A 142,037-nucleotide genomic window follows, 5' to 3' on the forward strand; every position below is an offset into this window, starting at 1 on the left:
CTTGCATTCTTTGGGTTAAGTTCATTTTGTCACTCCTGCTGTTTGTATTTGTGTATTTATTTGTTCATCTTTCTATAATACTAATATAGATTATTCTCTAGAGATTATATATCTTTTTACCCACAGAGGGATTATTGTGCTTTTTACTGAAGTTTAGATTGGTTGTCGAAATTGATCGATTTTATTTTACTTGTGTAGTCTTGTTTATGTTTTTGGATTTTGTAGATCTTACTGTTTTCTTTAATTTTTTAGGCTTTTCTTTATTGCCTCTTTGGTTTCTTTTTATCTTTTTTTAAATGTACTAATAAATACTTATTCCATTTAAATTATATTCTTGATGATCTAAAAATTTAAAAAAGAAATTGTCCACCCTATATTTTTAGTACAAGTCTGTTTTGAAGCACTATCTTTAATTTGAATAGAATTGAGTCCTTGCTAAGAAAAATTAATGAGGTAAAGTATTTCATCTTCTCTTCACCGCCCGTACCTGTGAAAGGCAAACAGCCTGACTTTTTATAGCTGTCAGTGATCAATGCTGAAGATATAATCTGTACTTACAAAGTGGCTGGTTTGGTCTTTGAAATGTAAACAGTGATAATTTATGAATGGGTTAGTCATTTTCCCATAAACATCTGCCCATGTACCCTGTGTCATAACACATTAATGCTACTGCGTCCCTGTCTGTTGTAACATTTGTTGACTAGTAAGTATTTATAGGTGTCTCTTGTAACAAAGTTTGTCTTTGGGCATTATCAGTTAAAAATAAAATTTTAAATGTCATAAAACAACTGTGTAGTGCCCAACAGGACCTTGGGAAATATTATTTTCTTCATGTTTCTGTCCTGTGTTGTATTGCTCTTGTCTTATCTGGCAGAATTGTCATACCTGTCAAATGGGGAGCCTCATTATGATGAAAAATGAAACAAAGGGTGCCTTTTTTCCATTACCCTACACCCTGAAATAGCCAAAATATACACACATGGCACCAGAAGAACAGGGAGTTTGCCTTTTCTAGCTTGTTTTAAAAGTGCAGTGCAGACAAGCTAAATCCAGCTGGGAATTCTGTGGGTCCCAAGCATTAGGCGGTGCAGAATTGAAACCTCTGTCTAGAGCAGACTCTCAGAAGATTTATGTGCAGTGTTCAGCTAGCATATTTTGTTTGTGTTGCCTTAAATCTTCTCCTTTGAAGGTTACAATAGCTGCCCAGTGACTAAGTGGTTATTTTTTAAAATCAGTGATACATTTGTTGTTTAGAAAGCATCTAATACTTCTTGTCTTAGTAAAAATTTTAATAACAGATAAAATTTTGTCTATTAGCATATCTCAAGTGTATAATCCTAGTTTGCTATTTACCCATCTGATTTGTGTAACATTATATTAAAATATACTTTTTAAGCCAGATTTTATATTTCAAGAGTTATCTTTAGTAATAACTCTTAGTACACTCAATTGTAAATAGTTCCTATAAATTTTTTTCAGACTGTAAAAATATATTTACTCATCCCTGTAAGCTTAAATTTTGCAGTGAATTACTATTTTCTGATACTTTATGTCTATATACATATATTTTTCCTTGAAAATTATTTCCCAAAAATTTATTTAAGTGCAAATCATAACAATAAATCAATAATAAATATCAAGCATAGCTCAAAATATTTTAGTAGAATTTAGCATTAGCTGTGGTCAACTTAAGAAAATTCTTGACAGTCAAAAAATATAGAAACTACTTTAAAAGCATAACATTTTGAAAAACTAGACATGTCACATAAGCAATTTATTTCATATTGTGAAATTAACATGTTCCATATTTCAAAGGTTTGGTAAAGTGCTGTGGGTTGTCATTCACTAGTGGATGGAAACTTTCAAAATCTCTGATCCTTGGGCTGGTTATTTACTGACAGTGTCCTACATGGGCTGTGTCTAATCCATTTCAAGGATTGATGTGGCAGCATAGAAACCAAGGATGTTAAAAGGTACAGTCAGATCTTGCACCCTGAGTGTTAAGTTTACAGTAATTTGGATGCGTGAGGGTCATATCATTATCTTATCAACTGAGTAGAAATGGCAGAGCCAACCACTAGACTGTGATGCTATAATTGCTGGTTTTAGAGGCACAACTAGGTTTTATACTTGGGAATGAGACAGATGTTCAGCAGGACTGGTTTCACAGGATACACATCACTAAGACCTCACTGATAAAATAGGATGCAATAAAGAAGCCAGCCAAAACCAAGACGGCAACAAAAGTGACTTCTGGTCATCCTCACAGCTCATTATACGCCAATTATAATACATTAGCATCTTAAAGGAAGGGTGCCACAACAGTTTACAAATGCTCTGGCAACATCTGGAAGTTAACCTATATGGTCTTTAAGTGGGAAGAACCCTAAGTTCTGGGAATTCCCTGCTCCTTTCTCAGAAAACTCATGAATAATTCACCCCTTATTTATCATATGATCAAGAAAGAATCATAAAAATAGCCAACCAGCAGCCCTTAGGGCTGCACCGACTATGGAGTAGCCACTCTTCTATTCCTTTACTTTTCAATAAACTTGGCTTCACTTCACTCTATTGGCTTGCTCCTGAATTTTTTCCTGCAGAAAGCCAAAAACCCATGTAGCCTCCTTGGCTGAGCCCTAATTTTGGCAGTTTCCCTGTGACAAGTATTTGATTTAATAAATTTTAAATCAAACTGATTTAATAAATTTTCTATATTATTTAAATGTGGGTGAATTTAGCATATTTATAATTGGGCAAGTTTTCAAATGATACAGGATGGTGATAAATACACACATTTTTACAATTCAGTAAAAGAGTTTTCTGGTTTGTTTTACCACACTCAGAATTTGAAAGGTAACCATCTGGGTCGTGAAGATGCTTGCTGATCAACTGCTGGAGTGGAAGAGACTAGGGTAGAGGAGACTGTAAGTCCCTTGCTGAAGACTGCAGTTTGGCTTACTGGTTTTAGTTATTTATAGGACTTAACCTGTATCTCAAGGACTGTGGACACCATCCAGCATCACAGAAAACTTGATACTTGGAGGTTTATCAGGTTGTGAAAGATTTTGTGTCTGCCTATGGTATCCTGAAAGTACAGATACCTATAGTCTTGAACCCCAGCTTCTGGATTATGTCCATTTTGAATTCTTTAGACAGTTTTTTCTTTTTTCTTTTTGAGATAGGGTCTTGCTCTGTTGTCCAGGCTGGAGAGCAGTGGTGCAATAACAGCTCACTGCAGCCTTGACCCCCTGAGTTCAAGTGATCCTCCTACTTCAGTCTCTTGAGTAGCTGAGACTATAGGTGCCTGCCAGGATGACAGGCTATTTTATTTTTTGTTTCTATGGGGTCTCACTATCTTGCCCAGGCTGGTCTCAAACTCCAGGACTCAAGCAGTCTTCCCACCATGACCTCCCAAAGTGTAGGAATCATAGACATGAGCCACTTCCCCTGGCTTTAGACAGATTTGGTTCCTTCAGAATCAGTGATCTGTAACTGCAAGGCCTATGGATCTCCACTGATTTAGACAGGGTTTGCTGTTACTGAGTTGAGTAGACAGAAAAACAAACTCCCTTTGTTGAGCCATTTGATTTTTTCCTCATATTTTTCTCTTTTGTGAAAGTCCTTAACTGAAGATCCCTGCTTTGCCTCGGGGACTATGTGTGCAGTAATTTTTGTTGAAAAATTTGAATTTGGGAGTAACTGTTCTTGTGGGGCTGTAGAAGAGCTGATTGTTATTCTAATAGATTCCTGAGCCTTGGTATTGCTTCAAATTAGATTGTTGCAAATTTAGAAGTTGCAGGTAAAGTTTTTCTTTCAGGTTTTGCTGGTACTGACATAAGCCCAGACATTTCTGCCCATGAGCGATAATCTTCATCTTCTTCATCCCCTCCTCCATGAATTTTTAAGACAACCTAAATTACCTCTGATAACTGTATCTTCTGAGAGTTTTCTCCCTTAATGCTTATTTTTTTCAGACTGATTCTGGAGAGGGGATTATCTTATTTAAGCTGTTCAGTATTTCTGATTCACATACAAGTCTGATTCACCTGAACGTATCCTCCCTTCTCTGTGGGGGATACGTTCCAAGACCCCCAGTGGATGCCTGAGATCACGGATAGCACTGAACCCTATATATACTATGTTTTTTCCTATACATACATACTTACAATACAAATTAAGGACAAAAAAAATGACAATAATAATAACATAGAACAATTTTATAACAATATACTAAATTTATGTGACTGTAGTCTCTTGCTTTCAAAATATCTTCCTGTACTGTACTCACCTATTTTCTGATCATGGTTGACTGTGGATAATGGAAACTTCAGAAAGAGAAACTTGGGATAAGGAGAAGGACTACTGTACCACTTTATACACCTGATTTGTGTATCTATTTATTGGCAGTCTGTACTATTCTGTGGCAATTGAAATGGAAACCTTTTTAGGTAACTGCCACCATCTGCCTTTGGACTTGCAGATTCCCAATAAATCCTAATAGAAAGAGGTGCAGAACCATAGGTTAAAGTCGCTGTAGGTGTTCCCAAGTCGCGAGATCCTCCTGCATACAGGGAGGTCTCAGCCAATGAGGTCTTCTGGTTCCAGCTCTGTATCAATCCCACCCCTAGAGGACGCTGCTTCCCTCAGCAGAGTCCTTGTTGATTTGCAGTTCAGGATCATGACTACTTTTTTTTTTTTTTTTTTAAGACGGAGTCTCTGTCACCCAGGCTGGAGTGCAGTGGCGCATTCTCAGCTCACTGCGAGTTCCTCCTCTCCTGGGTTCAAGTGATTCTCCTGCCGCAGCCTCCTAGAAACCTGTAGACATGCTGGACACCTTTTGTTCGGGGTCTGGAGCTAGAAATGGCAAGGGGTATCCCACATCTTCCTGTCTTCTATCTTCTCCCATCACTTCACTAAAACTAACAGGTAAAATCAGAGCGAAATGACATGACAACTTGCTTCATATTCTAGGAATCAGCCCAGTTCAGTTCACGCTGTGGCTTCATGATGGGTTAAACTTCATGACGGGTTAAACTTCACTCAACTGTACCGTCAACAACTGTATCCTAAGTCTGAAGTCTGACAACATCTTTGATAATAATGTACCTTCAGGCAAGAGCAGTTTCAGTGTGAAATTTTCATAACAACATTAGGAAGTTTTTCAGCTCCCAATTCTTGCAATTTCCCCTTTCTAGCACGGTGGATCTTGAAGCTGGGTTTGATATCAGGCTGTGCTCCTGAGTCTCTGCATCCTGGGGTTACTGGCCCCAGCTCCCAGACCCTGAGCCAGCATGAGCTGCATGTTCTGGCTAAATGATTTTTAACGTTAAATATTTCTTAGATGTACTTTGATAGGTTAAAAAAAAAATCACTTCCTCCATGACCAATGGTTCTTTGTTTTGGAGAGGTGCGACCAATTTCCAAACTGCCATTTAAATCTCATCAGCTTTAAAAATCAGCATTTGAAATAAATGTGTTGCCTAAATGCATGTAGTAGATAGAGAACTTGAGGAGTTCTTATGAGTAATAATGCTTATACCCATTTCTCAAATGATGTATTATTTTTATAGCCTTCTTATAAATCACTGTCACTTGAAATAATATATCTGACTGGTAACAGGAGTAGCTAGGTATGCAATGACTATTTTAGCCATATTAAAAGAAGCAATTTGTGTGTCTGAGTTTTTACAATTTACAAAATGTCACTCGTGGTATCATAAAAATAGTGAAGTCATATCAAGTACATGATTTAAATTGTGTTTGAGAAATTTTGGAACCAAACTGGGAAATATTTTTGAAATGTGATGTGATGGCTTAATTTTTAAGATAGTCTTTGTATAGTCTTTACTTTTTTCAGTCTAGATAAAAAGAACAAAATGCTATAAATAAATGATTTTTCTTTCATATCTTTGCAAATGATTTAGTATTCCATACTAATATTTACTGAGTGCTGGCTGTGTGCCAAGCATTTTACCCACATCAATTCATTTAATCCTTAGCATAACTCTATGAGGTATGTACTCTCTCTTTTTTTTTTTTTTTTTATTCCAGACAGAGTCTTGCTCTGTTGCCCAGGCTGGAGTGCAATGGCACAATCTCAGCTCACTGTAACCTTCACCTTCTAGGTTCAAACTATTCCCTTGTCTCAGCCTCCCAAGTAGCTGGGATTACAAGTGCATGCCACCATGCCCAGCTAATTTTTGTATTTTTAGTAGAGACGGAATTTCACCATATTGGTCAGGCTGGTCTCAAACTCCTGACCTCAGGTAATCCATCCGCCTCAGCCTCCCAAAGTGCTAGGATCACAGGCATGAGCAACTGCACCCCGTGGAGGTATGTACTCTTATTGCCCCATTTACTAGAGAGTTTTAAGTATCTTGCTTAACGAAGTCACACAGTGAGATAGCAGTTAGACTTTCTATGACTCAGGCTTCCTGACTTCAATGCCTGTGCACTTGTTTTCATTATGTTTGTAGTGTCCCATTCCTCTTAACCTTCAAATATACTTATCTATGAATGTTATATTGCAAATATCCACTCAGTAACCTCTTAAGTATAAAGTCAACAAAGAAAGGATGCTCTTTCACCTGATTTTTATTTAAGAGATAGTATAGCTTTGTGTTAAGAACACAAAATCCAGAAGCAGACTGCCTGAGTTTACATCTCAGCAATATTATCTTGAACAAGCTACTCAGCCTAGAAGTGTCATGATTTGTTTTATAAAACAAGAATAATAACTATCATAGCACCTATCATATACACGTTTTGACAATCAAATGAGTTAGTACATAGTACCTGGAACAGTGCCTGATACACAGTAAACCTCATAAGCCTTTTCTTTTTGCTATTATTTAATCTGCTCACATCAAAATGTGCAAAACGGTTAAAAAATATTCAGTGATGATTCACTCCGACTAGCATGGAGTTGGTACTCCATCAGTGTTTGATGATTTGAGTCTAAAGCAAAAATAAAGATGACAAAAGTGCTGAAATATTTTAATCAAAATTTTATCTAAATGTAAAGTTTTTATTGTAGTATACACATTCCAGGATTTGTTTGGCTAATGGGATTCAGAAGTATCTGGGAGCTTCAGTTTATATCAGGCTACTAATTAATTAACCTCCAAAGAAATTCCATGGGTAATTGGTATAATGTGAAAATCCTAGTGCTTTGTAATCCCCTTTATCTCAGGTAAATCAGTTTTCTTGAACATATTGCAATAGTGTTTACTGAGTTAGGTACTCTGTAGGCATGTGATTGTCCAATTCTACCAACACCAAAAAGAATATATTCTATAATCACCATTCTAGAGAGGAGGAAACATGTCCAGAGTCAGTCAACCAAAAGGAAGTAGAGTCAGTATGAAGGCACAAGTTGTCTTCTTGCAAAGCACAAACCTTTCAATTGCCAATGCTAACCGTAGGTAACAATCATTAAAACAATAGCCCTAATTGAAGGAGTGGGAAGAAAAAGGCAGAAAAGTGATGTTTAATGCTTCTTCCACCACTTAGAGGCAAATCATTCAACTTCTTTAGGACAGAGAACCAACAGAAAAAGAACACTAAACTACTTTTTCTGAGGCATACTAAGCTAGTTTTCTTGCAGTCTCTTTCTGGTCTATGTATTTATTTTCACTGATTTTTGTTTTTTGTGTATATGTATTTGTTGAGCATCTGTTATGTGCAAGGCACAGTGTAGAAGCTCCACAAGACGAAAAAAAAAAAAAGAAATAGGATGTAATTATTTGCTTCCTTTGAGAGTACTGGTGATAATAAACCATAAAGCTCAGGGAGTTTACCCTCTAGTTGGGGAAGGGCCTGGTAAGTCACAGTCACCTCTGTACCAGAGGAGAAGTAAGGTCTGTGCGAGTTCTGAGGAGGCAGGAAGCATAATGAGTGGGGAGCATTAGGAAACAACTTCAAGGTGTAGATGCCGTTTAAACTGAGGTTTAAGAACTGGAGCAAGGACATTCTGCCTGGAAGAGAGTCGAGTTGGAGGTGGTGAGATAAAATCATAGTGTCTTCATGAAAAAATGGTCTTCTAATTTGGATGAACTGAAGAATACTGGAAGATAAGGCTAATTTAGATTGAGAAGGCAGGTTAAGATTAGGTTATTTATGAAGAAAGAGAAAACCTTTAAGCTTTTAGCATGGGTGGGAAGGCTTAGAGCTCTGCTTTAGGAAGATTAAATCAACTTAGTGTGTTGACTCCTTTAGAGTCTAGGAGCCTGAGAGAATCCTGGTACCACTGATGGAAAATTGGAAATCTGGAGGAGCTGGTTTGTTTCTCTCACCACCGAATTCAGATTTATATGTATTTAATTTGAAGAACTGTAGAAATGTTGGACTGGACTTTAGGAGAAGCGACAGAAGAGAGGAAAGAGAGGAAACAGAGCCGACACAGACCTCAGGGAGGGACACATGGAGTTAGTCGGCAGGAAAGAGAAGCCAGTGGGGAAAGAGAGAAGAAGCAATTAGTGGAAACAGTGGAAAAGCAGTTCCATATTTGGGGGTAAAGGACAAAAGAACTGCAGAAAATGAATGAAGACCCATTAAATTCTAAGCTTCTTGAGAGTGAGGTTGTTGTAAGACAATATGTTTATTTAAATATTTCCCACAACAGGCATGGTAGGTACCGTGTTTCTCACATTCTTAGCACTTGGTGAATGTTGGACTGAGATCTATACTGTGCAGTGCTAGCCAAAGTTTGAGGAGAGTGAGGACTGAAAAGACCATTTGTCTTTATGATCAGGAGATCTTTGGCCATTGATCCTGTATTGTGATTTTCCAGCCTTTCTGTTTTAAGAAATATAAAGAACAAAGATATTATTTGTATCAAAGATTAAGGCCTATACAACATTGCCTCTAGGCCATCTGGTCTGTTGGACAATGAATATAAAAATGTCTGGTTTTGTAATAGTGCATACTGTCCCTCAGCACTCTGCTGGTTTGTATGAACGTCAGTATGTTTGAGAATGTGTGCAGGAAGGTGGAGATAACCAAGCTGTCCATCTCTAGAAAAGACCAGTGTGGTAGCTACACAATGAAATAGTAAGCCACATCAAAGGCCCTGTACTAGATGGAATATGGTAACACAGTTGTATCTTGTAAACATCATGTCCAGTGAAAAGCAGTAAGAAACAGAAATGAGTAAAAAATATAAGAAATAAGTGAGAATATGACAGAAATAAAAGCTATAACATAATAACATCTGTGTAAGTAATAACAAACTCAAAACAACAGTGTCCAATATAACACAAGGACACATACATAGTCAAAGACATATTCATTAGAGTAAATGTCTCCTGGGTGTAGTGAGGGAATAAACATGTGAATCAGGATGATAGAGAATATCAGACAAAACAAGAGAAAGACTTTGAAAAGATGAATGATGAGGTATGCGATTAATTCATGATTTGAGTAGACATCAAAGAAAAGAGGGAATATGTGATGGAGGCACTTTTTTTCAAATCTCCAAACAAAGGCTCATACAACAATGGCAGGTATCCTATATAGATTTTACATTTATTATGCTCATTGGCAAACAAAAACAGAAACAACATTATCTATAGTAAAATTCATGCATATGATAGGTCTGTTAATTTGTACTTCATCTATATGGCTCAAAGTGACATCAGATGTGTTGGGGGCATCAAGAAGGGTGGGGTTGTTCATCATAGTATGAACAAAAGACTACACATGGTGCCACCCACAGGCTCTTCCAACACGAAGAAGCTTCCCAACTGGTAGACCTCAACCTCATATTTAAGACTACCATCTAAGGCATTGCTAAGTGTAATAGTCACAAATGTGACTATTTTCTAGGGCATCACCTATTGCATAATTAGCAAGCAGGAATTCAGTACTGACATTTGCATTCTAGCTTAATAGTTACATTTATTACTCCTTTTTATTAAAAATGTGTGTTTTAGCAAATTCATCTTCTACCTATTCAAATAATGAGATTATCTCTCATCAAAGTCAAGTCCAGCTTAAGCATATCTGCAAAGATATCCCCAATACGTAGTGATTAGTAGAAAATATGAATAGAGGATAAAAGATAGTTTACTTTTATTAAACATGCAGTAACCATGATTTCACATGTAGTGAAATCAATTGATTTCTGCTTCTTCCTCACTCTTTTTAAACTGAAAATTAGAACTAGCAAGTCATGCACCCCCCATTGGAAGCCTCACTGAAGGTCTGAGAAGTTAATGCTCAAGGTGGTGTGTTTTTGCCTTGACTGCTCTCAACACAGTATTCCATCTGCTATTCCTTTGTTCCATCTGCTCTTTCTTAAACCTGTCTTGAAAAGAACAATGGTTATCTTCATCCTCTGTCTCAGAGATGATCTCCATCTTCTGAATGATCAGTTTAATGAGCTCATGCTGTTTTTCCAGAAGACAAGTAAGATCCTTCAGCCTAAAAGGACATACATATCTCATGAATGTATATTTAGTTCTTCTTTTAGCCCTTAACATAGGAAGACAGATTTTAACCTCATGGTAGTCATATCCTTTCAGGAATCACATATTTTTTAAGTTTAAACAATGCTTCCCAAAGTTATACTGTTAGTTCATGGCTACTTTATTTTTGTTCACAGTTTACAGATAAGAAACTATTATAGAGAAAGGTTAAGCAGTTTGCCCAGGGTCACAGTTATTAAGTACCTAGTTGAATAGGGGTTGAACTCACGTACTAACTGTAAAACCCTCATGCTTGAGTACTGCCCACCACATAGTTACTCCAGGGATCTTCAAAAGCTTTCAGAGCTTTGCTTTATGAATTCAGATGAAGAATACAGTTTATGATACTACTTCCAAGAGAAAGGAAATCAGCATCTTAATTTTTATTCACTTACTATTGAAAGGCAAACTGATTGTTGAATAATAGCAAATATGTTGTTGGTTCTAAAAAATGTCTCATGACTCAATATACTAGCTATGGCTGTCAATAAAGCCTGACTTAATATATAAAACAGATAAACACCCATATAAAATATGACCTTACACTGTACATTATTATTCATGATTTTTAAATTTCTCAAGTGCAGATAGAAAGAAAAATACATACCGATATTTCTGCTTTAATATTTCCATTTCTAAAGATGTGTCAGCATTTGGTATTTCTTGTCTTATTTCTCCAGTGCAAAATAAACAAAAGAATATATGCTGTGGGTTAAAAAAAAACCAGTATTACTCAAATTGAATTCAGTTCAGGAACTTTTTCTTAAGCATGTGCCAAAACTCAACCACCGCTGGTACAAATATGCATAAGGCATAGCTATGCCCTCAAGGAACCCACAATTTGCCAGAAGAAACAGACATGTGAAGAAAGAGCTATGAAATGAAGTCGTACATATCAGAAAGAAATAAAACATGTACAAATAAAACAGAAGAGGAGTAAATTAGGGTAGGAAATTATTTAGAAGGGGCCTTAGCTGAATTCTTTTATAAAATTTTCATGAGAAATGCCCATCATGGAAGGTGGTATTCCATACGAGATTCATTGTTAATTATCTAAAACTGCACTGAGCATTATCCAGTACAACTCAACCAACCAATGAAGTTTTACCTGGAGAAATTTCTGGAATGTTATTTTAATACATTTTGATTTAATTTAATATCTTTTTTTTTTTTTTTTTTTGAGACAGAGTTTCGCTCTTGTTACCCAGGCTGGAGTGCAATGGCGCGATCTCGGCTCACCGCAACCTCCGCCTCCTGGGTTCAGGCGATTCTCCTGCCTCAGCCTCCCGAGTAGCTGGGATTACAGGCACGCGCCACCATGCCCAACTAATTTTTTTGTATTTTTAGTAGAGACGGGGTTTCACCATATTGACCAGGATGGTCTCGATCTCTCGACCTCGTGATCCACCCGTCTCGGTCTCCCAAAGTGCTGGGATTACAGGCTTGAGCCACTGTGCCCGGCCGATTTAATTTAATATCTTTTAAACCATAGGTTGACTGGAGAGGGTCAAGGGCAGATGTGAAATGATCAAGAATGAGGTAATTCTAAGAGTCCAGGCAAGAGAAAATGGTGACTTGCACAGGCCACCCAAGAAGTCAAATGGACCAGATTGAGAGGAGGAAGAGGGGGAGGGGACAAATCTAGGATGTCTCCTGGGTGGCTGGCTTGCACAGGCTAATGAACAGTGCTGACATTGTTGCAGGAGGAACTTTAAAAAAGGACCGGGACTTTTATACTTTTTTTCCTGTAGAGGATATGTGAGGAGAGGGTTAAACATGAAAGCAGTGAAGTTTGGTTTTGAACCTGCTGAATGTGAGGCACCTTTAAGACATGCAAGTGGAGATGTCAAGTAGGCAGCTGGATGTAGGGGCCAGGAACTCAAGGGTGAGCTCTAGGATAGAGAACTTAGTTGCCAAGCATTCTGTGTTTTGGTAGTAATTGTAACCACGGACATGAGTGAAATCAGATGGAGATACTGTGGGGTTAGAATAAATCCTAGACTGATACTCAGGGCAACTTTATCATTTTATGACGACAAAGGGGAAATTGACCTGAACAGAATTTAGGAAGAACAGTCTTAGAGATGAAGGGAGCCAAGGCATGCTAAGGATTAGCACCCAGTTATTCTTGCTCTTCATATGGTCCCTCTTCCATTATAATGCAATGATCTTGCTTAGTCTTTAATTACTTAATTAGCTCATTTTCTATAGTGGACACTCTATGTGTGTGTGCGTGTGTGTGAGACATGGTTAGGCTTTGTGTTCCCACTAAAATTTCATTTTGCATTATAATCCCCATAATCCCGTGTCCAGGGAGAGACCAGGTGGAGGTAATTGGATCACGGGGGTGGCTTCCCCCACGCTGTTCTCATGATAATGAGTGGGTTCTCACAAGATCTAGTGGTTTCATAATTGTTTGGTAGTTCCCTGTGCTTTCGTTCTCCTTCCTGCTGCCTGTGAAGAAGCTGCCTTTCTTCCCCTTCACCTCTGCCATGATTGCAAGTTTCCTGAAGTCACCCTAGCCATGCGGAACTGCATATAAATTAAACCTCTCTCCTTTATAAGCTACCCAGTCTTGGGCAGTTCTTTGTAGTAGTGTGAAAACAGATTAATACAGTGTGTATATGTGTTTGTATAAATGTGTATTCTTTATTGTGTATTACAAACACTTGACTGTATATACACACACATATATTTACATATAAATGTAAGTGACATGTGACTAGGAAAAGCAAATAAAGTATACCTATACCGTATAAAAGACACTGAAAGGGTATGGCTTGTCCCACGCCCACCTTCTCTCACAGGGACAGCTCTTATTTAGCACAGATGCTGTGTGTATTTAGCACAGATGCTATGGATGCCTGAAAGCAGAGAGCAAATGTCATCCTCCTCTCACCTAGCTCTTTCACGCCTTTTCCTTTTTAAAGCACAATTTCTCTTCTCATAGGCAGAGAGGACTCAAAGTCTACAAAAGGGCCCCCCAGGGTTAACACAATGAATGAATGTCAAACAGTGTCACTTTACTGATGTTGTTGTTATGTGTACTTACGAATAATATCCCACCAGATCTGGGTTTGTTGGGATATACGATAGTGGATTTCTGATCCACTTTGCGTAGAAACCATAATGGCAGCTTCTTCTCTAAGCTGGTGTGAAGCTCCACCTAAAGCGCATTTTGGATTTATTGATAGAATCGTTAATTAGTATCCGGAATTTTTATATGGCACAGAGGCAATCGTTATTACAGCAAAATGAAAACTGACTTCTGTGTCCTGACTTCTGTGTCACAGCTGGGCTGGCCAGGTTTCCTTATCCCATAGCTCGCAGTCACCTGCCCCCTTGTCTCACCTCACCCATGTACTAGGCAGCAATTTGTCTTGGAGCCAGAGAAGAAGGAGAGGGGGAAGTTGCTTTAAAAATGAATTCAGTTTTAGTCACCTGCTGTTTATTGTTCAATGCTGGAGCTTTAAAGAAGAAAAGGTTAGTTCGTACACTTGGGGTGTTGCAATACTACAAAATGTGCACACCTGGACCGTGTGAATGTGTGTGTATGTGCACACGTGTGTGTGGGTGTGTGTACTCACACACACACACACACACACACATATATATATATATACATACACGCCTAGGGCAGGAGAGACAAAGGAGTGCTTAAATGGAGGAAGACAAAGGTAAGCAGTAAAAGAATCAGAACTACCATGCCTAAGAGTATTTCATGAATTTTTCATGTCGCTATCAGGTGCAAAATGGTTTATTTAAGATGAATTTTAAGTACAACTACTATTTTTGGGGATAGTAAATGAGATATTTCATCTCATTTAATTCTCTTTTTGTTTATGTTTGCCAAATTTATCTCTGCTTTTTTATACTCCTTTGTGTCTGATGTATAGGTATGTTTACTGTAACTACTATATAGTGAGAGTTGCTTTCTAAGACCAAATACTTTCCAATATCTGAGGATTGATGTGATTTATAGCCATAAATAGTGAAATGGTAAGATCTTTCCTGACACCACTGCTTAAAATTGTGCCTCCCCAAAGCCCCCCACATGACTTTCCCCCATGTGGCTTCCTTGCTATTTTTATAGCACTTAACACCATTTAATATACTGTATATTAGTTACAGTTTCAAGAAAAGCTGTGTTTTTGTGTATGTTTTATTAATACTAGTTAAATATTTTCACTGATTTTCTATGATCCTTTTTTGCCCTTGGCTCTTTAAGGTGATATTACTTTCCCCTTCCCATACATATAGTTTTAGAGGTCAAATCTTATTTCCTCAAACTTGATTGAAAAAGATTTATTAAAGCTCGATGTTTGCGAACAGATAAAATACATAGTGTGTCTTAACCTGTTCATTATTTACATAGGTCCCTCAAATATGGTCCTGGGAGAGGTTGGCAAGCAAAGCCCCACGTCCAGCGTGGGTCTGGTGGGACCCACTGAATCTGGCTCCACTGGGCTCAGGGAGCATCTTTACCTCCTCTAACTGGTGGGGTTTCCAAGTTGAAGGTTAAGATGCACTCTGTGGATTTCCCTTTTGATCTGCAGTGGGGATATAATGTTTATGGACTGTCTACAGCTGCCAAAACTGTGGTGAAAAGTGGAGACACCAAATTTAAAAACACCCAATTCCTTTTATTTTATTAAAAGGAATTAAAAACTAAAAATAAAAATTACAAAGGAAATTCCTAGAACATTTGTTTTCTTTCCACTTAAGTGCATAGAATTTGGGAAATAGATAGGACCTTATCTGGTCCAAATGAACAGATCACGCCATTTTTTGGATTATATAAGCTTATAATTAATGTAGATTCTATTTTGTGTGCTAGCGTATTGTATATCATCAGATTTGATAAGTGTATGACTTATGTATTTAAGCTATTCATAAATATTTAGAACATACACATGCACACAAATAAAAAAATAAAAACACCCAAACAGCTTCAAGCCCCTCAAAATACTCATGACACCTGCCCCTGAGAAACTGAGTCCCCGTAAAGAACACATCTCCCACCATATGTTGTCCCAAAGCCTGTCTTTACTTCCCTTTGAGATGATTCTATGAGAGAACTAAATGGCGCTGTAGGAAATGTGTGCTACCTGTCCCCTTCGGCTCGCAGTTCTACTGCAGGCTCAGATATAGGTTTCAGAATGGATGCAGAGAGTTGCTTAAGAAACAACTCAGGGGAAGTAGGAGAACAGCTTCCTGGTTTTCCAGTTGATGCGGTTTTTGATCCAAAACAAGGCACAGATAACATGGGGGTACTAGGATTTGTGCTGTTTACTTTCAGGGAGCAGAGTAAACAATATAGGATTGTGCTTTTCAGCTCAACCCCACCGACACTGTAGTTGAGCAAGCTTCCCCCAACACATTTATTTGGTGCTATTGCTTGTATTATTCTTTCTGTTTATTCCCCAAGTTATTTTAAAGAGCTATTAGGGCGGTTCTGAGGTATTGCTGACATACCTGCCACGAAATACATCCCCTCTCCATATGACCTACCTGGAGTTCTGACCACCATCTTTTTGACAGTAATAGCCTGTCATTAGCTCTTCCTACCTTCGATCTTTTCTCTCTAAACCAAGATAATAGCAGATCACTATAAACACCATGTTCATTGTGGAAGGGCTAATGCTAACTCTCCACTAATTTACAAAATAGCTGGAAGCGCTTCATCATTTACTGCCCTTTGCTAAGATTTTTCTCTGCTGGTTTTGAATAACCCCCCCCCATCATGTGGAGGAATATAATCACCCATTAACATGAATGATCCTTCCAGGAAAGGAGGCCTTGGGCCAGTGCCTTGGCCATTTTCCCCAGTTCTGATGTGGCCCTTTGTTCCTGCTGGCCCCTCCTTTCAGGACAATATTTATGTCCCGTTAAATCCCAACCTCTAAAACTATATGTATGGGAAGGGGAAAGTAACATCACCTTAAAGAGCCAGCGGTAATAAAGGAACCCCGGAAATTATCTTACAAAATCAGTGAAAATATTTAACTGGTATTATTAATAAGACAAAAAAACATAGCTTTTCCTGAAATTGGAACTAATACACAGTATATTAAATGGTGTTAAGTGCTATAAAAACAGCAAGAAAGCCACATAGGGGAAAACTCATGTAGGGGGCTGTGGGAAGGGCCACAATTTTAAGCAGTGGTGTCAGGAAAACTCTTACCATTTCACTATTTATGGCTATAAATCACATCAATGCTCAGTTATTGAAAAATATTTGGTCTTAGGAAGCAAATCTCACTATATAGTAGTTAGAGTAAACATATCTATACATCAGATACAAAGGGGTATATAAAAAGCAGAGAAGAAAGAATTGTGACACATAAAAGTGACGAGGAGACAAGAGTGAATAGAAAGTTACACAGTAAAATGATTTTTCTGTCTCTCAAACTGGCCAAAGTTTCTGAATGCATATAGTCAACTGGTCACCAGATATCCTTGAAGCCTCAAATATGTCCATTTGAATTTGAAATTTAAAGACAATCCAGTCAAGAGCATGAAAATAACTTTGTGTTGTATGGCAGAAAAGTACTTCAAAAGATTCAATAGCCAAGTACCTAGCCAGGAACCTTTGACACCAAATTTTGCATCTAAATGCCTATAAAAAGGATAGATGTCACAAGACAACAACATTGCATGGATGCAGTTAAAACTTCAACATAAAGCATGCTGTGGGGACCCTGTGATTCCCTGCACAAAATATAAGGAGCTCATTCGAATAGAAGTGCTAGGATGCTAGTGATGCTCCTGATCCAGCTGCTAGCTACCTGGCTGGCTACGTGTTAACATAACAAAAGATGCTCAGGCAATTTCTCAATGTCTCTGCTATGATTGTTCCAGGATATTTTTTTCATCATCTTTGATTAGAGCAGGTATACCAGATAACATACAAACAGACACAGAATGTGACTCCTTAGGATGGAGGAAGCATCCATGCTCAATAACTGTGCTTTCAGAAAAGGAAGTAATGATAATGGTGGTAATTTCAGTAAGTTTAAATAAATGTAATTCAGACAATACCTAACTTAGGATGGTTAGACTTATGATTTTTGACTTCATGATAGTGTCAATTGATTCACAATCATTAGAATCTGTACTTCAAATTTTAAACTTTGATCTCTTCTGGGCTAGCTAGGTATGTGGTACTCTCCTGGGATTCCCAGCAGTGGCAGTGAGCCACAGAACCCAGATCAGGAAGGTAAACAGCCCATACTTTACAGTGTAAGTGTTTTAAATTTATAACTGGCTTATTCCTACAAAATGCCCATTTTTGACTTACAATATTTTTAACTTACAGTGGGTTTACCAGAGCATAACACTCTCATAAGTTGGGAAGCACTGTACTCACCTGCATAGCTATCCTCTTCAGTGATGCATGTTTCTGAACCTCAGCAATGTCACCAACTGCCAAACCAATCTGAAGTATGACACAAAATTTAATCACTACAGTTTAACATCCCACCTAAAAATGCTTGTGAGTTCTGTCTTAGTCCACTCAGACTGCTACAACAAAGTATTTTAGGCTGGAGAGTTTATAAATAGCATAAATTTACTGCTTATATTTCTGCAGGCTGGAAAGTCCAATACCAAGACTCTGGCAGAACTGGTTTCTGGTGAGAGCCCATTGCTCAAAGGGGGCACCTTCTGTATGTTCCCACATGGCACAAGGGCAAAGGAGCTAACAAGTTCCATCACACCCCTTTGACAAGGGAACCAATTCCATTCATGAGGGCTCTCCCCACAGGGCTTAATCAACTCCCAAAGGCCCCTCCTTCTACTGCCGTCTTCTTGGTGATTAGGTTTCTATATACAAATTTTGGATGGGACATAAAAATTCAAACCACAGCAAGGTCTCTGTGGCTAAAATGGCAGAGTGGACACATGATCTAGTAGCAGGAGCTGCAGAAGACTTTGGTAACACACCTTATAGAAAGCTACAAGGCCTATATACCTCTGCAACAGGGATGGCCGCATTCCAAGGTTCAGTACTCTTAAGTGTTATGAAAACTTAAGACACACAAATTAATCTGAAATTCATTTCATTTAAGATAAAAATCTGTTTTTTTTTTGAGAGGACAGGGATGATGTGATATCAGATGCATCTGGGTGTATCCACACAGCATGGTAGGAAACTCCAGGAGTTCAGTAACTAAGGTAGACAAGTGTGATTTGACAACATGGAAAGAATACTAACCTGAGAGAATAATCCTCTTTATATCTTATGTATGTTCAGAAGGAAAAGATATACCCTAGGGGTGGTGGAAACTCTGGTGAGCAAACAGAAATTTATGACTAGATAGAATTAAGTGAGGGGAAGCTGTTAACTCAGTTCTACTCCATCTAATGAAATTAGCTCATTTCACTTACACATTTATTTTTCAGGCACTTAATTCCTGCCTTTGCTGAGCCAGCATCTTGCATGCTGCACCAGAAAGGAAAAGCCAGTGACTGCTCTTGAGGAGCTTAAAGTCCAGTAAACTCAGTGAGAAAAAGATCTGTCAAGTTTACCACTGTATGCCCAGGGTTTAGTAAATATAGAGCAGGGGATATAATAGGTATGCAAAACAGTCACAGAATGAATGAAGAGTGGGAGACTATATTCTAAGGCTTGCAAACTAGCACTTAGAACTGGATATAGTCAGGAAATAGGTTTTGCTGGGCAGGATTATTTTGTTTTGGTTTTTAACTTGCAAGTTTTCAGATTGGTGTTCTCTCCAATTTACAATGAGCCCCATCAAAACCAAACATCTCTGCCAGGCACAGCATCTCACATCTGTAATCCCAGCACTTTGAGAATCTAGGTGGGAGAATCACTTGAGCCCAGGAGCTCAAGACTAGCCTGAGCAAGATGGCAAAACCCCATATCTACAAAAGTACAAAAATGAGCTGGGCATGGTGGTGAGACCTGTAGTAGCAGCTACTAGGTAGGCTGAGGTGGGAGGATCAGCTGAGACTGAGAAGTGGAAGCAAAGGTGAGCCATGATCACTCCACTGTACTCAAGCCTGGGTCACAGACTGAGAACCTGTCTCAAAAAAAAAAAAAAACCATCTCATACCTGCTGCTGCACATATTTTAGATACTTGTCTGGGCTCTGAAGACATTTGAGCTTAGAAGCCATAGAAGAGATCAATTATTAACTTTTAATGGTCACTAACATTTATTAAACACTTATCATGTGCCGAGTACTGTTTTAAACGCCTTTTATTACCTCATTGAATCTTTTCAATAATCTAGGAAGGTTTTATTATCTGTTGTATTCTCAAAACTATGGTAACACAAGGAAAGAGCACCTAATAGAGTAAGGTGATTGGAAGGGGGTGGTGGTTAAGGAAGTCTGGCCCGAAGAAATAATATTTAAACTGTTTTGAAAGCATAGTATTAACCCATGGTGGGAGGTTTTCGAGGGAAAAGAAAGAGCCCATACAGAGTCTAGGCAGCATGAAGGAAAGTGTGGAATGTACACTCAGGGAGTGTACATTTCTCAGTAAATCCAGGGAATGGTGGGGAGTTGGGTAAGATACAGGTAAATCCAGGTCACAGGGACCTTGGCTTGCTATGCTGATGGGTTTGGACTGGATTAAAGCTTTTGAGAGGCATGGAAAAACATTTAAAAGTGCGATTGATACATTTAGTTTTTCATTATCAGAGCATCACTATGATGACCATTTGTAGGAAGAAATAGACAAAGCAGTGAGATAAGGTAGAGATGCTCTTGAGGCTGCTGCAGCCATTTGGATGAGGAACCGTGACAGTCCAAGCCAACTGGAAGCAGATGTGGAAGCCAAAGAGTTATTGAAAGAACTGAGGAAAAAAGCGGGAGAGTGAAATAGAGACTATCTGCCAATGATCTGAGTAAGATGGCTGGGAGATTCTACTGAGAGGCCGTGGAGGTTCTGAAGGAAAGATAACATTACTCTTGGCTCTGCTGGTTTTGATTTTCCTCCAGGACAACCAGGTAGAGATGCACACTGGGTGCCGGATGTGTGGATCTTCAGCATGGGGCCAGCCTGTACTACTGCTAAGCCAAATTCTCTTCTGGACAATTTTCTCCCAAAACATAAGCAGTTATAAGAGAAGAATGTGGGCTCTATGTCATTCCCCATTATTCCTAGTCCCATCCTTTGTTTTTCTAGGTCACCAAATTTCTAGGTCATCAAAATAAAACTCTGGAGTTGTATCAAATAAGTGGATCAAAATACTTACGAGTCTGCATAATTTTTTCCAGAAACACTGCCTAGCACAGTCTCTGGTACATAGTCGGACTCAGGGAAAGTGTGTGGAATATGTGCATGTGCATAAATGGATAAAGAAAAAACAGGCACAAAAATGCCAATAAGGGCTCTCCATGGGCCTGCAGTGGGATGCACCTCTGTCTGCATCAACCAACATGCTCATGGTTTGAGAAGATTCTCTAGAGAATTCCACGTGGAAGGGCACTCTCATGTCTGCTGATAGTGTCTAGGCTTTGACTGGGTTCAAGGTGGCATCTGAGTGTCACAGAATCCCTCTACATGAGAGATTTCCCCACTTGAATCTCTTGTCAATGGTAAATTCGAACATAGAGATAATATGTCCTGTAAAAGTCTCTGCTTAACCTCTCTGACTTCCTCTTCAAATCCAAAGCAGCACACACCTTCATCTTTATTGCCTTTTCCTGCTTCTAATTCTTCATAGCATTTGTCACCCCGGTAACATTATGCTACATATTTATTTGTTTATTACCTAACTTCCTGACTAGTTGGTAATCACACTGGCACTGAATATTGGTCTGCTTTCTTTATAAGTGTTTCACAGAACTTGTAATAGTAATCTACTAAATGTTCCTGGCATTTAATAGATTCTCAGTATTTGCCAAGTGCAGGCATCTTTGCACACCCTGAGCCTCTTGATGTGCCTGGTGCTCCCCAGGCACCAAATGAGTGTTGAATGAATAGATAGTAGACACTTTCTCATCTCCCCAGTGGAGGGAGATTAAAGAAGTTAAAAATAATTATCATTATAAAATGTTTCAAATGATTGACAAAAGACAATACAATAAAAAACTACTTACAAGTAAATTCATGAGGACAATTGGGACAAATAGTGTGAAGAAAATAAGTTGTGCAAAGGACAGAACGGGATATGCCAATTCATTTCTCAGATATGGTTCTAGGAAGGACTCTCGATAATTGATATCTCCTAGCATCATGCTGAAGGTCTGGATTATTGAAAGCAATGGAGAGCTGTAGGCATCCTGAAAACAGATGGTGAGGTACAAATGAAATGCAAAGTGTATACCATGAAAAGTGTTTCCTGGAGGTAGAATGATAAAAATTATATTCAGAATACTTTGTAAAAGTCATAGGTATATAGCTACTGAAATGCAGTGATAAAATATTAATAAACAGTGGCAAATTTATCAAAAATATGTTATCTGCATAAATAATAAATCATCTGCAATGCACATGAACTTTTTTACAATGGACAAAATTACTTAACAAAACTATACTTTTTCTTTCCAATAAAAGTCATTTGAAAGAAGTAGCAAACTATTCAAATACTGTTTTATGTAATTATGAATTTTCTAGGCTGTTTATATTTAAGTATAAATATATATTTCCATAACTCACAGTGACAAAATCAACTACTGATGTACCTGTAAATTCAGGAGGACATAAAAGCTGAGTCCAAAAGCCAAAAGAAGGAAGACAAATACAACTGTAGACCTCAACAAAGTTTTCAAAATTACCTCCAGCATAACAATGAAAATTCCACAATTCTCAAATCTATAAAAATTAAAAATAACACATTTATTTACTTTTACAGTCAGAATTTATTCATTCACTGACAATATTTATTAGGAATTAAATCAGGTATTAGATTTCACAGATGAGATCATTGAGGTGAGTTACTTTGAAAAAGAAAACATAAGAATTAATTGAATAGTCATTTCTTAATTTTCAAGCTGTTAGTCAAATTATTTTTGCTTTTATTTTCATTATTAATGTTATCTATTATTATTATTATTTTTTGAGACAGGGTCTTTCTTTGTCACCCAAGCTGGAGTGCAGTGGTGCTGCCATTGCTCACTACAGCCTTGACTTTCCAGGCTCAGGTGATCTCCTGCCTCTGCTTCTTGAGTAGCTGGGATCACAGGCATGCATCACCCCCAGGCTGGTCTCAAACTCCTGGACTCAAGCATCAGCCTGCCTCGGCTTCCCAAGGTCTAGGATTATAGGCATGAGTCACCATGCCAGGCCCTAGTGTTATCATAAATCATTGTACCACTTGATGACTGGACATTACTTTAATGAAGTAGGAGGGAAAAATAATAGCTTCTTAATATAAAAAAAAGTTACCAAATGCTTAATAAAGAAATTAGAGAGAAATTGCATGCTGGATTATACAGAGATTGAGTTCATAAACTGTAATACACCTAATGCAGGGCACATACCACATGATTTGGACATCTGGCATTGTCTGCATATATTTTTGATTGTCAAAACTGGAATGGGGTGGATGCTACTGGTATCTAGTGGGTAGAAGCCAGGAGCTAGGAATGCTGGCAAGTATTTTACAATATATAAGACAGTCCCTCTCCACAAAAAGAAGAAGGAAGAAGGAAGAAGGAGGAGAAGGAGAAGGAGAAGGAGAAGGAGGAGAAGGAGAAGGAGAAGAAGAAAGGGGGGGAAGGGAGAGGGGGAGGGGTAGGGGGAGGGGGAGGAGAAAGAATTATCTGGCCATAAAGTTCAATAGTGCCAAGTTTATGAAACCCTGGTCTACATTCTGAACTCTGAAACTATGTTCCAGCCTTTCCTTAATAGGGTATAAAAAGGTTCTTCACATTTTGAAACAACTGGAAAAGGTGTAAGCCAGTTTTAACTTTATACCACTTATAATAGTTTTTCTTTTGATATTAAAAATGCTTAAAGGATGTGGAAATTATTCAAGCTTATTTTACCTTTGAAGATACAATAAAAAGTTCATCCAATAGAGGTAAATAGCAACTGCTCCACATTGCCACTGCACATGAGCTGGTATTTCAATGAATAAGGGCAGCACAAAAATGATGCCCGTCGTGTAAATAATCCATTCAATAATATTGTTTATATCCATAAAGTAATTCCTTTTCTGTGATAGAAAAGAATAAAAAATTACCACACATAGTGACCTAGCATCTATGGATGGCTATACATATGTACCCAGTACTAAACTTTTTCTAGCTTTACAGCCATCTGGAGAGAAGTTTAGGACCAAGGAGCAACATTATGCCATCCTGGATTGACTTCAGAGCCCCTGGGGTATGGATTGGGGTCAGAGATGTCCCAGAGTCCTCTGTTAACCTGGTGTTGCGGGAGTTATGCATAAGGAAATCCTACAAGTTGCTGGGTTTTCCCTGTGGAGTCCACTTCATATTAAAAAAACTTCTTGGGGATTGCAAGTTGGTTTAGTAATTCCTGCGGCCTTTCTACCTGTATAAGAACATGAATGTGCAGCTATCTTTATGAACTAAAGCTTGTCTAAAAAGGTTTGAGACATGCACTAAGACTTAATTAGGGAATAAAAACAAATAATAATGGTATTTTCAAATTTTTTACATATTGGGTATTAAATTTCCAATAGACTATTTGTATATCAATAAGAAAATGTAGAGACCAAATCTGAAAGAGAATTCATATAACTTTATAGCTCAATTTAAACTACAATCTGCAATTTTCATTTCTGGAAAATGAAAATAATGGCAAGAAAGATTAAGGAATATGCCTTAAATTGTTTAAGGTAAAATGCAACATTACAGTGTAACTATCAGAATTATGACAAATTTCTTAAAGTATCTATATGAAAGTACTTGCAATGTATAATATTTTAAAAATGCAAAGCATTTTGTCACATTTATAAATGCAAATATATATGTGTTTACATGATGCAACAAAGAAAATTTTCACAGAAAGTGAGGTGTTGTATAAAAGACATATGATTTATAAAAATAACATTCATGAACTTATACAAAAAGAATTATAAAAGACTTTCAACCTCCATACTGAGAAATGAAGGATCCACGCCATTTATGAACCAAAGGAAGGGCAAGCTGCAGATAATTTATATACTTGGTTATGATCTGAACTTGGCTTACTCATTTAAATGGTATAATATAAGGTAAAAATTTTGCTATAAAAAGTTCCAAAATTGTATGAAAACTTGGAGGTTTATTTAGTCAAGAAAAGCATTTGTGTTAGTAAAGGAATTCAAAGAATGACCCATTTGAAATGGAGTCTTGGGTCAGATAACTTTTTTATAAACATTTACATTTAAAATTATCAAGTTCAAATTGTTTTACGTTAGCAAAATCTTTAAAACTATGTAAGAGAAAAGACAGAAAGGTCACTCATAATGACCATTTGTAGCCACACAGATAATTATGGACCAGTAAAAGTGGAACATCTCTCATAGATATATGAGAGTCTATGAGACTCTGACTCATAAAACAGACAGTGACTTTACCTAAAATCATGTGATTTCTGCATTTTGAAACATTTATGCTTGGTATTTCTAATCTATATGTTAGTCAAGCTATATAATTTTATTATGACAATATTATCTCAAATAATAGCTTGTCAATTAATTTATGTTCTGCATATTAAAATGTTTGCAACTTTAGAGATACAAAATGTATTTCATACCTGTTGGAAAATTTGGACCACTTCTTTGCAATACCCAAATATACTTGATAAAAAAACTAAAATCATACAAGTTTTTATTAGATATGAATCCTAAAACAAAAAAGGATAAGACATATAGTTATGAGGAATATAAAACACTTTAATATTTCTATAATTTTCACTATTAATTTTCTTTTTTTTAAATATATATTTTATTGTGTTTTAGGTTTTGGGGTACATGTGAAGAACATGCAAGATTGTTGCATAGGTACATACATGGCAATGTGGTTTCCTACCCATCACCTATATCTGGCATTTCTCCCCATGTTATCCCTCCCCAACTCCCCAACCCTCGCTGTCCCTCCTCGAGTTCCCCCCTACAGTCCCTAGTGTGTGATGCTCCCCTCCCTGTGTTCTTTTTTTTTAGCTTAATTTCTATATACTGTCCACTTTGACTTAAACAGAAAATTTAACTGACACCAGTACTCATATCATTTACTAGAGGCATACACACCCTTATTTTAGAATGTCCTTGTTAAGTGAAGTTGAAAATTTGCTAATTGAATTTAAAAAGAATATGAATCTGTAGACCTATATAAAATTGTTTATTGTGGCAAAATACATGTAACTTAAAGCTTACATTTTACATGTACATTTTAAAAGTCTTATATTTAACATGTACATTTAAATTTTAAAATATATAATTCAGTGGCATTAAGGATAGTCACAGTATTATACCACCATCACCATTATCTAGTTCCATAACTTTTTCATCATCTTGGATGGAAACCATATATCCACAAAGCATCTCACCTCATTTCCCATGTCTCACAGTCCCTGGCAACCACAAAGCTGCCTTCTTGGACATGTATTTTAAAGTTTTACACCTCAGTATTTAAGCTAGCATCTAACACATGTCAATTCCTTTTAAATTAGTTTACAAATTCATTAGTTGGCCTGTTTGTTTACATTTCCTCTCCTTCCACAAAGGATTTTAGGAGAAATTAGTATCATATATGAACTCTTACAGACTATTTATAATAAAGTCCTGATATGTCTGATTTATTATAAGTTTAGTAGTCTTAAGAAGAAATATATGTTTATAATCCTTTATTTTAAAAAGTTAAAATGTGAAATTACCGTGGTATCTAGTATTTCTGAATGATCACTAGTTTCATTGATGATTCCAGTTGAGTTGAAAGCCATTCCTGGTTTTATATTGACAACGAGAAAGGTCATAGGTATGAGACCAAGACAATAAGATCCTAAATTGATCATATGGGCTCTAAATCCATAAGCCATCCTACAAAAATATAAGCAAACAAGAATTGAGTCATTTTAAACAAAAATATTTATGTAAGATACCTGGGGGGAAAGTGGTTATAATCTCTTTCAGAAATCTCGTTGGTAAATTCACTGAATTCTAAGGAATGAAGGAAATCTTCTAATTCACCTTTTTCATTTTCAGAGAACTAATCTCAAGTTCTAAGCAAATTATGACTTAACAAACTAATAAAAGAACTGATATGTTAACCCATATAATCTGACAGCAATATGAGTGCTCTTTTTAGAACACACCTCATTCTTCATTGTCAACTAAATTTCAGGGTCCAGGATATTTCTACATGTTCTATATAATGATTCCTTTCCATGCCCCAACTATTTCATTTAATGTTACAGATAAATTGTAGGCTCTAAAGAGCTTCTTCATGTCTTATATGATAATTCCCTCCCACCCTCAAAATATTTCATTTAATGATAAACCATGCCAGATTTTTTAATACCAATATTTGCCTTACTTATTTTTTCAAAGTAAAAAACATTAAAATAACAAAAGCTAAAATGTTAAAATATAATCGTTTTGAAGACTTTTTAATAGATCTAATAGGCACAGCATTAAACAAGAAATACTATTCAATACCCACCATTTCATGAGTAAATATTCTTTACACACAGGATGATTGAGAAGCTCTATGCGGTTATTTTGTACCATTGCCTGAGAAATAAAAAGAATATTAATAAATAATCATAAGTAACTACTGAGTATAAAATAATCTTTTTATTGTCTGGTTTTAGAACTTTGTTTTGATATTGCAATAGTAACCCTTATTTTAGAACATTTGAAAAAATAAAAATTAGATCAATATTTTTAAAAAACAAATTAGAGAGAACCATTTTGTTCAGGTACAATTGTTTGATTCAGTCTGTCTCTTTAGACCTCTGACTTCTTGATCTAGCATAAGCTTTTTAATCTATTACAGGGTTACAACAGTAAAGGATATTAAAGATAAATTAGCAGAATTTACACCCTCATTCTGTCCTTGAAGAAATTCAGCCTTATCTTTCTAGAAGGATTTTATGCAGTAGAATACACATATATAGCTGTTAAATTGAATTAATCTAGATCATAAGTTTTCATTAGAGTTATTTGTGACTACTTGTATTTACTTAAAAATTAGTTTTTAATTATTCAAGAAATATATAAATAGAGGGACTGATGCCAGCAAGGTAGCAAAATATAAAGTCCCAGGTCCCCCTTCCTCCATAGAGACATGGAATTAAAAACAATACACAGACCATTTCCTTTGTGAGCAAGCAATCTAGAGCCTAGTTAAGGGGTTCCTGCACCCAAGGTGAGCATGTAGCCAAAAAGAACCATATCAAAGACAATAGGAAAGTTCATGGCCTTTACTTGCCATAGCTCTTCCCTCTGGCAAATCACACTGGGAGAAAACTCCCAAATCCTGCCTTCTCCCTGGAAAGAGAAAGAAAAGAGTGGAACATATCCACTGACTTCTGACTTCTAAGGGGCTGTCCAATGGAATGATTTTTATCTTGCCTGAATATAAGCTCTGACACTAATGGGTGCCAGGAAGGGATCACTGTTAACAAAGTAGATCAGTGAGACTTAGTCTAGCACCAGAGAAGATACTGTGTCACCGACAGATACTAGGCAGTGTCCCAGTATCACGACTTGCTACAGCACCAGAGATATAGGAGAAAAGAGACAAAAAAGCAACCACATACTGAAAACAATTAACAAAATGGCAATCGCAAGTTGTTTCCTGTCAGTAATTCTTTTAAAGATAAAGTGGTAAACTCTCCTATTAAAATACAAAGATAGACTGACTGGATGACACACAGGATTCAACTATATGCTGTCTACAAGAGACTCACTTTAGATATAAGAAGACAGGCTGAAAGTAAATGGATGGAAGAAGATGCTCTATGCAAATGAAAACCTGAAGTGAAAAGAAACAGCCATACTTACATCACACAAAATAGACTTTAGGACAAAAACAGTGACAAGAAACAAAGAAAGACAATATGTAATGATAACAAGGTCAACTCACCAGGAAGATACAACAATTATAAATATATACACACATCACATTAGAGCCCCCCAAAATATGGAGCAAACTTAGATAGAACTGAAGGGAGAAATAAGCAGCAACACAATTATAGTAGGAGACTTTACTACCTGACTTTCAGTTATGGATGGAACAATCTAATGGAAGATCAACATGGAAACAGAAGACTTGACACCAGCACAGATCACTTTACCTAACAGACATATACAGAATAGTTCATCCTCTGACACAACAGAAGAATAAACATTCTTCTCATGCTCACATAGAACATTCTCTAAGATAGACCACCATGTATTAGGCCACAAAGCAAGTATTTAAATATTTCAAAAGATTGAAATCATATAAAATATCTTCCTCACTACAGTGTAATAAAACTAGAAATCAAAAGCAGAAGGAAAATAGGAAAATCAAAAAACGTGGAAGCTTAACAACTCACTCTTAAACAGCAAATAGGTCAAAGAAAAAAATAAAAGAGAAATTTAGAGAATATCTGGAAACAAATGAATACTAATATACCAAAATATATGGGGTTCAACTAAAGCAATACTAAGAGGCAAGTTTATATTGGTAAACACCTAAGTTATAAAAGAAGAAAGATCTCAAATCTATAATTCCTTAAAACTCAAGGAAATAAAGAACAAACTAAACCTAAGATTATCAAAATGAAGAAATTAATAAAGATTAGAGCAGAGCCAGGCATGGTGGCTCAAGCCTGTAATCCCAGCACTTTGGGAGGCCGAGGCGGGTGGATCACGAGATTGAGAGATCGAGACCATCCTGGTCAACGTGGTGAAACCCCATCTCTACTAAAAATACAAAAAGTTAGCTGGGCATGGTGGTGCGTGCCTGTAATCCCAGCTACTCAGGAGGCTGAGGCAGGAGAATTGCCTGAACCCAGGAGGCAGAGGTTGCGGTGAGCCGAGATCGCGCCATTGCACTCCAGCCCGGGTAAGAAGAGCAAAACTCCGTCTCAAAAAAAAAAAAAAAAAAAAGATAAGAGCAGAGATAAATGAAGTACAGAACAGAAAAACGACATAAAAATCAATGAAACCAAGAGTTGGTTTTTTGAAAAGATAAACACAATTAAAATTTTATTAGACTAATTAACGGAAAAAGAGAGAATGATTTACTGGCTATGATACAAACAGGACAGGCAACTAAAGCAAAAATGGACAAATAGGACTATACACAGTTAAAAATTTCTACAAGGCAGAGGAAGCAATGACCAACGTGAAAAGGCAACCTATGGAATGGTAGTCAATATTTACAAATTATATATCTTACAAGAAGTTAATATCCAGAATACATAGGAACTCCTACAATTCAACAAGGCAATAAATAACCCAATTTGCAAATGGGTCAAGGCTACAAATAGGCATTTCTCCAAAGAAAACATATGAATAGTCAGTAAGCACTGTTGCTTATGACTACTGAATGAGAAGATTCTCAACATCATTCATTATTAGGGAATGCAGTTTAACACCACAATGAGATACCACTTCACATCCATCAGGATGGCCACTATCAAAAGAACAAAAAACAAGTATTGGTGAGCATTCTGAGAAACTGGAATTCTTGTGCCCTACTGGTGGGAATGTAAAATGAGACAGCCATGATAGAAAACAGTATTGAGGTTCCTCAAAAAATTAAAAATAGAATCGTCACATGATCCAGCAAGCCTATCTCTAACTGTGTATCTGAAGAGTTTAAAGCAGGATCTTGAAGAGATATTTGTATACCCATGTTTGCTATAGCATTATCACAATCATCAGAAAGGGAAGGCAACCCAAATGTCCTCAACAGACAAACAGATAAGGAAAATGTGGTATACACAGACAATGAAATATTATTCAGCCTTAAAGAAAGAAGTCTTATCACATGCTGTAACATGAATGAACTTTAAAGAGATTACAGTAATTGAAATAAGCCAGTCACAAAAGTACAAATACTGTAAGATTACACTTATATTAAGTACCTAAGGTGCAGAAAACTTATAGAAACAAAAAGTAGAAGGGTGGTTGCCAAGGGCTGGGAGAAAGATGAGGGAAGTTAGTGTTTAATAAGTACAGAGTTTCACTTTGTAACATGAAAGAATTCTAGACATCTCCTGAGTAACAATATGAAAATACTTACCACTACTGAACTATACATTTGAAAACAATTAAGACAGTAATTTTAACTTTATGCTTTTAGCACAAGTTGAAAAAAAAAAGAAATACCCAAATAAATTCTTCTTTAAATTACTGAAAAATTGGCATAGGCTGTAGTTGTCACCACATCCAAGCCTCAGTTCTGGGCAGAACTCCATTTCCTCAGTAGTATCACCATTGCTAATTTGTGCATCCTTCCAAATCCTTTATATTTCTATACATAAACATCCATTTTCAAAAACTCACATGTAGTTATGGAGAAAAAGGATAATTATTTTGTGTTTATGTTTTTACTCAAATTATGTCTTCAATTTACTTATTCAACCTAGAAACATATCAATGTTATATAAAGATTCATCAAGAACACTGTTTTTAAATACTGCTTAATATTCCATTATTTGGATATAGTAGTTTATTGAGACCTCCCCTTATTGATAAATACTACTATTGTTTCACATTTTATAATTAAAAATGATGCAGCCAAGATGGTCTTCTTAGCCCTTGGGGAAGTATATTTTTTAATTTGATGAATTATATATTACATTTCTATAAAATTCTTAGACATCATCCTTTAATTTTCTATCTTTCTCTCTGTTTTTAAAAATGTCCATCTTTCTAGATAGCTTTTAGATAGAAGTTGGAATTTCTAGTTTTAGCTTCCTTGTATTAACTTCGAACTTCCCAAAATTATTCTATCAAACAACTTCTAGTTTTTGCATTAAACACCCACCTACATTTTGAAAAACCTTATACTATAGTTTTTACTGTTTATCAGCACTGCATTAGATTTCCTCAATCTTAGTGTTCATAAAAATCTTTTTCAAAAGACTTTTTTCTTTTTCTTTTTCTTTTTTTTTTTTTTTTTTTTGAGACTGAGTCTCACTCTGTCACCAGGCTGGAGTGCAGTGGTATGATCTCAGCTCACTGCAACCTCCAACTCCCTGGTTCAAGTGATTCTCCTGCCTCAGCCTCCCGAGGAGCTGGGATTACAAGCATGAGCCACCACACCCAGCTAATTTTTGTATTTTTAGTAGAGATGGAGTTTCACTATGTTGGCCAGGATGGTCTTGATCTCTCCTGACCTTGTGATCTGCCTGTCTTGGCCTCCCAAAGTGCTGGGATTACAGGCATGAGCCACCGCACCCAGCCTTCAGAAGCTTATTTAAAATTTTTTATTATTAGGTCTACCTTCAAGAATTCTTGGTTAGTAGGGCTAAGATGGGCCTTAAGAAACTTCATTTCAACGAGAACCACAATAATTCTGATTCAAGCAGCCAGAGATTGCAGTTTAGAAACTACCACTGTGACAACAACAATGGAATATTTCCAGGTTAACCTTTCCTTTTTCAAATTTATTTTTACCCCAACCATTTGAAAAGTAATTGAGATAGATTTGTACACAATATGCTGGGGGAACTAAAGAATTCCTTGTTGCAAATATTCCTTATCAGCTGGATGCCCAGTGGAGCCCAAAAAGCCACATATCTAGCTATTCTGGGGGTGGGGGGCGGAAACCTGGCAGGATCTAACTATTGTTTTTGAAACCTTATCTAAATTTCCATGCATAATTGACTTTTTTCCATTGAAAATTAATGGTTTCTTCAAGTTAAAATAAAAAATATGGAAAAATATTTGTGAGAGCAATTCAAAATGTTACTATTAATTGTGTTTTAAAACACCATACTAGAGACACATACAGAAACTTGTTTTCCATGTGTCTTCATTAAAACAATCCTCTTATGTTTCTGAAATCTTGCAACTCTGCTTTTAAACTAATAATACAGCAAACCGACCCCTTGAGGCATGCAAGTACATTGTAAGTTTAAATATCTCCCAAATAAAGTAGAAATAAGACTTTACACTTTCTACAGTAGCTCTACTCTTGCATGCACCATTAATGAACTAGCTTTTCACTCACTCCAGTTTGTCTTAATCTCAGCATCTGATTTCTTATGTTCTCTATTTGGTCCATCTAGACTTTCGAATTTTCTGTGCACAATAATTTCTCCCAGCTGCCTTCTTGAAGAGCCCACTCAACTCATTTCTAACTAAAGCAAGGTTTCCTAAGCTATTAAGATGTCACAGAATCACGTGCTGGTTTGGTACCTAGTGCATTGCATTTATCTAAGTAAACCTACTTTATTTAAATTATACTTTGCCCATTGTTATGTATTGTCTATTTCTTTTTATATGCTACATATATCTTATTTCCTCCTATTCTTATTCTGATAATGGAGACAAAAATAGATACGTTTTCTTTCTAATAGAAGTATTATCTACTTTTTAAATTATAATTTAAAAACGTACATATACAACAAATTTTCTAAGTATAACTATAGAGTAGTTACTGTTAGATCACTGGGTTATCAACTATAATAGGAAAATATAACATACTCAAGGAGAGCTAAAGTGCTGACAGCAAAGGTGAGTCAGTTGCCATCACCAGTGTTTAGAGCATAAAATCCCCATGAGTTTGCATCCCTTACACTCCAAGTACTCAGTAAGCCTTGTAGGTTTAACTTTGGGTGATGGCTGCTGCCATGGTCTGTACCAAAGGATTCACTGTAGGGAAATGAATTCATTGAAAGTGAATGAAAATTCTTCATTGAACTAGAGCAGTGTTGTCCAATAGAACTTCCTGCAATGATGAAAATGTCTTCTACACGTGCAGTGCAATATGAGAGCTGCAAGCCAAATAGGCTACTGAGTACTTAAAATGTGGCTAGTGTGACTGACTTAAAAATAAACTGTTAACTTTATTTAATTTTAACTACTTTTTAATTTAGGAAGCCACATATGACTACTGCCTCCCATATTAGATACCACAAATCTAGACCAAAATTTGCAAATCCAGTCCTTATATATGTTTTGCTTTGCATGGACACAATTTTAATTTGTTGCCAGTATTTACACAAGTGTGGGCTGCTATTGCCACATAGAAATGATTTGTCGAACTAGTAGTCACTGTCCTTTTAACCAGAAGCCTAAGTTACTCATCTGTTACTATTTTCTCTGTTGTTATTTCAGTTTGAGACCTTTGATTTAGACTGAAAGGGATCAAAAGCATGATTTTCATTGCTTCATTGGCTAGAAGTGTAAAAGCATCTTTTAATTAATAGCTTCTTTTTAAAAAGTTTCTTGAGAAATTCAAGTTAATGTTGTGTCTTCAAAGCCTACTTCAAATTGGGTCATTCCTCTGGAATCTAAGAACCTCTGAATGGTCAGCGTTTACCTTGGATCCCAGCAGCTGGCCGAAATTAGAAGCTGTGGCTGTGAAATATCACCCCTTGCATTTTCCTGTGGTTTACACTGGAGAAAACTCTGAAATATGAAGGTAGATAGGGGTGGCAAGCTTTACCTGTGTTGTCCAGGGTTTATTTTATTCTGTATTGGAGCAGGCCTTAAGTGACCATTAGAAATGTAGTGTAGAACTTTATAGCAATTGAAAAGAAAAGATTGCTTTCTTTATTAAAAAATAGAAGATTGAGTCACATGGCAGACCTAGACATAGAACTGTAAAACTGGAATTCTCTCCATCCATCAAGTATTGAAATGTTTTAGACTACTGTATCAAAACATTTTAGAACCGAGCTAGAAACTACCTAGATAATGAAAACATTGAACTTACATTGAGGGCTATAAGAGGTTCATAAGTAATATCCTGTGTAGGTGTTGTTTTTCTGGTGAATTCTAACGGGCATTGAAGATATTTAAAATTATACTCGATCTGTAGAATATATTTTTTAAAAGTACAGTTAGTCAAGTATAGAACCCCAAAAATCATTCCTGAAAAATCAAATACACAAGTTTACAATTCTGCTGAAAATTAAGTGATTTGAACAAAGTTGAGTTATTTCAAGTGGAGAAAAGAAATTGTTATTGAATATTGATTCTAAAAATAAATATCCTGAAAGGCTGTTATTCAGTTGCTTTATATCTCATAGGCATGGAAAGAGAGTAATTCTCAAAAGATCATTTAGATCTCTTAGATCTTCATTATTAAGGAAGAACTAACCAAGGAAATATAAAGACTAGAAATAACACTAAGTGATGCCATTAGAAACTATTAAAATAATAGGGGAAAACTGAGGAGAAAATTGAAATATTCTCTCACAGGTAGATAATATAATAACATGATAAATGAGACCAATACTTCACAGTAGATTACAGATCAATAGTAACAATATTTTTAATATTTTTCAAAGAATTATAACAAAACAAGTTTCAAATTATGATGATGAAATGAACTTACATAGTAGTCTCTGCAGGACTTGTCCTCTGTGGAAGGCAACATGCAGAAATCTAAAAGTACCTTTGAAACAGAAAAACTAGCTAAGATACTGGGCAGTACACTAGATATTAGGAAGGATTTTATCCTATTTCTAAAATAACACACAAGACACATTTCCTTTCCTTGGCTTCTTGCATCTCAAGAATAAATTATAATATATGTCATTCAGAAACAAACTTTTATTTGTTTATTTTTATTGCATTTTAGGTTTTGGGGTACATGTGAAGAACATGCAAGATAGTTGCATAGGTACACACGTGGCAGTGTGATTTGCTGCCTTCCTCCCGTTCACCTATATCTGGCATTTCTCTCCATGCTATCTCTCCCCAACTCCCCACCCCCGACTGTACCTCCCCTACTTCCCCACAGCAGACTCCAGTGTGTAGGGCTCCCCTCCCTGTGTCCATGTGTTCTCATTGTTCAACACCTGCCTATGAGTAAGAACATGTGGTGTTTGATTTTCTGTTCTTGTGTCAGTTTGTTGAGAATGATGGTTTCCAGGTTCATCCATGTCCTTAAAGTTTAAAATAAAAAATGTTACAAATACCTCTGCGTGCCTCAGGAATACCAAGTGATTCAGACAAATACATGTGCTTGAGAATAAAATTGCATGTACTCAAATCTGAGTAAGAGATATTCTACTAATTGTGCCTAAGATTTGATGTCTTTCTGGGCTTTTAGAGGATATATAGATTATAGGTTGAGCAACCCTAATCTGAAAATATGAAATTGAAATACTCTAAAATCCAAAATGTTTTGAGCACACACATATTGCCACAAGTGGAAAATTCTACACATAAGTACTTAATACAAACTTAATTTTATGTGCAAATATTACAAATTTTATATAAAAATTATTATAAATATTATATAAAATTACCTTCAGACTATGCTTTTAAGGAGTATATGAAACACAAATGAATTTTGTATCTACCCTTGGATTCCATCCATATGATATCTCTCTCTCTCTCTCTCTATATATATATATATATACATATACATATACATATATATATATATATATGTACACATATGTGTGTGTGTGTGTGTGCAAATATTCTGAAATAATCCAAAACACTTCTGATCCAAAATAGTTGGGGTAAAGCATAGTCAAACTAATTCCTTTGTTCAGTACCTTAGAGTGACAACTTATTGTTCCTAATCAAGATGTTTCATCCTAACAATGGAGTCTTTTATGGTTTAAGTTCTATCTTCTGAATTTCCCCAGCCTGGAGTAATGTGCTTGTTTCCATTCCTCATTTGCTAAGCAACATGGAGAGAGTATGTGTTTAGAGAGGGGTGCACAGGATAGTGGGGGTAGATATTGTAGTGAGAAATACATGAAGACCCTCTAGATACTTAACTCAGGGAAAGAACACTTATGGGGTCATTAGAGCCACCCCTATGGTGTGTGGGAACAAATGTTTTTAGGGAGCTGTGTAAACAATTCAAGACACCCCAAATCCAGTGGTCCAAATTTATGATCCTGAGAAAGAAATACCACTTAAGCCAGGCTGCTCTCTTGGAACCAAGACTGGACACAATACCCCTTATAGCCCCATCAAAGCATCTAGGACCTCCTGGGGTATCTGGTGAACTCCACCTGCATAACTTGAGGGTAGAGGGTCAAACTATATCCAGGGGAATAAACAGGGCCCTGGCTGGTCTCAGGTTTCAAAGGGACTAAGAAAAATTACAAGGAAGGTTCTGTTGGTGACTGGATGGCAGTACTGGGGGCCACGAAAAGCATCATGAAAAATAAAGACAAGACTAGCCAGTAGTACTGTGCAAGGTAGAAACAGGCAGGTCTGGTTTTTATGGTTTGAAAACTTTATGGTTATCAACATAAGCAAAATAAAGGATGGGCTGCCTTGGGTGAGGGCGGCTGAGATTTCAAGAGGAACTTTTCAGAAATGTTGTATAAGTAATTCAAATGCACTATGTCAGGCTAAATTAAAACATTTAAGTTTATTTATTTTGTTGAAAAGTAGCCACAATATGAAAATAATAATGTCATTATAGACAATTATCTAGAAAATATAGTCATATAAGGAAGAAATTAAGTGAATCCTAATTTGATAACAGATAATTCTTATTAACATTTTGGTATAATTTCAACTGTTTATGTTTCCAACATTGTTTTACAATTATAAATAATGTTGTAGGAAACACTCTATAAAAATCTGTATCTCTGATTATTCATTAAGACAAATTTTAACAACTGTAATGACTGAATAAGAAAGTCTGAGATTGTTCTCAACCCTGAGCATTTACGTGTCTTTTGATGCATGTAGGCACCTAAAAAGTTACCTGTGTGCCATTTGTGTACTATCTAGCTCCAACTTTCATTAGGCATCATAAAGAAAAAATGCCCAAAATATTTAGTGCACAGTAAGTCTTTGTTCAATAAACAAAAATAATAAATGCTAGTAGTACTAATAACCACATAAGCAGTATAAAATCAGTAGGAGGTATATTATGTATGAACCATTATCCTTAGAACTTTATATATTTTACCCCCATTTTTGCAATCGCTTTGTAAGATCAGTATCAGCATCATTTCAGAAATAAAGAAAACGGAAAATAACGCTCAAAGAAGTGAAATGACTTGCCTAAAACAACACAGCAAAAGGCAGCACAAGGATTAAATCCCAGGACCTCCAAAAGGTACCAAATCTGGTCTTCTATTCCCTGTGTCACTATATCTTACTGCCTCCTGGTATATCTTACTTTCCTCCTTAAGGAAAGCAGGAAAGTATCCTGATTTCAAATATTAGCAATTTATGCAAATTTGAAACAACAATAGCATGCATGACAAGCAAAATATATATGAAGATTTTATTCAGCTAGCAAACACCAGTTCCTAGACTCTCTCATAGGTGTAGATTGTCTATATAAAAATTTAGCATATTATTCTGTATTACATATGATAACTAGTAGGATTCTTTAATCCAAGAACGCCTTCCTTAAATAGTTATCATCTAACTTCCCTTATGGTCTATGGAAAATGAGAAGCTTTATTTAAAGATGGAAATTATTATTATTATTATAATTATCAGGTTGTGATTACAACAATAAATCCTCATATCATATATGCCAAGCATAAACACAGGAAGAGTTTTGCTTTAGAGAGTTTACCTTCATGCATTCAGGGAGGTATTCTATCATTTCCGTGATTGGACATTTATTGCCTGGAGAATTATGACAAAAAACCTTAAGACATTCATCCCATCTGTAAAAAATAAATAAATAAGCACAGGTCATCCTTCTGTTCTGTACAACAGCTAAAACTCAAGATTATTTCTTTAGGAGAAACCAAAATTTAAGCTTATTCATGAACTGTAATGCTTACTCTTGGTTTCAATGGAACCAACATGTAAATCAAGATCAACCCAGTAAAATGGATTCTTGTCCATTATTGGATATTAGGAATGTGGGCAAATTTCAGAATGGCTGTTATAATCATTGGTCTGTCTCTTTATCTAAATGCCATTCAAAGAAGCTGGGACTATATCTTCTTTTTCTCCTGAAGTCATGAAATGGTAAGTACTTATAGAGCTGACCACATTGGGTAGAGATTCCATGTTCACATACCTACACCATCAGTGTAATACTGGGCCCAAATTTAACAACTAATACATGTGTACATGCTGTATTGAGTTAAACTACAAATTAACACCTGTAAAGTGCATTGAAAAGCACAGCCTCCGCCAGAACACTCCAATTTTGCCCATTTTCTTCATCACCATCCAATTGAACAGGGTAAGAAGGGGCTTACCATACCAAAGAGGAACTAAATCTGTGGCAGGTGGTGGCAAAGAAGAGCCCATTCATCTTCTAGATCCTATCTAATTTTCTGTTACACTCTATCAGTAAAGTCCATCTAATATATCTACATTATCAAAAGAAAAGTTTGGGTTGAACACTTTCATTAAAATGTACTTTAAAGGGATGATTAGTAGGAGATGTTTTTAGACTGCTCATGCTCAAAAACACAGACTAGATCTGCCTTGAATATGAGATTGTTCACTCTGTGTCCACAACTAGGTGACACTGGGTCCTTGTGCATATCTATCTGTAATTATTAAAGAAAGTGATATTTTAAAGTTATTATGAGAAGCAAGACAAAGTATCGTCTAACTTCATCATTAAAATTCCTTGGAGTATGGTTTAGAAACCATAAAGATTATGTGTTAAGAGACATCCCATTACAGGGCACTGATAACTACCTGGATTTACGTTGGGGAATATTTTGACCAGCATCCAGTTTTAGGGTTTCTACTGGCACGTGCCATGAAAGTTCAGGTAGGGCAGTGCAAAGTTTGCTTGACAATGACATGGTTCCAGACACTACACATGCCTGAACCCCTGGAGTCTGACAAGAGTACTGTGAAGCTTGGTTTTATGTACTCATATTTTATTTTTTTAAGAAATATAAACTGGGCTGGGCATGGTGGCTCATGCCTGCAATCCCAGCATTTTGGGAGGCCAAGGCAAGTGGATAACCTGAGGTCAGGAGTTTGAGACCAGCCTGACCAATATGGTGAAACCTCATCTAGAAAAAGAAAAGAAATATAAACTGAAGATCAGAGAGGTACCTGCTGTCATCCAAAAAATTTACTTATAAATTTAGGTCGACATTTAAAAATAAATAAAGGACTCTAATTGGATTGTTTGTAATACAAAGGATAAATGCTTGAGGGGATAGATACCATTCTCTATGATGTGATTATTATGCATTTCATGCCTGCATCAGAACATCTGATGTACCTGATCAATATACACATCTACTATTTGCCCACACTAATCAAAAATAAAAAGGACCAGGCACAGTGACTCATGTCTGTAATGCCAGCACTTTGGGAGGCTGAGGTGGGAAAATAACTTGAGCTCAGGAGATCAAGACCAGCCTAACTAACATGGGGAAACCCCATCTCAACTAAAAATACAAAAGTTAGCTGGGCATGGTGGCTCAGCTACTTGGGAGGCTGAGACACGAGAATTGCTGAAGCCTGGGAGGTGGAGGTTGCAGTGAGCAGAGATCACGCCACTGCACTCCGGCCTGCACGCGACAGAGCTAGACCTTGTCTCAAAAAAAAAAAAAAAAAAAAGTTAAAAATTAAAAACTTTTTGAAAAGTGATGTGAACAACTGATATTTTAAATTTTGATTAATGACTGAAACTCATTTCTTTTCTTTCCTTTTCTCTCAGACTTCAAATCATCCCCGACACCAGAGAACACTTAATGACAGTGGGCAAGAAGACATCAGGAAGTACCTTTTGCTCCTGATGGTCGTAAGAACTACCTCCTTCCTCTTATTGTGAAGTGCAACGTGCAAAAAGGAGGCCTGCTGCTTGTTCAGGACTATGTCAGCATTGTGGCTCAGAAGAAGGGCAACGGCTTTGGCGTGGCCTTCCCTTGCAGCAAAATGAAGTGCAGTGTTCTTTTGAAGAAAAACAGACACAGAAGATGTGGTGACAATGCCTAATCTTCCTTGTTTCACTGCTAAACAGCTTAAAAGATCTTAGCAACACTAACTATTTAATACCAAAATATGTAGCATTTAAAACTGGTGTTCAGAATCAAGCTTCAAAATAATGAATTTATAGTGAGTGTGCATGTGTGGGGTGTGTGTGTGTGTGTGTGACAGAGAGAGAGACAGAGAGAGAGAGAGAGAGAGAGAGAGAGAGAGAGAGAGAGAGAGAGAGAGAGAGAGAGAGAGAGAGAGAAAGGAATGAGCAAAGTCTCCAAGAAATATGGGACTATGTGAAAAGACCTAATTTACGTTTGATAGGTGTACCCGAATACAACGAAGAGAATGAATCCAAGCTGAAAAATACTCTTAAGGATATTATTCAGGAAAACTTTCCCAACTTAGCTAAGCAGGACAATATTCAACCCCAGGTAATACAGAGAACACCACAAAGATATTCCTCAAGAAGAGCAACCCCAAGGCACATAATCATTAGATTCACCAGGGTTGAAATGAAGGAGAAAATACTAACAGCAGCCAGAGAGAAAGGTCAGGTTACCCACAAAGGGAAGCCTATCAGACTTATTTACAGCAGATCTCTCTGCAGAAACCCTACAAGCCAGAAGAGAGTGGGGGCCAATATTCAACATCCTCAAAGAACAGAACTTTCAGCCCAGAATTTCATATCAAGCCAAACTAAGCTTCACGACTGAAGGAAAAATAAAATCTTTATGAACAAGCAAGTACTCAGAGATTTTATTACCACCAGGCCTGCTTTACAAGAGCTTCTGAAAGAAGCATTACACATAGAAAGGAACAACCAGTATTAGCCTTTCTAAAAACATACCAAGAAATAAAAAGCATCAACATAAAGAAGAATTTACATCAATGAATGGGCAAAACAGCCAGTTAACATCAAATGGCAGTAATCCTAAATTTAAATCGACTAAATCCCCCAATCAAAAGATACAGCCAAAACCCAATGGTATGCTACATCCAGACCCATTTCACATGCAAGGATACACAAAGACTCAAAACAAAGGGATGAAGAAACATTTACCAACCAAATGGAGAGCAAAAGTAAATAAATAAATAAAGAGCAGGAGTTGCAATTCTCACATCTGATAAAATAGATCTTAAAGCAACAAAGATATAGTGGTAAAAGGATCAATGCAACAATAAGAGCTAATGATCCTAACACCCAGATACATAAGATCTATAAAGAGACTTAGACTCCCTACACTCCCACACAATAATAGTGGGAGACTTCAACATCAATATTAGATAGATCAACAAGACAGAAAATTAATAAGGATATCCAGGACTTGAACTCAGATCTGGAACAAGTAAACTTAATAAACATTTATAGAACTCTCTACTTTAAATACACAAAATATACATTCTTGTCAGTACCACATCACATCTACTCATAGGTTTAAATGAAATATTGATTGGCCATTATTAAGCACAATTATTGGCAGAAAAGAGGTTTTCAACACCCATTTTCAGAATAAAGCAACATTCCCATTCTCTCTCCCTCTTTTTCTTTCTCTTTTTTCCTCTCCTTCACTCCTTTTTTTCTTTCCTTCTCTAAAAAACAAAGACAGAGAGAGAGAGAGAGAGAGAGAGAGAGAATGAATTCTGAGGCATTTGTTTTGTGTTGTTTTCGACAAGGACAAAGGGTAAGCTTTTCAGGGTAAAGATGTTGGGTTGAACACAGAAGAAAATACTCCTGAGATTGATCATTTGGAGAGCAGTGGCTTATAGATTTGGGGTTTCCTAAGCTTATAAAAGTTTTTAAAAATCACAGACTGTTATAAGTTTGCCAGTTTTTAGTTTCCCCACATAAAGACTTTTTTTTTTATGAAAAGGCAACAAGAATCTTCTATCTCCATCATTTTTATTTCAATACTTTCTCCCAAAGAAGGAAGGACATAGTTGCACAATAAAGGGCAGCATTTCAAATCAATACACTTCAAAACAACACTTATTTTAATGAAAACTCACTCATGCCTTCATTTATCTGGGCCTAACAGAGTAAAACTTCACCATCAACTCACAGTGGCCTGTGGACCAGCCTCTGTGAGACTAGGGGTTTTCTCAACATTCATCCAGCCCTTGGTATTCTCCCATTTCTGTTGCCTTTTGACTCATACTTCAAGAGTCCACTTGCTAAACACCCAACAAAAAAGTACAAGGAAGGTAAAAGGTGTCTAGGAGGATTTTCTGGCAATGTTGGAAGTTTCTGCTATGCTGAAATTTTGGGTAAGTGTGAGGACCACAGTACATACCCCATCTTCATCCAGGCGATCTGTGCACTTCAAATTAGTATCAAGAATGACCTTCATGGTCTGAGTGTACCCACCCACAGATGCATGATGCAATGCCGTCCAGCCATTGTGGTCACTGGTAAAGAGTTAAGAAAAGATGTGTGCATACACTTAACAGATGACAAGTGGGATGGGATTCCACTTGGTTCATTCTAGGTAAATCTGATGACAAAAAAATGCATTGAGATCTGGCAACTAAACATTTATAAAACATTTGTGATAAATGAGCTAATTTCAAGCTCAGTGATCTTAAATAACCTATTTCTAATGTGATTCACACTATTTTTTATTTAGTGGTTTAAAATATGAAAGTATATAAACATATTACCAAACGCTTTGGGGTAGAAGTACACTTAGTGTGTCTGTGTCATACATAATTTTTTCAAAGCTATAATGAACATATATCCATCAATTTAAATCTTGTTTTACTATTTCATTGAACATTGTATCAAAAAAAACCTTTATGAAGTAGTGTTAGTCTTTGTGGTCAATAGTTACTGGTAATAATACTAATAATATAGTACATGGCTATAAGATACTTAGCTTAGTTTCACTTACTATTCTAAGATTTCAAATCTGAAAAACTTTCCTCTTGTGCTCTGAAAGATGCTTACCCAATTGCTTCTGAAAAGGTTTATCCTTTTTCACAGAAATTCAAGATGTAAAGACAATGAAGACTTGTCATATTAGTTATCCTTTTTTTCGAATTAGACAGAAAAAAATTCCCTACGCTATTTAATTTCAGTGCTAGTGAGCAGATGTTTTAGGGTGCAAGAGCTATGTTGCTATTTCAGTTATGGTGGAATTAAGCAACAGCTGTCTGGTCTGGGTCTAGTGGGTCTCCTTTGCAGGTCGGTTGCTTGGTGTTTCCTCGTAAACCAGAAGAAATTCAGAAAACATTCATTTTTGCAGCTATAGCACCAATTTTGCTGGCATTAACAATCTGGTAAAGATATGTGTTTTGGAACATTCACCTACTAAGTTCTTTGATACTGCTGTGATAAAATACCAAATGAAAAACCACTATAAAATGTTTTCACTATTTTCTTTTTTACCACAATATCATTAATTATGCCATATATTTTATTATGCTTCCATATTTTAATTTGGTTTTGTTTCTTGTGCTTGAGGTCACTTAAGTATGATGAAATTCAGAAATGTTTTACTATCTCCTGTTGTCACTTAAAGGGAGAATTTTATGTCTACCATTCATCAGATTGAATGAAAAGTAGAGTATTTGAACTTATATGCTTTGTGCGTGAGTGTACATGTACACACACACATACACAACCACAGCTTTGTATCTACATAGGAAGATGGCAGCATGATGAGGTAAAATACGGGGAACTGCATTTCAAAGGTTCTGAGAAACAGTCTACACAAAGCCACTTACTCTGTGATCTTGAACAAGCTTCTTCAACTCTATAAACGTCAAAGTCTTTGTCAGTTGAAAAAAATACTGACTTCCCTTTCAGTATTTTCAGAACTTATATGTGTTTTGATGATAAAATAAAATGGATAAAAGTACTTAGTTAGATGCAAAGTTAGAAAATATAATTTAAAATATGATGAAAAAATAGCCTGAAAATAGCAAATTAAAGAGACTTATAAATTCTCCAATCATATATCCTCACCTGAGAAACAATGCACCTTTTTTCAGAAGAAGCTGAACTACTTTTTCATGTCCATTCTTTGCTGCCAGATGGAGAGGAGTCATTCCATGAAGGTCCCCTTCATTCAGAAGCCTTGTATCAGTTATGTCTTGTAGGAGCCTCTGACAGGTATTGATACGCCCATAACTTGGAAAAAATTAGGTTTCATATTTTCAAAGCAAATATTAAACAGAAAGAAGACATGTTCATACATTGCTAGACTGACTCCTACCTGGCTGCAAAATGCAGAGGTGATTTTTTATCTTTGCTTTTGGAATTAATTGACACATTAAAGCCAAGAAGGTTATTTACAGAACCAGGGCCCCCCTGTCTACATGCATAATGTAGAGGGGTACACCCATCGTTGTCTTCATCCATTACCAGCTCTTTGATGTGTTGCATCTACAGAAAAAAATAATGTTATACAAATAACTCTGCTACTATGTTAATTTGATGGTTTTCAAACTATTCTGTAGGAAAATATTTTTCAACAAGGAACAATATGTTCCTTGGAGCCAAAAACATAAAAAATCTAAAGGATTCTAGAGTAAAATAAATTTGAATGAAGTTGAATGCTCTGTCTCAATGTAATCTACATTACCATATTAAAGGATCTGAGAGATCCTGCAAGTAGGAAAATGTACTTAACATTTTTAACTCAATATTTTTTCAAACATATTTGATCATGGCTTCCCTCTGTCCTTCCTCTCATTTCCTCCCACCCCCAAATAACACCCAACAGCTTCATGTTAATATGTTCTGTTAGACAAAACGAATGGAATGTTAACATTAGGTTTACTTTATCTTTTATATGTATAGTAAATAAAAAATGAATGATAAACTAGTATCCTAAGCCTATCAATTAACATTCTGCTTTTTAAATATTCAAATACATATATAATTTTTATTGTTTATTAAAGACTGTGACAATATTGAAATTTATTTATGATAAAATATGGTATATTTCATATGCATGTGATAGTCATTCAGTAAGTATTAGCTGGTGAATATAAATACAAAAACAATGCTTTCAACCTCTCCTCAGCAAATTAAGTATGCTGAGTAATTTTTCTTAATTGATAGTGGAGTATTGATAATTCATTCTCATACTTGGCATTTCCACTGATATGCGAATCATAATGGTCAAAGAATGAAGAAAATCGAACTAATTAAGGGTGTATCTTTATCATAGATGATTGTATATGAAACAATCTCAATACAATTATCATCATCATCACCACCACCATCACTGTGTTGTAACTAAATATTCAAATATGTCATCTTTATTTTAAAACATTTTTAAAATTCCAGAATCAGTTTACATAATAACAAAAATTATAATAAACAAAAGTAGTTTATTTCCTGTTGAACCCAATTCAGTTAATGGAAATCCATAGATATACATTACCTGCATAAATTCAGGTCGCAGATTTTTTAATCCATAAGGGTGTTGTACAGTTAAATGCAGAAAATTACGTCCAAAATTATCTTTTATATTTACTTGGGCACCTAAAAAAATCACTATGTAAATATAAATTCTATTCATTTATTTAAAGCATTATTTATGTGGATTTTCAACTTACCAAAAAAATTTTGACTTAAAACATTGTTGGCCTTTAGTTTACAGGAAATCGTGTTTAGATGAGAAAACTAAACATATTTAAAAATGGGTTTACCTTACACTGTGTCTGTGTGTCAGTGATATAGAAAATATGTGATACATTACATTAGTACATGAGGCCTTACTTTTTAAAGCATAAAATATAAATATAGAAACATTAGCGATAAAGAAAGAAGAGAATAACAGAGAAGAACACCTCACTTCTTTCTTATCAGAGGCCCAGGTTAGAATCTAAAATGGGGATAGTTATAGTTCCTACATCACATAGGACTGATACATTGAAAGAAGGTTGATTAAAAAGGTTTGGCAAATGCCTGGGGCATAACAATTGCTTTATAAATGTTACCTATTGTTCTGAAATTATCTTTTCAAAAATTTCTCCCTTACTGAACTAAAAATTATTCTAGACATGAAAAGTGTTCTGCTTATCTTTGTATTCACAGCACCTGGCCAGGGCCTGACACACAATAGATGGTGGCAGACAATGAATGTTCATTTGGTATACTATGAGTGTTCATCTAACCAAATTGAGTAGTACTTCCAAAGACCTCTTAGTACCTTTAGAGAGTAGCAAATTTACAACATTCCAAGATGCAGAAGCAGTTGCTAATATAAGTGGAGAGCGTCCTTCAGAATCGATGCTATTAATATCTGCCCCCTAAAAATCAAACAAGTCATTCAACAAAGAGTTTAGAAACAGATAATTCAGCATATTGAAATATCTAACTAATGGTAATTCATTGATAGAGTGTCTATATTATGGCTAGCACCAATGCATATGGCTAATTATAGAATGATTTGAAATTTTTCCATAATTCACATGTTGTATCAACAGAAATCAAGGACTTTTATAATTTCAACAAGAAACTATTACCATATATTAGACTTTTTAAAGACACCTGGTAATAGCTCTAGTTACTACTTGAATCATAAAAATAATATCCTTTTACTTGGATCAATTGTTTAGTTTCCACTGTAAGAAATAATTTTTAAATGTCTACAATTCTAAAAGGCTTCCAAATTAATTGCACATATGATTTAAGAAACAGTCACTGCTGGGTGCAGTGGCTCACGCCTGTAATCCTAGAACTTTGGGAGGCCGAGGCCGGTGGATCACGAGGTCAAGAGATCGAGACCATCCTGGTCAACATGGTGAAACCCCGTCTCTACTAAAAATACAAAAAATTAGCTGGGCATGGTGGCACGTGCCTGTGATCCCAGCTACTCAGGAGGCTGAGGCAGGAGAATTGCCTGAACCCAGGAGGCGGAGGTTGCGGTGAGCCGAGATCGCGCCATTGCACTCCAGCCTGGGTAACAAGGGCGAAACTCCGTCTCAAAAAAAAAAAAAAAGAAAAGAAAGAAACGGTCACAAAAAAACATTTGCTTGTTTTATAAAATCCTATTTTATCTGAAATAGATGAACTGAAATAATTGAATTGAAATCACTCAAATCCTAAAGTAAAATTTTAAACAAACATTAATAAAATTTATATTTAAAAATCACATTAAATATATATTTTTTAAATGAATAAGTCAATGTTAACCATTATGTATTATAATATTTGATATGACAAGAAATCAAAGGCTTTTTAAAATTTCATGGAAATAATTCTATATTTTAGATAGGGTAATAAAAGTAGCTTAAAATCTAAATGTGAATATTTCTTTGTTCTTTTGGGGGATCATTGAATATAGACGACAATGGGAACAGCATCCCCGGCAAGCTCCATAGTGGTCGGTGAGGCTCTGCCACAGTTCTGTCTGGTGAAGAGATGGCAGCCTTTGCAGGAAACCATGCATGACTATGGTTTATGGTTTATGGCATATAATGCATAGTTTATGGAATATAATGAGTCTCCCAGGATTCATCTGTGTAATTATCATAATTTCAACAGTTATCATTGACAATACACACATGTTCAATACTAAAAATGGAAATCCATCATTGCTGATATGGTGTAGCTTAAATAAATTCACCAAACGTTCATCCGTGTAAAGGGCTTATTAAAATTCAGCTCAAAGCTGACTGATGCCACTTCCCAGAGTGAAAAAGATCTCATGCTTCATACTTTCACTTATAATAAATCTTTGACAACTCCTCAGTTTTTAAAGTTGGCACTGAGGTAGCTGGGATAGGAGCTTCCCCAGTGCTGTCTGTCCTACCTCCATCTTAAAGCCACCAGTGCTGAAGAAGGGTCACCGCCCAAGCCCACACTCCCTTAAGATCCTGTTACAGACCACGGGAAACAGCTTTCCTTCCAATGTACCCGCAAATTTCCTGCTCTAAAACCACAGATATGGATATCCAAAAGTATGTTTTGATACTTTTAACTTCACAGTAATGTTTGGCCGTTAGGTATTCATATAGAATATACGCTACTTCCAAGCATGTCAGTCATCTTTTTGTACAGTGTTTTTGCTAATATGCAAGAAATAAAAATTTGATTCATTTTTGAAAATCCATATTATATAATTATATGATTTCTTCAACTATAAATAGTAATAAAAATAAACTAGTAAATGGAATAGTTACCACTGAAATTAAATAGTCTGCTAGTTCATGGTGATCAAATAATGAAGCTCTGTAAAAAACCACAAAATTATAAATATTATAATTAAAGTACTATTGATGTCAACATAAATGTATTTCATAAAGCTACTATATTTGAAAAGTGAATTTAACCAATCATAGAATAACAGGATAGAATGTTAGAGAATTAGTAAGCTTTTAAAATTTGTAATTTGATTCTGATTAGGGTAGCATTTTCAAAGTAATAATAGGGAAACACCAAATACATCACAATATTTTCTTCCTCATCCTTTAGTAAACCTATTTTCTCCTATAAAATCACCATGAAGATGTTATGAAGTGAGTAGTAACATTTGTCCCACGACAGAAAAGACAAGGGAATCGCTGGTATTGCTATGATCATGGGGAATAGCAACAGCTACATGTAAGGTGTGCCTTAAATTCATCTGCAGGGTTCAAAACCTCCTCTTTGAGGGACTCCTCTTTGGCAAAAGTTAAAAGGCAGTGTTGGCTTTTCTGAGTTTTTGTGAAGTCAAAAATAATTCTGGAAAGAACTGAAACATTTTGGTATCATCTCACGGACAGTCATAAGAATAACATTGATTACAAAGCAGGTAAAATTTTCCATCTGTATTAAAGCACCACCATAACAAATGTCAGTACTATGTGTTTCCCTTCACTAATCTCATTTCTTTTCTTCAAGATTGTCTCAGCTATTCTTGGACTTTTATACATAAATTTCAGAATCGGTTTGCTAATTTTCATCCCAAATTGACCAGAGATTGCATTATATTTAAAAGACATTAATTATATTTAGTAATTTCAGGGAACAAATTCTAACATTAATGCCCCATTTTCCTAATTTCTTGTTATGCATATTAATATATTAAGACTGTGTTCTAAAGATACATTTTAATAATAATCTAATCATTGGGTTTGTAAATTGGTGACACATTAGAATCAATTTTTTTTTCTTTAACTCCTGAGACTCTTCCCAAAGATTTTGATATATTCTAGGTTTATAGATTGTCACTGGGATTTTATAAGCTGCCCACATGATTGTAACATGCAACAGTTTGAGAATCTCTGGTCTAGAGGTTAGTCTACCAAGTTTTCATTTTATTTTAATGACTCCTTTTTAACTTTTTTTTACCGAATCATTTTTGTATCACCAATATTGGATTCATATATGACAATCTGTTTTTCACAATCTTATGTTATCTTCATATATTTAGTTTTACATAACTGATTATTCCTTCCTTTAAATTTTAAGGTCTCAAATATCTTTATTTTAAAATTCTTTTTGGAATGCCCTATTATTTCTATTTTCTTGGAAATAAATTGGCCTTTTGTTAACTTCATATTTTTTGTTACTTTTATGCTACAAAATTTTACTTTGCAAATTCATCCTAAGTGGGAGTTCCATTCTATTCAAACATATCCTATTGTGCCTTGTAGTTTTGCTAGTGTGTACATTTATTAGAAACAGATCTTGTATTGGTAGCTGGACTTTCTTTTTTTCTAAGAGATATTGTAGATTTCCAGGTCTGGTTGCTTATTAAAAATATATCGGCAGCACTGACTCTGTGGTGTGTGTGTGTGTGTGTGTGTGTGTGTGTGTGTGTGTGTCTAAGAGACCGAGAGAGTGAAGGCTCGCCTCAGACACCTCTTTCACTCACATGGGTAGCATCTAGTACTTATCTTTCCACAAGAACTGAATTTCCAGTCTACACTGCTTATTTTCTGTCCCAGAACCTAGTAAGCCTATGTTTTAATACACTTTGCCTGATGTGTATTTCTGTTAAACTTCAAATCAATTGGTTATTGTTTTGGCAACTTGGTTATAATTTCCTGAAACTATATCCTTTGAAACCATTTATCTATAATTTGGGGATTAGCAGAAGGATTAGCATGGGAAAGGTGAAATAAACATATGTATCTACTCCATTTTTGTCAATAAAAATGGGGATAAAATAAATATGAGAAATTGGAACAGATTAGAAATGGCTTGGAAGACCTTGTATGTAGACATCTTTAGCATATAGAAAATTAATCTTGAGCCTATATCCACTGGACTTGAATCAGAAAACACCCCAGGTGACTTTGTTCTGTGAAATTTCTTTAACATTCTATTCTCATTCCCAAGGACCATACGAGATTCCAGTTGATCCACAGGGTCTTTGTTATATTTGCTTTCTTCTTTTGAACCACAAAATCTTTCCTAGCATTAGTGCTAATGGCTCCTTGCAATGTCTAATTTAACACATGAAGACAAAAAGTCTGTATACAGAATGACAGGTAGGAAACTTGCCTGTGAAGCATGGTCTCACCACTTCCATTGGTTGTGTTAACAATATCCATGCCACCAGAATAGGACGATATCATCAATTTAACAATCTCAGTGGCTCCCTGGGTGGCAGCAAAATGAAGGGCTGTGCACCTCCCCTTCTGTAAAGGGTTTTAATACTAGAATCAATGTTTAAATCTCAATGTAAGAATATAATTTATATTGAGCTGTGAGCTTTTTCTTCCCAGGTTCATAAAATCAAGGAGTATCAATCAGATTGATCATCATTAATCATCTGAAATGTGACAGATATTTCTTGATTTTATGGACCTGCAAAGACAAGCATCCATATCCAAATTGTAGCTGACAATTGAGCTTCCTTCTAATATAACAACTCTTGGCAAATATTTCCTCCATCTTTGTCTGGGTGTCATTCTTTCCTCCAGGAACATGAGAGCAGTGTCTCATTCATTGCTGTAAGTACTCAGTGTATGAAGTGACTTCAGACTCCATACCACCAAAGGCAGCTCTTCATTTCCATATTGAAGGGACTTAGGATCAGTGTCCAGAAGCCACATGAGATTAATAACTAATCTTCTCTTCCTTCAGAAAACACAGGCATTTGCGGTATCCTGGAGGGGAGCTTGTTGCCACCCAAAACTCAGACATTGAAGGAAAAAGGGCCAAAACTCTCCACTTTTGGTAAGAGAAGCATGGCATGAGGTCAGATCCCAAACACAGTCAACACTTTCACATACCTATTCTTAGAAATTAGTTAAGTGATCCTTAGTTTAAAAATGATAGCTCTTCTGAGTAGAACTAAAACCAAATACGTTCATAGTTGGGATTTAATGTTCCTGGCTGAACGTTATCTTCTGAGGGGAGGCTTCAACTGATTTGGTGGCAATGGCACTAGACATATATTCTTTATTCTGTCTGTATTTGTGTCTGCAATTGTTTTGGGGAGCTCTCAATATTCTTTACACAGATTGAAACTTGGGGTGTTTTCTTGTTCTGCTTCTTTATCAGCAGAAGGAAATAATATTTCTTGTATGTATTTCGATCTAAATTAACTGTAAAAGAGCTGTACAGCCTTTTATACAGTTATGACAATTCTAAGATAAAAGTGTCGTAGAGAATATGAAGACTTACCTCCACTAGGTCTATTTGTGCACCATTGTCCAGGCACATTTTGATCATTTCCAAGTCACCATTTTGCACAGCCAGGTGGAGAGGACTGGCTTTCCCATTATTCACAAAGTTGATCTGCAACTGTCTATTGTACCCATGCTCTTCACCTTTAGAAGAAAATAACATTCAACATAACAAATATATAAAATGAACAATAGGGAGGTTTTTTATTAGGAAAAAAAAAAAGAAAGGGTACTGAGACACATAAAAGCTTCTGTTTAATTCTGTTAAATATTTTTCAAATTAGTCTGGGTGTGGTGGCTCACACCTGTAATCTCAGTATTATAGGAGGCAGTGGTGGGTGGATCACAAGGTCACGAGATTGAGATCATCCTGGCTAACACAGTGAAACCCCACCTCTACTAAAAATACAAAAATTAGCCAGTGTGGTAGCACATGCCTATAATTCTAGCTACTCAGGAGGCTGAGGCAGGAGAATCACTTGAACCCAGGAGGCGGAGGTTGCAGTAAGACAAGATTGCACCACTTCACTACAGCCTGGGCAACAGAGCAAGACTCAGTCTGAAAAAAAAAATCAAATGAACAGCATCCACCAGAACAGACTTATTTCTAGTATATCACATGGAAAAGCCTCTACTCACCAAACCTTAATAGTATTTCCATGCATTCTTTGGAACCTGAAAATGCAGCCTGGTGAATAGGAAAACATCCCCATTTATTTGATTTACATGGCTTAGCTCCTTTGTTAAGCTGGAAGAAAAGAACAGAATGAAAAATGACACTAGTTAAACCCCAAATCACAAGGGTGGATGAGAATTTACATGCCTCTCCCATATCATTTTACTATTGTATGTCTATGTAAAAGTACATAGAGAGTTTCATATGCGATAAAATCTAGGCAAGAAGGTAATCTTGAAGTAGGCTAAGAATCTGAAATACAGACATTTTATATCTTCCAAAGAAGTAACAACGTAAAAACAACAATCAATCTTGATACCCCAGCAAATAAAGTCAACACATTTTTTCAGTGGGATTGATGAGATTTTTAAAGACATTATCATTACTTCTATAACCATTTTCAGTTTCTGATGCAAATAAAGAGATAATATTTCTCAGATTATTTCCCTTTATTTATGCATAATTAATAAATGAATGTGCCACTACTCTTATTAAACCATGATAATCAAATATTTTCACTAATGAAGGTTCTTAATTTTCTGGAAATCATTAGCCTTCAGTTTTAAGTATATCTAATTACTATAAAAAATTATTTTGGGGCCGGATGCGGTGACTCAAGCCTGTAATCCCAGCACTTTGGGAGGCCGAGGTGGGTGGATCACGAGGTCAACAGATCGAGACCATCCTGGTCAACATGATGAAACCCCCCCGTCTCTACTAAAAATACAAAAAAAAAAAAAAAAAAATTAGCTGGGCATGGTGGTGCATGCCTGTAATCCCAGCTACTCAGGAGGCTGAGGCAGGAGAATTGCCTGAATTCAGGAGGCGGAGGTTGTGGTGAGCCAAGATCGCGCCATTGCACTCCAGCATGGGTAACAAGAGCGAAACTCCGTCTCAAAAAAAAAAAAAAAAAAATTATTTTGAAAAAGTAGAGGCCGGGCGCAGTGGGTCACTCCTATAATCCCAGCACTTTGGGAGGGGAAGGCGGGTGGATCACGAGGTCAAGAGATCGAGAACATCCTGGTCAACATGGTGAAACCCCATCTCTACTAAAAATACAAAAATTAGCTGGGCATGATGGCGCAGCCTGTAGTCCCAGCTACTAGGGAGGCTGAGGCAGGAGAATGGCTTGAACTCAGGAGGTGGAGGTTGCATTGAGCCGAGATCACACCATTGCACTCCAGCCTGGGTAATGAGTGAAAACTCTGTCTCAAAAAAAAAAAAAAAGGAAAAAGTAGAAAAGTGTAAAGCAGCCAATACTACCTTTAATCTCAACTTTTCGAGATAGTATCAGTTTATATATAATCTTGCAGAAATTATATAGAGAGCGAGAGTCCAGAAATTGAAACTGTACTTTATAAAATCATATTATTTAAGAATATTGTTAAGTAAAAGCTTTTTTGAACAACGCTGTCATACAGTATACACATAAATTAAATTTGCAAGGAAACCAGACTTTTAAAAATATTGTTTTCTATAGTATTTTCAACAATACTATTTCTTTATTCCAATTTTCTTTTGGTTAATTTAATTTTCCTAAATTCTTGGTTTGAGTGTTCATTAATTTATTTTTATTCTCTATGTCATTTATTCTCTTTGTGGTCCAATCATGACAGCTTAGAGGATGTACCTGTCTCTAAGTCCATCTAGTAAAGATGCTAAAACATATTTTTATGGTACATTTAAACATCAGGCAAATATTTTTAAATTATTTAATTTTATTTTCTTACTCTCTGGGATGGTGAAGACCATGGCCTGGATAACACGCACATGATTAAGGGATAATTGAAAAAAGACTGTTTGCTGGGATTCTAACAGCACACTCAGATAGAACACTGCCAGAAGCAGGAGGAAGTCAAGCAGACAGGTATCTCCATCGCCTCACTGGACCATGCCAGGAAGCCTCACCAGAGACAAGGTTGGCTCTACTCTTAGGCATACAGCTAAGAACCTTTGTCATTATATCATGCAGGGCTCTGTTTTTGAGAACATATGGCAATAATTTCTTCACATCTTGGGAGCTGTGTTTCCTTTGCCTTTTCTCTTGTGGGCCCAATATGTCTGCAGCTGACTATATTCATCTTTCCTTTGACTATTCAGATGCTCAGAATCATATGTACAATCCATCTTTATAACATCCAGGCCATGTACTTTGTATTTTACATTCTATCCTGCCCACCAGCTTCATCTCAATTTTTCCTGGCTGTATTTTCTTTTCACTTTGATTTTCTCATAATTTTCTTTACAGCTTTGCTGTTAATCTTCTATAAGCAATCTCAGATCCACTTAAGGAGTGACTACATACACAAAAACACACAGAATAACTTTTTTTCTGACCCAGTTTTTATATTTTACATTTTTCTAGGGAGAAAAACTTAAGAGCTTTTGTAAACAATAATAATTCATATTGTCTTCATGAGAAGATAAAGAAAGCAGAAAGATATGACTAATTACAAACCAAAATCTGCAGTGCTTCACTATTATTTTTGGTGCATGCAATTATCACAGATGTATTTCCATTTTCTCCTTCCAAATTAATGTCAATACTTCTATGCTCCAGCAAGACCTAAACAAAAAGGGAGAATAATTATCAAAATTTTTGCAGATTTCCAAATAAGGTACTTGTCGTCTTCCACTAGATTTGAAGTTCTCAAATGCCAGAGAGCATGTCTGCTTATCTTTTATTCATCCTTCTCTCACACAACCTGGCACAAAATCTTGCACACTGTGGGTACTAATTAATTTCTCCATTAGATGAAATAATCATGATTTCAATGTTATAATAATTCAGGCAATGCTGATTCTGGAATTGTAAATAAAATAAGAATGATAGATACTAGTTATCATAGTTTCACTTAATACTTCTGACTTGTATTAAGTAGAGTTACGTTAACTAATATCTTCAGGAAAATAAATTTGTGGAGCCGTTTAGAATGTGTTCGTGATGGGAGGGGAAGAGAGGTAGAGAAGAAGGAAGAAAGTAAAAAAGAAAGAAGGAGGGAGAGAGAAAGGCAAAAGGGGATTTTTTTTTCTTCTAGCTATTTTTCTTTTACCTGGATTACAAGAATCTTGGGAAGTGTCAGTGGAAACTCTATTCTCTTCAATAAAGAAAAGTTTTGTATATGGTGTAACTCATTTAATTCATATTTGGTCTGGAATGAAAACTTTCTCTACAATGCAAGAAATTAGCATCCTGAAAAAAATGGTCAAGTAATTTTTTGATGGAATTTCACTGAAGACCTCTTACTTCCTCACCTGGTTGACTGCCCAATGATTATTACCCAAAGAGTCTATAGATCTTTGACTAGTCTTTCTTTTACATTCAATGTAACAAAATTATCTCATATAAATGTCTTATCAAATCTTTTAATTGGCCTCCTAGAAGCTTTTCCACTTGCAGAAAGACTATGATAAATGATGATATATCCTTATAATTAAATAATGTTAAAAGAATGTATTAAATAATCTGTTTCTTAAAAACCTTCACTTCTTAAAAAAAAAAAAGTATACAACGTCCTGTCAGAACATCTTGTTAACAAAACATGCCCTACATGAGTGTCGGCAAATGAATTAGGTTTACTAATTAGCTGTGCTGGTAAAAGAAAATTAAATTCAGATTTTAGTACATAAGAATATGTGGAGAAATGATTGTTGGATTAAGGCAAATGAGAGCATAAGATTCCTTCTATGGAATTTAGACACCATCACATTCTGTTTTTAGGAATCTCTAGATTCACATGAAAAATAACCTACCAAAGTCTATATGAAGGTATTTTTCTCTCTTTGCCCTCTTAGAATCATAGATCATAAATTTGTAGCATTTACTGGGCTGTTATTATTAAACCACCAAAAGCACAATCTGTGAAAAGCTGTGTTCAATTATATGTGGCAGGGATCCCAGAGAGAGCAACTAAGCTGTCCACCTACTTCAAATTCAGTCATGACCAGGCAAGTCTGGAAGGTTCAGAGGTGAGGTCTCCGCAGGCCCCTTTGATGAGAATCCGGAAAGTCTCATGGAAGGGTCAAACAACTGAATACTTTGAAGTGAAGCCCAAAGGACTAGGGCCCGCAGGCCACTGAGAAACAAAACCACCTCCTAATCCCCAGGCCAATGTGTCCCAGGGATTATTATACCATAATAATATCCCATAGGTTATTTGTGCAAGCAATTGAAGTGATGTACAGATGACAATTTTCTTTTAACTTTACAACCATTATAGGCAGTAGGGGAAAATTTGGGGGAAGTCTAGTGCAGCAGTCAATGGGGCAAATTCTAAACTGATAGGGGCTGGGTGGATACAGGCCAGACCACAGGCATAACTGGGAGAGGCAGGTGGAGAGAACTGCTGTTTGCAAGCATGAGGGGAGATACTCCAAAACACCTTCTCTTCCTTCTATTCCTGTCATCTCCGCTGAAGCAGAGTAGTCTGAAAGTATTTTCAGACATAGCTGTGGCTGGTAAGACCAAGCAAGGGAGAGTCCATTTTACTTAGAACTCTACTTTTCTGCTTGTTCTGGTGTCACCAGGAAAATTTGTTTTATGTCCACCACCAAGTTTATGAATCATTTAGGATCTCTATTTTCTATTTCTATGTGATACCTACCTTTCTGTATTTGTTGGTCTGGAGATTTCTGCTTTCTAATTAACAATAGGCTTTCAACAGTTACCTGCCTTCGAATTCTAAGAGCCATTACTAATTAATAGACATTTGTTCTTGAAAAGATCCTTCCAAGGGAGCACAGAGCTCCATGAGGAAATACGTGACATCTCTGGGAAAATTTCCCATAGTCATTAGTGGCCCAACCCAGATGATATAGAAACAGCACTAGGATCATGAATAATGCAGATTTGAAAAAAAAAAAAAAACCAGCTTGTTGCCAGAGGATTTTGTAGTAACCTCTTCAGGGAGCCACCCTGACTCATCTCGCAGGTATTGAGATTTCAGCTCTCCTCTTCTCAGACAGAACTCCCATTGACTCAATTATTCATTCATTCACTCATTCACTCATTCAGTAGCCATCATTTACCAGCACAGTGCTGAGGAATAAGAGATATTTGAATTAGTAAGACACAGCTCCTCCCTCAAGCATAAATAGCCAGTGTGGAAGAAAAGTACATAAACAATTGATTCCAATATCACCTGTTAAGAATTTTAATACAGTCTCATATAAGGTACAGTAGGAAAGCAGAAAGTGGTTCTTCTCATACCTTTTATGCCAGACTTAGAGGAGCCAAGGTCTTAGAGGGCTGAGAGAAAGGTTTTGGGTTAAAGAGAGCCTGAAACTCAAGGCGCTCGTTGGATATTGTTTCTGCCAGAAAGCTTATTATAAGTTCCAAACAGCCTACCTTACAAATGAACTCCTGGAACATGATCCCTTTGTAAATTAGATTCTTCATTCTTTTTTTTTTTTTTTTTTTGAGACGGAGTTTCACTCTTGTTACCCAGACTGGAGTGCAATGGCGCGATCTCGGCTCACCGCAACCTCCGCCTCCTGGGTTCAGGCAATTCTCCTGCCTCAGCCTCCTGAGTAGCTGGGATTACAGGCACACGCCACCATGCCCAGCTAATTTTTTGTATTTTTACTAGAGACGGGGTTTCACCATGTTGACCAGGATGGTCTCGATCTCTTGACCTTGTGATCCACCCGCCTCGGCCTCCCAAAGTGCTGGGATTACAGGCATGAGCCACCATGCCCGGCAGATTCTTCATTCTTCAAGCATGTTTGTATTCTAGTGTGTTTGAGAGACTCTGAGATGTAGTTTAAAAATGATGGCCTAATTCTTACCCTTAAGCGATTTTCCAAGGTTTCCTCTATTTCACCAAACTTACTCTTATGCCTTGAAAACCAATCAGATGTTTCCTAGTGGTATCCTTATGTCTTCTGCTAACTAATCTTTCTGACAGGCACCTATTCTAACAAAAACATCGAATCATAATTACGTTTTCTGTTTTCACTGAGTATCTCACTACCTTCTTCCTTTTAGTCATTAAATCAGTCAGGTAAAAGTGATAAAGCCTGATCTTCCTGTTAAACAAAATTCCTTAGTCTTGCATTTTTACTTGTGATATGACATTAGGCAAGTTATGCAAATTCTTTTTGCATCTTAGTGTACTCAGCTAGGAAACGAGAAGACTTCATTGTGGGTTTGCTTAGATGAGAATTTAATAAACAAACACACACAAACCTCTTACAAAAATGCTTGGTAAATAAGAACTATTCAATAAAGGCAGAACTAATCATCATCATCATCATCAATAGTTGGTGAGAAGTAAAGCAAAGGTAATAATTGCCTTTTGTTTTCCCTGGAAGCTTAGAAGGTGCTCCTCCTGGCGCAGACAGAAAGAGCTGGATTTGGGTCCCAGCTCCAATGGGTGCTGCCAGTCAGGCTCATTGGAGCCGGCCAGTAGCCTTACCTTCATCACCTCGTTGTGTGTGCCCTGCACAGCTATGTGGAGGGGTGCTATCATGTTGAAGTTTCGGAGATTTGGGTTTGCTCCTCTGCTGAGAAGAAACTTAACACTTTCAATCTGGTTTTCTTCTACAGCACAGTGCAGAGGGGTATTTCCATAATCATCCATTGCATTCAGCACTAGAAAAAGAAACCGAAGTATGGATTAAGTTTTGCTTGGACTGTATTCAACACGTTTTGAGGGCCAATCCACCTCAAAACTCAGTGCCAAGTGCAACTGAAATCAGCTGCATCTTCTTTATGGAAACTAAAAACACAGCTTTGGTTCTGATGAAACATTTAATGGGTTCCTAGTGGGAACATATAGAAGTATGGCACTGACATTATCAATTGAGTTAAATTTGTATGGGTAACATTAATAAGAAATAGATCCTCCTATTGCTACATGTTCTTATCTAAATGAGTTTGGGATTGTGGTAAAATATTGGGATTACATAAAAGCAATAACTATGTCCCAGGCACTCTGCTGAGTTCATATGACCATTATTTCAGTCAAGCCTCCAACAGCCTGCAAGGTACCACCATGACAAATTTTCAGAAGGAGTAAGATGGTGAGGTCCAGAGAGGTTAAAAGTCTTGCCAACATCACAGTGCTAGTAAGTCGTATGAACCTCAGCTTCCTTGTATTCAAACTTGGTAAAAAATTTAAAAAAAAATTTTAAACCATATATTCATATACCTGCACAGAGAGAGAGAGAGAGAGAGAGAGAAAGAGAGAGAAAGAAATATATATAGAGAGACCTTGCAATGCTGCAATGTTCTGGGACAATAATATTAAAACATGTCTTTTTTTTTTTTTTTTTTTTTTTTGAGATGGAGTTTCGCTCTTGTTACCCAAGCTGGAGTGCAACGGCACAATCTCGGCTCACCACAACCTCCATCTCCTGGGTTCAAGCAATTCTTCTGCCTCAGCCTCCTGAGTAGCTAGAACTACAGGCACACGCCACCATGCCCAGCTAATTTTTGTATTTTTACTAGAGACGGGGTTTCACTATGTTGACCAGGATGGTCTTGATTTCTTGACCTTGTGATCCACCCGTCTCCACCTCCCAAAGTGCTGGGACTATAGGCGTGAGCCACCGCGCCCGGCCTAAAACATGTCTTTAAGGATCACAGCAGAGTGCCTGGCCTGTAGCAATGGTTTAAAAAATGTTAATGAGAAAAAAAGATACACCACAAATAAAACACAGAACTAGAATTTGAGCTTGAGCCCCTGATGCCATATGTGGTTTCCACGTATTTCTACAATATGATCCATGGCACTATTTACCCTGTGAGCTCAGCATATAAGTAATATGTCCTTTCATCCTGCAAAGTCATATAGTTATTCTAAAATAGACATGGCTGTCTGCTTTATCAGCTTTGTAAATTAGTGGCAGTATATCTTTATGTCAGGAAAAGAAAAAAATTGCTCATAAATATGATTTGGGGAACATCTATGATACTTGGAACCATATAGCCATGCTTTCTGTTTCTCTCCTTTTTAAAATGTATCTCTCTACTATTTCCTTTCATTCATCTAAGTGCTTCATTCTAAACCACACACACACACACCCCTTGACCGTTTTATCTGATCAAGAAGAATCACTCCATTCATCATTCATTCCATTTGGCACCAACCTTAAACAGGGCTCTATACTTAAAAACTCCCATTCACTAAATAAGTAACTTGAATTTGGCTTTTATCCTCACCACATTTCAGAAATCAGTTTTACAGAGGTCACCGGGGCCTTCTAATGCAGGAGCTTTATCATGATCTCCTTCCTACTTGATCTCTTTGTGGCAAGAGTTTCTTCTAACTCTTCTATCGCAGTAACTTTGCCCATAGCTTGTGTATTTTCACTCTCTTCATCTTTTTATGGCTTTTCCTGTGCTCTCTCTCTCTTAATGTTGGCATTCTACTCTTATCTACTTTTGCTAGCAATTTTGTAATCCCCTAAAGGATTTTCACACATTTCCACTGTCTGAGCGACTTCCTATGCAATCATGCGTAGGGCGGCCTCGTTCCTTCCACATTTCTGTTGCTGGCTATTTCCTAGTGGATGTACCCTGGGCCTTTCAAACTCACTGTGACCAAAGCTCACATCTTCACACTCACCTCTTTTCTGTTTTCTCATATTCCTCCTTTGGGGGGATGATTATATTATTAATTTCAAAGTCAGTTCCAACTCCCTGCTCCTTTCTCTTCCCGTTTACTCTGCTGTCACCCACTGTTGACTTTACATGCCAATATCTCTGGAAACTCTCCCTGTCTCCTTATTGTAGCTTTACAACCCTGGTGAACTCTTATCTTCTCCTTATTACCCAAATAGCTTTTTAGCTGGGCTTCCACTTCTAATCCGCCTTCCACAATATTGATAGAATTATCTTATGTAGCAAAGGTCTTATCACACCACCCACTGCCTCCACCTCTGTGGCATCTACCTCCCTCATTGTCTGCACTTGAATTTCTTAAACAAGGTACAGTGGTCAAGGCTGGCATCTGGAAAACATCACTGAGGGAGAATGGTACACCTTCTTGAAGTGTCAATTTTATTTAATGATAATAATTTAAATATAACCTCAGTTGGAAATCATATAAAAGAGTACATTAAATGTGTATGCATTTTTACAGTCTATGTAAAAATTCTAATAAAGTCTGTGCTTGTTGTGGGGTTTCCTAGATCTCTGCAATATTCTTTGCAGTATTTCAGTAGAAGAAGTTGAGGAGTGCTGATGTGTAGGAAAAACCCACACTTCTAAGTGAATTACACAGGCTCTTTATAATTGGCCCTAATTACCCTTAGAATCAATCCATTCCACTCTTCCCAGTGAATTGAATGAGATGAATGATTTCTGGAAGATATTTTGTTACCTTCAAAAGAGGAATCTCTGGTGATCTTCTCCATTAGCTCAACTTGGCCTTTTGCTGCAGCATAATGCAAAGAGATGTCCACATTGTTACATCTGTTTAATATCTTTTGATTCTTAAAGTTTTGTAATCCACATGTACTTCCTTCAAAAACCACCTAGAGGTATTTAAAAACCATTATATCAAACAAGTATATGCAAAACTTATGGATATAAAGTTAAATATTTTATAGTTTGAAAGAACTTTTTATTGTCACAAACTATCATTCTTATAATGAGGTAAATATTTTTCTTGAAATACACAAAATGTTTACAAAGAAGGTATGAGAAAATGCCCCAAGATTGATCAGTATATAAAATAAATGTTTTATTTTTTGATCATGATCATAAATTCATATATGCTTAGATATAAAGGCCTTTCTTCCTTGTTGCAAAGGAAATGCAGAAATCTTCCCCAAACAAATGATTCCGATACTTGCTTTAATTCTGCCATTGACCATAACTATTTACATATGTCACATGATAACATATGCCAAAACTCCAGTTTGTTATTTTAAGGATAACTAGAGCATTTCTCACTACTGAAAGGAATGATCAGTTAAAATGAAGTATTAAAGTATTTAATGTATCTTAATACGACTAAGAGTTTACAATATTAGAATTTATTCAGCGAATGTCAGATTGGAATAATAAAACATAATTTCTGAAATTTTTGAACTTTGGCTTTTGCTTCTGTTATTACAGAATAGTACCTAACAAGTCACTCATCTACGGTAGTCTCTTAAATTGAGATGTATTACTTTTTAACTAAAAAAAAAGAATTCCATATAAGCTACATATAAGTTTAGTGACTACAGGATATGACAATGAGCATCCAACAACTTCTAGATTTACACATATTCTGTTACAAATTTAAAATAGGGTTCTTGCAGAAGCAGGGTCTTTTTCCATGTCTCATCCTTTCAAAGAAAGTGATGATATAAATCTATTTCGAACCATTCTGGCACTTGAATTTGATACACTCTTTGCCTAATAAAGCGATTATGCTGCCCATTCCCTAGTGCCAGAATGAGCAGCTTGGGAGATCTGTTCAGCGATGTGCTGTCAACAATAACCCAATTCCACACTCGTTAGAGGAAGTACTAGGTTCAGATGCTCACAAGGTACTATTGAATTCCTGGAGAAGGAATTCGCCACTCCTGCCTCGGTTTTACTGGGAACATTTTCGGCAAAGCATTTTGTGCAGACACTTGGTTTCTCTGTTTCACTCTGTTAGACCAGAAGACTTCTCAACCCCCAAAACTTAAATAGTTTTCCAACGGCTATCAGATACAGTCATTCGGCTATTTGGTTCTAAACAAAATCTACAAAATGCTCCAAGTGAAACGGCTCAGAGTCCAAATTGTCCTGATTTTAGGCAGCTGCCCGATCTTGTGCCAAGTGATACAGATACTTTTGAAGTAGGTTTCCCTGGACGGCAGTTGCCCATCTAGGAGCATAGACTGGACAAATAAGCAAACAAAATAGATAAAGCAGGCGCTGTGCCGGCGCGTCATTAGCGGGGTCTCCTCTTGGATTGTGCACACCCCACCCCGAACACTCCTCCAAACCAAGGGCTGACCGCAAGGAAACCGCGAGCCGACCCCCACCCGCCCCGAGGTCGGAACCCGTCCGGACCCCCGAGCGCCCAGGGTACCTTAAGCGATTCCTTGCAGTCGTCCGTGTCGTTCGGCACATCCTCATAGAGCACGGCCTGGGGCTCCTTCTTTTCTCCAGGGCGCCACATCTTCTTCAGGCTGCGCTTCATTGACGCCACCTGGTGCAGCTTCTCCCCACGCGCGGAGGCACCTGGGCGAGAGGGCGCTGTCAGACCGCCAGGCGCTGAGTCTTCTCCGGCCCGAGCTCTCCCGCGCTGCAGCCCCAGGCAGCGAGAAACCCCCTCTGCCGGAGCGCTGGAGAACTTCTGGAAGGAGGTCTCAGGCCCGCGCTACTTATAGTGCAGGATGCAGGCGCGGCGCGGAGAGGAGGGAGAAACACAGACCTCCTTCGCAAAGAGGGCGGTGGCGCCGCCTCTGCCCGGAACTCGCCCCTTCAGGGGGGACAAAGTGACCCGCGCGTCCCGCGGTCCTGCAGCTGCAGCAGCGCACTGTCAGAGTCACGCATGTCAGATCAGAGTACAAGGTAATGAGTGGGTACATCGGAAAGATTTTTAGTTTTCAGATTTTTTTCCTAACCAAAATCCTGTGGACCTGACTTTCCCACCATGTGTACCTCCTTCTTTGATTTGCAAGTAAGGCTTTTAGCAAAACTTCTCATTCCAAACATTTGGGAGAATAGCTAAATTCTAGCACTGGTTTGAGGGACTAGATTAAATTTCTGTGAATCTCAGGTCCCATACCCTGTGGATAATAATATTGATCCCCCTCACGCTTTGGTGGTTAAGGGTAGTTAATAAAAAGGTCAGGTTAGGCCAGGCGCGGTGGCTCTCGCCTGTAATCCCAGCACTTTGGGAGGCCAAGGTGGGCAGATCACGAGGTCAGGAGATCAAGACCATCCTGGCTAACACCGTGAAACCCCATCTCTACTAAAAATACAAAAAATTAGCCAGGCGTGGCACCCGCCTGTAATCCCAGCTACTCTGGAGTGTGAGGCAGGAGAATCTCTTGAACCCGGGAAGTTGAGGTTGTAGTGAGCCCAGATGGTGCCACTGTACTACAGCCGTGGGCAACAGGGCGATACTCTCTCAAAAAAAAAAAAAAAAGTCAGGTTAAACGTAAACCGCCGCAACTGCTGTTTGATTGCCCCCAGCTTTGTCTGAGAGACTTATAATTATAGGCCTGCTCTTCATTAAGTGTCAATTGTGTAGAATAAAAGGTGTTCTCTCCCAATCAAAGAGGCTGATTCCACGTTTAGGTACAGACAATGGAGCCTCTGAAACTGTTGACGGTATGCTCAAATTTACAAGGCTAGAAAGCAAGAAACCTTTCCAAGGCTGTTTATACTTTGCACGGGACAGAACGTAGCTTTGACAGTCTTTTGCTTTGACAGACTGTGCTCCCTAAAGGCCCTGGATTGTCATATTCACCTGCTCATCTCCAGCACCTAAGACCCTGGTGGTTCCAGGACCTGGCATAGAGGTGTACTCAGTAACTGTCTGTGGACTGTTTAACCTAGGGGCTACGGTGGGCTGAGCTTGAGGGTAGGCAGTGTGGGCATGATGATGTTGAGGAACCATGAAAGGTCCCCACAAATCTTCCAATGGATATGGCAGGTTGCCATCAATTCTACCCCTGGGGTGGAATTCCTTGGAAGGATAATATTGAACTTATCACATCATGAGTCCGTGAGTATGGTTTGCTGAAGGATACCGGTGCTCACCTTCACCCTTGCACGCTTTTCCCTCCAGCATCTGTGTTCAGGGAGTGCAAGACAGAATCAGTTGAACAGCTTGCTATGATTTAGTTGAAGGAGGTAATGCATTTGGACAAACCAATAAAGAAAGAATCCAAAGGATAAGTAAAAAGAATAATTCTCATTGAGCCATTGCTGTCTACCTGACATTTTCCTTATACCAGGTTAATGTTTTAAAATGTAAATGCCTCAGGAATATAAAGACTTTTTATTTTTTATCATTGATTATTTTGATTGCTTTTCTCATAACACTAGGTGGAAAGGGTCACTAAGGCAAAAAAAGAATAAAGAGGAGCTTCAAATGGTCATTTTGGAAGCTGAGGCAGTGGGCATGTCATGGCAGCAAGCATCAGATGGTCCTGTTTTCTCTGAGAGACAGGGGGAGAGCAGGGGTGGGGGCAGCGCTGGCCAGTGGGGGGCAGACCCTGGTGCAGGGAACTCCAGCAATGGATGGTTTAGGGGAGTGCTGGGAGAAGGGTGGCTCCAGGCCAACAGCACCCCTCCTTTGGAACATCCCCTGGGGTCCGCTGCTAGCACAGAATGATGCTTTCTGCATTCTTGCTTCTGTGCCTCATTGACATCTCCCAAAGCATGTTTTCTTTTTAATTTTCTTCTCTGGCTTTAACAGTGAAAAATACCGATGGTTAATATTATAGATATAAGTTTTTCCTGCTTTCTGCTTACAAAAGCAACGAGAACAAAAGTTAGTTTAATTTTTAAAAGATATTACGGGGGTCTTGTTCATTTTAGGCACTTTTCAGGCAGTGTCTTCCCAAGACCTCTCAGAATTCCCATGACTGTTTCTTCTTAATTGTTAAATTATTTCCTACTCATAAAAAATATCTCTTTCATAGATAGGCAGGGCAACTTCCTCTAATTGCAAGATTAATTGCAAATCTTTGTCTTAAAATGCAAAATGTAGACAGGAATAAGATGGTATCTAGCTATTTACAATCAAGATCCTATTTCATTTGAAGTTTAATTATTGACAAATAGCAATAAAGTACAAGCTTTTTTACTTTTAAAATGATAATTATTAGAGAAAAGAAACCTTCAGAGAAATTTTCTGAAGGTAATTTTTATTATCAAATTACAATTTGACATTACACAGAACTTTATTCAAGAAAATAAAAGGTAATAATAATAAATAATTTTATTTAAATTCTCAGGGAAAATATAGTTATATCCACATATTGCTCAATATCATTTTATGAAAAAAATCTAGGTTCCCCTAATTCTCCTTAATTTTGTTCCTTGAATTAAAATTTTTTTTTTATAAATTATTATAAAAAATTTATTTTTAAAGTCACTAATCCAAATATATTATTAGTGAAAAGGGGCCCAATAAACATACTAAGGAAAATAGCATCTTTAATAAAAATAAAATAAAATAAAAATGTACCCATGAAAAGTGCACAGTATGATGATTTTTAGTAAATGTATACAATTATATAACTATCTCCACGATCCAGTTTTAGAATATCTCTATCAATCTAAATCCAAATACAGTAATTCCCTCCCCCACGCAGACCTCTAAACAACCTTCAATCTGTCTTTATAGCATAGTTTCTATCTCTGTAGTTTAGCCTTTTCTAGAAATTTCAGCTACATGCAGTCATACACCATATAATCCTTAGTATCTAGCTTCTTTTGCTTAGTATAATGCATTTGAGATTAAACCACATTGTGCTATGTATCAGTTGTTTCTTCCTTTTTATCGCTCAATAGTATTCCATAGTATGGATATACCATCTTTTCTTTATCCTTTTACCAGTTGATAGACCTTTGAATTATTTCCAGTTTGGGTTCATTATAAATAATGCTAGTATGAACATTATCTTTCAAATCTGTAGACATACATTTTTATTTCTTTTGTTTACATAGATACATAGTAGTACACTTGCTGAGTCATGTGATAAATATGTGTTTAGCTTTGAATGAAACTGCCAAATTGCCTTCCAAAGTGGATGTACCATTTTATATGGCCTCCAGCAGTGTGTGAGGATTTTACTTATTCCACAGCCTCACAAAACTTAGTATTGTTCGTCTTTTTTATTATGGTCATTCTAGTGGTATATACCATTGAGGCTTTAATTAGCATTTCCCTAATGGTTAATGGTATTGTCCATGCTATGATGTCTTATTAGTCATTCATATATTTTCTTGATGAAATGTTTATTAAATTCTTTTGCCTCATTTTAAATTGGGTTGTCTTCTTACTATTAAGTTGTAAGAGTTCTTTTTTCTAAATACAACTCTTTAATCAGATAAATAATTTGCAAATGTTTTTTCAGAATCTGTTATTTCTCTTAAAGGTGACTTTTCAAAGGCAAAACTTTTAATTTTGATAAAAGTCTAATTTGTTAATTTTCTATATTGTGTTTTGGGTGCCATATGTAGAAACTTTTGCCTATGCAAAATTAAAAACCTTCTCTTCAATATTTTCTTCTAAAAGTGTTAGCTCTTAACTAGATACATTTTGGTTACTTTCTGATCAGGGTGTGGGGTAGAGGTCTAAGGTCATTTTTGTTGCATATGTTATACAAATGTTACTAGTTGTTAGAAAAAACGATAGGCCAGGCACAGTGGTGCATGCCTGTAATCACAGCACTCTGGGAGGCCGAAGCGGGCAGATCACCTGAGTTTGGGAGTTTGAGACCAGCCTTACCAACATGGAGAAACCCCGTCTCTACTAAAAATACAAAAAATTAGCCAGGCTTGGTGGTACATGTCTGAGGCTAAGGCAAAAGAATTGCCTGAACCCAGGAGGTGGTGATTGTGGTGAGCCAAGATCACACAATTGCACTCCAGCCTGGGCAACAAGAGCAAAACTCCATCTCAAGAAAAAAACAAAAAAAAAACCTATACATCCCTCATAGAAGTGTCTTGGAACCATTGTCAAAAATCAATTAACCATAAATATAAGGATTTGTTTCTAGACCCGTATCTTCTTCTATTGATTAATATCTATATTTAAGCAAATACCACATAATCTTGACTTATATATTTGGGTTGTCAAATGGGTAGTATGATGGTTAATATTAGGTGTCAACTTGAGTAGATTGATGGATGCCTCAGTAGCTGATAAAGCATTGTTTCTGGGTATGTGTGTTGCATTGAGTCTATAGATTGATTTGGTGAGAAGGGTCATTTTTAAAATATTGAGACTTCTGATCCATAAACATGGCATATTTTCAGTTTACACAGATCTATCTCAATTCTCTCAGCAGTGCTTTGTAGTAGTCCATGTACAGTTCATGCATATTTTTAAGTGTATTCCTAAGTATTTTATTAGTTTTAAGCTATTTTAAATGAAATGATTTTAATTTTATTGTCAGATGATTTATTGTTTATATAATACAATTAAATTTTCATATTGATCTTGTTTTCTACAGTTTTACTAATCTTGCTCATTAATTCTGGTAGACTTTTAAGAGCTATTTTAGAATCTTCAACATATAAGACAATGCTAACAAAGACAATTTGCCCTTTCCTTTCACAAATGTATGCCTTTAATATTTTTTCCACTCAATCACTGATTAGAAGCTCTAGAACATTGTTGAATAGAAGAGGAGAGAGTGGATATCCTTACCTTTTTTTCAATCTTAGAGGGAAAGCAGTGTCTTTCGCCATTAAATGTGACATTAAAGCAGGATTTTCACAGATGCCAACTATCAAGTTGAGAAAATATTTTTATTCTTTGTTTTTATCAAGAGTGGCTGTTGAGTTTTGTCTGATGCTTTTTCTACAACTATTGAGATGATCATGTTTTTCTCACTTATTAGTTTATATTAATAGATTTTCTAATATTAAACCAACCTTTTGATATGGTGCTGGATTCAGATTGCTAATATTTTGTCAAAAATTTTTGTGTTTAGGCTTATGAAGAATATTGATGTGTAGGTGCCTCTTTTTATAATATTTTTATATAGCTTTGCTGTCAGTATAATAGTAGCTTCCTTGAATAAGTTTAAAAATGTTGTCTTCTATTTTCTGAATTAGTTTGTATAATATTGGTATTATTTTTTAAAAGGTTTAGTAAAATTCACCATTGCAGGCCTTTGGGAAGATATTTAATTACTCATTCAATGTTTATCTTTTATGGAGCTATTTTGATTTAATATTTTTGCTTGAGTAAATTTTGATAATTTGTTGAGAAGTTTGTCTATTTAAGTTGTCTATGTATTTGTTGACATAAAGTTGTTCATAACATTCCTTTGAAATCAATTTAGTCAGTCAATTTATTGTAGGGTGTGTAATAATGCCCCTTCTTTCATTCCTGTTTTTGTAATTTATGTCATCTCTCTTTCCTAATCATTTATCAGTTTCATTGATTGTTTTTCAAAGAACCAGCTTTAGATTTTATTAATTTTCTCTATTATTTCTCTACTTTGGGTTTCATTTCTCTCTCTCTCCCTCTCTGATTTTCCTTTGTAATTATTTGGGTTCAATTTACTCTTCTTTCTTTACCATTTTGAGGTACAACATTGAGTTGTTGATTTTGGATCTTTCTTGTAATATAATTATTTAAAGATACAAAATACTTTCTAAACTTTGCAACAGCTGCAGCTCATAAATTTTGATTTGGTGTGTTTTCAATTCTGGTTTCTTCTTTGACTCATAAATTACTATTTATGCTTAGTTTTTAAGTATGTGGGATTTTTCCAAATTTATTTCTATTCTTGATATTGAATTCAACCTGGCTATGGTCCAAGAACATACTTTCTATGATTTCAATCCATGCAATTCAAATGTAGAATAGTTGAAAAGTTATATGCCTAGCATATGGTCTATCTTGTAGACTGTTCTACATACACTTGAAAATAATGTATATTTTGCTATCATTTGGTAAAGTTTTGAGTAAGTTATTGGGTCTACTTGGGTGATAGTGTTGCTCAAATTTTCTATATTCTTAGTGATTTTCTATTTTTTATGTTATCAGTTACTGAGAGTATTAAAATCTCAAATTATAATTGTTAAATTATCTATTTCTTCTCACAATTCTGTCAGGGTTTGTATTTCATTTAGAGGTTGTTCATAGAATTCCTTTGCAAGGAAGTATCTATTCTTAGATGCATGCATACTTATAATTATTGTCGTCCCACTATATTTTCCTTTTTATCATTATGAAATTTCCTTTATGTATATAGGAATAAGAAATTTCTTATTTTAAAGTCTATTTTATCTGATATCATCATGCCAGATCACTGATGCTTACATTCACATGGCAAATCTTTTTCCATTCTGTTAATTTTAATCTATTTTTTTAAACTGTTTCTTGTAAATAGCATATAGTTGAATCTTTCTCTTTTATACAGGTGACAGTCTCTGCCTTTTAATTATAATATTTACTAATTATATCATTAATATTTAATATAGTTATTGATATGGTACTGCATTTTAATCATTGTTTGTTTGTATCATGTCTTTTTCTCTCACTCTGTTTCTTCTCTACTGCCTTCTTTTGTGTCTAACAATTCTTTTAACACCTCAATCACTGATGAGAAGCTCTAGGACATTGTTGAACAGAAGAGGAGAGAGTGGATATCCTTACCTTTTTCCCAATCTTATAAGGAAAGCACGTCTTTTTCTCTCACTCTGTTTCTTTGGTAGAAATTCATTGGTAGATTGTTTAGATGTTTTAAATTTGTTTTCATAGAGTCATGATTACATTGTTTTCAATGAGAAGTCAACAAATTGTCTTAATTTTTTTCAATGAGAAAAGTAGTTTTTCTGATTTCAAGCTTTTTCTCTTTCGGCAACATGACTATAAGGTATTCATGTGTTCACAAAACACATGGACACAGAGAGGGGAGTACTAAACTCTGGGGTCTATAGGGGGGAAAGGGGAGGGCCAGTGGGAGGGGGAGGTGGGGAGGGATTGCCAGGGGAGAAATACCAAATGTGGGTGAAGGGGAGAAACCAAACAAAACACACTGCCATGTGTGTACCTATGCAACTGTATTGCATGCTCTGCACATGTACCCCAAAACCTAAAATGCAATTAAAAAAAAAAAAAGACATTTTGTGTTAAATTAACTACCTTAGTGTTCACGGACCTTCTTGAATTTGTAGATTAAGACTTTTTTTTCAAATTTGAGCAGTTTTCAGCCATAATTTCTTCAAATAATTTTTCTTCTCCTTTCTCTTGCACTTTTCCTTTTGGGACTTCCATTATGTGTATGTTGGTAAATTTAATGTGGTTCATGATTCTGTTCAATTGCTTTAATCTTTTTTAATCTCTGCTTTAAATTGATTTTTATTGATCTATCTTCAAGTTTACTAATTCTTCATTATTCCCAAATCTGCTATTGAGACTACTGGTAAACTTTTCATTTATATTGTCTTTTCAACTCTAGAATGCCCATTTGGTTCATTTTTTAGTTTATATTTATTAAAATTCCCTTGTTTTATCATTCTCAATGTATTTTCATTTAATTATTTAAAAATGTTCTCGTTATCTTTCTACATCTTTATATAAGCTGATTTGAAATATTCAAACGCTAAATCTAACATGTATGCCCAAATAGAGTTCATTTCTGTTTGCTGCTTTTTTCCTCTTTCTGAGTATGGGCTATACTGACTTGTTTCTTTGCTAGTCTTATACTATTTTGGTTCATAACTGGACATTTTAGATGACTATTGCAGCAACTCTAGGTTTTGATTAATTTTTTAAACTTTTTTTCTGTTACTTTCTTGGACTTAAACTGTAGAATCTGTTTCCCATGTGGCTTGTAGCTACTTCTGTTTCTGTTCAGATATTTTTAATTTAAAATTTAATATTTATCCTGAATTCTTAGGGTAATTATCTACATGCATGTATATTTCTTATGTAAAATAATTGCTTTTTCATTGTTGTTTAATGAGTTGAAAGCTCGGGACTAGTTAAAAGAGCTGAACATATAATCATAGTCACAGAGATGAAAGCTGACAAATTTCTATAGATGAATGTATCTTTTTTTAAATCTGTTTTTGTTTTCTTTTTTTTTAATTGTACTTTGGGTTCTGGGGCACATGTGTAGATCATGCAGGATTGTTGCATAGGTACATACATGGCAAGGTAGTTTACTGCCTCCATCCCTCTGACACTTATATCTGGCATTTCATCTGCTTCTTATTCTTACAGTCATTTTAAATTTTATTTGTCTGAAATTTCATTAGGCTCAAAACTGTGTAAGTTATAATCTATTAAAGTTTTGGAAGCACTCATCTATGATACCATTAAAATATTGGATATTTTAGGGCTCAGCATTTGATTGTATTTTTGATTTTTGTATAGTTATTATCTATTTACATTTTCTGTTTTCTTGAGTAAAATTTATCAATTTTTAGTTTCCTTGAAAATAATTCATTTCATAAAAATTTTAAAAAATATATTGGTATTCATAGTATCTTCATAAATTTCTAAATCTTTCCTATGTTTGTGGTTCCCCATCTTGCTTCTAATGTTTATTTGTGATTTGTAAGGTTTTTCTTTCCTTATTTCTCAGAGATTTCATTTTTTAAAGAAACAACATTTGGTTTTAGTAATTATATTTCCTATTTTTTTGTTTCTTATGAAATTTTTTCTGCTTTTATCCTTGCTATTTAGCTTCTTTTTCATGTGAAATTATTTGAGAATTGATTTTGAAGTTTTTCTAAAAATTTTCTTAATTTGATCCTTCTTATATTATTTTATATGTGCACTTAAAGTGATAAAATGTCATTTGAGAATCACTTTTGTTGTCTTATCAGTGTTGAAAATCATGCTGTTAAAAGTTATTTCTTACTAACTCTAACATTTGGATTATAATTTCCTTTTCAATACAAACATTGAAAATGATGTTTTAAATTTTCAATGACTAGGGACTTTTTAAACTAACTTTTTCTTGTTAATTTGTGATTTTATTGATAGTGCTCAGTTATCTTATATTGCCTACCCTTTTTAGTAATTTGTTAAGATTCTATGGTCCAATATATGGCTGAAGTTCCTTTTAAGGTAGTAATTTTTAATATAAAATTGTACATAAATTCATTAGATAAATTTTATCAGTTGTTCTTCAAGTCTTCTACCTCACTATTTTTTGTTAATTTGATATGCAAATATCTATGGTAAGGGATTCCACTATAGTTAAGGAATCGATAGTTTAGTTATGTATATAATCAGTTATTTATTGACATACCTATATTATGTTTTTAGTACATAAATGTTCATAACAATGTTGTTAAGTTCATACCTTGGTGAATTATAATCTAATCAATATGAAATATATATTTATCTTCTTTAATGTTTTTATTCTTGAATTTCATTTTTACCAGTTATTAATACTGCCATACCATCTTTCTGTTTGTTGCTGATTTTCTAACATTTTTTTTCTTATTTTCAACATCTATCTGTACTTTATTTTTCCCTTTAGATGTGTCTCATGTAAACAACTTAGAGTTGATTTTGTTTTGTTTTTAACTCAATCTGAAAGGCTCTTTTTTTTTAATTTGGGAAGTTTAATTTACTTATATTTATTGTGATCATGGATACATTTGTATTTGTTCTTTTTATATAACTTTTTAAAATTTACTTGTTTTCTTTTTATTGCTTTATTTCTTCTTCCTGGTTAGGTTTACCTTGTGCATTTTCTTTTAACCTTTACTGGTTTGGGGAATGCACATTCTACTTTTTCTTATGATTTTTCTTAATTTTAACAATCACACTTAAGATTTTTGTCAAATTCAAGAGTTAAGCATTGTCTATATCTTCCTCATTTAAAATGTAATAAGCTTAGATCTTCCTTGATCACTTTTCCCTTCCATATTTATATATTCTGTATTTTTGTACCATTCTTTGCTTTGTATTCATATTAGTTTTATTGTATTCTGTACACACATAATTATTCCAGAAGTTGGTACTAAAATTTTTAAGTTTTTGCATGTTCTTGGCTGTAATGAATTTGTCCTTATTTTGGTCTCCTATTAAATGATTGTTTAAATAGATACAAAATTCTTTCAAAGTTGTTTTCTTTCAAAAATTGGAAGATTTTGATGTTACTTTTTAATATCCACTTTTCAGAGTAAGTGTGATATCAATCTGTTTCTAATTCATTTCTTTGTAAGTTATTTCATTTTCTCTAGAATCTTTTAGGATTTTTATCATTCTTCTTGGTGTTCTGAAATATCACCACTATGCAACTCAATAAAGATCTTCTATTGTTTACCTTGTTCTATACTCTAAAACAATTATTTGGAAATATCATTTCGATCTAGTAATTAACTGTCTTTGGCTTTGGGAAATTTTATTTCATTATATTAGTAGTATCATTTATTTCTGCATATCTCAGGCATCTTTTCATGGCAAGTGATAGAAAAACACAACTAAAATGACTTAACTTAAAGAGAAATTAATTGATCCCAGTACTAAAATAACCTATGGTGGTACTAATTTAAGACCAAACTTTATCCAGGGACTTATTGTCATTAAAGCTGTTTTTCTCTTTCTCTTAATGTCTTTTTTTTATAGGAAGAAATTTTACTCCTTCTTTGAAAGCTCACCTCTATAGCTATCTCAGCCTCAGGCTGAAATTCCAAGTTTCTTTCCAGTGGTATGATCACTGAATTTACTACCAGCTCTATGAAATTCTATGGTGTATGACTGGCTCTAATTGGGTTATGAATTCAATTTCTTAGCTAGTCACCATAGCCAGAAAAACAATAATTTGATTATCCAGACCTGAGATTCATGCCCTCTGTTGAAGCCAGGCATGGAGCCAGCTTTACCCAAATTGGATTTGAGTAAACTGAAAATGGATTGAAAATGGGAGAAAGATAGTTTCCATTGCCCTGAAGGAAACTGAAGTATGCTATTGGCAAAAAAAAAAAAAAAAAAAAAAAAAAAAGAATTGATGTTGAATGTCTGTTTCTAGCTAAATATATAGATGCTTCTATACTTTCCATTTTCTGTTTGATTTTTCTGAATGCATATTAAAATTTCTTAACCCATTTCCTTGTATCTTAAGCTTAGCATTAACATCTTTTTCTTCTTTGTCCTTTTACATTGTGTTATGGGAATATTCTTTTATCTTATAGCTCACTGTTTTGTTTTTCAGTTATATGGCTCTATCAAATATGTATATATATAAATTAATGAAGTTATTTATATTTCAAGTCTCCAATTGAGTCTCTGTCGATGTAATATATTCTCACATTTTTAATGTTATTTTATTCTAAAGTCCTGCTTTGCTTGTCCTATTAACCTTATTTTCTCATTATAATAGTGTTAGTTCCTTGTAATATTCAATAATCTCCTTCTGCTCATTTTTTGTGTTTTAGTATCTCTGCCCACTTGCCTCCTCTAGTCACCAAGGTGATGATGACCTCTGATGACAGAGGCTGGCTGTGCTGCTAGGAGGGCACAATGTGCCTCAGCTCCCATTCTAGGAACAGCATCTCCTTGTCCTCCCTGGAGCAATGCTCTGCCTCAGGGCCCACTTGCCACACTCTCCCTTAGCCTATAGGCAGACACTTTTGCTTCCTGTTGCTTAGTGCAGATCAGAGAGGGGAGTGGTGCTTGCCAGCCTAGCTCTCACCTTCATTCCTCAGTTAATAACTTTGCTGATGTATGCTTGAAGCTATCGACGTCTTTGTATCTTGTAGCAACTGACTTTGTGTCAGGGCTCCTCCTTCACTCTTTCCATCACAGCATTCTTTTAGCTGTGTTTAGTTCATGCTTTGCTTCATTTTAATAACTTTGTATATTCGATTCTATCTACTGTCCATCTTTCCAGAATCCTTTAACATTTCTAGTCTGTTGGTGGTATTCTTTTTTTTTTTTTTTTCCACCCTGTTTTGGATTTACTTTTTATTTGAATTTTATAGGATTTCAGATGGGAACAAAGGTAGATATGTGTGTTTAGACAACAATCTCAATCCAATTGCTTTCTCCTAGTTTCTTTGTAATTAAAAACTTCTACTCTGTTTCTTCCAAATCATATGGAAAGAAGAAAAGAACTTTGTAGCTTGTCTTGAAATATTTGAATGACATTAGAAAAGTATTGGGTCTGGGAGGAAGGAACTAATGTTCATTGAGTCTACTACTCATCAAGCCATGTCTTTAGTTTGGTGACAACTGAGTTCCAGATGGAAAATCTGTTTAATATGGATAAGCAGTAAGATAAATTACACACCCACACCCACACACCACTTTGACATCTGTGAAATGCTCTTTTTTACTGGGAATCAGAGAAACCTAAACATATCTTGCTCCTTCTACTTCCCAGAACAGGAACTGATGTACACAGGTTACCCAAAGCAGCATCATTCCCCGGACTCTTGGCAACCGTGGTCTAGAGTGATTGTTGAAGCAGTTAATGAAAAGCCAAATCTGATAAGATTATTTAAAATGTGAGATATAAAAAAAGCTAATTAAGTTGGCCTCCAGACAAGGGAAATCTTGCTAAGATTCATTTGTGTTAGAGCAAATAGTATTTCAAGTTTTAGAATAAAACAAGATATATACATGTATCTTATTTGTATTAAATTCCTGTGTGCACATATTTTGTTACTTAACTTAATCAGATGATGAAGTTAATTTTTCTGTTGTGACTTTTTAATTCTAACTATTTAACTTGAAGCAGTGGCCTAAATTTAAAATATGTTTTCATGATATCTGCCACTGAATGAGAGAGATGATAGATTTCTCCAAGTACAAATAATACTTTATAGGACTTGGAAGTACAATTTAAGGTACTTATTGATTATAAAAATCCTTTATGGTGCAACTTTTCTTGCTATGTACTTAATTTATACCCAAATCATTTCACACTGCAACAATAAGACCACGAAACAAAGCTCTTATCTCATGAAGAATCTTTGCAATTTATTTTAATAATTTTGTTATATGTGGAACTTTTAGAATACTGAGCAATTTTATTATATAAAATATTGTATTTATTTTAGGTAGCGAACACAATGTCTTTAGTTTAAAGTTTGTCTTCCATCTATAAAGACATTCTAGTTTGACTATTTCAAAAATATATTAATTTATCCCAGTCTAGGGAATACCCTTTTAAGATTCTAAGTCATAAGTTTCTCAATGAATTCTAGAAAACCATAGCTCAAAAAATTCAAATAAAATTAGATGTATAAGAAAGTTTTTATTTCATGTAATTCATGGTGGTAACTATGTCACATTGAAACTAAATAACATTAAGTATAAATGAGAACTTATTTTTTTTTACAGTTGAAACCCAAACTAGCATTCTGAAGTATATGTTAGTGTAATAATTATTTTATAAATCAGAAACCTGGACTCATTCTGTGAATTACATGCACTATCCTTTAAAAATTGTAAAGTTACAAGATATTGAAGAAAAGATATGCTTACCTTTCCTCATGGAAATTGACATCTTGTTTCTGATGTTACACAGGCATAAATAATCAAGTGGAGAACTGTTCCTTTCCTCACACAGCTGGTAGGTTTTACCCACTTTTATAGTCTCATATAATTATATAAGGGGTGGTTCATTCTAAGAGTCAATATTATACCTTTTTATTAGACTACATAGTGAGTGATCACTGTGTATTCATAATTTGAACTTTGAAATTTGATTACTGCCTACTCAAAACCAATCACCTAATTTAATTATTGCTTACAAGTTTGTCTCACCTACCATGGTTCCTTTGTAATGCAAAACCACAGACCAAAGTCCAGTAGATTACCCTTATTCATGAGAGATACTTTCCAAGACCCCTCAGTGGATGCTAAAACTGCAGATAATACTGAACCCTATATATACTATCTTTTTCTTATACATATATATATATACATATGATAACATTTAATTTATAAATTGGGCACACAAGAGATTAACAACAAAATTAAATGGAATAATTATCAACATATAGTATAAGAAAATTTATGTGAATGTGATCTTTTTTAAAACATAAAATGATGAAAATCCATTAAAACCTTAATGCAAAAAATAAATTATAAAATAAAAATGTTATAACTCCCTATTCAAAAAAGAAATCCACTATATTTTAATAATCAATCAATACATATATAAGAGCAAATTTTATTTACCATACAAAATATGAAGAACTCAACAATCAAATAAGACATGGTAAATTCTTGGGGCAATGGGTGCCCCATTTACCCTTCAGTGATTATTACATATTGTATACCTGTATCATAATATCTCATATGTCTCATAAATATATGCATCTATTATGTATTCATGAAAAATAAAAACAATTTGAAACAAACAAACAAACAAAAACATCTTATTCACTCTACTCACCTATGCTTGGGCTGCAGTTCACCACAGTAATTGAAACTGCAGAAGTGAAATCTCAGAAAAAGGATGACTACTATACTTAACAGTAGCAGTCATAGGAGAATTACATCGCCTTTGTGGAAAACTAATAGCCATCCTACTGAATAAAAGACAGATTATCAAGAAGAGTAAATGAAGAATTACAGCATTGTCATTGACTTCTTAAAATCTGTTATGTACCAGTAAATTGAGGACAAAACTGAACTATCCAAGAGAATGTATCAAAATAAAATATAGAAAATTCCCATACCACAAACATGTATCTGTATCTCCCAGATACATAATTCAGCGAAACATAAACTTCTAAAGAAAGTAGTTAATGAATTATCTTGTGAAAACTGTAACATTTTACCAAGTCAAGCAAACTTTAGACATCAAATATGACAACTTGACTGAAAATGCCTCATCTGATGCATTCTCTACTTTCTGTCCCTAAAGCATTTTTATTCACTCTCAATTATTAACTCAGAAACATTTATTGAGTAGTAACTATATACAACATGGTATATTAAGATCTCCTAAGAAACTCCAAGATTAATAATGAAGGGAAGTAGCTATCTGCAGCAGAATGTGCAGAGTGTAATATGTACACTTACTGTGGCAATAAGGGTTGGTATCTCAATTATGCAAAGTTCAAAACAGTATTCTTAATCAGCCAGAGACTTTTTTCAAGTGATGGTTCAGAGACCAAGCATTCTACCATAGAGTGCCTCTTTCATCTTCAATTCATGGTTTTCTATGTCATCATGTTCATTTGTATTGAACTATGGAAGGGAAAGACCATAAAGCAGTTCTAGGAACATTTTTTTGGGTCAGGTCATGGCCATGTAGCTACAACAACTGCGAGGGAGGTTGGAAAGTGTAGTTCCTAGGAGGAAAAGGGAACACATTTGTCAACAGTTCTCTGCCAGGTGCTGTGGGACCACAGCTGTGGGTGAGAGTTGGTCAGGAAAGGCTCTCTGAAGAAAGGGATGTCCATGTTGTATTGGTTCTGGTGAGTGACAGCTAACCAGGAGAATATTGGAGTAGCAACAAAAACCAGTGCGAGCAAGATCATTGTAGACAGAAGGAACAGCATGTGCAGACCACGGAACAGAAAGAGTATGATGAAGAAAATGCAACATAGGTTCTCATGAAGGAATGGAAAGAAAGGAGAGCGTGAAGGACTATGGATGCTTTTGTAATGGAGTTGTCCACTTTGTAAGGTTTAAAACCCCATTTGTTTTTTGTTTTTTTTTAGATCACCCGATTAGAGTTGTAGGTGATGAAGTAAGCAGGCCAGGAGTAAGGTCAGTAAAATCAGTAAGGATGACATCGTAGTCATAAACTCAGAAATGTTGAAGTCTTGAACTGTGGCAGTGGATATTAAGGGCGGGAAGGATTTATTAGACCTCTAGGATATAGACACGACTGAACTTGGAGGACAATTTGAGGGTGAGATGAGTGTAAGTAGGGCCTAAGAAAAGTGCAGAGGGAGAAAAAAGTAGGGTATGTACAGAGTTGGAGGAGAAAAAGACTCTGTCATTAAGAAAACCATGAGATGAGAGTTTTGAATGGTAGAAAAATATAACTGCAAACGTTGCAAAAAGGTGAAGAGAATAAAGACTAAAAGGTCTTTTTTCAATACGGAAACTAGAACCTCACTGATGACTTGCTAAGTGCAACTTGAGAATTTAAATTTATTGAGTAATAGTAAGCACTTCAACAACATTGGAAAAAATAAAGCATCACAATCATGCCAGAAATTTGTTAGCTTACCCTAGTGTTTAAGTGATTTAGTTCTAGAGACGAAAGGGCTTTAATATTTATCACAGTGATATTGGGCAAAGTTTAAAATGAATATGGTTATGATTTCAACATACAAAGAAGATTTTTAGTACAGAACTATTGGATTCTGACTTTGATACTTATCTATGTGAAAGACTTCCATCTCTGTTTAAGTTTGTTGGGAATCTTGATAGTAATGCATAAGCTTATTATGACTCAAATGTCATGCTGAGTGTTGAAATTTATGAGAATAGTTTTTACATTTCAATATTAAAATGATAGAAAATCCCACTCTAAGCAAGAGTAATGACTTGTGGAATTTATGGCAACAAAATTTCAAAGTATGTAGCATCAGTAAGGATATTTTGAAGCCTACTTCTGTGATAATAATATAATTGAGTTATTTGTTAGTCAACGCTAAACATTTTAATAGCAGACATTTCATATGCATTAAAAAAACTCTGAATGATAAAGAACAGCTTATAGACAATTAACAAAACTGGAATTAGTAGAATAGGAAACTGTGGTTGTATTAAGAATATCTCAAAAATTAAAAGGCAATACTGAGTTGTCTGAAACAAATCTCAAAGAACTAAGTGATACAAAAATAGTGTATTGTGTATTTAGTTATAGAATCATTGATCCTATTAAAACCTAAAATAATATGTCTTTTATATTCTATGAGAAGTTCAAAAGCTTAAGTGAAAAAGTACCTACATCTTTATTAAAATTATAATGTGGTGAATTATGAAAAACAGTAGTAATCTGTTATTTGTTTGGTTGGTTTTATTTTTCTGTTGACTCACCAGGGAGGAATAAACACAATGCTCACATGTTATAAAATAAGACAAAGCATAGACCAATATAGAGAACACTACAAAAATTGATCTATATCCCCAATAGGAAATCAGCAAACCATGTCCAAATTACCTGTCTATCCAGAGAAGACCTCACCAATGCTCTGCTAAACCACACTTTTACAGGCCAAGAGAACAAAGGTGATGCAATGATGTAAATTTGCAGTAAGACCAAGATTTAGCTCCCATCTGCCACTGAAAGTTTTATAACTTTAGGTTGGTTAATTCATTTCTCTGAATTTCTGATCCCTTATGTACAAAATGGAAATAATAAAATCACCTTCATTAGGGTTATGTCAGAAATAAAGTAGTTGATGTATGGAAAATTCTTAGACTATAAAGTACTATATAGCATAATCATCTGGGGTTTACAAGCAGCATTACATAATACTCATTTATTATGCTGATGATCCTTTTTTGATAATACAAGAAAGCATTAGGAGCACAATACAAGACAGACCATTTATCAATCTTTCAGGTAGAGAAACAATGTATCTTGAGCTTTTCTAAAGCCAAACATGCTTTATTATTGTGGTCTGAGGAATAAGATAAATCTTTGGGGAAATGGCTGTAGAATAACTTTTTAATTGAGTTGCTGTAATAACTGAAAAACGAATGCAGCTTATGCTTTATCAGAACTCCATTTCAACATCACCAAGATATTTACAGGAATTGGTGGACATTATTCACATTTATTGAATGACCCCAATAACCTTTTATATGCATTACTTCATTTAGGTGTTTAACATTTGTTATCCCATTGACTTCCTACAGTGACTTATGAAGCTGCTTCTATATTTTTCCCATTTTACAGATGAGTAAACTAAAGCATAAAGTGGTGAGGTGACTTGCCCAAAAGATCCTTAGAAACAGAGATTCCATAAACGTCTTTGGTTGCCAGGTCTAACATTAATAATCTCCAGATATCAACAAGCTGCCTCCCCTACTCCTTTCATTGCTTTACTCATGTAACTATTTTCATCTGTAAACATTGAGCCTTCTAGTCTGATTCATCCTGACTGTGCTTAATAAATACATCCATACAAATTGCCTGCCCAAAAGGAAATACTTCCAGATAAATTTCCTGTGTTGTAGTTAAAGAATATGAAACAAATCATGATCACTTGCTTGTTCATTAAGGTAAATATATCCAAATTTAGGTTACTATTGAATGAACTATTTGTTGCACTCATTGAGATAGTCCAAGCACAGGCTCCCGGGTAAATAACCAGTTAGTTTCTAATAAAGGCCAAATTGAGAGCCAGTGTAAGCACAGCTGTCCCATTCCCTTAAAAATCTCTTCATTTTTGTTGAAAACAGCAAAGGCAATATTTGTTTTCTGTTATATCTAATAAATTTAAAATAAATCTCAGTGTACACATTGAAATAAAATATTAGAATGACCATATTTCCAAACATTGATCTCTGATTTTATTCAATTAACATTTGCTGAAGACCCTCTGGGCTAGTTGCTGGAAGTCTGCAGAAGACTGACATCAATCTTTTTAGACATAGTTTCTGGTCTGAAATGTTTGTCCTAGAGAGAAAAGCACTTGGGTGTGCTTACAGAAGTCACACCCTGTAATGGTGGCAAAGGCGTTTCAGGGAGAAGAAACTGTGGATAACGGTTTGATACCCTGAAAGAGTCATAGTTTTTCAGTACGCCTGGTGCATGAAGCCTACAGGGGATAGGCTGCATAGCAAAGCAGAAGTGAGATTCTTTTTTTTTTTTTTTTTTTTTTAATTTTTTATTGGATTTTAGGTTTTGGGGTACATGAGCAGAGCATGCAAGACAGTTGCGTAGGAACACACATGGCAGTGTGCTTTTCTTTCCTTCTCCCCTTCACCCACATTTGGCATTTCTCCCCAGGCTATCCCTCCCCACCTCCCCCTCCCACTGGCCCTCCCCTTTTCCCCCAATAGACCCCAGTGTGGGTTTTATCTTCATATCATAGTTTGTATGAGATACAAAAAAATGTGGAGCAAGATTAAATTTGCTTCTCAGAGCAATCAGTCTGATGCTTGTCTGAGGAATAAATTCGAAGGCGCAAAGTTGGAGGTCCTAACAGGCAGGAGACGATGAGGGCGGGACTGAGGGTGGTAAGTGCGAATGGTGAGACCTGGTAGTTGCAAAAGCACTGTAGGAGGCAGAGGCATTGTGAAGTATAAGGAATTTGATGTGGGTAAGTGAAGGAGGATTTCTCATCAGAATAACCCTGAGGTTATTCTGTTTTTGGGCAGTGGGGTCTCATTCATCTGATGATTAAGAGAGGTCTGAATTCAAGGTACAATTGAGGCTAGCAGAGCAAATGAAATCAACAAAAATGAATCAGTAGAGCAGAGACAGTAAGCCAGATGAGTATCAGAAATGAGTGGGTCTAACTCTCTGATCGATATAAGCAAAAAATTTAAGAAATAAATGGGGATAGGTAGGGAAGGAAAAATTACTGTGCAAGCCACTCATAGTGAGGAAACACGTGAGCCCATGTACTGTTCAAAGCCCATCTACTCCAAGTGTGGTCTGCAGACCTTCCACTGGGACATCACCTGAGAGCTTCTTAGAAAGGCAGAATCTCAGGCCCAGCCCCAGAGATAATTAATCTGAATATTCATTTTAACAAGATTCCCTGTCAATTGTCACCTCTGAGAAAGCACTGGCTTTAAGGATACAATTGTTTTCTTGCTCTAGGTCACTGTTTTGATGTACAAATATGGACCTGGTGTTGTCAAATCTGATTTTCATAAGGCAATACTCCCATTTTAGAACTTAGCAGTCAAGTGGTCAGGGTCCCAGAAGGGAGCAGAAATACCCCAGATAAGTCAAATGTAGAGACTTAAATAAAGGGTCTTTTGCAGGGGCTGGTTAGGACTAAGGGGACAAGCACAGGATGGTGAGATGTCCAGTGATAAGCAGCAGTGCAGTGAAAAGCATTACCACCTGCTAGGGCTGAAGGAAAAGGAGAAGAAATTGAGTTATCAGAGACCACTGAGAGGGAGCAAACTGCAGGAAGGGCTGCTTGAGGCTGTTGCCCAGAGACACAGCACAGAAAGGAGCAAGCAGGAAAGAGTCCTCTGAGTTCTCTCTCTTGCTATTTTTCAACTTTCAACTCTTGTCTTAAGTTGGTCAAACCCATCTGGCAGCCAGTTACAAGGGAACTCACTGGACTCACTTCCCAGAGCATCTGGGCAAGGCAAAAACAAATTTTTTAAAAAGTAGAAATACTGTCCAAGTCAAACCAAAAGTCCTGTTGTTCTCGGACCAGACCAAGGGTAGGGCTGCTTATTCTCTGGACCCAAAAATGAGATGCAAATGAACTGGGAAAGAAGAGTTTATTTATATACCAGGTACAGAGAGAAGGCCGGGAAGATATTTCCAGAACAACTCAAAATTACCAAGTTTTCCAGAGCTTATATATCTTCTAAGCTATGTTTATGTGTATATATGCATGCATCTAAAGATGTAAGTGATTAACCTCTTGTAATCTATAACTAAATTCAGTCTTGAAGACCTTGCTCTGGAGCCTTAGTAAATTTACTTAATCTAGATGGATCCAGATACTTGGGTGATTACCCTTATCTTGTCTCCTGCTAAATCATGGAGGTTTGGGAAGTTCCTTCAGACCCCAAATTAACTTGTTTGTGGAGGCCTGTGGTATTTCTGGGTCCTGGTAAGAATTCCGTCATTATCTTGTCATGCTTCAAGGCCCAAGAAAAGCCTGGGCAAGACTCTTGGTGGGCTTTTGTTACATTCCAGCCTTTGTATAAGAGCATTGGCTCTTTCAGCTTTTAATATGTAACTTAACCACTTAGTGCTGAAACAGCTGTCATGGAGGCCTGCTGCTCAACTGTGAGTGAGACCTGGCCGGCCACAATCCCTACAGTCAGTTTTCACATGATTTCTATCATGCCTGTATATTTATTTATTATGAGAATTGTAGGGAGATGGGGTGTCATAATCTTTCTGGCTGTTTCCTGATGGGAGGGGATTGTCATTATGGGGCACTGATTGCAGCGTTGGAGTGGAAGAGGTCAATTTATTCCTGGTAGTACTCTCTCTTTTAAGGACTTAGAGGCAGTGCTTGCTGAAACATGATAATATGAGCTCAAGGGATGTTTTGGAGCAATATGCAATAGCAGTACTGTCCACAATATGACATTCTACCCATGCCTACAAAAATGGCCAGGACTGCAAGGATTTTCTGCCACCAGGAAGGCCTTCCACTAAGCCATGGTGCAATCCGGTTGTTAAGCGATAACCTAGGACTGGAGATGGCCTGAATCTTTTGGTGCATATCCTTTAATGCCAGAAAAATATTCCCAGAATTGTCAGGTATATACACGTAACATTTGGTTTTGGTGAGGGTGCAGGTTCTCCCTTGGGCTGCTGTTATAATGTCTAGGGTCATTTGATTTTGCAAGATAGCTTTCCACATATTGCACATTTCAGCATTCATAAGGGAAATACTTTGGAGACTTTCATTCCAGGCTCACTGCACAAAATTAGTTAGTGCCTCTATGTGCCATATGACAGTTTCTAATTCTATTGACGGCATAAAGATTGAAGTCAGATGATCATACCATTGAAAGAGTGACCTGGTCCATCTGTTAAGCATTATGTAGAAAATTAGCAGGGTTTTGGATGGTTTTCATCCAGTGTTCCAGTGCCAATTAGGAGACCTAGAGTGTAGCATCCCAAACAGCCTGAGGGCAGCCATGGCCATAGCCACAAAGCCATTGGGTTCTGTTAGGAGGATACCAATTTTGGCCAAGTTGTTGGGACCAGTTGGTGGCAATTAGCACTATAGTATGTTGACCTTGTTCATGTGGAATCCATCCCACAACTCAAGTTACATTAGGTCAGTGGTCAAAAGAGTGGTTCCATTGTTCCCAGCATAAGGGGTATACTTGGCTTAAATGTCCAGTAAGGCAGTTAGACAAATAAATGTGTCCTAATATTTGAAGAAAGCCATTTTTTTTTAGACAAAGTCTCACTCTGTCACCAGGCTGGAGTGCAGTGGCATGATCTCAGCTCACTGAAACCTCCACCTCCTGGGTTCAGGCGATTCTCCTGCCTCAGTCTCCTGAGTAGCGGGGACTACAGGCACACACCACCACACCCAGCTGATTTTTGTATTTTTAGTAGAGACGGGATTTTACCATGTTGGCCAGCATAGTCTTGATCTCCTGACCTAGTGATGCACCTGCCTCGGCCTCCCAAAGTACTGGGATTATAGGCATGAACCACTGTGCCCAGCCAGAAAGCCACTTTTATACTGGACATTTTGTGGTGTAATAGTCTGGATATACACTTTCAGATACAGCAAGGGAGTAGCTAAAGCTATCTTACCTTCCCTTGTTTTGTTTACAGAGAAAGGCTGGCTTTTTTTGCTCTGGGCCTTCTAAAGTTTTGTTTATGGACCACTCTGAGCCATTTGCCATGGTGACTCCTGTCATTTGTGACCCAGTCCAAGATTTCAGATTTCCCAGAAAAGTCAACAGGTAAATCCAGTCCTTCCCTTGGATGGGTGACACCCAGCAAGGCAACCCCATGGTGCTAGAAAGGGGTAATAGGCGACAGACCCAGCAGGAGCCTCTTTGCAGGTTCTCTGCATAGTCCTGTGCCAATTGTGAGAAAAGATTAGAGGTGAGAGCAGAAACAATGAGAGGCATAGCAAGAAGGAGCATTATGAGAAAGTCTTACCATTTTCTGAATAGAAACTTCAAGTCTTCTAGGAGGGTCTGCCTCCCATCTGTCAGCAGGAGACTGCTCCGCCACAGACCTCTTGGCTGTCAGGAATCTTTTCACTCATATGTGACAGACTCAAGGCTTGATGCCTGCCAGTTTCAGTGCTGCACCTGTGGTCAGTAGCACGTCATAGGGTTCCCTCCATTTCTCTTCTAGTTGTTGGGCAGGACTGGCTTCCTTCCATTCCTTCAGCAGCACTTGATCGCCAGGTAGGAGTGGGTGGTGGGCTTTTGCAGAATTCAGAGTCCCTGTTAGAAGGAAACTATGCAAAACGTTAAGAGTTTGTCTTAAGTGAGCAACATAATTCTTAATAGCCAACTCCCTATCAAGGGGCACTTTGGTGACTTGAGACAGGCTGGCTACAAAGGTTCTCTCATAAACAGCTTCATAGGGACTTATTTTAATTTTGTTTCTGGAGGCCTTTTCTTACCCGGAGCAGTGCAATGCTAAGTACCTAAATCCATTTCAACTGAGTCCCTTGACACAACTTGGCAATGATTGTCTTTAAGGTGTGGTTCATTCTATCAGTTTGTCCAGAAGATTGAAGTTTCCATGCTGAGTGCAGTTTCCATTTTATTCCCAAAGCTTTGTTTATTTGTTATCTCAGAGGTGAATGAAGGCCCATTATCACTTTGAATTACATCAGGGAGCCTGTATCCTGGTATGACTTCCTTCGCAAAACTGTAACTACTTTGGTTGCTCGTTCAGTGCAATGTGGGTATGCCTCTACCCAAGCCAGAGAAAGTGTCCACTAGAACTAGGAGGTATGTGTACCCCCCAGGGGCTTCTGGCATCTGTGTAAAGTCTATTTCCAAGTGTTCTAGCAGGTGCCTCCCTCTTTCTTGCTGCCCTGGGCTATCATTATTAGGCTCATTCCAGATGACAGTGCTGAAGGATATACTCTAAGTCGGCCTTTAGTCCTTTCTCTTTCAAATAATTTTGTACAAAGGCCAGCAAAGCATTCCTCCCAAAACTCATGCTACCATGAATGTGCTGTAACAGCGGGTAAACGAGATGAGCTAGTGCCCAGACTAGGCCGGCACTGTTTACTCTCCGCCCTTCCCTGTTTAGTTTGAATCCCTTACCTTCCGAGGCTTTCTCATCCTCAGAGAGAAATGGTATACTTACCAGGGCTTGAAGGCCATTAAATCTATTTGGGGAATTAAGGGCGCCTGGATTTCAAAGCTGGCACTGGCTAAATGTCTGGCGGTGTGGTCTGGGAAAGCATTGCCCCTTGACACTTCAGAATTATTGTGTTGATGGTGAGGGCAATCCATTATGGCTATTTCCTGTGGGGCCTGTATCATCTCTAACAATTCTAACACTTGCTTAGTGTATTTAACATCGGTGTTATCCGCCCTTAGCAGCCCTCTTTCCCTCCAGATAGTTACGTATGTGTGAACTATCGTGAATGCGTACTTGGAGTCAGTGTGTTTGTTGACGTTCTTACCTTGGACCAGTTATAAGGCTCTCATGAGGGCGATTAACTCCACCTTCTCTGCCGAGGTCCCTGCCAACAAATTCTTGCCTCTATGGCCTCTGAGGAGGTCACCAGAGCATAGGTGGCATTTCTCTTCCCATTGGTGACCAGGCTACTCCCATCTACAAAGTTCAATCTGTGCATGGGAGGGCTACAACCTTTAGGTCCAGTTGGCTGGAAAACCCTAGGTTTATAACCTTTAGACAGTTACGTAGGGCTTCCTCCAGCTCATTGGTGGGAGGTAACAAAGTAGCAGGGATTGCCGTTCCAGTGCTTTGCAGCTTTTCTAAAGGTGTGGGTCATCTAAAGGTGTGACTTGATATCTACCAAATTGGCCGGCTGTCAGCCAGTAACCTCCTTTTTTGCTCCAGTAACAGTAACACTTGGTGGAGCTATTGTGACAGGCTACCCCAAGGTTAGCTTTTCAGCTTCCTTGAGTAGCAGGCAAGTGGCAGTGACTGCTCTAAGATAAAAGGGCCAGCCCTTGGCTACAGTGAAAAGCTGCTTTGAAAAGTATACTACGGGTTATAATACTTCACCTAACCTTTACATTAGGACTCCAAGTACTAAACCCAGACTCTCATGCACATAAAGTTGGAAGGGCTTATGAGGATTTAGAAGCCCTAAGGCAGGGACAGAGGTAACTTAGACTTCAGTTGCTCAAAGAAATATTGATGCCTTGCTTCCCATTAGAAAGTATAATGGTTGGCTCCTTTTAACGGTTCATATAAAGGCTTTACCATTAGTTCATAATTAGGAATCCAACCCTGACAAATCTGGCCATACCTAAGAAGCCCCTCAGCTGGTTTCCGGTGGTTGGTGTGGCAATGGAAGCAACTGCATTCCACCTTTCCACAGGCAGGGCTCTAGTTCTTTTCTGCAGGAGAAATCCTAAATATACCACAGTTTGCTTGCATACTTGGGCCTCTTTGCTTGATACCTTGCACCTGCAAGCTGCCAGGTGGTTTAAAGTTTTAACAGTGTTATCCTGACACTCCTGCTCAGAAGGGCTAGGAGTCATCCGCATATTGCAACAATGCCCCATTTTCCAATTGTTTCTTAAATGGTGAGCCAAAGCCTCTCCAAGTACAGTTGGGGACTTCTTAAACACTTGAGGAAGTGCAGTCCATAAATACTGAAATGGTGCAGTAGTCTCAGGGTCTGTCCATTCAAAAACAAACAATTGCTCATTCTTTATATCCACTGATACGCAAAAGAGATCATCTTTCAAGTCTAGCACTGTAAACCATTCATGATTTCCAGGCAATGAGGCAAACATGGTATATGGGTTATCCACAGTGGGGTGAATGTCTTCCACAATAACATGAATTGCCCTTATATCTTGCATAAATCTGTACTCATGTGAGTGAGGCTTCTTTGCCAGCAAGATAGGAGTATAGTAAGATTGACAAGGCCTTATTAGGTCATACCATAAGAACCAGACTCAGACTAGCTGGATGCCTTCCACAGCATCCCTCTTTAAGGGGTATTTTTTTTTTTTCAGTTATGTTGGGTCCCTTCCTTCACTTTGATTTTCACTGGACTCATGTTAATTGCCCTCCCAGGTTGGTCCGATGCCCAGACCTCTGGTTTTATCTTGTTGAAGACTTCCTGAGGGAAGTCTCTACCTTAGGGCATAGAATCTCAGTGCTTGCCAGAAATGCTTGCAGCTGCAGTCTGTGTTCTGGAGGCATTTGGAGACACATCTGACATTTCTCAGGGTTCAATACAACTTGATCTTATAACTTGCATAGCAGATCTCTGCCAAGTAAAGGAATTGGGCAGTCTGGCACATAAAGGAATTGGTGAGTTATTAGATCATTACCCACTTTACATGAGAGGGGGTACAGGAACTGCTCTGATCTTGGTTTCCTGCTAACCCCAATTATATTGACAGATGTGTCAGAAAGTTCAATGGTAGGTGTATTAACTACCAAATAACTAGCACTGGTGTCCATTAAGAAGTCCAGTTTTTGTTTCTCCATTGTTAACGCTAATCAAGGCTCCAAATTTTCCTGGGGAAATTTTGATGTTAGAGTTGGAACCACTGGGAGTTTCCAGCATCCTCATTCTTCCTCTGATTCATTCCTGGGCTTAATTGCCATCATTGGCCTTGGGTCCTTTTGGCTTAAATTTGGGTAACCCTTTTTCCAGTGCCTCCTTTCTTGGCAATATGTGCACTGATCCTTTTTCATTTTCCCTTTCCACTTTGCAGGTCCCTTCTCTCTTGGGTTTTTCCCTGCTGCTGCCATGAGTATTGCTGCCTGCCACAGGGCTTTAGTTGCCTTTACCTCCCTATTGTGGTAAACTTTGAATGTGATATCCATCAGTGGAGAGGCGTTCATCTCCATAGCCCCTTCTATTTTCTGCAGCTTCTTCCTAATGTCAGGGGCACTTTGCCCTATAAAAGTTAGGTTCACCATCCTAACATTTTCAGGGACCTGTGAGTCTATATCTAGATACTTCCTGTAGGTCTGACAAATACGCTCCATAAACTTGGGTGAATCCTCATTAGGCCTTTGTTGGAACTCTTGCACTTTGTTTAAGCTTTTAGGTTTGGGTACCCCTGTCTTAATGCCCTTGAAGATGCACCTCCTGTAATGCCCCAGGCAGGCCATTCTGCCTCCATTAGCCTCACTTGGGTCCCAGTTAGGGTCAGGATGGGGTATTGTCCTGTCAGGTCTGGGATATTGTCTGGGTTTTCATTAGGAAGGTGTTCTTCCTCTTCCTTTGTCTTATCCAATATTAGCCTCCTCTCAACTGCAGAGAGCATAATGTTTAGGAGGGCTTGCACGTCTGCCCATGTGCCCTTTTGCGAGTGGCAAAGAAGACAGTGAACAGCTCTGTCATTTTCTGGGGGTCTTCCCTATCTATAGCTCGGGTTAGCTCTTCCTGTTTGACAAATTGGATGTGAAAAAAGAGCTGTAGGCCCAATAATAACCAGCTGGAGTCCCCTGCTGATTAACCCTCACAGGGTACTGTTAAAATGGAAATTGCCTTGCTCCAGGTTAGATAGTTTCCCTGCCAACATGAGTGTCTTGTTTGATCTGAGAGGGCGAGATGAGCCTTGCTGATTCCTCATAGTCTGGGAGTGGTGATTTTCCTGTTTCCTCTCTAGGTGATTGAGGGGGATTAGCCGCCACCAGGCTAGGTGGAATATTCTCTCTCATGGAGTTAAGTACATTTATCAACTGTTGGCTTTCTGAGTCCTTATCTTCATCTCTGAGATTCAGGGCAAACCTTGACTGGGAGCTGCACCATTAGCTTATCTCCCTTCTCTTTGACATCCTTATTATGTAATAACATAAATATTTTAACATAGGTTATTTCATCCCAGCTTCCTTATAAAATAACTCTAGCTCATAAATGATGAAATAGCCCAGGTTCCCCAAAATCAGCCATCTCCCCTCTGATTCTAAAACATGTTTGCCAAATCGTATTACAATAGTAAACTAATTTCTTTTTAGACATAGGAGGATACCCAAACAATTACCAATCTGAAGGCATTCTTTCCAGAGGGTTCCTGGCGGTAATGGTCTCAACACCTCCGATTTTCAAGCCTGTATGCTATCAAAAAGGACAAGACAAATACACAAACAAGTGGAGACAGATTTTGGACAAACACAAGAACAGGAAAAGGAGTGCAGTCAGGCAGAACAGAGTCAAACCCAACTCAAAACCTGATCTTAACCAAATGCAAAGTGGGTACATGAACGAGGCCTGTTGCTTCCCTGGGGTACTAGACAAACGGCTTAACAACCCCTGATAGGAAAACAATAGGTTTCTTATTAAGGGTGAAGTTAATTCATCCTTTGAGTGTGTCCATTCCTGAGCTCTGTTATTCCCCAGTAGTGGAAGGGACATGCAATTTTGTGCATGAAACAGCTCTCAGGAGGGACCCCTGGCAAAATCTTACCTAGCAGCTGCTGGTATCCTCCTGAAGACTGTCTCGCCACAAGCTGCTGGCTACTGGATGCAGCATCGTCCTGGCGGTGTCCCAGCAGCTCCTGGCTGGCTCATTAAATTTGTTCCTAGACCAAACCAAGGGTCAGGCTGTTTATTCTGACAGCCCAATAACAAGATGCAGATGAACGTGGAAAGAAGAGTTTATTCTGTAACTAGGTACAGGGAGAAGGCCAAGAAAATGTAGCCAGACCAACTCATAATTACGGTTTTCCAGCTATGTGTCTTCTAAGCTTCTATATGTCCTTCTAAGCTATGTGTCTATGTGGAAGTGTGCATATATCTAAAGATATAAGTGATTAACCTCTTGTAATCTAATCCAGAGGAGGGTCTGAGTTTTCAAAGACATTTCTCTGGATCCTCAATAAATTTATTTAATCTAGATGGATCTACATGCCAGCAGTGATTACCTTTTATCTTGTCCCGTGCTAAATCATGAAGGGTTGGGAAGTCCCTTCAATCCCCCAATAAACGTGTTGGTGGAGGTCTGGGGAGTTTCTTCAGACCCCCAGTGAAACTTATTTCATTCTATATGTGTCCTGTTAAGAATTCCTTCGTTATCTTAACACGCTTCAAGGCCCAAGAAAGGCCTGGGCAAAACTCTCGGTGGGCTTTTGTTATATTCTAGCATTTGTATAAGAACACTGGCTCTTTCAGCTTTTAGTATTTAACTTGTCCACTCAGTCAGTGCTGAAACAGTTGTCATGGAGGCCTGCCTGCTCAGCTGTTAGTGAGATCTGACCTGCCACACTCTGTGTTATAATTAGAATAAAAAGCAGGGATTCCAAACTTGTAGAAACAGAGTAGAATAGGGATTACCAGGGGCTGCGTAGGGGAAATGGGGAGGTGTTGGTCGAGGAGTACAACTCCCCAGTTATGCAAGATAAGTAAGTTCTCAATATCTAAATACAACATTATGACTATAGTTAACGAGGATGTATGCTTGACATTTGCTGAGAGAGTGCATCTTAAATGTTCTCATCATGGAAAAAAGATAACTATGGGAGGTGATGGATATGTTAATTAACCTGATTGAAGTGAATATTTCAAAATGTATAGGTATATCAAATCATACAGTCGTATGCCTTAAATATTTACGATTTATTATTATTGTTGTTTCTTTGAGATTACAGGTGTGAGCCACAGCACCTGGACTACCATTTTAATCATTAATTATACCTCCATAATGTTGGGGAAAACCAAGAGAGGAAAGCCAAGAATGATGACTTCAGGGGTATGACCTGGACCACCATGTGAGTGTGATGCATTGCCTTTTTAAGTGGTGTCATTTTGAGTTAGGAGTGAGAACATGGTATAAAGGAGTAGCTCAGGCTAAAAAGAAACCCAAAAATACATCCAAGAATCTCCACAAGTAGCAGCTGAAATGCTCTACTTTTTCTCTTATCTTCCTGTTGTTTCCAAGTGCTAACTTCCTTCCACTTTTTATACCTGTACCCAGAATTTCCACATTTGTGTCTTTTTTCTTGGGTGAGCTTCCTAGAATGAGGATTCTGACTCAATGCTAATCCAATTCAGTGGAAATAACTGAATCCAATTCAATCCAAAGATTTAAAGCATTAAAAATCTGCCCTCTATACAGACCACACTTCTACAAGATGCTAGTCCACTTGACCAAGGGCAGTACAAAAGTACAGAGGATTCACTGCACACATTTTCTTTCTGCACAGAGGTTAATCTTCCATTATGATCAACAGATCAGGTGCTTATACTGAAAAATGCTGCCTGATTATAAAGTTTCCTCATTACGATTTTACAGTGTTGTTTTCTAGTCACAAGGATGTCTAACCATATGAAAAATTCTAAACATCAGGAAAGCTCTCTTAGCAAATGAAATAAATATTTGGGGAAAAAAAGATGAACTCAGATGTGTTTGTCAGGATAGCAACTACGGTATAATCTCCATCTTCGTTTGTTGATTTTTCTTTCCTTCAGTGGACTTTAGTTCTATCTTTTGGCATTCTTTGATACATTTTTACAGTCTTATTTCAGTTCCACTTCACAGAAATAACTTGGGGATCTGGTGTGTAAAGATGAACTATCATCAAAAGTGTATATGTTTCTCATTAATTTTACCTGGTGGTGAATAACTTACATTCATGTATTAACACTTCTTTTTACAGACTTTTTGTGGTGTTGTTGTAGGATTGAAAGCACCTGCTCAAATATTCTCCTCCTCTGTATGTACTCATTTAGTTAGAGCAAGCTTACATTCCAATAAATGACCTGACTGATGAGCCTTCCCTTAAAATATATATAAATTATTATGTCTGTATACTAAGTTATTAAAAATAAGTTGGTTTTTATTTTATTTTATTTTGCTTTTTTTGTTGATTTATGTTGCTACACCTGGCACATAACACATGTTGGAGAACACAATGTTGGAAAACTCATGCAAGTACTTTTGTGAAAAATGGCGAATGACAGACAGCCACAGTGCAACCCATGACAGGTGTTGTTCCTTGATTACCTGATGTCATTAGCTCTTTAATAATACTGAGTTTTGTTTGCTGAGTTCCAGGAGATAATGCATAAATGGCCTAAGCTAATCATGATAATCCCATTCCACTTTGCCAGTGATTAGTCTAAGTATGACCATCTAGAACTTGAGACATAAAGAGGTTAGACAGAGGCTGGAGCTTCGGGAAACAATTTTTCTCCTTGATTAAAGGAGAGACTCATATGATGAAAGGCCTGTTTCTTCCTGCCTATCTCCTTTCTTTAGCTTTGGACTCTGCCATGTAAGGATTAAATGACTGGATCTGTGCTATGAAGGAAACAGGAGCAGAATGAAAGCTGGAGCTCTCAGCAGGAGAGGTCAGAAGGATGGACAGATTCTGTGTCTGATGCTATCACTGAGTTACTAAAACAACCCTAGAACTGCTTTTCTCTGCACTGTTTGTTAATAAAACAATAAATATTTTTCCTGCATTGAAGACATTCCTTATAATATAGTCTCTCCCAATTTCTCACTAAAGTGCCAGTGATAACCCAGGGAAAGTACTACAATAGTAATTTCAAAAAAGAAAAGCTTTTATTATTTTACCAATTCTCTTCTATTAAAAATTTTCAAGATCTCTAGCAGGCTGGGAATAAAAGCCAAACCAGTCAAAATTAAGCAGGGATCTTCCTCTCAAATTTTGACTTAATTTTTTACTGGAAGAAGGAAGACCCATTATTCATATTTTCAAGAAGAAAGTCAAATAGCAGGAGTTTATTTCTATCTTGCTTACCTATTGCTTATCTGCTGCTGAGGCCAATTACAATGAGGAAGGAATCGGCACTGATAATTATGCCTGTGTACTCCTCTGTTTTCATTACCATAAGGATTTATTAATTGAAAAGTTATTTCAGAGCACCACCGTGTTTCAAGGGCTTAGGCCAACTTGTGCAATGATGACTCAGGGATTCTAACATCAAGCCATGTTGAGTAAATAGAGGTCCTGGTAATATAAATTCCAACATCATATCATGAACTTAAACATCCTGTCCTCAAGAAGCACTATACTTCCCTTATACAAATATTCAAACCACAGCAATAAACATGACTAACATATTATGTCACTCGAATCCACAAAAGTACAATTTGTGGTAGAAGGTTAAATTTTTACTTTTTGGCCACTTGAATTATCATCCAAACCTTCTTATTATAAAAATTAAAACATTAATTTTAAAAAGCAATTTTATCAAATATATTTGCTCAAATATTCATTATCCCAAAAGTAGGATATATAGTAAAAATCATTTAACCAAAATTGAAAACTATATCATTCAGGTCCAAAAGAAGGAGGGATTTTAAACACAGAATTCAAATGTGTGTGTGTGTATGTGTATGTGTGTGTGTGTGTATGTATGTGTGTATGTGTGTGTTTATGTATGTGTGTGTGTATGTGTGTATGTGTGTGTTCATGTGTATAAAACATTCAGGGAACCTTGTCATTGTTTAATTGAAACTATTATTAACTATACTTATGTACATGTGTATAGAGTTCATAAGGTTGAACTATCAGATTTTTTCTAAAATCAAGAAAACAATATGAGAATCATATCCCGTTCAAGTGGGGTGAATTTCTAGATCACTCTAGATAAGTGTCCCCGCATTTTCTTTTCTTGCATTTTCTATTCACATAATGCAATATCCCAGTTCTCAGGCCAGACATACTCTTGCTTTCAGTTTTGTTTGACAGATTTGATTTCTGGATCTAAAATTTTTACTAAGGTGTCTGTAATTACTTGCATTTCTACATTTTTCTTCTTCCTCTTTGCAAAATTCCTAAGACTGTGAACCTGCAAATACTTTCTTAAAAGCATCTTTTAACTGATGTTAGGATCCTGGGTGGTCATGACCCAGTGGTATTCAAAACCCTGGAACCATTCCAAGTCTGTTTAGAAAGATGGAATGAGAAGCATGGAAAGGTAGAGTAAAGTAAAAACTCCCTAGCACTAAAAACTTGTATATACGCTCTGCTTGGAAACTTGAATGCTGACTGCATTTAAAAAATATTGTTAAGGAATCATTGCCAACAACAATGTTATTGTGGCTCCATTTGAAAAAGAGGCCTTATAATTTAGAGACTGATACTAAAATATTTACAGATGAGATGATATGATGTCTGATATTTCCTTCAAAACAATATGAGAAGTGGGAACTGGGAATACGCTTCACACAAGATTAATCATAGATCTATCATTGCAGCTGAGTATGATTGCATGGTTACAGGCTGGTTTGTTATTCTAGTCCGTCTACTTTGTACACAACTCTATACATAGATTAAAAACCTGTATTAGTGGGGCATAGTGGTGTACATATATAGTCCTAGCTACCTGCGAGGCTGAGGCAGGAAGATCACTTGAGATGTGGAATTCCAGGCTGCAATGAGCTATGATCATGCCACTGTACATGGGTAAAAGAGCAAGATTCTGTTTCAAAAACAAAAAAGTACATGTATAATAAGAGAATCTCAACTAATTTTCAAAAATTGAACATATGTATCTGTGTAACTGTCACCCCAGCGAAGAAACAAAAAAATTACCAGGACTTCAAAAGACCCCATTTGCACTCCTTTTAGGAACACACCCACTTTCCCAAGTGTAGTCACTTGGGAAAAAAAAGGTTTGATATTTTTCCTATCACATATAGATGTATAATCTATATGAAATTGATTTTTTATATGACATTAGATAGGGAAAGTACCTCTGTCCTTCATATAAACATCTAATTAACCCAGCACCCTTTAGTTGTTTTTGTCTAGTGCATTGCTAGTTCAGTTTTGTCATAAACAAGGTGTCTAAATATCTATAGATTAATATCCTGATTATCTATTCAATTCTCCTGTTCGGCTTGCCTGCTTTTGCTTTCAGTGATTACATGAAACTGGAGTAATGAATTGTAAATATAAGGGGTTTAATTGCATTAAAAATATGCCCACAGGTCACTTTGTGAGTTCTAGGTCTGTACATGAGGCTGAAGAGGAATGCAAAACACTTCTAAAGAGCAGAAAGGGAGCTTCAGTAGTTTGACACTTAAAAACAACTGCCAATACTCCTGAAGATACTGACCAAAATTTAATTCCATGTGACATAAGGACCTAAAGAGGTCACTTGAGAATCTATGATGGCAGAAATCAATCTACAATATTTCAAAAGTAAGAAAGCAAGCATGAAAAATATCTTAATTAAAATCCTGGAAATGATATGTCTTTAAAATAGACATGAATCATATCTAAACTGCATCTTATTAAAACTGTAGCCCAGCCCTGACTGGAAGGTTGTGGTCGCATTGCAGCGAATCCAACCTAAATTTCCTTAAACAAAATGGCAACATATTGTCTATAGCTAATGGTGAAGCTGATTTCAGTCATGGACTAAGAGTTATGAAAAGTAGATCCTCATATAAAAATTGTAGCTATCCCTAAAAGAGGTAAGATGAATGGTGGGGAAGCCATTCACAAATTTCCATCTCAAAATATATGGAAGATTCTTAACTAATTAATAACTAAAGCCTTAAACTTAAGACCTGTGACTATAATTCTATTAGAAGAAAATAAGGGAAATATGTCAGGACACTGGTAGGCAAAAATTTTATGGAAAATACCTCAAGAGTAAAGGCAACGAATTAAAATTTGACAAATGAGACTATATTAAACTAAAAAGCTTCTGCATAGCAAAGGAAACAACCAAGCAAAAAGACAGCCTCTTGAATGGGAGAAAATATTGCAAACTACTCATCTGACAAGGGACTAATATCCAAAATATATGAGGAACTCAAATTACTCCACATTAACATGAGAAATAATTCCATTAAAATTCAGTGAAGGAAATGAATTGACATTTCTCATTTATCAAAAAAGGGGTTACAAATGGCCAACAGATATATTTTTAAATGCTCAATATTTGATCATCAGGGAATGCAAATCAGAACCACAGTGAGATTTTTTCTTATCCCAGTTAGAATGATTATTATTAAAAAGACAAAAAATAAATGCTGGCAAGAATTCCAAGAAAAGGGAATGGTTATACACTGTTTGGTAGGAATGTAAATTATAGAAATGGCACAGCCATTATAGAAAACAGTATGGAAGTTCCTCAAAAACCTGAAAGTAGAACTGTCATGTGTAATCCTACTTCTGGCTATGTATCCAAAGGAAAGTAAATCAGTGTATCGAAGAAATACTTGCACTTGCATGTTTATCACAGCACTATTCACAACATTAAAGATACGAAATCAACCGGTGTCCATCAGTGAACAAATGAATAAAGAAAATGTGGTGTATATTCACAGCGGAATACTATTTGGCCATACAAATAATTAAATCATGTCATTTGCAGCAACATGGATGGAACTGGAGGTTAATATGTTAAGTGAAACAAGCCAGGCATGGAAAGAGAGTTATAGCATCTCTTCACTCATATGGGGGAGCTAAAACACTTGATCTCATGGAGGTAGAGAGGAGAATGATACACACCAGAGGCTGGGAACAGTGCGAGAGGATAGAGAGATTGATTAATGGGTACACACATACAGTTAGAGGAAATAAATTCTAGTAGAGTAGGGTAACTATGACAACAAAAGTGTATATTTCAAAATAACTAAAAAATACTGCAGATATTCTGACTTGATCACTACACAGTCTATGCATATAACAAAATATCACATGTGCCACATAAACATGTAAAATGCTATTTATCAATAAAAATAAAGTAAAAGGTATAAGATTTTAAAACCTTGATTTTTTAATAACAATTTTTTCCAAGAAAAATAAAGGTAAGAAAGCATGTTACATTTCCAGTAAATAATAAAACACAGCTTTTAGTCATACATATTTGAATGTATCTAAATTTTTAGAATGAAAAATCTTTCCCCTTTCAATGTTTCTGGAGTGGTACTATTTTAACTTTGCTAAATAATTTTTGGTGTACATATTTTCACCTTTTCTCCAAAAGTATAAAGTGATACAGTAGGAGAAAATAGTTGTCAAATACATTGAGCCATTTGTTAAAGTTACGACTCAGCTTTCGAAAGCAAAATTGCAGCATGGTGGCTCACGCCTGTAATCACAGAACTGTGGGAGGCCAAGGCAGATGGATCAGCTGAGGTTAGAAGTTTGAGACCAGCCTTGCCAACATGGTGAAAATCTGTCTTTATTAAAAATACAAAGATTTAGCCAGGCATGGTGGCACGTGCCTGTAATCCCAGCTGCTTGGGAGGCAGAGGCAGGAGAATTGCTTGAACCTGGGAGGCTGATGTTGCAGTGAGCCAAGATCTCGCGCTGTTGCACTCCAGCCTAAGTGACAGAGGGAGACTCTGTCTCAAAAAAAAAAAAAAAAAATTGCACACAACACACGTCAGGACATCTGACACATCTTGGGCACTTTCAGTATAGCCAAGGTTTGCCCTGTAGGTGACCTCCATAATTACAGCTTCTTGGTCTGGAAAAAAGAATTTAAGGGCAATGAAATTATATGCAAAAAGGGGAAGAGAAATGATTGATTGTGTCCATCATATTACTTCCTACAAAAGTGTGAATTTAAAAAAATACCAACAGCAGAAAATATTGAGCACTTGATGTAGAAAACAAAATATATTCAGAGTCAAATTCTGAAATAAACTCTGGAAGGCCGTAACAGTGGTGAGGGGTTTGATTTAGCCAAGTCAGGCTATTGAAAAACAAAACAGAAACTTTGAAAAGCAGAGACTGCTCAAAGGTTTTCAGTTTTGTTTTTTTTTCTGGCAGTACCAGTCATCTTTCGAAAAAAGTTCACTCCGAATCTCGTATGTATGTACAACGGGCAAACACAAAACTACTCTGGTTGAAGCAAGGGTCAAGGGTCTAAAGCCGTTTTCCAAACATCTTTCAGTGTACCACATCAGCCCTCCATGGTAGTGATGGAAATGTACAACTTTACCAAGAACACACTGCATACCACTAAGGAGGAGAAAAGAAACACAGAGCAAACTATGATACTAGATGGTGCTGAGAGAATGCTAGGGAAGGGAGCTACTGCCAAGAGAAGCAGAAACATGGTTTGAGAACCTACTGTGTGATCCAGGAGATTGCTGGAGACTGTTCTCTCAGTAGATTCCAGCTACTACTGTCTTCCTAGTTCCTTCTTCACTTCCGGGTCAAGTATATCCTAAAACAAACTTCAATTTGCTTGTATTTATCTAAATTGTTTTAGTGATCTGAGTGATTTTCTATATTTTACAAAACAGAAATAGATTTCATCTTTATTTTCTTAGTCACCGATTCAAATGTTTGTCCATGGTAAGGTGTTTTATCCTTATATCTGTCACTCTATGACATGAAAAATTATGAAAATTTTCATTAAAGGTGATAAAGTGACAATATCGTAAATATATATTATTATTACTCATGCATTTATTCAACTGAATTCATTTGAGCCAATAGGTAGATGTTAGGTATACAGTAGTATTCAATTAACACATTGCTTCTGCTGTGATTTTTCATTATTAAAAAAGAAGAGGCCAGGAGAGAGAGTAAGCCGAGAAATCCTGACATTGGTTCACATTCTTTTTTTTTTTTTCTCATTTGTTCTCATCCTTTGGCTATGAATATGGCTGGAGTGCACTGATACAATCATGGCTCACTGCAGGCTCAACTTCCTGGCCTCAGGTGATACTCCCATCTCAGGCTCCTGAGGAGCTGGGAATACAGGCATGCACAAACACACCTAGATATTTTTTCTTTGTATTTTTTTCATAGAGATGGGGTCTTGCGATGTTCCCCAGGCCAGTTTCAAACTCCTGACCTCAAGTGATCTACCTGCCTTAGTCTTCCAAAGTGCTGAGATTACAGGCAGTTCATTCTTTATAATTTCTGATGAAATTAATTTTAAGCTCATCTTCTTTAAAAAATCACAATAGCATAAAGAATCTCATTATAGTGAGTTAGGACTGCCTAGCAGTGATGCATGTGGGCTCCAAGTCTGAATGCCTGGGTACAAACCACAGCTGCCACTTCCTGGCTGTGGACCTCTAGTAATTTACTTAATCATTCTGTTCGACTAATCTGAAAAGGAGATAGAATTATATTCCAGCCAGATGAAATCCCTCCCTGTCCACCATTCCTGTAATAGCATCCCTGAAGCAGACATGACGATATTTCAAAATATTTTCTGTCAATATTAGGAAAACAAAGTCCTTGTAATAAGCGGTTGGACACAAGACAATTTAAGGATCAATTCTTTAGAGTTATTTTTGAGAATGCAGGATAAGACCTTGCCAGATTTTCATCTCCTGTTAATGTAAGGGTATGAAATATTTCCAAAATACTTTAGCCAATGCATATTTTTTTTCTTTTTTTTGAGACGGAGTTTCGCTCTTGTTACCCAGGCTGGAGTGCAATGGCGCGATCTCGGCTCACTGCAACCTCCACCTCCTGGGTTCAGGCAATTCTCCTGCCTCAGCCTCCTGAGTAGCTGGGATTACAGGCACGCACCACCATGCCCAGCTAATTTTTTGTATTTTTAGTAGAGACGGGGTTTCACCATGTTGACCAGGATGGTCTCCATATCTTGACCTCGTGATCCACCCGCCTCGGCCTCCCAAAGTGCGGGGATTACAGGCTTGAGCCACCGCGCCCAACCGCATATGTTTTAAATACTTTATTTTTAACAATGAGATGGCATTTGTAACATAGAAGTCACAAATTTCACCAGTAAAAACTCCCTTCAGATTTTCCCTAAGTTAGCTAGTAAAGCCTCAGATATTATTCAAGACACTGGGAATAGAAGTGCTTATAGAAGCCACTTGTAGAGTGTAGGTTTTTGATGTAACACAGGTTAAGTCTGACAGGATGTCTCAGTGCAGAAGCCAGTGATATCATTCTCGCCCTCATTCTGAAAACTGTACTTTTAGTGCAGATTATGATATTAATTTTATATTTATAGTCATATTCTACTATGTTTCCATATGTATTTAGAGTAATTATATGTTTATGTATTTTATGTTTAACAAACATAAAGATAGTAGATGAACCAGATTGAAAGTAAAAGTTCTTTAAGGATATGATCCCCAGCTTCTTTTTCACTGTATAGCATTCAATGCCTGGACACTTCAAAAGACAACATAGGTATCTAATACTATTTAGTACATTCTTTTCTGATTAACTTAGGTCAAGTGAATTGTTATCTGCAACTGAGAACCCTTACAGATACAAGATGGAAGGGCAGTATTCTGCAGCACTCAGATAAAGATCTCTATTTGGTTCAGCCTCAATCAATTTATATGCCTTCACTGAGAACATATAATAAATCAGTTTGTAGTGTACTTAAGAAATAAAAATATGTACTACATAACAGGTTAGCACCCGGACCATATTTCTTCAATATTACAAAAGACTAGGTCAAATGCTTGCTTCTCTGGATCCAAAATACACTTTCATCAGTATTCTCCTGACCTTCCATTTGAGTGATACATCAAGAAAACAAAATCAGGCCAGGCCAATGGCTCATAATTGTTGGGCTGTAATCCCAACAATTTAGGAGGCCGAGGTGGGAGGATCACCTGAGGTCAGGAGTTTGAGACTAGCCTGGTCAACATAACAAAATCCTGTCTCTACTAAAAATACAAAAATTAGCCGGGCTTGGTGTCAAGCACCTGTAATCCCAGGTACACAGGAGGCTGAGGGAGGGAATTGCTTGAATCCAGGAGGTGGAGGTTGCTTGAATCCAGGAGGTGGAGGTTGCAGTGAGCCGAAATAGAGCCACTGCACTCCAGCCCGAGCAACAGAGAGAGATGCAGTCTCAAAAAAAAAAAAAAAAAAAAAAGCCTCTGTCTATAAGCTATCCATTTGAGAATGTTTTAAGATAGCTGTAGAAATCACCTTTATTTCTTTGAACAAAATCCATTCAGCGCGTGTTTGTCTTCAGTCTTCCAAGGTTTCTTAAACTTACCATGGTGCTGTGGCATTCTCTCCTATGAAGATTTCCTTCACTGGAATAGGATTATTTTGGAAAAGGAGGCAGGCACTCATGTTAGATCATCCAGAAACATGCTTACTTCCAGGTTCATTTTGTTTTTCAGAAAGAGTTAGAAACCTGTGTACAGTTTATTGAACTAATATCAACCTGTATTTCCTTTGCCCTTTTCAGTTAAAAAGATGATTTGCCTGGACAGAGACCCTTAAATCAAAAAAAGTATTTGAATAATTATTCTCTTTGTTGAAAAATGTGTCAAAAATATTTCCAGTGTTTATTCCCTTGATTTATAATTCATAGCCAGTTGTATGACTGGACATCCACTATTTTAAGTTTTGATACTTTGATATAGAAAGCCTTCCAATTTTTTGTACTCTTCAGTTTTGTGTTGGCTATTCTAGTCCTTTGGTCTTGCCATATAAACTTCAAAATCAGTTTGTCAGTATCTACAAATTTGCATGCTGGATTTTGATTGCATTTAACCTATAAATCAGTTGGGAAAATTGACACTTATATTGGGTCTTCCAAACCATAAATATGGAATTTATCTTCATTGATCTAGATCTTTACTGATTTCTTTGTATCAGAGTTTAATATTTTTGCACATACTATCTAATACATATTTTACTAGATTTATACCTGAATATTTAATTTTTGATGCTATTATAATGATTTTTAATTTCAAATTCCAGTTATACATTTCCGATATTGAGGTAAGCTATTGATTCTAGTATATTAACCCTGTATCATGCAAAGTGTTGTAATTGCTTATTAGTTACAGGCATTTTGTTGTTCTTGTTGACTCCTTGGAATCTTCTATACAGACAGTCACGTTATCTGTGAACAGTTTTATTTCTCTAACAATCTGTATAACTTGTCTTCCTTTTTCTGTCTTATTATACTAGCTAGGATTCCAGTATGATTTGAACAGGAGTGATGATGGGAAGGTAAATCTTTGCCGTGTTTCTGATCTTGTGGGAGAGCACCCGGTTTCTCACCATTGTGATGTTACCTGCCCCTCTTTACTCTTGATAAGTTTCCTTGTCCTAAACTCCGTTGTATGTAAAATTAATGTAGCTCCTCCTGCTTTCTTCTGTTTAATGTTAGCATGGTATATCTTTCTTCATCATCCCTGTATTTAAACCTATCTCAACCTTTCTACGCTTAAAGTAGGTTTCCTATAGAAAATATATAGTTGGTTTTTGTTTTTGTTTTTTTTTTAACCCACTCTGACAATCACTGTCTTAATTGATATAGTTAAATCATTCACGTTTAAAGTGATTATTGGTAAATTTTGATTGCTATCTACCATAATTGTTTTATATCTACTTGTAACTGTTTTCTATTTATGACACTTGTTTCTGTTTTTGTTTTTTCCTTTCTGTATTAGTTTCCTAGGGCTGACATAACACATTGCCACAAACTCTGGTGGCTTAAAACAATCGAGCTTTATTCTTTCACCAATCAGTAGGCCATAAAACCAAATTTAAAATGTCAACATGGTTGTTTCCTTCAGAGGCTCTGAAGGAGAAACTATCCCATTCTCTCTCCAAGTTTCTGGTAGTTTACAGCAAACTTGTGGTCTTTAGCTTGCAGATATCACTCCAATCCTTGCCCTCATTTTTCACAATGCCTTCCTCTGTATTTCTCTCCACATCCTTTCCTCTTCTTAAAGACACCAGTCATTGTGTTTGTGACTTATCCTAAATCCAGCATGATTTCACCTCAAAATTCTTAACTAATTATATCTGCAAAGACCTATTCTCAGATGAGGTCACATTCTGAGATTTTGAGTAGACATAAATATAGCAGAAACACTATTCAAACTACTACATTCCACTGTCTAGTCAACCTAAAGGCATATCTATCACATATGGAAATTCATTCACCTCATTCCAAAATTCTGGAAAGTTAAAATCCATCCCAGCATCAGTTCTAAGTTGAAAATTTTATCTAAATATTATCAATTCAAAAGTTTTAAATTTCAAGCATCTGCATATAATTTAACATATGGTGAAGGGACTTTTTCTTCTGGTTTCTTGGAAGCTTTAATCTGCTTCAAATGCTGAAATGTTATACCAGAGCAGCTCAAAGTTGCTACTGTTAATTGGGATTAGTGGAGTAATTTGGGAGGATCGCACCGTAGTCTCAACCAACTAGAAAAATCTCTTCTCCAACTATGATTATTTCTGTTGCACTCTTGTCGGATGACCACTTTTCTATTTCACTGATGCATCCTCTTCCAATGACTGTTGCTATTTTTTGTAGTTGTTTTCTCCGTTTCTACATTATTGCTACTCATTAGGGTTGGGGTTTTTCTCAGCACTTTTCTGAAGAAGAAACCTTAGTTTACTGTGAGAGGCTTAATGAGAAGAAAACTGAGCTCTCATAGAGCATCTTTCAGCTTTTTCATGCTTAATGTTGTCGTCAGAGTTCTCACTAGATGAATATGATGAGGCTTTTAAAACCCATTAGCTTTCCAAGAGCGCTCCCTTTTCTTCCTTGGATTCAGATCATTTTCACACAGTTTTCTTCTGGGAGTGGCACCAGTAACAAAGGAATCAGTTCTAAACTGAGTTCCTGAAATTAAGCTTATGAGAAAGATTCCTCTCTTAGTAAACCTTGATTTCATATCCTGCTATTTACAGAAATCTCAATTTCAGCTTTTCTCAGATACAATTTTTATCAAAATCTGGATAGCACTTCATCTAGACTTTCGGTCTCATGAATTAGTTTACATTCAAAAGCATTGAGAGTAAACACTTTTTTCTCTTCTTGTAAAGAAGTTACAACTATGTTTTTAACACATGGAGTTTAAGAATAATTTTTAAAAAGTAGAATTACTTCTAAAAAATTATGACTAATGATCTTTACAAAATCTAAATGGAATATTTTGTTGTGACTTTCAGTTGTCTTTCACGTTCATATAGTATGCTGTTAATTGTGTAGGAGGGTCGTACTGTCATAATAAGTGACTGAGGGACAGTATGTTGTAATATTAAGCAGACCAGGAAAGTGTACTATTGCCCTTGGAAAATGAACATATGCTGCATATGCCATGGTGTATACATTTGTAAACATACAGTTTAAGATTGCTTTTGAATACATATTTTTGGAGTATTAGCTACATAAAGTCAAAAGCTAAATGCAAAATTTCATGGAAAGCCTTCCTCTTCATTCTGTTATGCTGAGACTTCTCTCCCCTGTTCAGCTGGGATTTTCTAGCCTTTTTGGTACATTCTGCTTGTATACTATAGTAGTGAAAGTACCCACATGAGAATTATGCAATTTTGATTCTCACATGAACCATCCATATATTATTTTCATACAGACCATGTGGTAGGTTATGTAATCTCTGTAAGTCTCAACCTCCCCATAAGGGGAATTGGGGTGATCATGTTCGCCTTACAGCTTCATTGTACAGATACATGGCAGAATATTTAAAGCATGTATTAGTAGGCAACCACTCTTACATTCAGTGCCTAAAATATTGCAGTTGCTTAAATATGTCTATGGACTTGAATATCGTAGGCAGCACACAACTTTTTTTTTTTAACAATTATACACCAACAAGTTAGATAACCTGGTAGAAAAAGATACATTTCTTTAAAAATGTAACCTGTCAAGACTGAATCATAATGAAAGAGAAAATCTGAACAGACCAATAATGAATAAAGAGATTAAATCAGAACAGACTAATAATGAGTAAAGAAATTGAAGCAGAATGTCTGTGGAGGGAGCCAATATGGCCAACTAGAAGCAGCTACCATGCATAGTGCTCATGGAGAGGCATGAAAAAGGCAAGTAAAAACAGCACCTTCCACTGAAACATCCAGGTATTCCCATTGGGATTAATTAGGGCAGCACACAGCTTTATGCCCATATTATTTTGTTACAATATAGCTAAAAGTATTTCTAAACTTTTATTTCAAGTATCTGTAATTTAAAGATTACTTAGAGGTGGCATTCCTAACATGCAGGTTAATATACAAATTACATCCTGAAAGTTTATTCAGTGTATTTCCACAGAAATTTGATACAAACTGTGGATAAGTTTCTAGACTACATCACAGAATACTATACCATCCATAAAATAGCTGAAATCATATTGTTACAGTAGGTGGCTAGTCAGACATGAGCAGAGCAGGAGAGGGCCACCCCCTGCCCCACTAAGAACGTCAGGTGACCATCAGGTGATGATGAAACAGCTGTTAAGCTGTCTCCCTAAAATAATAATTGGTTGCAGCTGGTGCCAGGACAAGGCAGTCTCCGAATAGAGAGAAAAAAATCTGAAGCTGGTCATCAGAAGCTTCCCAATAAGATCTCAGGAGTTGGGCCAATGGGCTTAAGCATCCACACTAAGAGGCAAAATGGCGGAGTTTAAACATTTGACTGGTAAGGAAAAAAAGCACTCAATTGTGCATGTGGCCCCTCCCAAGTGCTGACAGTCCACTGCACAAGCAGACAGTCCATCCCAAGGGAAGAATTATAGGAGAAGGAATACAAGACCCTGGAAGCATGACAGTGTCTAAAACACCATTTCAAAGGTCAAATAATGCACTTGAATCTCTCAAGTTATTCATCTGGCCTTCTTCCAAGTGTACTTTAGTTCCTTTCATACGTCCTCTAAAGCTTTTTAATAAACTTTCACTCCTGCAGTAAAACTTGCTTAGTCTCTCACTCTGCCTTTTATGCCCCTCAGTCAAATTCTTTCTTCTGAGGAGACAAGAATTGAGGTTGCTGCAGATCTGTACCAATTTGCCACAACTGACCATATTCATTTACCTAATGCACCAAATCCATTAATCTTGAGAGGCCTAGTTTACTGTGAGTATAGGTGCCTTGAAGGCTTAGATAACCCTGCTGACCACTGAGCCTTCGTGGATATTATTTTCCTGCTTGAAACTGTGAGTTCAGCAAAGAACTCTGGAGAAATTTGGAGGAAAAAAGAAAGAAAGAAAATTTTAACAGAAAATCTACTGGAAGAAATTTGGAGACTTTTAGAAGGGCTCTGAGCAAAGGTAGAATTAATTTAAAAGAATTATGTTGTACACCCATGTTCATAGCAGCATTGTTCAAAATAGCCAAAAAATGGAAGCAACTCAAGTTCTCATCAACAAATGAATGAATAAACAAAATGTAGTATATATTCATATAACCTTAGAAACCTTAGAAAGAAAGCAAACGGATTACTCAACCTTAGAAAGAAAGCAAAAGGATTCTGACACATGCTACAACGCAGATGAAATTTGGAGACAGTATGCTAAGTGAAATAAAGCAATGATGAAGAGAAATGCTGTATGATTTCACTTACATAAAGTATGAAGAGTAGTCAAATTCATACAGAGAGTGAAATTGGGGTAGTTTGGAAAAGAAGAGGAGGTGGGATAATTCCTGTTTAATGGGAATGGAATGCCAGTTTTGCAAGATGAAAAGAGTTCTGGAGATTGGTAGCTTGAAAATGTGAATTCACTTAATGCTATTGTACACTTCAAAATAGGTGATAAAATTCTACATGTATCTCATCAAAAATTTTTAAAACTAGAAAAGTGGATCATAGTACTAAGAAAATAGGTCATTTATCTTGATGGTCAACATGCGTTGAGACTTCTAACAATTATGTGTCCTTGTTCTCTGTGGCTGTGTGACAACAAACCTTGGGAGTTACTCCAGATAACAAGGCTGCTTCAGTAGCAGACCCCAAAGACAAAAAGATTTTACCCCAACATATATTTATTTGATATATTTTGAAGTGGCCCTGCAACGTTGTCTTTTGTCGGGGGAAATATGCATCCGGAGAGTATCTCCATTGATGTAACCAGGCCTTCCCTTTCTAGGTCTTTCCCATACCTAGGAGAGTTTAAATAAGAGGCTGACACTTTTAATGTCTGAAAAGAGACATTTGCCATCTGTCGTCTCTGATAACTGCTACCAGTGAGGCTTTCTCTGCATAACAAGAACCTTGGCCTCCACAACCTCCTTTGTCTTTAATCAAACATTTCTTTATATTTATTTCAAGGCTTTAGACAAATCTTAACTCTTTCAACCAATTACCAATTTAAAAATCCTCTGAATCCACCTATAACCTGTAAGCATCCTCCTTGAAGATATCCAATCCTGAACCAATATATACGTACCTTCCATATATTAGTTTATGATTTTATCTCCATTCCTGTCTCCCTAAGATATATAAAACCAAACTGTAACCCAATTGCCTCAGGCGCACTTTCTCAGGATCTCCGAGAGCTATAGTCACTCGTACTGGCTCAGAATAAACCTCTTTAAGTATTTTAAAAGACTTTTTTTTAAATCAACAAGACTATTTTTTTAAAGTCTTCTAGAGCTATCTGGTTGTTTAAAATACATAGATGTATAACTTTAATAAAAATAAGAATAGAGTTATCTAAAATATTGGGGCATTTATAGGACTATTGACCTTTGCCAAAATCATAGCTCTCTTACAGAAACGAAAGTGATTCTTTATTTTCATTTTGGAAAAAAAATGTTTCCACCGATTTCTGGAGCTAGTAGAGTGGATGTTTGTCACCAAACTGACTTCTAATTCCTCTGTCTCTCCTCATAGTAAATTTTCTTTACATGAGAAGACAAGGAATAGTAAACATGGGCAATTTAAAATAGAAATAACATAATAACCTGTAATTAACAATGATAATAACATGGTGCAAACCAAAATTTTCTGGAAAATGTAAACACTCAAGAACATACATCACAGATTATGTCTTGAAAAATTAAGAAAACTCAATTAACACTCCTAATATAGTTTAATTCCATGGCAAATGTTTCTAGACATAGGAAGGGAAAGGAGGAAAAAAGAAACAACAGTTAAACCTTGAGCTGTGAACAGCGATATGTTTTGGCATCCTGAATTGAAATATGCAAATGTGTAGACTTTAGACTAGAAGAAGCCCAAGAAACTACCAAATAAATACAAAGTCCTTGTGAAAAAATTCCAAAGAAATGAGTTGACTTAGTTGTACTGCTTCAATAAAAAAAAAATTCTAAAATAAAGCATATTCATTTTCTCTTGTCCTTTATCCAGAGACACACTTTATGATTACAGACCAATTTCATCCCACTCAAGTGGAAAGGGGTAGCAATTGATATGGGGAAGCAGAATTTCCACCAAACTACAAGTTCTCAGGATACAGTCATTTTTATCTGGCTGATCAAAGGAGAAATCTTCAGTAGAGGGTCCCAGGAGGGGCAGCAGCATGATCTGGCTGCATGCCCTGTTGCCCCAGACCATCCTGGTGAGCTGGCTCTACAATCTTCTTACAGAGCCACCAGACTGTGGCTTCTACCTGCACTTCTGGGCAACCAAGGGCAGGACCCGTTTCTAGGAGAGGGCTACACAGGCAATGAAGGTCGGGAGCATTCCATGCAAAAACATACAAATCCTTTAAAACAGCATTTGTAAAATAAATCACAACATATGGATTAAACATACAGTGGTGCTGAAAACTTGCAATATGCTACAGTTGTGAACTTTTATTAGTTATCTAAACTTTGTATCTACAGCTTACAGGCTTTATTCTAAGAATGAGTCTGGTAGCCAAAGAACATTTTTTTTTTTTTTAACAGAATGGTTTGTGCTTGGAAGGACCTTTGTCTCTCAGAAACTCCTTTTCAAGATAGTTCCTGAAGTCAAGTCTGGACTAAAATCCATTCCAGATTGTTTACCCTGTCCACTTGCTTAATTTATGTGTCATACAAAAAGATATATATATATTTTTAAAGCAGAACAAAACGTCAGAGGTTTGTGGGTCAATTGAAAGTAGTCTGATATACATGTAATTGGAGTTCCAAAAGGAGAGGCGAGAATGGGGCAGTTGAACTATTTGAAGAGATAAATGCATGAATTATCCAAAAGCAATGAGACACTGTTTTTAGATATGAAAAAAAAAAAACCCCAGTGAAGCTTAAACTATACCCAATCATAGCATTGTGGCAAATTATGAATAAAAGCCACATAAAGAGATAATCTTAAAAAGAGCCAGAAAAAAAAATCAGTTGTGTTCAGGTAAACATCTATAACAACTACTACTGAGTTCTCATCAGAAATAATAAAAGCCAAAAGAAAACAGAATGGCTTCTTTAGACTGCTAAAAGACAAAAATGTATATCAACTTAGAGTTCTATATGCAGTGAAAATATCCTTCAAAAATATAGCAGAAATGAAAACATTGTCAGAAAAATAAAAGCAAAAGATTTTGTCTGTAACAGAGTGCATAAAAAGATGTTAAAGTTACTCATATTTAAAAAAATAATCTTAGATAGAAGTCCATATATGAAGGACAGGAGGAACCCAAAGAATTTTTTTAAAATATAGAATAAGAAAATATTATTCTTTTAAAAATATCTTTACAATACTTTTGAAGTTTTAAGTGTGTCTTGGCAGAATTTTCTGCAAAGGGTCAGGTAATAAATATTTTAGGTATTTCAGGCCATGCCATCTCTGCCACAACCACTCAACTCTGCCATGGTAGCACAAGAGCAGCCATAAACAACACAGAAATGAATGGGCATAATGTGCTCTAATAACTTTGATTAGAAAGAACAGTTATGTTATTACAATAGCTTAAAAGGTAAAATACTAGGGATAAGTGACTAAAGATGTTTAAGACCTATGTGCTAAAAATGGCAAAGGATGGCTGAGAGAAAGAAGGCTAAATAAATGGAGATATGGCCGGGCGCCGTGGCTCACGCCTGTAATCCCAGCACTTTGGGAGGCCAAGGCGGGTGGATTAGGAGGTCAAGAGATCGAGACCATCCTGGTCAACATGGTGAAACCCCCGTCTCTACTAATAATACAAAAAATTAGCTGGGCACGGTGGTGCGTGCCTGTATTCCCAGCTACTCAGGAAACTGAGGCAGGAGAATTGCCTGAACCCAGGAGGCGGAGGTTGCGGTGAGCCGAGATTGTGCCATTGCACTCCAGCCTGGGTAACAAGAAAGAAACTCCACCTCAAAAAAATAATAATAATAAATAAAAATAAAAATAAATAAATGGAGATATATATCATGTTAATGAATCAGAAACTCAATATTATTAAGAGATCGGTAATCTCCGAATCGGCCTATGCATTTAATACAATTTAGAGAAAAAATTTCAGATTTTATTTCACAGAAATTAACAATATTTTCCTAAATTTTATATAAAATGCAAAGGGCCTTGAATAGCCAAAACAGCTTTGAAGAAAAGGAACAGGCCGGACACAGTGGCTCACGCCTGTAATCCCGGCACTTTGGGAGGCCGAGGCGGGTGGATCACGAGGTCAAGAGATTGAGACCATCCTGGTCAACATGGTGAAACCCCGTCTCTACTAAAAATACAAAAAATTAGCTGGGCATGGTGGCGCTTGCCTGTAATCCCAGCTACTCAGGAGGTTGAGGCAGGAGAATTGCCTGAACCCAGGAGACGGAGGTAATGGTGAGCTGAGATCGCGCCATTGCACTCCAGCCTGGGTAACAAGAGCGAAACTCCATCTCAAAAAGAAAAGAAAAGAGCAAAGCTGGAAGACGTATACTACTTGATTCCATGCCTTATTATAAAGATACAGTAATTATACAGTATCCTTTTGGCATAAAGATAGGCAATTACAACAATAGAACAGAATGTAGAGTTTAGAAATGTATCGACTTATATATGGTCAATTGATTTTTGAAGGAGATGCAGAGACAATTCAATTAGAAAGAAATGATTTTTGCAGCCACCTTCACCCATCCCCTCCTGCCCTAACTCTGGCTCAGGATAGATAAAGCTTCCTTTTTCTGTTTCCATGAAATCTTCTTTACCTCCATTATCACACTTAATTCAATGATTGCACTCTTCTTGAAGACAAGGAATAGTCTTTAGACACAATGAATGAGTGCTAGACCTTACTTAGAGAGAACAAACTGAAAACCATAGTCTGTCCTGAGGCCACGAAGGTGTTTTGTTCAATCTGCAAAGCATTTGTAAAAATTTGACATTAAAATCTAGGCCAGGCTGGGTCAGTGGCTCATGTCTACAATCTCAGCAATTTGGGAGGGTGAGGCAGGAGGATCACTTGAACTAGGAGTTTGAGAACATCCTGGGTAATATAGTGAGACCCCATCTCTACAAGAAATGAAGATGTTTGTTGGACATGGTGGCATGTGCCTGTAGTTGCAGCTGTCTAGAGGGCTAATGAGGGAGGATTGCTTGAGCCTGGAAGGTTGAGGCTGCAATAAGCAATGATTATACACCGCAACCGAGGTGACAGACTAAGACCCTGCCTCAAAAAAAAAAAAAAAAAAAAAAACAAACTAGGCCGGCATTCTTGCACATTAAAAAATCCCTGGAGCAAGAGAATATAGAGAATGTTCAATTTACTGCAATCCTCACCACCACTCTCTGTTGGCTCCCAACAGACACTGTCACTTTCCTTATTTCTTGACTTGCCCAGGGCCTTTTCTAAGTGCAAGATTCTCTGGCTCTGATGGGCATTTGACTTGGGATCCATGTTAAATGGACAATTAGCATTTTTAAAATAAAGACATTGTATAGATTAAAATAAATAATTGGAAGAAACATCTTTTCAAAAGAGGAGAGAACATGGCTTTTTTGGAAAGAGAGTGATTTGGGGTATGCTTTTTTTCCCAGTTATTATATCAATCAAGCCAGAGTAATTCATCTAAATGATTTAAAATGTCTCCAAATGGTTCTCTACATTTTTCCAAGGCCAAAACAGTCACTGTATTTATACCAATTACTCCAGGCCCATCTACAGTATGTTTGATTAATGTATATCGTAAGCTAGATTGATCTTGGTGAGGGAAAACGGAACTGTTACTTACAGGTGCCACAGCATATGTTTTCAGAGTTTATATACAGCTAATCACAGATATGTCCAATTGAAGGCCCTCCTAACAATTTGAAAACATTCCATGATAATCCATTTATAACAAAACACTGTACCCTAATGAAAGTATTCAGATTTCATCATCTTCTTTCCACTAGAATCTTCATCCTGTCTGTTCACTGTGTCCGTGATTGATTGCTGTTTGGCTGCTCTTCCCACACCATCAAGGAAGCAAATAGTTTCTGAAAGTAGTTTAATTGGTGTGTAAGTCAGGAAGCCACTTCTAATTGTAGTTCAATGATGCTGTTTTAAAAGCCACGGTCTGCTGAGGGCCATCCTGGAAGAGAGGGGTTTTTAGCTGGTAAGGGCAAAGTAGCACATATGGGAAGCTTTCATTACCGGTGGACTTCTTGAACACAGTAGAGTGGATACAGTATTCAAATGTGTTCCCTAAAACATCTTCCAGAAAGTCACAGATAAAAAGTAGAAGCAAATAAACAGAAAACAAATTATCAAGTATTTCAAAATCATGTCATTTCTCTGGGTCTAAATTTCCCCTTTTTATAAGAATGCCATGTTACCTCTAAATCCATAAATATTCTTCCATAATAGAAATGAAAGAGATAAACATATACATTTTTAGAGATTATAAGAAAATTTCCCTTTATAAATGAGGGAAGTATATGTAAGTGATTTATTGTAATTATATAATAATAAATTATCTTTGACTTTCTTTAGCATTATGTTTCTAGGTGACTGGGCTTCACTCCTGAAAATGTCCAGAAAGTAGGGCTTCCTGGTGAATAAATGTATTTATGAGGAGGAGGAAGGTGCTGTAGTCAGTTAAGCTTTGCCAGGCCTTGGTGACACTGAACCCATCATAAAGTCAAAGGAGTCCGTCGATTTGGATTTGCATCTTAGCATCTTCCTTCCATCCAGGGCGTTAGTAATAAAAAGCTGAAAAATGATGCCTGGATACCAGCCAATGTCCAGCTCAGTGATTATTAACTATATATGGTCCCCAAATGCCTCATAGTGAGCCCTGTACATAGCAGTGGCTCAACAGATAGTTCATTTCCTGATCTGACCTGTGGTGCCCACCACAGGTGTGTGGTTGATGTGGCACTCCATTCAAGGCACACGTTAATTGGTCTACCCCCGGGTCGACAGAAACTTGAACGCAAATATCTCTAATGGTGCTTAGAACGTACTATAGCAACAGCAAGAAGCAGCCAGAATGACTGATCCCACTGCATGGAATGATATTGATGGACAGTTCTCTATGCAGTTACCTTAGTTATGGGTGGAAATAAGGTGGATAGATGAATAGACACATAGATATAAGTAGAAATAAAGCAATCAGAATTCATTGAAGTGTTTCTACCTGTTATTTCTTTTTCTTTTTCTCCATCTATCCATTATTATATAAATACAATACTTAATAAATGCTGTACAGTGGTGTTCTGATAGTTAGTTTTTAATTTTTCCCAAAGAACTGAAATAAACATGTGTGTTTGTTTCCTAGGGCAACCACAAATGAAATGCCACAACCTGGGAATCTATTGTCTCATGGTCCTAGAGGAAAGAAATCCAAAACTTACTCTGAGATGTTGGTAGGGTTCATTCCATCTGAAGGCTGGGAGGGAGAATCTATCCCATGCCTCTCTCCTAGCTTCTGGTGGGCTGCTGGCAACCTTCAACGTCCTTTGTTTGTAAAAAAGCGTCACTCTGATGATTTCTGCCTTTCCCTTTACATTGCCTTCTCCCTATGTGATGTCCCTGGGTCTAAATTTCCCCTTTTTATAACAATGCCAGTCATACTGGATTAGGAGCCATCCTTCTCCAGCAGGACCTCATCTTAGCTAATTACATCTGCAATGACCCTATTTCCAAATAAGGCCACATTCTGAAATACTGAAAGTTGGGACTTCAACCCATAAATTTGGGGAGACCACAGTTTAAGCCATAACAACAGGTATGCTTAAGCAAAGTGTTGTCACCTTTCCTATGCTGTATTGTGTCCAGATCCCAGTCACACTTTGCTGTTTGTCTTACCCTATTCTTGTGTTGTGTAAAAGTGCCCTGGCATGGTTATTGCTTTGATAAGGACCTCGTTGTAATTGATATACCTTATGCCACTCAACGGCCATGCTTTAAGAGCAGTCTTCATCAGTTCTGTGTGAAGGAGGTTGCCCTTCCGCCTTGCTGTCTGGGTGTCCACCACCTGTTATGTGTTAGGTGAAAAAGGCCTCTCTAGGTGGTTGTATTCTGTGAGGGTTCTTCTCTGTTTCTTCCTCTGGTTTTTTGTTCCAGTGTTGTGCTGGCTGCCAAGGGTAGCTGCCAGATTGATGTAGACGGGCTCCTTCACTGCCCAGAAATGCACTCTGATGGATATACTGCATTTGATCATTGACCATGGACTTCACTGTTTAATAGGACTACACCTACCCACGTGGTCTGCATAAATGCTATTCAGTAAAACCGCCAGATTGGTCACAAACCTTCAATTTAGACATTTAAATCTAAGTTTCTCATTCATCCTACAAGGATGCCATGTTCCCCAGTTTGTCACTAAGCATGTAAGCAAAAAAAGAAATTCAAAAACTTTACAAAGCTAGGTAATGTAGTCCCAGGGCTTCCCTTTATCTATGTAACATGTGACTGTCACAATTTAAAGAAAATTCCTTTCATATCATATTCTTCCCCAAAGTTTCTACTAGTTGAATATAATGAAAGTGTACTTTACACTTGTCATTTAGGTAATAATCAATAATATTTATTAAGCTCACAATAAGTTATTAATTAAATAGAATTCCAGTTATCTAGACTTCTTGGAGGATAAGTCAATCCAGAGAGCTGAATTTCTGGATGACTATTATCATTTTCACCCCTAACATAAATAATTAAGTAAATAAATAACCTTTGGATATAAGATTTTCCTGACTAAATTCTATGTTTTGGCACTTACTTTAAAAACTACTCATTTACCTTTTTATTAAAATATGTTTTAATATATTCTTTTCTGAATTTTATTATACATTTTATTATAGTCCATGTCAATAAAAATATATGACTATCTGACCCTACACTAATGCACCAAAACTTTCACTTCTTTTTTTCAGATGTTGGGTCTTCATATATATCCACTGGTATGTTTTGGCTCTGTTTCCCCGCACAAATCTTGTATCAGTTGTAATCCTCTATGTTGAAGGTGGGTCCTGGTGGGAGGTGATTGGACTCTGGAGGTGGTTTCTCATGAATGTTGTAGCACCATTCCCCTTCCCCCTGGTGCTGTTCTTCTGGTAGGGTTCTCACGAGAGCTGACTGTTTAAAAGTGTGTGGCAGCTCCCCACTCTCTCTCCTTCTCCTGCTTCTGCCGTGATGGCTGCTCCTGCTTTGCCTTCTACCATGAGTAAAAGCTCCCTGAGGTTCCCCTGAAGCAGATGCTGCCATGTTTCCTGTACAACTTGAGGAACTGTGAGCCATTTGAACATCTTTTCTTTATAAATTACCCAGTCTGAGGTATTTTTTTGTTTTTCTGAGAGGGTGTCTAGCTCTGCTGCCCAGGCTGGAGTGCAATGGTATGATCTTGGCTCACTGCAACCTCTGCTTCCCAGGTTCAAACGATTCTCCTGTCTCAGCCTCCAGAGTACCTAGGATTAGAGGCATGTGCCACCACACCCAGCTAATTTTTGTATTTTTAGTCAAGATGGTGTTTCACCATGTTGACCAGGCTGATCTTGAACTCCTGACCTCATGTGATCTGCCTGCCTCAGTCTCCCAAAGTGCTGGGATTACAGGGGTAAGCCATGGCGCCCAGCCTCAGGTATTTCTTTATAGCAGTGTGACAATAAATTAATACACTTGTATTATCTGTCTTGTTGGACACTGCTTATATTGGCTCTCTTGCTGCTTCCAATCTACTATAGAAACCAGGTTCTCAAATGTGTCAGCTATCTGTACACAATAAACAGAAATGGATTTGGATTTGGTGCCATGTGTGAAACATTCATGAATGTTTGTGTTTGGGTACTGTGATGCGTATTTGGATTTCTCAGACTCTCTCCATACTTTTTCTCAGTTTATTGTATCAGCTAGTTGTATAACCAGAAATTTGAGGTTTCCAAATACCTATTTGAAAATTCCAATATTCCAGTATTCCAGATTCCTAAATAGGTGAGACCTCCATTCTGCTAATGCATATTAAGTGCACTTTCACATATATTATCTCTTTTTCTAAGGACCCAGTGTCTCCTTATCAAGCTTCAAAGGGTTTACAATCCTGGGCTACACACAAGGCATGCAGGCAAAGAAGATGAAGAACATTTACAAAGGAGTAGGCATTTAAAGATCTTAATAGAACATTTATAGATTCTCACATGGGAGAAATTATGGAAAGAAGTATTGTACCCACAGGACTAAAGAGAAATTAAGATAAGAGGGCTCTCAAGGGGACAGGAAGTGAGATGAAATTATAAAAGTAGGAAAGGGCTCATGGAAGTGGGAGAGGAGGGATGAACACCTAGGGACTAAGACTAAATCATAAAAAAGGCAACTGGGCAAGGGCTGGGAAAGTGTTAGGGAAGGCGTTGCAGGACCCTGGAGAAGCAGGAGAGTGCAGTATCATTGTCTGTCAATCAATCATCTCTGTGCTTTCTACTTCATTCTCTTGGATGGACGATTCAAATGTGTTATTTTCACAAACAAAGCGGAGTTAAGATTGTGCTTTGTTCCCTCCCCATCATGTCTGGGATAGGGCTACAGCTAATTCTGGGGCAACTAGATGCAAATTAGACAGTCCCCTAAGCCACCTATATATTCCCTAATGGCCTTATCACCTTTTTTAACAATCCCCACCCACAACCACTAGCGAGGCCTCTGTTTCCTTTGAAGGTTCCCAGTTGTCAGGTTCCTCTTTGGCAGGGATCCAGCCTGATACTGCTCATGGTGTCATTCCTGAGGATAGTGATATCCCTGCCTCCTTGGTGCCCTTGCACCACATTCAGGTAGACTTGTACTTGATACTCATATGTAGAAAGAAATATTTAGCCAAATCATATTAAATTACCAATATTCAACCAATTTTAACCTATAAAATTTTTCATAACATTCAATCTAATGTTTTTTGTCTCTACTCCCTGTGAAAGCGATTACTATATACTACTGTGTTGGTCCACTGGTATGTGATTACATAAGCTACTCATTTAAAAAAGAGCTCACGAGGTGAACTGCTTTGCAATTCAGTGTTTCTTCAACTTTTTTCCAAGTTTATCAGAGTTTATTTTTTCTTGGGAAAAAAAACCTCCACTTTATCTTTCTCAATGTGTGTATTTTCCTTTTTGCTGAAACAATTTCCCAATGTTGTAGCAACAAGGGCATTAGAGTTTGTGAAATTAAGGAAACCACCACATAAATACTCACGTGTCTCAGGTATGTGCTTATGAACCCCTTTAAAAGAGCTTTCTTTAAGGATCCAAAATTTCAGTTTATGTTATTATTTGCAATTAAAAAATTCTTTAATACTCTGGAGTTCAACAGATGGTAGCTATTACAAAATAGATATTTACAAGTAGGATTAACTGAGTCCATGCTGCATATAGTGAAACGGCTGTTTTCTTTAAAGCAAAGATTGCCTCTTCCAAAGGTGGAAATGCTAAAACACATTCCTCTAAGATATCATCCAAAGAGTAAGTTTTCAAAAATTACTTAAAATCACAGAATTTTTAAACTGAAAATGGTTAGAGGCCACTGAATCTTTCTATTTTTTAGAATAGAAAACAGACTTAAGTAAATGTATCCAGTTGGTAGAACTGGAACTATAATCTGAATTTCTTAAATTTTAGTCAAATTTACTGCCAAATCTATTGACTGAAAGATTGATTCATGAAAAAGCAAGAATGGTGCCTAACTACACACAGTGCCCAGTGATCCTCAAGCTCGCTGAACTGCACACTGGCAGCCATCACATCGAGAGATATAACATTCCTGTGTTCCTTTTTCCTTTACAGAATTTCATAGATACTGGTGTTCTCCAGGAACTCAGTTCATCAGCTGCCAACCAAAGCTGATTTTCAATTAGTTTCCTGAAACAGGAAGTAACCGAAGGTGGTTGTTAGTGTAAGGTGGGAGATATGACTATATTAAATATGGAATTGGATTCTGAAAATTGGTTGCTCAAAGGAGATTCCTATGGGAGGGAGAATCTGGTGTTTGCCCACAGTGATTAAGATGACACTCTGTTGTCAAAATTGATATTGTTCAGCTACCACCATGTGTACCTTAACTTAACATAATGAAATAACATCTGGAAAAAGGGTTCCTACCCTGTCTCTTCAGGGCATCAGAAGTCCATGGAATTTCCTGAATTTTCAGTGCATTACAGGAAGCTTTCTGAGCTCACGGTGTTTCCAGTTCAAATGAGAATACAAAGCTCAAAGGCAGCCTGGAAGCACGGGGAACTTGGGGGTTTCATTCATGTCGACCTTCCAGGATGTTTCTCTTTCAATTCAATTCGAATCCGTAGGGTGGATGGCTAAAGCTGATTTTCTTAGGATTGAATGGAACTTAAATTTACCCCTATGGGAATCTGGACTGGCTCAAGTTCAAGGGTTGGTTCTTCAACTGACACCTACAGGTGAAATGTATAGTGGTTCTAAAAAAAAAAAAAAAAAAAAAAAAAAAAAAACTTATTTGGCTGGACGCCGTGGCTCACGCCTGTAATCCCAGCACTTTGGGAGGCCGAGGCAGATGGATCACAATGTCAAGAGATCGAGACCATCCTGGTCAACATGGTGAAACCCCATCTCTGCTAAAAATACAAAAAATTAGCTGGGCATGGTGGCGCGTGCCTGTAATCCCAGGTACTCAGGAGGCTGAGGCAGGAGAATTGCCTGAACCCAGGGGGCGGAGTTGCGGTGAGCCGAGATCGCGCCATTGCACTCCAGCCTGGGTAACAAAAGCGAAACTCTGTCTCAAAAAAAACTTATCCCTAAGTATAAATATAAAGAGAAAAGTTACCAAAATTATGCAGGTTTGATTTTTGTTGTTGTTGTTATTAAAATATGTTCTTTCACTCTCTCTTCACCGCGGATGTAAGATATGAATTCAGAAGTTGGCCAGGCATGGTGGCTCACACTTGTAATCCCAGCACTTTGCGAGGCTGAGGAGGGAGGATCACTTGAGCCCCAGAATTTGACACCAGCCTGGCAACATAGTGAGACCCCAACTCTATTTAAAACAACCACAAAAAATGAATCTACACACATGATAACATTGCACAGGACCAAATACATACTTTGTGTCAGGGCACCTATAACCTTTCAGGGACAATCTTGTTGGCCTGTTCACACAAAGTCCTCTAAAGATGATGAATATATGCTTCAGATCAACTTTTCACACTATGCAGAGAAGCCACTTCTTCATTAAAAAAAAAAAAACTATTTTGATAAACCACAATCTCTAGCTTAAATGGGCTTCGAAATCACAGAAGGAAATATAAAGCTAACATACAGGTACTGGTATTTTTGTCTCTCTGTATTTTGGTAAGTTAAGATAAAAGATAAATCAAATCTTCCTAGTTTAATTTAGGTCAAATCAGAAGGAATAAAGCAGATGATGTAACAAATACTTGCTCCTGACACCTGCAGTTCCTAAAAATAGGAATATTTTTTTTTTTTTTTTTTTTTTTTTTTTTGAGACGGAGTTTCGCTCTTGTTACCCAGGCTGGAGTGCAATGGCGCAATCTCGGCTCACTGCAACCTCCGCCCCCTGGGTTCAGGCAATTCTCCTGCCTCAGCCTCCTGAGTAGCTGGGATTACAGGCACGCGCCACTGTGCCCAGCTAACTTTTTGTAATTTTTAGTAGAGACGGGGTTTCACCATGTTGACCAGGATGGTCTCGATCTGTTGACCTCGTGATCCACCCGCCTCGGCCTCCCAAAAATAGGAATATTTATATTAAATTCAGAGGAAGCACATCTACAAACAAATAAATGACTTTTTGCAAAAGGCCATTTTGTGATAAAGTACATACGTATAGTGTTCATGGTTTATTTGAAGTGCTAGATCATCTCTGGCTGAATCCTCTGCTTTTAAAGGCCTTTCAGTGCAGCTCCAGCACTGTTACCAGGTAACACTGGCAAAGGTGTAAGTGTGGGCCAAACATCTGAGATGAGTTTCAAAACGTGATGTCAGGGTTCACCACATAGAAGTCCCCAAGTCCAGCTGGGTTAATAAGAGGCACAGCTGCTGAGCTGGGAGCCAAAAATGGATTTACATCTATAGTTTTACCAGACCTGGATTCTGCTATATCTTTAAAACTTTCTGGTGCATTTGTATTTAGTGTTCTCCTTCCCGGTGAATCTAGAGGTTTCATATCATGAACAGAAAGCTTTGGTGGTGGAACAGATGAATGAGATTCTGTTTCTACTAATTTAACAAAAAGTTCTGAAAAAGGACTATGAGGCACAGATTGCTGATTTGATTTCAAAGGTGTACTGGGAACACTTTCTGATCCTCCTCCGAGCCACCCAGTCATCCACCTGGTAACACCTCCATAACTGTCATGAAACAACTGCTCCATCTCCTCCCTTCTCACACCCAGGATGCTCCCCATCAGCCATAACACTTCATGACGCTGATGTTTCGGTGCCTGGAAATGACCAATGAACAGGTTTCTCATTAGGACTTTGTCCACTTTTCCTTCTGAGGTGTCTGCCAAGTGCACCAATTTCTTTTGTACATCACCAGCATTTCTGGTCGGACCTTGTTTTGTTTTCTAAGTTCTTCAATTTGTTCTGTACGTCTTGATGCTGAATCCAATGCAGCATTTGCTTCATCCAAATGTTCCTGTAATGATAACACTGTTCTTTGCAGATGTTCCTCCTTTTTCTTCCATTCAGTTCTAAGATGTTTTTGCTTTTCTAGCTCAGCAGAATAATACATAGCTTGTTCGTCTTGTTGGAAATGCTGTAGTACCATCTGCAGGATGGCCAGTGACACAGCATACTGCTTTACTTGTTCCTGAGGGGCAGAAAGCTGCAGCACACTTTCATCCCTTTGCTTGGAGACTACATTCAGTTGTTCTTGCAATGATGCTACCTGCACACTGGCTTGATGGCTTGCATTTTCCATTGCATTAGAGGATGAAACTAGCTTTTCCTCCAATACTGTGACTTTCTTTGTTAGTTTAGCCTCTCTATCTTCTGCGGCCAAAGCCTCACGGGTATAAGAATCTTCTGATTCTAGAAGATGATTACGCAATCTCTCTAGCTCCTGGTTTGACTGAAATTTGTTGTCATGTAAACGTTGAACCTCATTCTGTAGGTCAGTGTTTTCCATTTGCTTTTGTTTCAGGGACAACATGACTTGGTCTCTCTTCTGTTGAAACACAACTATCTTATCCTGCATTGATTTAACTGCATTTACAAGCTGATTTAACACCCCAGTCTTGTCCTGTTCTTTTTCTTTCAATAGCTCTTCAAAAGCAAGAGCCTTCTCCTTCATTGAATGGCATCAAACTCTTTTTCTCGCAGCATCATAGAAACCTTCATGTTAGTCTCTTGCAATGGTTGATATTCTGTTTCCTTTTCTCTGGATTTTTCTACTATGTTTTCCTTTTCTCCTTTTAGTTTGCCAGTGTCCATCTCTAGAATTCATATTCTCTCCTTCAGGGTTGTTACTTCCTGTCTCAAAAGTTTGTTTTCATTTACTTTGTTAGAGAAATTTTCATTGGAAGAAAGTAATTGATCATTTTTGACTTTGATTAAGGTGTCTTTTCCCTTAAGTAACTTGTGCAAAACATCTTTTTTCTCCTTTAGCTGCTTAATTTCTGAATCAGTTTTTTTCGTGTTCTTTTCTTTCTAGCTCTGAGGTGGCAGCAACTGAATCAGACAATCTCTGATTATTTGCCTGGAGCGTTCTAATTGTTGCATCTTTTTCCTGTAGTGATTTTCTGAACTCTTCTAGCTCTTGCTGTAGCAATTCAGAAGATTCATTCAATACATCAGACTTAACTTGCTCTAAGAGACTCTGCTGACTGGGGAGTCAGCAATGACGCTGAAGACAGCTGGGGTGAAATAATACCACGTTCTCCTGAAAGAAAATCCTTGGTATTGCAAATATTCCCAGTGCTGTGCTGAACTTATGCTAATTCCTGCCTCAAATTTTTGAGTCTGGTTTCGTTCTGCTCATAACTTTGGATCAGGCCAGTATAGTCCACTTGTAATTTACAGTTATTATCACTGTCAACCAAAACTTGTGCCTGAAGTTGGTGAAGTTCTTCCTGAAGCTGGGCGGACTCATGTTGCATATTTTGTACTGTGGTCATCACCTGCTGTTTCCACTCTTCCATTCTCTTTACTCGCTGTTTTAACTCGTCACGTTCCTGTAAGAGCTCCACAAATTGATTACGATTAACACCTCCAACCTCATTACCAGTGCTGGATGTTTGTAAAACTGCCAATAAGGTCTGACATTTTTTACTTAGTGCATCTGTTTCGATGTCTTTCTCTCGAATGATACGTGAAAAATTCTGGCCACTACTTTCAAATCTAGTGGACAATTTTTGATTTTCATCTTGCAGTTTGATGAGAGCTGCTTCTTTGGCAGCAACTGTATCCATCATTTTGTGATACTTTCTTTTTAGATGGGTATTTTCCGTAGTCTTCTTATTCAGAACAGTGAATAGCTGTTCTCTTTCTCATAGGCCTGCACTCGCTGTTGAAGGTGAACAATAACTTGATTATAGGAAGTTGAAGGGGTTCTAGCCTGAAGAGCTTGTATCTCCAAATCTTTCTGCTGAATGATCTGATTTAGTTTAGCAACTTCATCTTTGGACAACTGATCAATCGGTTCAGTTAAAGCTACATTCTTTTCATTTATAAGTTTAGTCTCCAGTTCTCGCTCTGATTCCTTTCACTTATCCTTCCATTTCAGCTTTAGATAAATCATGCTTACTTCCGTTTTTTATATTAAGGCTCTGAACTTCGGTTTCTTGAAAAACATCAGAGTTACCTGTTTGAATCTTCTACTTTTCTTCATAAAGCTGGGTTTTGATTGGTTCAATTGTTTTTTGCAAACACTTAACTTCCTCACTGTTCTCTAAACAGAGTTGGGTGCACGTGGCGTTCCTTTGCGTGTGCTGGTGTCTCAACTCATCCATGTCCTTCTGCTCTTGTAAAGACTGAAGTAGTCGCATCTTACTCTGGTTTTGACCTTCAGTTATCATTGGATAGTGTTCTGTTTCCTCTTCAAGATGATCCTTGATCAATGTTCAGTTGAGATAACTCAGATTCTAGTTCAGTAACACTATCAAGGATTTTGGGATCAGCCACAGGTGCAGTTTTACTCTGCTGTTCCCCGAGCCATTCCAGTTTTTCTTGGAGATGATTATTTTCTTCTTTCATGGATCCAAGACCTCTGTCCCTTTCCCATATGGTCTGTCTTAAAATTTTATGTTTTCTTTTTATTTTTATTGCATTTTAGGTTGTGGAGTACATGTGCAGATCATGAAAGATAGTTGCATAGGTACACATGTGGCAGTGTGTTTTGCTGCCTTCCTCCCCTTCACCCACATTTGGCATTTCTTCCCATGCTATCCCTCCCCAGCTACCCACCCCTGCTGTCCCTCCCCATTCCCCCCAATAGATCCCAGTGTATAGTGCTCCCTTCCCTGTGTCCATGTGTTCTCATTGTTCATCACCCACCTATGAGTGAGAATATACGGTATTTCATTTTCTGTTCTTGTGTCAGTTTGCTGAGAATGATGTTCTCCAGATTCATTCGTGTCCCTTCAAACGACACAAACTCATCATTTTTTATTGCTGCATAATATTCCGTGGTGTATATGTGCCACATTTTTCCAGTACAGTCTATCATCAATGGGCATTTGGGTTGGTTCCAGGTCTTTGCTATTGTAAACAGTGCTGCAATGAACATTTGTGTACATGTATCCTTATGGTAGACTGATTTATAGTCCTTTGGATATATACCCAGTAATGGGATTGCTGGGTCAAATGGAATTTCTATTTCTAGGTCCTAGAGGAATCGCCACACTATCTTCCACAATGGTTGAACTAATTTACACTCCCACCAGCAGCGTAGAAGTGTTCCTATTTCCCCACATCCTCTCCAGCATCTGCTGTCTCCAGAAATTTTTAATGATCGCCATTCTAAATGGTATGAGGTTGTATCTCAATGTGGTTTTGATTTGCATCTCTCTAATGACCAGTGATGATGAGCATTTTTCCATATGTTTGTTGGCCTCATGTATGTCTTCTTTTGTAAAGTGTCTGTTCATATCCATTGCCCATTTTTGAATGGGCTTGTTTTTTTCTTGTAAATCTGTTTGAGTTCTTTGTAAATTCTGGATATCAGCTCTTTGTCAGATGGGTAAACTGCAAAGATTTTTTCCCATTCTGTTGGCTGCCGATTCACTCTAATGACTGTTTCTTTTGCCGTGCAGAAGCTGTGGAGTTTGATTAGGTCCCATTTGTCTATTTTGGCTTTTGTTGCCAATGCTTTTGGTGTTTTGGTCATGAAGTCCTTGCCTACTCCTATGTTCTGAATGGTTTTGCCTAGATTTTCTTTTAGGGTTTTTATGGTGCCAGGTCTTATGTTTAAGTCTTTAATCCATCTGGAGTTAATTTTAGTGTAAGGTATCAGGAAGGGGTCCAGTTTCTGCTTTCTGCACATGGCTAGTCAGTTTTCCCAACACCATTTATTAAATAGGGAGTCCTTGCCCCATTGCTTGTTTTTGTCAGGTTTGTCAAAGATTGTATGGTTGTAGATATGTTGTGTTGACTCCAATGCCTCTGTTCTGTTCCATTGGACTATATCTCTGTTTTGGTACCAGTACCATGCTGTTTTGATTACTGAAGTCTTGTAGTATAATTTGAAGTCTGGTAGTGTGATGCCTCCTGCTGTGTTCTTTTTGCTTAGAATTGACTTGGCTATGCAGGCTCTCTTTTGGTTCCATATGAAATTCAAGGTGGTTTTTTCCAGTTCTGTGAAGAAAGTCAATGGTAGCTTGATGGGGATAGTGTTGAGTCTGTAAATTACTTTGGGCAGTATGGCCATTTTCATGATATTGATTCTTCCTAACCATGAACATGGAATGCTTCGCCATCTGTTTGTGTCCTCTCTTATTTTGTTGAGCAGTGGTTTGTAGTTCTCCTTGAAGAGTTCCCTTATGTTCCTTGTAAGTTGTATTCCTAGGTATTTTATTCTCTTTGTAGCAATTATGAATGGCAGTTTGTTCTTGATTTGCCTCTCTTTAAGTCTGTTATTGGTGTATAGGAATGCTTGTGATTTTTGCACATTGATTTTATATTCTGAGACTTTGCTGAAGTTGCTTATCAGTTTCAGGAGTTTTGGGGCTGAGACGATGGGGTCTTCTAGATATACTAGCATGTTGTTTGTAAATAGAGACAATTTGGCTTCCACCTTTCCTATTTGAATACCCTTTATTTCTTTTTCTTGCCTGATTGCTCTGGCTAGAACTTCCAGTACTATATTGAATAGGAATGGTGAGAGAGGGCATCCTTGTCTAGTGCCGGATTTCAAAGAGAATGCTTCCAGTTTTTGCCCATTCAGTATGATATTGGCTGTTGGTTTGTCGTAAATAGCTTTTATTATTTTGAGATACGTTCTATCAATACCGAGTTTATTGAGGGTTTTCAGCATAAAGGGCTGTTGAATTTTGTCGAATGCCTTCTCTGCATCAATTGAGATAATCATGTGGTTTTTGTTTTTGGTTCTGTTTATGAGGTGAATTATGTTTATAGACTTGCATATATTGAACCAGCCTTGCTTCCCCGGGATGAATCCTACTTGATCATGATGGATAAGCTTTTTGATGTGCTGTTGCAATTGGCTTGCCAGTATTTTATTTAAGATTTTTGTGTCTATGTTCATCATGGATATTGGCCTGAAGTTTTCTTTTCTTGTTGGATCTCTGCCGGGTTTTGGTATCAGGATGATGTTGGTTTCATAAAATGATTTGGGAAGGATTCCCTCTTTTTGGATTATTTGGAATAGTTTCAGAAGGAATGGTACCAGCTCCTCTTTGTGTGTCTGGTAGAATTGGGCTGTGAACCCATCTGGACCTGGACTTTTTTTATGTGGTAGGCTCTTAACTGCTGCCTCAACTTCAGACCTTGATATTGGTCTATTCATAGTTTCAGCTTTCTCCTGGTTTAGCCTTGGGAGGACACAGGAGTCCAGGAATTTATCCATTTCTTCCAGGTTTACTAGTTTATGTGCATAGAGTTGTTTGTAATATTCTCTGATGATGGTTTGAATTTCTTTGGAATCTGTGGTGATTTCCCCTTTATCATTTTTTATTGCATCTATTTGGTTATTCTCTCTTTTCTTTTTTATCAGTCTGGCTAGTGGTCTGTCTGTTTTGTTGATCTTTTCAAAAAACCAGCTCTTGGATTTACTGATGTTTTTGAAGGGTTTTTTGTGTCTCTATCTCCTTCAGTTCTGCTCTGATCTTAGTTATTTCTGGTCTTCTGCTAGATTTTGAGTATTTTTGATCTTGTTCCTCTAGCTCTTTCAATTTTGATGATAGGGTGTCAATTTTGTATCTCTCCACTCTTCTCATGTGGGCACTTATAGCTATATATTTTCTTCTAGAGACTGCTTTAAATGCATACCAGAGATTCTGGTATGTTGTGTCTTCGTTCTCGTTGGTTTTGAAGAACTTCTTTATTTCTGCCTTCATTTCATTATTTATCCAATCAGCATTCAGGAGCCAGTTGTTCAGTTTCCATGAAGCTATGCGGTTCTGAGTTAGTTTCTGAATTCTGAGTTCTAACTTGATTGCACTATGGTCTGAGAGGCTGTTTGTTATGATTTCAGTTGTTTTGCATTTGTTGAGCAGTGCTTTACTTCCAATTATGTGGTCAATTTTTGAGTAGGTGTGATGTGGTGCTGAGAAGAATGTGTATTCTGTGGATTTGGGGTGGAGAGTTCTGTAAATGTCTATCAGGTTTTCTTGTTCCAGGTCTGAGTTCAAGTCCTGGATATCCTTGTTAATTTTCTGTCTGGTTGATCTGTCTAATATTGACAGTGGAGTGTTAAAATCTCCCACTATTATTGTGTGGGAGTCTAAGTCTCTTTGTAAGTCGTTAAGAACTTGCCTTATATATCTGGGTGCTCCTGTATTGGGTCCATATATATTTAAAATCATTAGCTCTTCTTGTTGTATCGATCTTTGTACTATTATGTAATGGCCTTCTTTGTCTCTTTTGATCTTTGTTGCTTTAAAGTCTATTTTATCAGAGATGAGAATTGCAACTCCTGCTTTTTTTTTTTTTTTTTTTTTTTTTCTCTCCATTTGCTTGGTAAATCTTCCTCCGTCCCTTTATTTTGAGCCTTTGTGTATCCTTGCCTGTGAGATGGGTTTTTTGGATACAGCACACCAATGGGTTTTGGCTTTTTATCCAATTTGCCAGTCTGTGTCTTTTGATTGGTGCGTTTAGCCCATTTACATTTAGGGTTAATATTGTTATGTGTGAATTTGATACTGCCATTTTGATGCTAGCTGGCTGTTTTGCCCATTAGTTGATGCAGATTCTTTATTTTGTTGATGCTCTTTAGCATTTGGTATGCTTTTGGAATGGCTGGTACTGGTTGTACCTTTCTATGTGTAGTGCCTCTTTCAGGATCTCTTGTAAAGCAGGCCTGGTGGTGACAAAATCTCTGAGTACTTGCTTGCTTGTTTGCAAAGGATAAATTTCATGTTTTCTTAAGGCCTGAGAATATTTATCCAATTCCTCCTGCAACTTTGAACTTTTTCCTTGAAGGTTTTCAATAAAAATTTCTTTCTCCTTTAAAAGTTGTGTCATTTGCTTCTGCTCTTCTAGACTAGATGACAACATGTCCTTAATTTCTTTATCATCAGTATCCATTTGTCCAATATTCGTTTTGAGTTCTGCTATTTCAATGTCTTTCTTTTGATTGAGTTTAATTAAATGCTCATGTTCCAGCTGCAAGGCAGAGGTAATCAAGTGACATGCATTTGGCAATTCTCCAAGGTTTTCTCATGCTCGTTTGCTTCTTCCAATAGCTTCTTCTTTTTTTTTTTTAATTGCATTTTGGGTTTTGGGGTACATGTGCAGAACATGCAAGATAGTTGCATAGGTACACACAATAGCTTCTTCTTAGGCTGACGCAATTCTGCTTCTGTCTCTCCTTTTTCCATTTTTAGAATCTCCACAATGGTGTTTTCTTCAAGAGAAAGCTGATTTCTATTAGCAATATATTCTTCCAGATGATGCCTCACATCTTCACATGCTGAAACTAACTTTTCATTTTCCATTTTGACATCAAAAGCAACTTTCTTTAAATTTTCATTGAGCTGCTCTAATTCTGAAAGACTTTGCTTTAAGTTTCTAACTACGGCTTCTTTTTCTTTAATTAAGTTGTCCTTAAAATCACTACTAGAGTCTTGATTTAAGAGTGAGTTGATTTAAAAGTGAGACTCATTCCTGAGTTTAGAAAGCTTCTCGTCATTTTGTCTAATATGCTCTTTAAGTTCCACATTCTCCTTCTGGATGCTTACATTTTTTTGTGTGTTTATTTAGCTGATCTACTAAATCTTCTATTTTGTCCTCAAGTTTCTGCTTGGTTAAACGTAAATCATCTAGGGCCACTTCACGTTTAAGTACTGTTACTTTTTGTACATCGAACTCTTTAGTAATGTCCATTTTATCACCTTCAAGTTGATGGACTTCCTTTTTTTCATCATTTAGATCTTGTTTCAGTTTACTGATGATGTCATCTCCTTCATTTTTGTTGTTTTGATAGCTTATCTTTTATCAGAAGTATGTGGATTTTAGCATCTTGATTCTGTCTGTCCAATTTTCCTATCTTAGCTGTCAGGATTTTCTTTTCACTAAGACTCTGATTGAGTTCTTGTTCCTTTGCTTCCAAATTAAGTCTTAAACTATATAATTCTGAATCCAAACTTAGTCTCTTGTAGCTGCACTTTTAAGTAGTTCATATTCATTGTTTGATTTTAAAAGTGACATCTGAAGTTCTTCTTTTTCTTGACTCAGTAATGACTTCTCTTTTTCTAGGTCTTCAATATGCATTTTAAGTTTCAGATTGTCTTCAACAAGACCGTTATCCTGGTTTAAACTACTCTATCTCATTATTTCATTGTTGGCATCAGACAGTGCTTGTTGTAGTCTCAACACTTCTTCAGTTGCCCCCAATACATCCTCCCCCTTTTGCTTTCTATTATGGCCCTAGTACTAATTGAACACTGACAAATGACAACATTTTATGCCTCCTTGGCAGCAAGTGATGGCCATGTTACTGAGTTTTGGCAAATAAGTTAAAAATAGAACTATCATGCGCTGTTTTGAGAAAATTTCTTTAATAAGCAGCATGAAAATGCTCTTTTCCACTTCTTTTTTCCTTTCTTCAGCATTTAATATAAATCTCATGTAATGGCTGGGGCTTCAGAAACCATCTTGTGCCATGGGGAAGATACCTGGCAGAGCAAAAACAGAAAGAAGCCAGACTTTGGATAATTAATGCACCTGCAAAGTTCGCCTGGATTACAGGCCTCTGGATGTGTTTTGCATGAGAGAGAAATTAGCTTCCTTCTTGCTTAAGCCATCATTGTTTTCTGTTTTCTTCTTTTAAATCACATGAGTTAAACGTAACTCTTAAACAGTACAACCATCTAACGATCAGTGATGATTTGCTCTGTGGAACTTATGTGCGAACTGACTGATAATATTACATGTGGCAGGAGCGAGCAACTGTACTTGCTGCCAGCCCCTACTTTCTGCAACTGTACTTTCCGCCTCTGCCCACAGCAGAAGTGGCCTTCACTTGTGCTCGGAAAGTAAACTTCAGTGAGGAAGTGAGTTGGCAGCCTCATATGTCCTCATATCACAGAGGAAGCTTTATCCATTTATAAACTTGTTTTTCACCTCCCTAATATGTTCTATTTCTTAACTGGTTTTGATTTGGGGCCGGTGGCTGTTTTGTGGAGGGGAGTAATTACCCATCACCCTCAAACCCCAAGAATAAGGATCACTAAGAGAATTCATCAGATTTTCCTAAGATATTTTAATAGTCTTTTATTAACGATGTCATGGAACAAAGGTAACACCACTGCTATTGGATTACTCCTGGAGGATAAGTAACAGAAAGAAAATTTATATTTCTAATTTTAAAGTCACCTTAAGTAAATTGTGTTCCATTTTTATTTCATATAATTATTTTTTATGCTCTAGAAAAAATATTCACCAAGTTTTATAAAGAGGCCATTATAGAGATATTTTTTAAATCCAGAATTATACAAACATAGCTTACAGGAACATCATTACAAAGGTTTTTTTGGCGGAGGGGGATGGAGTCTTGCTCTGTCTCTTAGGCTGGAGTCCTGAATGGCGCACTCTGGGCTCACTACAACCTTCACCTCCAGGGTTCAAGTGATTCTCCTGCCTCAGCCTCCCAAGTAGCTGGGATTACATGCACCTGCCACCATGTCCAGCTAGTTTTTGTATTTTTTAGTAGAGACAGAGTTTCCCCATGTTGGCCCGGCTGGTCTGACCTCTGGTAATCCACCCGCCTCAGCCTCCCAAAGTGCTGGATTACAAGTGAGACCCACCACACCTGGCTCAAAGTTTTTAATCATCTAGTCATGTTGTTGAAGAGCCACAACCTAGCATAATAATTGTTTCCATAAATAGACTGCAAACCACAATGTGGGGCCTTTATGACATAATTGTAAACAGTTTGGATTTCAAAACAATTTACCAAATTCTTCTCTTTGAAACCACTGTATATTTTGCTAAAAATAGAGAAAATATAAACTCAAAGTCCATACTTGAGACTCTTTATTTTGCTAAAGGGCCATTATTCTAGACCTAGTTTGAAAAAGAGAATTTCTAAGAAATGGGCGTTTAATTTAATTAAATGCCAGTATGATAAAATTGAGAAATTTGTAGTGTTTTCTCCAACACTGAGGTGCCACACCAATGACTTTCCAGGGATTCAACCATCCCTGTTTTTCTCAAATACATAAATTATGGTCGAGGTTTGTGATTTCCTATATATGGATGCATACCGTTAGCTAATATTGTAAATGAGACTTTCATTCTAAATAACCCTAACTGAGGCTTCCCTGGTTTTCTATGTTTCTTGTGGGATTTTTGCTTTCTGCTTTTATTTTTTTGTTTTGGCACTAAGAAAGGTTTCAGGTAGAAATATCTTTGTATGTTTGCATTGTTAGGCTGAGTTGTGAATCATACCACTTTCTATGCTCCGAAACAATTTAATAGTACATAAATTAAATGTTCCCTGAAATATTTGAATAAATCACTTGTAGAAAGCCAAAATATTTTATGTAGACTATTTGATACATGTGTAAATTTGACACTTGGTTATTATCTACACATATTATATGCTTCAAGTTGAAAACTGAATCAACTTGATAGTTTTCAAAAATACTTATTTTATTGTGACTTTTAAATTTAACCATTGGGCATAATATTTAGTGACAATAATAAGCTTCTTTAAGTATTGAAGTTCTTAATATTTTAAAACTTGTGGTTAGATTTTCCAAAGTTTGTTCACTTTGTTTTACTTCTGATTTTATAGTCAGCTCTTCAGGATGATCTTTAGTCCCATAATTAATTAGATTAATTCATTCCATAATTTTTCTATTACAATAACTCTTTTTGAATTTAGCAAGATGCTTAGATTTAGACAGATATTTAAAATAGATGTGGAAGAAAAATTTTAAATGATGTTAAAAATCAGAGTAATTTATTATAATATTATCTCCAATTGTTTAGAGTCTTCAATGTATCATTAAACTCTTAATCTTCTATTGCTTACTGTAAAGGAGGTTCCAGTCAGGAAGGAAAGACAAACACAGAAGCAGTTAAATATGACATAGACTCACAAACAGATAATTAGGCTCTCAGCTAGTACGTGCATTCTAGAGATACACTTAGAGTATTATAGAAACATAGACCTCAGTTTAGTTATCCAGCTAGATCCTGGGGCATCAGGAAAGACCTCTTGGACAAAGTGATACTTGAGCCTGGTGTTAAAGAACGTGTAGGAAAATTCAGACAAAGTTGGGAAGGGGGAAGGGATAGGAAATGCCAGGCAGAGAAGAGAATAGGGACAAAGGCACAGAAATGTGGCAAGGCATGGCCTGTGCTGGGGACCGTGGCTGTTCGGGACTGCTGGTGTGTCACCATTGAGGTCCGGGAGAGAGGCATGGACTCATACACTTTGGTCAAGAATTGGACTCTATCCTAAGAGACAAACAGGTTTAAATATGGAAGGAAAAATTAAATTTGAGGTTGGGCAATTTCACCTTTTTGCCACGTGGAGGATATATTTGAGAGACACAAGAATGGGAAACAGATTAGGCAAAGTTAGAGAGTTGAATAAGAGAGAAGAAAGTAAAGGTAAGAAAGTATTGAGTTTCAAGAAGGTTTAAGAAGTTTGCATTATAAGAACAGGGGTTCTTATAACGAGTGATGTGGGGTTTCTGGGAGGTGCTTGTTGGGATCCACGATGAAGACAGGTTCAGAGGGTTTTTATCATAGGATGGAAACATATTTCTATCCATTCATGGTGAAAAGAAGAAACCGATAGAGAAGGAGGGTGCATAGAAAAGGAAGATAAGGGCGAGGATGGATCAGGTCCTGGAGGAGGCTGAAGATTTGGAATCGGGTTCATGGGTGGAGCTGGGGGCATGATGGAAGAGTTCATCTTTGGCGAGAGTAGAAGCCCCCCATTTCCTGAGTTTGGAGGAGCTGTGCAAGGATCTCCCTCCATAAGCTGTGAGCTCTCTGAGGCCTGAGATGCTGAATCTTAGCAGAGGGTAAACGCTACATCTCTTGTTGGTGAGAGAAAAGATGAGATGGAAGTAGGAGTCATAGGTAGGGATGAATAAAAAATTAAGTATGATCATCCCCACAGCCCCAAATCGCTTAATGAAAAGTATAGGTCGTATTGACAAGTGATTTGCATGCATTCTTTTTGTTCAACATCTGTCATTTCTTCAGTGGAAGCATCAGGACCCTTCCTTTTCCTGGGGCTCCACAGTGGCCAACCTGCTACACCTTCACTGTGTATTTTCACTGAACCTTTCCTGGTAACCTAGTTTTGATTAGACCCTGGTAATGAATAGGCCCTTCTGCAGAGTGTGGGTTTGGCAGCTGGATATCCCAGGACCAGCTGAGAATGTCGTGAGTAGGGGCTGTTAAAGAAACTTAAACCACCCTTCTCCCAACTTAAATAGCGTGTGTATCATTTTAACTCCAAGAAAAGTCATCTTTAGCATTTTTGTGACACTCAGCACTTGCCTTTCCACCCAGTCAACTTTGCCCCATGAGGCAGTGGTTTCCTGACTGTCAGCAGCCTGGTCCTCATATATTTACAAGGTTGGTGCAAGTCGTATTTGCGTGCACGGACTCAATGCTTAATCCAATATTGGGCATCATGTAATTGTACCAAACAGTGAATAAATGAATAAATGAATGGTCAGATTTGTTTAAAAATGTGTACCTCCTTTGAATACCACTGACCCACCTGAAAGTTCCTTCCTGCATTGCTGCCGCCTCCTCCCTCGCCCCAGCTCCCTCTCCCCTTCCTTGTCTTAGACGTCCACTCCAAGCCCTCAGTTTTTAACTTTGCCTGCACTTTGGTATCTTCTGGTAATTTAAAACTATAGATGTCTTGGCCCTGCTCCTGGAGATTTTGATTTGGTTGATCATGGGTGTGTTTCTTTTAAAACACCCCATAGGATCCTATTGTGCAGCCCAAGTTGAAAACGATGTCTTCCTCACTCTGACTGAGGACCTCGGTTCTGATATCTGCCTCAGCACCTGCTTGCCACCTGCTTTTCACCTCCGTAATCCGCACCACCTTATCAGGAGCTGCTCATTCTGGCCAGGAGCAGGCCTAATACAAGCTGCTTGTGTGCACATCGGTGACACGCGCGCCAGCACTGAGCGGCTCAGTCCCTCCGTCCCAGATTGTATGAGAGATGGCTTTCAAGTCGCGCTTCCCTATGCACGGAGCCGCCTGGAATGGTTTCATGTAACCACATACAATAGGAACCTGTTCTTCTCCAGGACGGCCTCTCCTGGGGGGGACATAGTCCCATCTTCTCTTATGCTGGGCTTCTTTCTCCCTGTTTTCGCCCCATACCACCCTCACCTTTTTAAAGCAGAGATAATATGTAAATTCTGTAAATTATGCTTAAAACCAGTCATCGTCAGGGTGAAAGCAGATTTCTCCTTATAATATGGGTATTTCGATTTTGCTACTGGCTTTGTATCATGAAGAGAATCGGTTGTGCGCCTGTTTCAGTTCCTCCTATTAGAAAGAGCGAGCCGTCTTAGCCACAGCTCTGCTGCTACCTTCTGGTCACTTTTAGAATAACAGCTTTTCAGCTCTTCCTAAGTAGCTTCTTCCTACCTTTATATTTTGCTTTTCTTTCTCATTTCCCTTCTCCTTATGTTCTCACCGCTACTCTTGTAGACTGGTTGACTATTTAATGACTCTTATAGATTCGTATTGCAAAGCTGAGAATTTATTTTTTATTATAGGGTTGGCCAAGTCAGAAAAACCAACTATAACAGTTATTTGGGATCACACACACGCACACACACACACACACACACACACACCCAGAGAGAGAGAGAGAAAAAAAAAATGAATTAGCCATTTGCACGTTGCTGCCAATTAAGCAGACACTTGATATCCCTAAGCAATGTGCCAGCTGGCCTCGCCATGCTTGAATCAGCCAGGCTAGCAGCCTCCTCCACCTGGCCAGCATCCCCATGTGTGTTATTTGTCCATTCTTGCATTGGTATAAAGAAATACCGGAGGCTGGGTAATGTGTATAATTCTGCAGGCTGTATGGGAAGCATAGTGGCTTCCGCTTCTGGGAAGGCCTCAGGAAACTTACAACCATGGTGGAAGGTGTAGGGGAAGCAGACACATCTTACAGCTGGAGCCGGAGCAAGAGAGTGAGGGGGAGGTGCTACACACTTTTAAACCACCAGATCTCGTGAGAACCCTATCACGAGAACAGCGCCAGAGGGATGGTGCTAATGCATTAGAAACCACCTCCCTCATCCAATCACTGCCCACAAGACTTTACCTTGGGTATTTATTTTCTCTCTTTTCCTTTTCTTTCTTTTCTTTTCTTTTTTTTTTTTTTTAAGACAGAGTCTCCTCACCTCCTGGAGCTTTAAGCAAACCTCCCACCTCAGCCTCCAGAGTAGCTGAGACAACAGGGGTGTGTGACCACACCAGGCTATTTTTTTTTTTTTTTTTGAGATATGATTTTATTTCCCTATATTGCCCAGACTGGTATGGAACTCCTGACCTCTTGTGATACACCTGCCTTTACTTTCCAAAGTGCTGAGATTACAGCTGTGAGCCACCATACCTGACCCTGGGGATTACATTTCAACATGAGATTTGGATGGGGACACAGACCCAAACCACATCACCATGGTAACCATGGTTTTATTATCAAAGACAGTATTAAGTACCATAGGAAATGAGCTTTGTAGTGAATTCCTACCTTCATCTTTTAAGTCGTTTTTATGATAGTTATTTTTTTAATGTTTTGTGATAATTACTAATGTTTGCTTATCAGTAGAAGCTAACATTACTACTCTCCAATGTGAAGAATGATTTCTTTAAAAACACAAATTAAGGAGATACTTTTACTTTTTAGCCTACATTTCTTCCTCAATGAAACAGTATTTGGGGCCCACTGACATCTCACATTATGCCACTAATTGAGACCATTGGTTTGGACTAATGATGGTAAAATATTTTTTTCTAAGAGTAAAGTGTCCCTTGGTCCGTATAAGGTTTGGGTCATTTGGTGGATTTTGAGAAAGTAAATGCAAAAGTGCTTAGTTCAATTTCCCCAATCCACCACATGATGGCAGCATATCCACATTTTATCAACTCTGAACACGCAAGGCAAAGGAAATCACCTTAGTCAGTACTGCTAAATAGGAATTTCCTGTGATTAGCGGCAAATAATTTCAGTCTTCAGAGTCTTCTAGTACTAATACTGTAATGTTTTATATTTTAAATATAGAACTGAATAATTTCTGAGACCACGACTTTAATTTACCTACAGGTGAGCTGCATTTTGACTGCATGGCTCCTTCCTTGGGCAATAATAACAGACCAAAAAATTATTTTCTAGATTAGCAATGCCCAGTAGAACTTCCTGTCATATATCTATGCTGCTCAATATGGTAGCCACTAAAATCATAACCAAATGTGGCTACTAAGCTTTTGAAGTGCGTTGGTGCTACTATGACTACTCATAAGTACTGTGACTAGTGCTGCCGAGGAACTAAGTTTTCACTTGATTTACTTTCAATTAATTTATATATAATCATGTATGATAGTAGCTATTGTTACTGGAGAACACAGTGCTAGTTGATACAAATGACTTAGCCAACAAGTCAACATGTTTCTCAAACTGACTTACTGCCACTTGGTGGGTTAAAGCTTACTCTACTACTTAAGGATATCTAATCAGAGAAGGCTGTTAAAATTAAACCTTTAATGAGAACTCCCAGTCTTGTTCCTGACTCAGCTCTTGATCAGAATCTCTCCAATCCCACTAGTTCTTTCTAAAGCTTACCCCCAGTGCCATCCCTCAATCCCCATGCTTTCCTGCCTCTTCTCTGAGCTGATGGATACTTTTTTGTCCTTTGTGGACCTCCCGTTTATGTGCCATCTCTGGCCATGGGCTTCTGAATTCCACAAATTCTCTCTCGGTTATCCCACTCATTTTACAGTTTTAATTTCTCTCTCTGGGCTGTTGATCTTCGAATCTGTAGCAGCAGCAGCCCTGACCTGGACAATACTTCTCAAGGCCAGATCCAGCTGCTTCCTGGACATCTTCACCTGTGCAGCTCCCACGTGAAATATCCATAATTAAACTTACATTCTTCTAAGTCTGTTTGTCCTGTAAGCTCTGTTTCCATTACAGCCCATCAGTTACTCAGATGCTGGGTTCATCATCTCAACTTTTCCCTTCACTTTCCCACATCCTACTGATTTTAGTTCCTGATGGTTTCCAAATTCATCTCCCATCTCTCCATTCTTACAGTGATGTCTTGTTCAATCTTTCATCATCTCTCTCCTACTGCAATGGTTCCCTTGATGGTTTTCTTATTTTGCTTTTTCTGCCTCAAATCCTTTCTCCCCACAGCCACGTCTTTTTAAAGACATCTTTGCCACTGAACACTCTCCCACGACTCCTGCACGGCCTAAGGATTAAGACCAGAGCCTTGAAATGTTCTCCATGACCTGCTTCAAATAATGGCCCAGCCTCCACCTCCACCCCTCCAGCCTCTCACTATGCCCTGTCATGCTTTCACCTGCTTGTGACTCCCTGGACACACTGCTGTGTTTCCTCTCTCTCTATTCATAACTCTGGGGTTTTATTCATTTTGCTCCATTCACTAGAAATACTCTCTGACCACCCTCCCTTCTTTCCTGGATAAGAACTACTTATTCAGGCACAATTCAAGCAGCATTTTCTCTAGAAAGTATCCATTCAATTCTGAGACTAGACAAAATTACCTTACACACTCTTTTTGCGTATCTTTCTCACTGTAATTATAATGGTTGATTTTCTCACTGAACCACTGCTTGAATGCAAGGATTTTCTCTTATTCAATGATTGCACACAAGTGATGCTCAAAATTTTTATCAAACTTTTGCATGAAATTCACATCATATTGTAAGAACTATTTCTCCATTGCAGTAGGTGTATAGAAAAGTAAAGTGTGTGTGTTTATAGAAGAAAATTGTGAGCAGCTCTGGGTAGGGCTTTTCTATATTCAAATTCTCCCAAACTCTGCACAAACTTGCCAATCAAGATGGAATTTTTTTAATATCATCCCAAGTGACCTGTAGCTCATCTCAAACGCCAGCTTTAAAAATGAACATCTAAAGACAATGCTACAAAATAATGCCAATCAGAGAGCATCTAAAAGAGAATAATGTTCAAAGTTTACCTTTATCAATGTTGTTCAAAGCCTGACTATGAGAACTTAATCTTGGCCTCCTCTGTGCTTGGTCAGACTTGTGAATTCTTTAGTAGATGGATCCTTGTGATCAGGACTAAACCCGGCACATGGATCATTGAGCCGGCTAAGTGTCTGCAGCCTCTTGGCCTGCCTGCGCTCTTCACACTGTGCCCTGGGTGCTAAATATCTCATCTAAGCCTGAAATCGACACTCCACACTGAGAAGTCCATCTTTCTGGGCCTCTTTCACTATGCAAAAATAATCAGCTGCTTGCAGGAATGTCTTGGTCTGGTGAGTGATGAATGGAGCAACCAATTTCTCTTTTAGGTTAAAAGACAAAATAGTTAAGATTTTGCTAATCTTAAGGCATTGCATTTAGATGATCTGCTCTTCAAGATGGAAGCATGATGGTTAAAAGGGAAATGTCATTTTCCATCAATTTCATTTCATTGAATTGAATTTTCCCTCAGGTGTGGGGCTTTCAAATTTATAAACTCTTAGACCCTTCACATTTGAGAGTCACACTGCAACTACAAGCTAGCATTTTACTTAATGATGTCACTGCATTACTGGCACTATACCCATCATTTTAAAGAAATCCTAGATAAAAAATCACTAATATTGTAGAAGTCGTTCCAGAATAGAGACACACATATATATACAAAAATAGCTACAAATTATTTTGAATCAGAAAACTTGTCAAAAATTTAAATAATCTAGCCAATTTGTTTAGTATTCTTGTCTTAGTCCATCCATGGGGCTATAACAAAATACCTGAGACTGAGTCACTTACAAACAACAGACATTTATTTCTCACAGTACTGGAGGCTGGGAATTCTGAGATCAAGGCACTGGCAAGTTGATGGTTGGTGAGGGCTGCCCTCTCTGCTTCCAGGATGTAGCTTTGTTGCTGCATCCTTCAGCGGGGATGAATACTGTATCCTCATGTGGCAGAAACTCTTTGGTAACGCACTAATCCATTAGCCCACATGGTCGAACCCCTTCTGAAGGCCCCATCTTTTTATTCTGTTGCACTGGGGATTAAATTTCAACACAAATTTTGAATGAGGCACAAACATTTAAACCATAGCAATTATCTTTGATTTATTTTTTTTGTAGGCTACTTATAAATGTGTAAGGCTCCTTAATAGT

General features: G+C 37.1%; 1 protein-coding gene and 1 pseudogene across 2 annotated transcripts; both read right to left on the reverse strand.

Moving 5' to 3' along the window:
* Positions 1–9,499: 9,499 nt before the first annotated feature.
* On the reverse strand, positions 9,500–77,829 carry TRPA1 (transient receptor potential cation channel subfamily A member 1). 2 transcript variants are annotated; one of them, XM_002759008.7, is made up of 28 exons: positions 77,749–77,829; positions 63,682–63,833; positions 61,990–62,143; positions 59,080–59,255; positions 55,122–55,229; positions 52,627–52,735; positions 51,986–52,131; positions 50,858–50,994; positions 48,550–48,598; positions 46,575–46,674; positions 45,804–45,904; positions 44,628–44,797; positions 44,378–44,542; positions 42,705–42,819; positions 40,217–40,383; positions 38,078–38,171; positions 34,901–34,960; positions 34,277–34,375; positions 27,053–27,123; positions 26,268–26,430; positions 25,149–25,238; positions 23,429–23,598; positions 22,124–22,253; positions 21,539–21,721; positions 17,836–17,904; positions 13,519–13,632; positions 11,074–11,171; positions 9,500–10,422 (listed from the first exon to the last, which is right to left on the reverse strand). In XM_002759008.7, the coding sequence occupies exons 1-28, from the start codon at positions 77,768–77,770 to the stop codon at positions 10,212–10,214; spliced, it is 3,423 nt and encodes a 1,140-aa protein (XP_002759054.4). In that variant the 5' UTR covers positions 77,771–77,829; the 3' UTR covers positions 9,500–10,211. The 2 variants fall into 2 exon arrangements, with proteins under 2 accessions (XP_002759054.4, XP_078208754.1); XM_078352628.1 differs by lacking the exon at positions 77,749–77,829 and having other exon boundaries at positions 63,682–63,950.
* Positions 77,830–122,873: 45,044 nt separating this feature from the next.
* LOC100398656 (thyroid receptor-interacting protein 11-like) lies at positions 122,874–139,749 on the reverse strand (annotated as a pseudogene).
* Between the last annotated feature and the right edge of the window lie 2,288 nt (positions 139,750–142,037).

This window comes from Callithrix jacchus, chromosome 16, assembly GCF_049354715.1.
Source record: "Callithrix jacchus isolate 240 chromosome 16, calJac240_pri, whole genome shotgun sequence".
NCBI classification, from domain to species: domain Eukaryota; kingdom Metazoa; phylum Chordata; class Mammalia; order Primates; family Cebidae; genus Callithrix; species Callithrix jacchus.

Excerpts from the sequence above, each read along its gene's own strand:
- TRPA1 (XM_002759008.7), bottom strand. The coding sequence starts at position 77,770 with ATGTCAATTTCCATGAGGAAAG. Across the intron at positions 40,384-42,704 it reads ATCGCCTGGATGAAGATGGG|AACACTGCACTTCATTTTGC; the intron begins GTATGTACTGTG and ends TTTCTTCAAAAG. Across the intron at positions 25,239-26,267 it reads CAGAAATACTAGATACCACG|GATTCATATCTAATAAAAAC; the intron begins GTAATTTCACAT and ends TTTTTGTTTTAG.